General features: G+C 34.3%; 2 protein-coding genes and 2 long non-coding RNA genes across 7 annotated transcripts; 2 read left to right on the plus strand and 2 right to left on the minus strand.

Annotated features, from left to right (window-relative positions):
* Positions 1 to 32141: 32141 nt before the first annotated feature.
* Positions 32142 to 112562, minus strand: LOC128670809 (uncharacterized). Of its 4 annotated transcripts, none has more exons than XM_053746805.1 (10): positions 112282 to 112562; positions 100874 to 101324; positions 71105 to 71208; positions 59641 to 59823; positions 58861 to 59055; positions 58155 to 58331; positions 42831 to 42923; positions 38428 to 38512; positions 36712 to 36896; positions 32142 to 33339 (listed from the first exon to the last, which is right to left on the minus strand). In XM_053746805.1, the coding sequence occupies exons 1-9, from the start codon at positions 112355 to 112357 to the stop codon at positions 36728 to 36730; spliced, it is 1533 nt and encodes a 510-aa protein (XP_053602780.1). In that variant the 5' UTR covers positions 112358 to 112562; the 3' UTR covers positions 32142 to 33339; positions 36712 to 36727. The 4 variants fall into 4 exon arrangements, with proteins under 4 accessions (XP_053602780.1, XP_053602772.1, XP_053602797.1 ...); XM_053746797.1 differs by having other exon boundaries at positions 42831 to 42926; XM_053746822.1 differs by lacking the exon at positions 36712 to 36896.
* LOC128670831 (uncharacterized) lies at positions 69075 to 71202 on the plus strand. Its single transcript, XR_008404798.1, has 3 exons — positions 69075 to 69193; positions 70112 to 70262; positions 71072 to 71202. It is a non-coding gene; the product is annotated as an uncharacterized LOC128670831 (long non-coding RNA).
* LOC128670835 (uncharacterized) lies at positions 89946 to 101694 on the plus strand. Its single transcript, XR_008404799.1, has 2 exons — positions 89946 to 90047; positions 101521 to 101694. It is a non-coding gene; the product is annotated as an uncharacterized LOC128670835 (long non-coding RNA).
* A 2672-nt stretch (positions 112563 to 115234) lies between the features above and the next one.
* Positions 115235 to 119814, minus strand: TfIIB (Transcription factor IIB). Its single transcript, XM_053748729.1, has 5 exons — positions 119728 to 119814; positions 119406 to 119516; positions 118812 to 119112; positions 117807 to 118163; positions 115235 to 117132 (listed from the first exon to the last, which is right to left on the minus strand). The coding sequence occupies exons 1-5, from the start codon at positions 119742 to 119744 to the stop codon at positions 116971 to 116973; spliced, it is 948 nt and encodes a 315-aa protein (XP_053604704.1). The 5' UTR covers positions 119745 to 119814; the 3' UTR covers positions 115235 to 116970.
* Between the last annotated feature and the right edge of the window lie 3458 nt (positions 119815 to 123272).

Below are 123272 nucleotides of genomic sequence, written 5' to 3' on the forward strand. Positions count from 1 at the left end.
ATGGAATTAGTGAGTACTCTAATTCCATGCAAAAAAGTGACACAATATAATATTTATTTTAATGTGTATATTTTAATTGTCTATGTGTATGCATTTCTGGTGCTATTATAATCTTCTGTTATATCTGATCTTATTTTAGGGTGCGAGAAAAAAGTTTATTGTTTATTGTGCCGATTCCAGTACTGTCTGCACATCCACTCTTTTTAGGGTTCCGTAGCCAAATTGCAAAAACGGAACCCTTATAGATTCGCCACTTTTTTCCCGAAACTATAAGAACTATACTGTTGAAACTTGGTAAGTGTTGTATTGTGTGTCCCTGTAACTTATAAAATAAGAGAATAATAAAACTCAAAAAAATGTATGATGTACATATTACTATGTAAACTTCCACCGAAAATTGGTTTGATTGGGAACTAGTAAGTAATTTTTTATTCAGTACTAATATGCAAAAAATCGATCAACAAGAACTTTTATGTTATGTTACTTGCTGCTACGGAATCCTTCATGGGCGGGTCAGAGTCGCACTTGGCCGCTTTTTTATACCACGAAGCAGGCACACAGGAATTTGGCCCACCTGATAGGAAGTGGTCACCACAACCTATGGACTCCTGCAATACAATGTATTAATCTTATCACGTCCTCTTTGAAACGCCTGTTTATGGCGATCAATCAGGAACTAAAGGTTTATGAGATTCGTCAGCCGAAATTGATTCAAGGGAGTTAAAAATACAATTATTTGGGTTCGTGACGCAGATTGCCAAAAAAGCAGAATCATAAATTTTGTTATCGCTCGAAAGAACTCAATGGTTAGGGTTCACTGACTAACGTCAAGTCATGCCGACCCTAATCACTGTTATACATATATATATAAGTATTATATATATTTATTATATTATATTATAGTCCAGTAACCTTGACTTTTTGTGAGGATATCCTGGCGTACTAGTTCAACGACAAAAATAGCAAGACGCAGTGTCACGACAAAATATGATGAGTGGTCCTAATCTAAGGTCCCACCACACGCCTGAACGTCAATTGACAAATATGGGTCTCATAAAGTAGAAGTGAATATTTTGTGTTGAATAATGAAAACACGTTTTCAAGCCGGTACAGACTGAATTCGTATGCAGCACATAGTATATGTATATTTATTGTATGGAATTGAGGTTGGGTGCGTTGCGTACTCGACGTGTCCATATGCTCATAATACCAATTGGCAAAGAGTTCGTCAAACTTTAGCAATACATTACTGATTTATTCTTGCGGTAAAAAAGCTCATATACAAACTACGCTATTACGTACATTCATTTGCATCGGTGTCTGTTGAGTTCATAGTGTGCAGGAGCCATGATCCTTCGCTGCATCTGCATATGTGTTCTGTCTGCAGCATCAGTCAATAATTTATTTATAGCCTCTAACGCTCCACGCAAACAAAGGCGTGCTTATTATGTATGTTTCAATATTGTTCAGTGCTCTCCAAACCTGTTTAATTACAACGCGATTTATTTAAAAGCGCTTTAGCGTGGAAATATTTAATTTGACCGGCAAAAAATACTCCCGTTTCGGCATTGCCAAAATAGAATACCTTTTAAAAATTTTACGACCTAAGCACGTGATTGTGGTGGTTGGTTCGTTTGACAAGATTCAGCGATTTTAATACGACTAGAAATAATGTATTTAATAGCTATGATTAGCAAAAACAAAAAAAATATATATGGTATTTAATAGATATAACTACCAAAAATCCAAATTTTAAATTCAACCAGAAATAAATAATAAAATGTGGAGTATTAAACAGCCTACACTAAACACGCTTGTATTGCGTGGCACTCAAGAAGTGGTCAAAAACAGAATTTGTCATATCCAGAAGAGGACGTCTTAAGAATTTGTCACAGACCGCCTAAACGATAGAAACAGACACAACACATCCAGAATAGATTATATAAAATACTTCTATTAAGATTTTCTCATAGTTCATAGTTCTTTATTGCTTTCATTTGGTGTACATTAGGACTTATTGTAACATTTTAAGTGCACAAATGAGCCCTGGAAGGGCGTTGCAATTTCATTCACATAAGATGTAATAAACTTAATCAAAAAATAATTCAGTTTATTTTATTATACCAACAATGTTTTTCTTTCACTTTACGCTCTAGTTCTAGAAGAAATATCTTCTATTTCATTTTCGGTTTTCTCTTTCCAACTACATTCAATATTCTCGTCTCTTCATAAGCTAATTACACCACGATAGGTAATCTGTTATTTCTTATTTCCTTTAGTTATTTATTGGCATAAAACGCTGCCTTAATATTTTAGAGTTTGTACCACAAACTCTCAGAAGCCCATAAGAAAATTCCTTGGTTCTGACGGCGTCAGACTAAGTAGGTAATTATGACATGGTCTAAAGTTTATCCCTTGCTGAGCTATCAATGGTGCTTTGGTCTTTTACGTTAAGATAATGTCGAATAAAGATAATAGTATAGTCTTTTTTCAGTTGAAGTATATGTTTAATAGAACTTTAATATATATATAATCAGCACTCGGATCACAATCATAACCTGTTTTGATATACTTTTTGACTATGTACATTATGTACTTTTATATATTATTAGAAAAAAACATTGTAAGAAACAATAATGGTAAGCCCTTCTGGCATGATAGGGACCAACACTGTTCAAATTAGCTTCTTTCGGCATTTCTTCTCAGCAGTGGTCGTTCCGAAATGCCAGTAGTTTTTAGCTTGTGACAAATAACTTTTTAATATAAAAATTGACATGAAAAAGTGCCTGTGAAGGTCTAATTTCTGAATAAATGATTTGAATTCGAATGTAATCAGTTAAAACTTTTTAAATTATTGCACAAAACAATAGCCAATGGTTCTCATCAATATTACAAATGGTAAAAACTCTAGCTTAGAAACTTGTTGCGTAGTTTTGTATGTCCTTATACGACCTTACTACATAAGGATATAGGGACCGCTTTCCTACTTTTGCGACTCCACTTCGCACAGTCGTCGGCGTTCCTTGTTTCAGTTGTCAGACCATTGGCACGCATATCATCCTTGTCGACATCAAGCCAGCATTTCTTGGGTTTGCCTCTTGTACCAGGGCCAGGCCTGAGCGGCATGGCCAGACATTTGTTCGATGTATCGATTTGATTGTATCGATCGATATTGATTAGTTTGTATTAACACTGTCGTAATACAAGCTGCAATCTCTATCGAATGAACAATAAACATAATTAAGTTCAATCAGATTCTAACTCGACGTAATCATGTGTTTTGAGTGTGGACACTGACATAATAATATCTAGAACACAAACTGACTAAAACATACAAAATATAGAATCACATCGTCGTCCTTACCGGGTACACAGAGCCAAGAGTTGTAAAATTTAAGGCTGCTTTATGGTGCGGCGTCGCAAAGGGGCTCGACTGAGCAATGGGAACGCGCCCTTATTTGTCACATCGACAACTTTTCCTTCCTTGTTGAAATAAAATTAAATTGTTGCGTCTACTACTGTAATAGTGTACATGTAATTATGTTTACTCGAGAGCGTCATTAATGAAGTATTGTCGGCAATTATCTCTATACTGATTACAGCATAGTTACCCTTTGTTAACGTTAACCCGTTGATAGAGGCTGAATTGGATGGCTCATTTGTAATTATAGGATAATCATTTTCGTTTGAACTTTATTATTAATTTATTTCATCATCTTACTACTACGATTACAGTTAGAAACTATTGCGATTGTGCAGCTTAAATATTACATACTGTAACATATTATATATAAACTTCTCGTGTGAATTCCTTCAGTGTGCAAACAAATAAATCGATCTCATTAGCTAGATTAAGTGTGCGCCTCCTTCCATACTAATATTATAAAGAGAAAAGATTTGTACTTTTGTTTGTAACGAATAAACTCAAAAACTACGGGGCCGATTTTAATGAAATTTGGCACAGTGATAGGCGAAACCTTCATGATTGACATAGGCTAATTTTTATTACGGTTTTATCCGAGCGAAGCCGGGGCGAGCGGCTGATTGTTGATTGAATTGATTGGTTTGATAAATCAACGGAGGAATGGCGCAGTGGTTAGCCCGCTCGGCCTGTGATAGTAGTGGTTAAGCCACTCCCACCGTGGTCGGTCACCGGCGGCACCTAGATCTAATCGGAATAATATAATATCAACTATACCTGGGTCTAGCCGCAGTGCTGAGTTTAGCCGTAACATATATAAACAAACTCATATACCTACGCCTTCACCTTTATCGCATCTACATTACAAAAAAAAATTGTAACACATAATATGCCTTTAGTTCAGTGAATATACGGAGTACTGGCTTATACTTTTTTTTGTTTATTCATCATCATCATCATCTGCAGCCCTCCGTGACCCACTGCTGGGCATAGGCCTCCTTCCGTCTCCGCCAACCATATCTGTCCTGGGCCATCCCCATCCAATTGTTGCCAGTAATTTCCTTTACATCATCGACCCATCCAGCTGTCGGATGTCCTACGCTCCGTTTTCCAATTCTGGGGTACCACTCAGTTACAGCTTTACTCCATCTTCTATCATTCCTTCTAGCCAGGTGCTACGCCCAATTCCATTTTAATGTCGCGACTCTAGAGACCACGTCTTGAACTTTAGTTCGACGACGTGAAATTTATTCTTAGTTATATCGTACCTAATCATAATAATTTCCAGTGCAATTTTCCAGCAATATTTAATGCCAGTTCCATACTGTCGTCAGCCACATGCGGACGCGGATGCGTGAACATTGCGTAGTTGATATAAGTGCTTTTATTTACCGCAATGAAAAACCAGCAATGTATACTGAGTCCGCTAAACTTTAAACTGTTCAACGTCAGTGTGGAATCTGCATAACAGTTGACACGTGTCAGGTAAGGAAACTCACACACCGAGTAACTCACGTGAGACTTCACATTCGTACGCCATTTCTGAAACCATTACTCATACCCATGCCACACTTTGGTTCAAACTACTTTAGTATTTAGGTTTAAATATAAGTTAGACTATAGTTTATAAAATAATAAAATATATATTCTGATGATAAATAATGTTACCACCATATTGAGTTCCTTTCTCGAATTTCGGTATTTCTTATAAATAATCCTCCCGTGTAAATAATAAACATTTAAATTGTAAAGATTCAACTCTGATTTTAAGACTGGGCGTCTGTCACATTGTCAACCCGCTTTGGGAATGCTGTTGTTGCCTACCTGCTGTTAAAGCTTTATATCCTTAGTCGTCTCGTACGACATCAAAGGATGGATATGGAATGGTCCTATTTTAGGGCGGGAACCATATGACTCAATTTAGTTATTAAAATTCCAACATCAAGTCAATCAATCTGGATCATCAATTTGAAAACTGAATGTCAACATTTTCATATTGAACTATTTTGTTACATTTAGTAAAAAAAAAAAAAAATTAAGTTTTTTTAACTTCAAAATCTAGGCAGAGACAACGGACTATTTGAACATCATATCTAATTTAATCATAATCATAAGAAATTCAAGCAATTCTTCTGTAATAATAATCCTGTATAAAATATCTAGACACGAATATGTGCAAGCCCTAGGCATATTACGTAAAGTTGTGGCAAAAAGTCTAGAAACTTTTAACCCTTTGACCGACAGTCGGGTTGCTTAGGGTTAGGTTCCACTAGTTGCTAAGCAGCTAAGCTATGAAACTAAGATACGTATTTAATGGTTCAAATTCATGAAAGTATTTATTAGTGGAGGACAAGAGCTAGGTTACGTGATCTAGATTTCACCATACCCATACTTTTACCATACTTTCTTAAGTTTCTTTAGATCTAAACTATATAAGTGAAAGTGTTCGTTGTTTGTCCTTCTTTCTCGTCTATTGGTTTTTAGTGTGGAGATAGAAAGAAAAAAATATTTGCCAAAAACATGAGTACAAATATACAAATTAATGTTAAAATGATTTAAATCTACATGTTTTACCGAATATAGGTATGCTAATATAAATTAATAAAGAGGAGCATGCTATCCACTGCAAATAAGTAGATATATAAAAGTAAGATAGTCAGAAAGCTATTAAGCGACATAGACTCGAGCGGATTCGCGGGCACAGCTGTTGGACCAAAGAGAGCTATTTGTAACACGTACGCGGTAAATTTAGTATTTTTTAAGCTGATCCGGGGCTTTGTGGCGTTACAGCCCCAAGTGCAAATGAATCCTGAGAACACGTGAAGATGAGAGAGAGAGTATTTTCTTCATTATTACTTTTTACAATTTAATTATATTTTAATAGCTTAGCTTAGCTCATGGGAAGTGGAAACACCGCCGAAGTCAATTTCTCACTCGCACGGAACATTACGTATCATTACTCATACCACCTCACTTGTAGAACAGTTGAAACAGCTGGATTTATGATCGCCTTTTACGATTTAAATCTGCTTTAGCATGCAAAACAGTTGGGCAGAAACTTTTGTTCAAACAGAATAATAAAACGGAGAAACCAGAAGTGGAAATAGAAGAAACGTATTTTACGACGTATCCATTATACTATACATATAAACCAGCCTCTTGAATCACTCCATTTATTAAAAAAATAGCCAGCATCAAAATCTGTTACGTTGTTTTAAAGGTACGTACGTACTTAGAGACAGACAGACAAATACAGTAAGGCATACAAAAACTAGACTAGGCTAGAATTTCTAAAAAGTAATCAATTGAAGAGAGGAAAATAGCAACATTTTGTTTTTAATCATCATCAGATCGAGTGTGTGCAAACACTGGTGTCAGATTTTATTCAAGTCGCCTGAAGGCATCTGACATTACTTTTTTACGACTCCATCTAGTGATAAGTAGTCGCATACACAATAGGGAACTAAACTGTCAATCAGTGTGTAAGTTTCCTCACGATGTTTTCCTTCACCGGAAGCAAGTGGTGGTCGATGAAAATTACTATATATGAGTCGGATTGGTATACAAACTCATATAGCACGAGTAGGATACGAACCTGAGACGTTTCGATCCACATGCGGGCGTCTTAACCATTACACCATATTGTTTTTAATATACTGCAACAAATCAATTCCAAAAGTAAACACTAATGCTTTTGCCATTGAAATTTACAAAGGCGGTAAATGGCAGTTATAAAAGTGAAAATAAAGTTAGGTGGGCTTTCAAATTATTCCGTTTCGTAGTGCCGGCGGTATAAACGACACAATAGTGACACAAAGCCATATTTTCCGTAACAAAACCACGCAGACTATTGTCCTTTGTTTGGACTTTTTGGACATGTTGATCCGCAGGTTGGCGTGCTGCTTTTTAGGGTTCAACATTTATTTTTTACGGACTTTACTTCGTCTAAGCTTATTTTAATCTCAATGTCAAACTTATACTATGTAGATAGTAGGTATATGTACCGAGTTAAATAAGTATTTATATTTAAAAAAGAAATCTACTGTTAAAATTACTACTATAAATTAATCCCAAATTTCAAAGTAAGATTTTAAATGCAAAAGTGAATATATTTTGTGTTTGTTGCCTCTTCACACGTTAACTACTCAAACTTTCTTGAAATGCATACTATATTAGTAGAAATAAAAGGGCATATTGTTTTTCAGCATGGTACACATACACCTTTAATCCTGGAAAAAACACTATCTCGCCGGGAAATTCACCCGGACAGTTTTAGCACATATTTCAGTTAGAAACAAAGTATAAGTTATATCTATCAAATCAAAGGTAATTTTTAACTCCTACGGAACTCGTACGGAACCCCACTATCAGCTTCACGCATTCTCGTTTTGTTTTCATTAGAACTCCCGTGTGCGACGGCTTGATATTGGTGCACGTTTTGCGATATTTACTTTACCAGTGGAGACCAGAGTCCATTGTGCGACTTCAACTATTGTCTGTAATGCCATGCGGAACATTACCTTCCGAATAGAGTCATTTCAATAAACTTTTTTTTTCATCCTACTGCTATGCCTGAATAATCAAAATTTGTAACATAGGGAGATCTAGATTTAAAGTAAGTATGTTGTTTAAAATACGTTGTTGTCTAAATTAACTTTAGGCTTAAATATTCTAGGTCATTGCACATTATGTATGAAAAAAGCGCGCTTTTTATGTATGAAAAATACTCAATGAGTTGCTAACGAAATGATTAAATTTAAATTTTTATTGTCTGAAACTCTTCCGGGTGGCTCTCATAGCGTTTCGACCGCTGCGGCCGCGCTGTCATTACGATCCGTCAATTTTATTGAGAAAGGAATCACTTCCAAAATCAATCATTCATAAAAATTAGATTAACACAGTACATATTATTGATTTTGAAGTCAGATATTAAAACTAATTCTTGTCGTTGTTAAAATTTGATATTGTAATAACTGCGCGGCCGCAGCGATCTAGCGGTCTAAGTGCTGTGAGAACCATCCTTCTACTCAATTGTGGCTAAAAACTAATTAAAGAAAAAGTATTCGTAGTCTCAACAAAACTTAAGAAGCGGTGATGGTATAATGGATAAGATGCCCGTGGATCGAAAGATCCCAGGTTCGAATCCTACTCGTGCCACATGAGTTTATATACCAATCTGACTCATGTATTGTAGTTTTCATCGACCACCACTTGCTTCCTGTGAAGGAAAACATCGTGAGGAAATCTGCACACTGGTTGATTAGTAACTTGTGAAATGGAGAAGGCAATGGCAAACCACTCCATTACTAATGCCAAAAAAGTTGTTATGTGTGTTTAATTCCACGTAATGACCACGACCCTCAGCCATGAGGAATACGACTATGGAGAAGACAAAACTGAAGCCACTTAAAACTGCCATAATTATATATATTTTTTTTAATATTTTTATTTTTTTTAATATAATAATTATATTACTTTCAAGATACTTAACTAATCCAAACAATCGCTGGTATAAAGTGGTTACATTATATTAATTTTACCTAATTGTGAAATTCCAACGGCTATAAGAAAACACAGGCTTGTTATCCAAGTACCCGAAAACACGTTGATGGGCAAAACACCCCGACATTTTCCTAATTTCGGAAGTATTTAGACAAAATTGTGATTGAAAAGACAAGCAATTCAATGGGGATCCCCCGAGGGCTCAAATCGTTTCTTCCTGAGCGCCATTTTCCCTAAATACAGATTTTTTTTACGCGCCAAAGCACGAATTTCTTCCGTCATTTATAAAAAGATTAAGGTAGACATCCATAAGCTAAGATATGTTATGCTCTGTAAAGCTACGATATCTTTCTTTATACATACTCCTTTGGTCATAGTGGAAAGAATACATTATTGTATTAATTAGGTACCATTAGATATCAAAATACAAACAAAACAGTGAGTTTGTTTCGGCTAGCCGTCTATATTTCTTTGTATAAATTCCTTCAAGTAATAAAAATAGTGGCATATTTTTGCATATTTATATATGCATCTCTTAAGTTATGGAGTCGCATCTTAACATAAAAGGATTTTGCTTCCTCAAGGAAAATAATCGTGTCAGGAAAACTGTCGCGAACTGGAAGGCTGGAAATCGTCCTGCTAATGACTTTTGATCCTAATTCCTCACCACTGCTGAAAGAAATTAAATAGTGACAGACATCACGATATTTTATATATACTGTATATTAACATATGCATTTTAATCTGGTATGACTACTAATGCTAATCAAAAATCTTTTCAGACTTTCAAATTTTAAATTAAATGAGCAATTATTATCTTATTTATTGTAAGTGGGCCCTTAAACCACACGCATTGTACAATACTATTATATATATATATAAGTTATTCAACATACCCTTTGTGTTACCTGGGAATAGTCTATGTCTCATCTGAGCGTGTTCCCAGTTACATTCCGGGCTGTGACGCCCCCAACTTTTCAGCTATAATTTCGTGGCCGACTGCCTGTTAGACGTCAACCTTTTTGGCATACCTACATAATTTTAAACTCCCGCTTTTTAAATCACTTAATACGGATAGTAAATCATTCAATTGGACATACGTTTTATACTTTGGACGTTCAGTCAATATCCACCAGTACACGGCTACGATTCAGATAAGGAACATAGTCAGTGTATTTTGTATTTTGTGACGGTACTTGGCGAAAAAACAACATCTTGACGGTAAAATAATATTATATCTGCAGTGGTCGGCGCAGTAGCTCGCTGAGTCAGTCACTCGCATTGTAAGAAACGTGCGTGCCCGTTTAACACTCGTATTAAGTAATTAATAGACTCTTTGGCATTTTTACGTACGTTACGTAAATGTGTTGTTACGTAATTGCTCGTCTGTTATTTTTCCGTAATGTTCATTAGCCATTGCATGCGGCTGTTTCTTTAGTCCTCATATATTTTACTTATTTTCCAATAATAAAATTGTACTGTTGGACTTTCAACTTCGCCATTCCCGATGAAAAGTTAAAAGAAATTCTTATTTCTTCTTTTATGATACACTTTGATATCTTTTGTCTTTTGTAAGAAACGATCTTTTCTGAAAATTCAGGTGAATAAATAAAAAGCCAGAAGTTTTCAAAATTTCAAATTTCAAAAAATCTTTATTTATCTTCACAATCTTTCTAGAACAGTGTTCCTAAATATAATTAAGAAGTGCTTTGTTTGATTCGTTTCATGAAAATTTACGTAAGTAGTAACTTATTATACTAATTGTTAATATATATTTTTAATAAACTTTTCCGGCTTAATATCAGAATTAAAAAACCCAGTTCTAAAACAAAGAAAACGACTTGATTTAGTGTTGTACTACAAAAATAGTGATGTGAAAAATCAGTGGTATTTAGCGCGTGTGATTCCATGTCTGTTGTAAATAAATAATGTTGAATCAAACCACTCCAATACGCAATATTTCCCATACCCTATTATTGCTCTTATAACAAAAAGAAAACAGGCGGAGCTAATATTGGGGTTTCTTTGTAAAGTTTACACTTTATTAGCTTTTCCTGAGCGATTTTATTTGTTTGTTTGCTTTTGACATAACAAAATTACTTTGGCATTTCTTAAGTATAGACAGGAAAAGAGAAATAATTCATACTCATGTTGTAAATGTGTTTGTTTGTCCTTCTTTTACGTCAAAACAGAGCAATGTGTTAATGTATTTTTTGATGTATATGTATGATAGTGAATGACTAATTTTATACCGCCCATATTTACAGGATACACTTGTGCCGTTGTATTTAAATGACAATAAATTTTGACCGTAAATATAATATATAATAAGTATGTGGCAAAATCGGCCTTACAGACAGACTTTCACATTTATAACTTTAGTATGCTAATGAAATATTTACTAGGAATAGAAGCTAGGACTTTTGGACATCGGAAGGACATGGTTAACCCTTAGTTCGTGCGTCCGTTGTCATTTACCGGATCCATCATGAAATAAAAAAGCCGAACCACATAAAACCTTTCCCAACACTAATTTTACACGTATACCGTTACACGGGTAATTATATACCTTATGGTTGATTTTTAGTTACATACAGTAATCTGCTACTCAAAAACTATTCAGATCAAAAATAAAAATACATACAAAAGATAAAAGATGTATATCATTTGCAAAAGCACGTGTAAATTGATACACAAAATCTTAAAACACTTATACTCAACATGCTTATTACTATAGAATAGTGTGCAAATATTGTTACAGTCACTGCTATATAAACTTAGAAAAGAAAAAGAAACAACAATTTAAAAAAGATAAACACGAATCCTTCTGAATTTAAATGTCCATAGAATTGAACTTCACAAAAACCGCCCGTAAATTACCCGTGGGTCGTCGTCATATTTAGGTATTTTCACTTCGCTACCAAAGTTTAAGTTAGTTAACAAAATAGGGGTTAACACTAAAATAATTAGGGAAGTAGTGAACTCATGTAAAGCGAAGGAACCGTCTGATAACTTTCTGATTAATCGCCGTGTCCTGAGCACGCTTCTCCCATTATCTAGTGAGCAACTTTGTTCAGGGTATTAAAAATATTACACTAGTTGTGTAATAACTTGGTTTACTAGCTAACTATTATCATAAAGACTAGCTAGACAGACTATTTAACAGTAATACTGTAACCTGTGAGCTGGAAGGTCCCAGGTTCAATTCCTACTCGTTTGTATATAAATCATAAAGTTTTGTTAGTTTGTATATTACTATTAATTAATTTTTAATATATGTATAAGACTAACATTTGTTAATTGACGTCTTATAAGAAAAGGCCGCGGTGAAGTTTATTGCGCAGCTTCTTTTTCACCTGCACTTTAGAAGTCGGCAGTAGACTTAAAAGTATTTTTTTTGACGTCAGTAAGTGATATATATCATCCTATATTGAATAAAAAGTATAAGAATAGTGTCATTCCTCAGGGCCGTTTATGTGTATAATAATTACTATAATTTTACACGAGTGAAGCCGGGGCTGGCCGCTTGTATCCTATAAAAATGTTTTATTTATAATCGTGTGTTTCATCAAGCGTATGTACTCAAAAATACCCTCATTTTATATTCGTTATATGTTAGTCTAAAGCCCGTAAAATCGGAGACAAAGTTAACACAAAAGCGTTGTTCAGTTGGACAACAAACACAAACAATCGCGACCCTTCCGTCCACATCAATTAACCTTTAATGTGTCCAAGTGTTTGTAAAGTGTCCGCTATCCTCCACAATAGAGACCGTGTCAAGACAAAACAGCACGAAGATGTTTTATCCAGGGGTGAGTTGGTATTTTGTACTGTTTTCCTTTTAAGACGTGGGATAATTGTCTTATAATTTAAAAAAAATGTATTTAATCACTATTCCTTATTTGTTTCGCTATTTAAATAGACCATATTCAAATCTGAAATAAGAGAAGAGTTGTATGCTGTTTGAGAATAGTTTATCCATACTTCCATACTAATATCATAAAGAGAAAAGATTTGTGTTTTTGTTTCTTTAGTTTTTTTGTTTGTAACGAGTAAACTCAAAAACAACTGGGGCGATTTTGATGAAATTTGGTACAGAGATAAACGAAACCTTCAGGAGCCTTAAACCTGTTTGCTTCGAACACTTATAAAAGTTAACATATATGTTTTTTCCTGTAACCAAACTGTTAGAAAACTGTTTTTACAATTTTTTGTGTGTGTGTAAACAGCGTCGCTGTATGGGGAAGTCCCATTGGCCGGCATCGTCAAAGCGTGAGCTGTTGCCGTCTTGTAACGAACCGGCAACTACCCGTCGGCTGTCGCATTATTATGCCATTATAAAGCTTATAGTCTGTAACAGTTATAAACACTTTTGAACCTGTTTTTTCAAAAAAAATATTTAAAGTATTACAGTTCATTTCTGTTTTTCTTTTAACCCGAATGAAAATACAGTGTTCAAAACACTTTATTCGGTTACACCAAAAGTCCCTGTTCAGGAGTAACAAAGGCTAAAGGCATGATTGTAACATGTACTTGTACTGTTTATAGTGGTTCTACCCAAACTAATTAGAGAGCTAGTTGCTTTGTAACTACGTTTTTACAAGTAAGAATGTTACATATTTTCATAGTATTTAGTTTTGGTGTTGGGAAAATAATACCCACCCATGACATAGCTCATCTTCGTACATCGTCTACGGCGTAGATGGTCTACGACTTAAACGCAGACGTAGGGTACTACATTTACTCTATGTTGTAAGCCAGATGCAAGTATATATATATATATATATATAATTTGTATATAAGTGCAGATAACTTCTCTGTACAATTTTACATGTACTATTTAAAAAAAAAAGTATTTTGATCAACCCAAGAGAATCCTAAAAGATCTGAAAAACAATATGACTTTTTACTATTTTTAACTGAAAATGTCTCAAATATTCTGTTTATCTTGAATTTTCCACCAGAATTTTGAACAACAGTTGTCATTGTTACCTATATAGAATACCCTGTTTACGCACAGGGTTAAAATGTCAATTCCAAACTATTTTAACACCCGACCCATCTGACGTCAAATATTAAGAATCATTGAATTTTTCATTTGAATTAGCCTGAATAAATTGTAACTTTTTTAAAACTTGACTTTTTAGAGGCATTATTACGAACAAACCATTTTTGGCGTATAAAAAATAGGTTTTTAATATAATGAATTAGATTTTGTACTAATATGTTTTTACATATTAGTATAGTACATATTAGCGCGTACTCGTATTCATTTGTAAACATCGAAAGAGTTTAAATAAAGAAAACTCCGAGATTGTTTCGATTAAACTTTATTTTTAGAAACAATGTCTTCCAAATTCAAATCCCTAAAAAACAATTATTACCAGCCAGCATTAAGTGATGAAAAAGCATTTTTTATTTTTATTTTTTAGTCTCTCGATGACAAAGCCTGGCCGGTCATTGTCGATCAAACTGAGTGGTTATCTATCATGAGGAAGCTATAGGAGCGATCCATCACACGCACAAACACAATAATTACTGCATAGTAAGCGATGAGCACTTTGTGAACGAAAATAGATCATCATATTGTTACAGTGGACAATCTTGAAAGTTATATCTTGATTTTGAACCTTTAATCTCTAATTTATGCTTCTAGTCTACGATTCGATTGGTTGATTCTTCTAGTCTATATAAAAAAATACTTATTCCCTATTGCAAAGATCGCAATATATGTATATATTTTTTCGTAATATATAATTGGAGTGAATCATAGTAAAAAAGCAGCGGACCTTGGACTCCGATCCATACGGCAGTGGAAGCAACCGGTAAAACAAAAAAAGAGAGATTAATATTAATAATAGTATGATAATAAAATAATATGATTTTCATTCAATTCGATTCATTGAAATAATGTTTTTAAAACGTTCATTATGACACTCCGACGCTCAACGACTAAGGAAGTAACCGGGAAAACACTCAGGTAAGCGAGAGGGTTATATAAACACTCGATTCAAAAATGTTTACCGTTAAATTTGAGATTACAAAAAAAAACTAAAATGGAATCTTAATCAAAAGTATCTGGCACATAATAAAGTCTAAAATCAATTTAAACTAAACGAATAAGAGGGATTGTCAACACCTGCACGGATCCAAAGTTGTGAGCGGCTTTTGATTGGAATCGATTCGTATTGTGTCGACGGACGGACAAACCAACTGTCCTTTGTCCTTTATAATTAAATGTTTAACTTTTAAACTGAATGCAGAAGTTAATCGCCTGTTTTTGTTCCATAAAGGAGGTTTTTTTCTTTTAGAAATAATAGTATTGATTCCGTCTGACCCCTTTTTTGTTCATGATTACATCTTAATTGAGAAATATTTATTAATATTTATATATATATATATATATGCTGACGTATCGGATCAGCTTCCTGTAAGAATTTAGTTCTCACAATTCCGTATTACGTATACCGATCTAAATTCGTCAAGTAGTTTTTCGTGATTAGGTTTATTTATAAAGTTTTATTTTTCTCGCCTTTCTCATATTACAGAATGAAGAATCACGAACGATAAGATGCGATCATAAACGATTACACTGTACTCATATTCTTACAAATAAATGTTAATTGATTGATCGAAAATTTGCCTCATTTTTTTTCGCCATTACATTCTGTTTCTCTCATCATTGAAAAACGTAAAAAGCACAGAAAGCTGTAAACAACATTTCTCTAAAACCGCAGCTTCTAGCAAGCTTCAGGAATTTAATCTAAGACGGCGCTCACACTCGCCCCTTGTGGCTGACATCCGATATTTGTTCTGAGAGATTGATTCGATATCGGTTATGTCGAGTATGAATGGAAAAACACGTTGAAATTCGATAAATAGGATCGAATTTTGAATTGCGTTTTAAGGTCTTTTATAGTGTACGCGATAAACTCAAATACTATTCGGAGCCGGTTTTCACCATTTAAACAAATAGTAATTTCTGAAAAACGATTACCGCAGCGATTTAGATTTATAGTTTTGTAAAATTAAATAAGAATGTTTTCAGTCAATACTTTTCCTTATCCGAGCCTCAGATTAAATAATAGGTACTTCCAGTATCCGAAACTGGGCCGGAGTCCTCAAAAAATAAATTTTGATTTTGTGATTTGTGACGGCTATCTGTTAAGCCAATAAGTACGACATACAGACTAGACCAAAAGGGCTTCGAAACAATTTTGCCAGAAATACAGAAGTAATCTAATTGATTAGTCAGGACTCAGGACAAAGCTTAGACTGCACGGTAGATCCTGAGACAATTACGTGACATGAATATATACAATTATTGTAGTATATCCAGAATACAGTACAGTAACGTACTGTTTAAATGTGTGTTTGTTCTCATTTCATGTGAAAACGAAACGATTTTTGGTGTTGAGATGCCAGGGCTGTAGAGTGATATAAATATTTAATATTTGTTGGTCACAATTAATTTACTAACTTTTCTCAGTAGTCGATGTTGTCTTTCTCATCTGAGCATGTTTTTGATTTTATTGTAATCTTCACCTGTGAACCACTTGAAAAATAATGTTGATGATAAGTTTTATGGTTTTACGACATGCCTCTCAATTTGTAAGGGTTTTAGTCTCTTAGTCGCATCGTACGACATCCACGGAGAGGCTATGAAGGGTCCTATTCTAAGGCCGGAAGCACACTCTATACTCCACCACAACAACACACAATTCAGTCTAAACTAAATGTGTTTCCTTGACCATTTTCTCATTGTGATAGTGAAAATATTGTACCAAATATACAGCTATACTTATTCATACATGATCTGGTGTGACCAATTGAAAGTGACGAGCCGACAATTTTTGAAATGTTTATTAAATTCCAATAGACACAAAACTCTATATATCTAAAACTGAAAAATAAATGGCGTATTCGACCAATTGGCACTCGATTGCCATTTCAGGGAACGTGCAATCTACTGTATGAACTCAAACACACTGTGTCAATACTGAAACGAATTCATATTTGGAACAGGCGAACAGGCAATATTTTTGTTTGCACTGGCTGATGTGGGCTCTGCATTCGAAAGATTTTTTTATTTTATTTAAAGAAAGCACGAATTTTTTTTTTCTTTTTATGTTGATCACTGAAGACTTGTATTCGATTAACTTGAGAGATAAATGGAATAATTATGTAGTAATTCTCCCAAATCTGAGCATTTTTTTGAATCCTTCTTCAACCTTAGTGTCGGAGACCAGGGTCAGCCAAGATCTATGTAACAAAACACTCCAAAACTATTCCACTTAAAAAACAACGAAACTCCTAATTAGTCAGACTAGATTAGGATGGAATAACCCAGAAAACCACACAAAAATAGTAAGTATTTTAAAACTTATTTGTTGTTAACATGTGGTTAATAATTTAGCACACAAATATGTTTTAAAATACTTACTATTTTTGTTACATTGGTTTGTTTCATTCAACGCGTGACAAATAAATAATTTCCATGCAGTATACCGTTGAGGAGTTCCCTCGGCGGGAACCGATCCTTGGTGCACCATCAGGTAATTCGTTATCATAATAATATATTGCCATTCAAACTAAACGTGTATACAGAATTTTAGCATAATCGGTAGAAGATATCTGCTTCAAAAATGAGTTGCAAGATTCCACCTTACATTGCACTTTCCACTTCATTCATTCATATAAGTCCAAAAATGCACACTTGTACAAATGCCAATATAAAGAGCTAAAATATTTAATCGAAGAACCTTTGTTAAGAAAACGCTGTATTTTATTATAATATTTGACGAGCCAATTTATTTAGTGATAAACGTTAGAGGACAGTACTAAGTGTGTCTCGCGGTTTCTCCAGTTTCACAGTACAATGACAACTATTGATAGGTTTTTTTTTATTTACAGGTCTTCCTCAATATAGCAACGCATACATGAGCACTATATATAAGTACGTATACACAGTGTAGTCTATCTAAGTAACAAATTTCCAGCAGTTTTATCCAATCCAGGAAATTTCCAGTCCAGTAGTTTTTTCAGTTAATTCGTTGCAAAAATATAAATGTCTCTTTTTCTTCTCTTCTCTTATAACGTTACTGGTATTAGGACTAAAGAGGATTTCTGATTGTAAAGGAAGGTAATATTCGACACGTCGTTTATTTAGCATAACGAACAAATATAATTTCCGTCCGTCGAACTAATTAATGCAGCTAATTGATTTGCCAACGGAATAGCGACGTAATTCAATAAGCGAGCTTCGAAGTTAATGAGAAAATCTGCTCAGCATCAAGTTTTGTCATTAAAATTGTTTGAATTTTCCCCCATGCACCGTTTTAATATTATTTAGAATTAGCTTGATTAAGCTTTCTCCAAAATTCTTGTCTTAAAAACAAAACTCAAAAGTAATTTGCATACCTAATTTAGCTTGCACCAGTCAACTGTGACAACTTCAATCTATGCACCGCATGGAATTAGTAGTAGTAGAATTCCATGAGGCACCGCCGTCGGTTAGATAAAATGGTGTACTGCGTTTTTGTGCGCAGGTCAAAGTCCACGTTAAAGTTGTACTCGACATCCTGGATGAGTGACAAACGCGGCAAAAAAAAAAAACAGTAAAAAGAGGAGCGTAAATTTTTAACTTTTTCAAATTTTTGTCACTTTTTGACATCGATTTCTTTGATAATCAACTCGGTTTCATCATCAGTATATTCACAGAGTGTTTGATCACTTTAAACTTTTTGTCTAAGTAAATACCTCAATCGACGATACTAAACAATTTTTCGTATGGGAGCAACACCGAAAACACGAAAGAAAAACAGCTGTTCCATATAAAATACCTTGAGGAAAATGTATGGAACAGCTGATTTTATTATCGATTCTCTCCTCCTTAGCCTGAATATAAAACACACGTACCCCGAATCCCGTATATTATTTACAGCCATAAGGCGCCTTAGCTCACCCTCAGATAAACGCTTGCCTTCACACTGCCTTATTTATGTATAAACTTTTTGGTAAATATCACATTGTGTGTGTACAACAAAATTGCACATTTCAAAAAAAAAATAAAGTTACTTTGTATACCTAAGTCCAAAAGCAATTAGGTATTAGGCCGGGACTCCACCAAAGCGGAGACGAGACGAGCGGAGAGGAGATGTTTTTTAAACAACCAATAGAATTGAGTTATTGACACGTCTCCTCTCCGCTCAGCTTCAGTGGAGATCGCTGTGCGGAGATGTGTAATATTTGTATGTCGCGATGGAAGCGGAGATGTGAGCTGTGCGCGGACGACGCGCAGTGGAGACGAGAGATGTGAGCGGCGTGCAGTGAGCGATGTCACCCTCCCCCCTCTCGCCCGCTAGCAACCCGCAGAACCCCGCGCGCGCGCCGGCCGGACTATAGCTATCAATTCTGCTTCTTCAGACTGTAGTTCTTCTTCAAGTAAAAGAAGATACTTTTTTTGTAATAATAGCGACATCGTCTACCTTTCGTGTCAGAATGCGTACTGAGCACTCAACGCCCCGCACCCGAGCTGAAAAACATCTCTTCTCGCACAGCACACAGCACACCGCACACATCTCCGCTTTGGTGGAGTCCCGCGAGCTGAAAAACATCTCTTCTCGCACAGCACACAGCACACCGCACACATCTCCGCTTTGGTGGAGTCCCGCGAGCTGAAAAACATCTCTTCTCGCACAGCACACAGCACACCGCACACATCTCTGCTTTGGTGGAGTCCCGGCCTAAATGTTCAAAATTTTTAAATTATAATAGATTCAAATCACTTTTTAAACATGGCCATTCAGTTGAAAAGTATTTAATACTTTTCGTTAGGAATTGTAAAATGTACATTAAGAAATTATTCAACATTCTAGTAACGTAGTAAGTCTAATCTGGTCTATATTTATCTTTTTTATTTTCACCTTCCATCCTAAACTTGGCTGGAAGAAATTGCATTAGCGATAAGTCCGCCTTTACGCTCATTTGTACTATCAATAATATCTACTACTTATTTTCTTTAATATAATGCTATCTACGACTTATTTCCTTTAATATAATGCTATCTACGACTTATTTTCTTCAATATAATGCTATGTACGACTTATTTTCTTTAATATAATGCTATCTACGACTTATTTTCTTTAATATAATGCTATCTACGACTTATTTTCTTTAATATAATGCTATCTACGACTTATTTTCTTCAATATAATGCTATCTACGACTTATTTTCTTTAAATGCTGCAATAAGAAGAAGTACCTACTATTTAGTACAACTAAATTTATTTTTAAAATATTTTTTTTTACTCTTCGCAATCTTAATTTTTGTACTTAGATGCTATCGAAAGAATCTTTCAAACTCGAGATGTTTTATTTAATATCATATTAAACATATATGTATTAAGCTATAGAGTAAAGTTAGCAATAGACTTTCGTCACACAATTCGCCGAAAATGGTGGTTTCGACTAGTTGCGGTTATAAAAACTTATAAACAAACTTGCGGCTCGCCCCGGCTATGCTCGAGTAAAAACATAATAAAAAGTAGCCTATTACACTCTTGAAAGTATCTCTGTGCCAAATTTTATCAAAATTGGCCAAGTCGTTTTTGAGTTTATCCATTACAAATAAAGCAAAAATACAAATAGTTTTTCTTTATTCTCGTAACATTAGCCTGGACTACACAATGTGCGTTTGTCCTCGTATGACAGCGTAGCTATAAAACGCCTTCATTACCTTCCTAAATAGAGTAAAGTGCTCAAACTTAATTATCTTACATGAATTGTGACCTCTTTGCCTAACGCAAGACGGCGTGGAGTAATTCAACTTATCACTAGAGTTATCAGTTTAAAGCCAACTCTGATGTCTTTGAAATTGAATCGGACAACTCTATAGCTTACTTAGCAACGTAGTTAATAAAATGTCATCCACTCACATTTTTCAAAGGCTACTTGACTGGGCTTAAAATGAAATACTTATAGATATTTAAATAACCGAATACAACAATAAATGTCACTTTAATTGATCAGTTTTATTAATTACGATTTTTTTTTTGGTCTCATATTGATCTTACATTATACTAGAATCCTTTTTGACTCCAACATCCGTGACATCACAATCATACAAGCTCCATATAAAATTTTGCTTTTGAGGTTAGAAAAAAGTATCTGAGATATCCTACTAATATTACAAATGCGAAAGTATGTGAGGATGTATGTGTGTATGTTTGTTACTCTTTTACGCAAAATCTACTGGAAGGATTGTTATGAAATTTGGTACACGGGTAAAACATAACCTGGAATAATACTTATAGTACTTTTTATCCCGAAATTCCCAATGGAGCGAAGCCCCTAGGCGCAGCTAGTAATTTACAAGTAATAATAGCATGAATAAAAATCTATTCTTCAATCGAAGTTTATTCTATGGGATCACAGACGGAACAAACTACAACTAAATCTTTTATCCCAAACTCTTAACAAGTAAATGTCGCAGTTTGCAACTTCTAATTGCCGGATAAATCCCAAGTTTGTGAGGTAAACAGTTAAGTATGTTATTGCTTGTTTGGACAACGTCGTGAGTTTGTATACCTTCATAATTTCACCTCACATACTTACTTTGAAGTGTCCTCACATCACCCATCAAAACCTCGGGTGGATTGGATAGATGCTGTGACGCCGAGAACCCCGAGAACCGCCGGTTAGCGTAAAAAGACACCTAAAAAAAAAATTCGGCGTCATCTGGCGTTAATCACATTGAGGTACTTAATTGTGAATTAAAAAGCAGATCACTTGCCTATTAATAGTTTTATCAAATTAAACAATTAAATGTAGTTCATTCTGTGATCTGTATTTTGAATATGGCAGAAACACAGTGGAATAATGAGTTGCAGTATATTACTTCCTTTAGACATTGTAGTTAAGCTGGAATGTGTATATTGCTCTTGTTTTTATCTAACAGAGAATGAATAGCTCGTAAACTATGTGATGATGAATAATGTCATAGAATTTAGTAGGAAAATCTTAATAATCACAACAAAGGTCTATGGGATGGTTATTCAGGAATTATGAAATGAAAAGAAAAATATTTTTTTACTGATTTTTTTAAACGAATCACACGGATTGTGTTATCCCAAAAGTAAGTTCGAGACTTGTGTATTGTGATACCACTAGGACGTGATGTTAATTCCATGTCACTGTTATTGGGCACAATTTTTCTGGCCTTAAAATATATTCTATATGTCTAAAAGTAAGTATATTTCTTTATTTTCTTATTAATTATAGTCCCCTCTGTTCAAATTGTACGTTATTACTGCTGACTAGCCTGCTACTGTATACACGTCCTCTCAACCTATTGCCGGTTGACTGTAAGAGATCTCGAGTAAGTCCGTCGTTGTGTCATGTATCTTTCTTGTATTAATTTTGATTAATGTGCTTATTTTCGTGCAATAAAGTTATTGCAAACAAACAAGTAAAAAATAAATAAAATGATAACCTAAATTCACATAGCTTCTTCTCGCATGAATTCAAACATCCAGTCTAGAATAATACAATATCAAAACCAAATAGGTGACAACATTATTATCAAAATCTTTATATTACCAAAGCAATGTACTTCGTCTGGGATTAGGTTTAAAGCTGATAGTATAGTAATCTACATATGTTCTATTCAATTGCGCGGCTGTATCGCGCTTCAAGTCTCAATAGAATACGAAACATATAAACAAATGGAGGTTTTAATTGTTTCTTTTTAGCCATTCATAATAGAAGTCACAGTGTGAATAATTATAAATATAATGAAAAAATTCAAGTTATATTCAGTTATCCTAATCCTAACTAATATTATGAATGCGAATGTTTATGTGTTTGTTTGTTACCTCTTCACGCTCTATCTACTCAACCAATCTTCTTGAAATTTTGCATACATGTAGTTTGAAGTATAGAGGACCTTTCATCCGGGAAAAAAACGCGAAGCCGCGTGCAAAAGCTAGAAGCAAATAAATGTATCTACTTTATTTTGTTATATATTCATTGCTGTCTCAGTGGGAGACTCCAATATCTATAGACGTTATCCTATTTAGCACCAGTCAAAAGAGAAGTGATTTCGCTTCGTATTGCTAGAACTTACTTTGACGACCTCGGTGGCGCAATGGTAAAGTTCTTGCCACTGAACCGAGAGGTCCCGGGTTCGAACCCCGGTCGGGTCATGATGGAAAATGATCTTTTTCTGATTGACCCGGGTCTTGGATGTTTATCTATTTGTTATAAAATATAGTATTGTTGAGTTAGTATCCAACTTACAAGTCTCGAACTTACTTTGGGGCTAGCTCAAGATGTGTGATTTGTCCTAATAAATTTATTTATATTTATTATTTTACTGACGTACCTACAATAGTTATTTTGATGTGTTTTACGGCTTCAATTTATACATTACTAGCGGCCCGATCCGGCTTCGCTCCGGTAAAACCTTAATAAATTACACCTAAACCTTTCTCAGGTGTCACGCAATTTCTTAATATATATTATAAAAAACATATTTTTTTAAATAATAACTATATGTACTTAATATATATTTCTATAAAAAACCCACATCAAAATCCGTCGCTTAGTTTTAAAGATCTACGCATACTTAGGGACAGACAGCGGAAAGCGACTATGTAGTGACTAGCTGCGCCCTGGGGTTTCGCTCCCTTGGGAATTTCGGGATAAAAGGAATAGCCTATGTGTTATTCCAGGTTATATTCTACCCGTGTACCAAATTTAATAACAATCCGTCTAGTAGATTTTACGTGAAAGAGTTACAAACATACATACGCACATACGTCATTACAAACGTTCGCATTTGTAATCTTAGTAGGATTTTGTAAAATAGGATATGAAGCTTCCAAACAATATACCTAATATGCAGCCAATAGACGACAATAGACCATTAAAGAGATCAATATGCATTATAAGCTTTAATTAGGCCTACGCATTTAATTAACCTTATTGTTCAACTGGTTAAGGCGATTACTCCCAGCACACTGGCGCAAAAAAATACAAAGAATTTTAGTAGAAAGTATTAGTTACTAGTTTTTAACCCCTGACGCAAAAAGAGGGATATTATAAGTTTGATAAGTCTGTCTGTCTGTGTACGTGGCACAGTAGCTCATCAACCAGTGATCATCGATTTAGATGCGGTTATCTTTATTTGATAGCAAATTTTTATACGATGGTTTTTAGATATGTTTGATCAAAATCGGTTCAGCCGTTAGAAAGTTGTACCGAAATGAATATTGAATATATATAATCGGGGTTTTTTTTTTATTTGTCGAACAAGTAAACTTGTATATAATAAAATGTAGACTAAAAGGAATTTAGGGACCATCGTTTTCAACTCTGACCACATTACGCAAAGGAAAGTTATAATGTGGACAATTATACCAGCCTAACTAGACAGACAACTAATCACGTACTTCTTTTCCACGTGTCAAACCTCAAAAACAAAAAAAAAATAATAGGGCTGACAATCCCAATATTTTTTGTTTTTGAGTTTGGACACGTGGGAAAAGTATCTGATTTCACTAGAAGTGTCTAACCCTATTGTTAGTCCTAGATATTTACACTAAAATTAGTTTAAAAATTGCACGCCTTGAAATGCTGTTGGTACATTTTATGTTTTTCTATAGCTCCAACACTAGTATAGACATTTTCGAAGTTATTATACCTAAATAGAAAAGTTTTTAAGATGTTTCGATGGATGATCGTTATTCCTTCATGAGAAATTGGATCATTAAAAACTTCTCGGTGGAACATTTTCTTTATCCAACATGTTTTTCTTACGATATTCTGACGATTTTATCTCTTTATAACTATACTAGAGGCCCTCCCCGGCTTCGCTCGGTTAAAATCTTCCTCAGGAATCACATGCACTATCTGTTAAAAAAACGTAGCTTTAAAGATAGACCATACTTACCAGCTACTACTTGTTTTATATTATGTAGTGATAGTGATTCTTACTTGTCCTATCTCGTGGAAAAAATCAAAGTTAGTATATAGTTTATGTCTGGTGTCACCTTAATTAAAACATTTAGTGCTGCATCGAGTTGCTCCTCGCTCATCTGGAACGTCGAAAATTTAACAAAAGTGCTAAATGTGGCTTTTATATGTTAGGACTATAATGTAAAATTATTAGAGAAGTCACGGTGGCTTTATTATGTGTACATAAATGTCTTTCATTACTGTTATTACCCGCTACAACCCTAGACATGGTCATGTACGTTTTATTCTTGGTTCGAACTAAATACCCCACGTTTCTAATTTGAGGTGCTACAGGAAATTAGACCTTCACAGGTCCAAAAGTAACTGATGTGGTTTTTATTAATAAATAGAGTGATTCAAAAGGTAGGTTAGGTGTGCAATTTATTATGGTTTTACCCGAGCGAAGCCGAGACTATTATTTTAAAAATCTGTATGTAACCAGCACATGTTTACAAAGTAATTACGATTATGACGATTTTTTTTTCTACACTTCGCTAGGTCTTTATCCTTAATTATCAGAGCATTAAATATATTACATAAATAAATATATTAGGACAAATCACACAAATTGAGCTAGCCCCAAAGTAAGTTCGAGACTTGTGTTATGGGATACTAACTCAACGATACTATATTTTGTAACAAATACATATATGCATAAACTTAAACTTAAGAACTTAAACTTGCTTTGACACTATCGCACTTTACGATCGTTCTGTCAATGTCAAGTACATTGACATAACGAGACAAACAATACTTTAGCTTATTTATTTTGTTTATTGTGCACAAATTTTATTATGAACTACATGTTGCCCGTGGCTTCGCTCCCGTGGGAATATAGCCTGTAGCAATCTTGGATAATGTACCTTTCTAATGGTGAAAGATTTTTTAAAATCGGTTCAGTAGTTTCGGAGATTACCTGTTTCAAACATACAAACTCACAATCGCTTACCTCTTTATAATAATAGTAATACCTGTTTAAGTATTGTACCAAGACCCAGATCAAACTGAAAAATATTGTTTTCCGTGTTAACCTAATCGGGCATCGAACACGGGACCTCCAGTGTAACAGTCCGGCATGATGACCATTAGACCGAAGAAAATGTACTACTTACTTTACTGTATACTATACTTAAGACTCATTTTTAGTACACACACTTTTAGAAGATCCATCGAAAACCTACGAACATTTTGCAGTTTCTGTCAACGACCTCATCTCAAACGACGAGCGTCTAGAAATCTAGAAGTTGCCCCCACAAACAGCCATTTCTGATTTGCATCACAAGGAGCGCCGTCATTTCCCGTCCGCCATCGTAGCGGAGTTCTATAGGGTGTCACAAACTGGGAATACAGTCATAGAGCACTTTGAAAACGCCATTGATCTCAGAATGTACTTAGAATACTTTGAATTTTGAGAGATTTAGTTCGATGAAGTTAAGTTTGTTATGTGGCTTGATGAATTTGTGTGATAAGTGTGGTTCCCGCCCTGGAAGAAGCCATTATTATAGAAGACCATTCTATATCCACTCGTTTAATGTGTACTTGCGGCCCGTACCGGCTTCGCTCGGATAAAAATACAATAAATTATACACCTAAACCTTCCTCAGGAATCACTATATCTATTAGTGAAAACCGCATGAAAATCCGTGCAGTAGTGTTTGTGTTTGCGATTAACACAAAAACTACGGCACGGATTTTAACAGATAGACAAACGCGGTAGAGGACTTTGTTTTATAATATGTAAGGATGAAACAAAGGCATAAAGCCTTAAGAGTTGTTAACAATAACAGTGTCCCTAACTAAGGTCCCTAAAGAGGGTTGATCGGAGATGGTAAATCAAAACTGATTTTTTTTTAAATTGAAATTAATGTTGATTTTTAACATGAATCGTGTGCTTCGGGGAGTCACACCTGAAAATGAAACTGACAACAAGGCAGAACGAGGTATGCCATGGAATTAGTAGGTACTTCGTACGAAGTACTTACAAAATCCATGAGAATGATGGAATATCCCACCCCTCGTTGTGGCTTGTTGTCAGTTACACTTTATGAAATTGAGAAAATTTTCAAATCATTTTATAGTAAAAAGAATACCATTGTTTTTATGTTGCTTTTTCAAAATTTCCTAACTAATTAGCTTGGAAAATAAATATTTTTGCAAAATTGAAGAAAATTGAAAACACATCACGCCGCCGGCGATGTCCATTTATTTGGTGCCCAGACAAAAGTTTGAACAACTCTTTCCAACATTGTATAGCTTTTTGTTACAATTCTTATTTCACAAAATAAGATCTTGTCTGTGATGCAGAACAAACGGTCAGAGACCATCATCTTACGGAAAAAATAATTAAATTAAATAGAAAATCTCTTAATTTCTTTTCAATATTTATATATACATAAATGATGCAAATTAAAATAACGACGTCACACTTTTATCTAAGAACTAGATATTGCCAGGGGCTCCGGTCCCGTGGGAATTTTGAGAAAAAGTATTGCTATAGACATCTTGGATAACCTTTCTAATGGTGAAAGAATTTTTGAAATCGGTTCGGTAGTTTCGGAGATTACCCGCCTCTAACATACAAACTCACAAACGCTTATCTCTTTGTAATAATAGTATATATTAGTTATTATAGTCATCATCGCTAATATGTATGTGCGCGGCCACATTAAGCGCGCGTTGACTTGATCCGAAAATAGATTATGTATTACTAGATGTTGCTTGGGGCTCCGCTCCCATGAGAATTTTGAGATAAAATAAAGCCTATAGCAATCTTGGATAATGTACCTTTCTAATGGTGAAAGAATTTTTGAAATCGGTTCGGTAGTCTCGGAGATTACCCGCCTCAAACATACAAACTCACAAACGCTTATATCTTTATAATAATAGTATAGATTTCCTTCCAGTGTTAGCAATTAATTTAAAGTGTATCATCCATTTGCTAGGAGACGAGGTCATTACAACTCTGATAAATTTATTTTGGTCGGATGATACCTGGGTACATACTCGTACATATCATTACAACATGCGTGACCTCGTTTAGGGGAAAATGGATTTAATTTGTCAAGGTTGTTCCTGCTGTACCCTCATAGGTGCGCATTAAAAAATCTCATTATTTACATTTAATGAGGATAGGAGAACAAACTATTTGAAAAAAAAATGTAACTATACATACATTAATGTATCTACAATGTAACTGAACGATTCATTTATACGAGTATGTCCTACCTGAACGCTTTCTTGGTTCCATCCTCAGCCAAGAAGTCATAATTCACTTTAAGCTACCAAAATTTTAGGAATACTTCAAAATACTTATACTTACTATATCATTTGCCTTTACTATTCGTACCTTTATCATGAACAGCAGAATCTAATTTTCTGCCATACTGTTTAATACAAAAATATGCGAGACACTGAAAATAAGACAATTTTTTTTAACTTATGATCGAAACCGTTATTAGTGACAGAAGAAATACAGCCAAGTCTCTCCTGGAACGAGGAAAAAGTTAATAGCAACGCAAGTCAAATTTGTTTTTAAATTAAGATTCCAGAATTCCAGAAAGTCAAAGTAATTATTAGTTTGACAATAAACATAATAATAATGTTTATTATCTAATCTTATAAATGTAAACGTGTGTTTGAATAAGGCTTGAATATTTATTGTAAAATATGTCCATAGCTGTAATACCACTAAATGAACTACCATTGTCATATGGAAATCTATAATCTGGTGTCACTGGTAGAATGGGTGCGATAATACAAAACTTTGACTTATGAGGCTCATTATAATAGTGCATAATGTGCAAGCATACACGAAAGTTCTCGTACGCGAGTGTAATTTGTGAATTTTACTCATACTCGACCCGAGGGCGCGTGCAAGTTGTTAATTACGAAGTCCCAATTCGGGACGTGCGCAGACACATTCACACAGAGTTCTAAATTATAACTATACATTGAGTTTAAGACACAATTTACAGAAAAGGTAGTTTTGGTTGGCTTTTTTGGAACAAAATTTTTAAATATTCTTTTGTGATTAACCGATACGTGGTTATTCAATCACGTATTAAAGGGCCTAGAAATATAGTTTGTAATACAAATTTGACTTTGGCTATAAGAAATACAAAAAAATATATTAAATAAAAATAGTAATAAAAGTTTTGTACTCTATATTTTTTTTGATTGCGTTACACTTCTCTAGCTTTTATTTATAACTAGCTCTTGCCCGCGGCTTTGCTCGCGTGAATTTACCTGCGGAAGCGAAACAGACGATTTTCATACAAACTTTCACCCCCCATTACAGTCATTTGAGGATTGATTTTTGGAAAAAATACCCTATATTTGAACAGGGCTCTTTAACTACATGCATACCAAATTACATTAAAACTGGTTTAGCGGTTTAGCCGTGAAAGCGGAACAGACAGACAGACTTTCGCATTTATAATATGGATAGTATGGATGTGCTACGTAAAAATAATTAACGTATTAAACACGCGTGTTTTCACTTAAATTAAGTATTTAAGGGCCATTACGTCTAACACCACAAAGGTTCGCGAGTTACGAATGTGAATTAGTTAGCAGTTACAGAATTAGAGGCAACCGTGGTAAGACTCATCTAGATACATACATACATACGCACATACATATACCTAACCGACAGCCCGTCCTGCTTAGCTCGAGAGCTCCTGAGGAAGGTTTATGTACACATAAACACACTATGATGAAAATCCGTGCAATCGTTTTTGAGTTTATCGCGAACAGACAGACGTGATAGAGGAGACTTTGTATTGTATAATGTATGTGTAAAAACGAACTTTACTTATTGATAAAATTTAGTACCTATGTAAAAAGATTTTCTTTTTACTTAGGTATATTAAAATACCTGTGTAAAAAGAAAATCTTTTTACATAGGTATTTTAGTTGCACCGTCAAATTTGATGTTGATTTTAACTAATGATGTTTATACTAAATGGCATACTTTGCGTTTTCTTGCGCACGTTAAAGTTCACGGTGCAACCCACCCTAAGTTTGGAACGTTATTGTTATACTAGCTTTTGCTCGTAAAAAATAAAAATCCGTTTTTCGTGGTAATTTGAGGAAATCCCTTCTTAGGTGCTCCCCTACACTGTCCTAGGAACCTACATGCCAAATTTCAGCTTTCTACGCGGAGTAGTTTCGGCTGTGCGTTGTCTGTTAGTCAGTCACTCAGTAACGCAAGAGTTTTATATATATAGATTTTACACTTTTCTATTAAATGCCAAATCAATCATTTTGTTCCCATTTTCTTTTTAGAACTAATCTAAATAAATTTCCTAATATAGATCGCATTACCAATTACAAAATTCCATTCGAATTTCATTGGATAAAATTCTTAAGTGTTAGAAAATAATGTAAGTTACTGGAATATTAACAATGAAATTCCATGTTTATTTAAGTCCAAAATTTGACTTTTCCAAGTCAAAATATTATTTGCTTTCTTGCTAATAACATCAATCAACGCCTACGATGAGGAAAATTCACAGAATAATATCAAGTTAACTAAATTATATTCAAGAAACGTGTCTACGACTTCTTGAAAACCAATAATAAATAAAATTAATAAATATTTAAGTCTGTTTCTTATGGGAAATTAACTATTAACTTAGGGTTATTTTCGTTGATGTATAGTATCGAAGTAGGCATGAATATTCTTAAAATTATTATATATTAGATTTTCCAGCCATAATAAAATAATAAGACTGTACTAGTCGTAATCTTGCCTGAAATCTTTCAGAGCCCTTGCAGGGTGCCGAAGATTTATCAAAGTTATATGCTTTTAGATAAATTAGATTATATATTTCACCCTTTCACTTTGATTTGAATGCAAAGAATAAAGTCAGCACCATAAAATTTTATGAAAATAAAACATTGGATTGCATATTCTTCTATACTCTCGTAAATTATTTTTCAGGTTTGTAGAAATATTCAATCTTAAATTTTACTACGTTTTCCCTTAATCTTTCTTTAAATACAACCAAACAGGTTATCAGTTTTCTTAAAATAATTTAATAAAACTGTAGACATAAATTTACAGATTCTGTATCACGTCCATTATGGGGTAGACAGAACCACGAGTTGTGTAACTCGTGGGGTTCAATACTAGGATTTATGAGCCCACCCCTTAATTGTTTTGGCCCACCCCATATTTATTACAAAAAAAATATATACAATTTATTATTTTATTAAACATAATGAGGTACACATAAAACTATATTATACTTAATGCAATTTATTCCAAGAAAGTAATGTGCTTAAACGTGAAATGGTGACCGTCAAAATGGAAGGGAACTGAAAAGTAAATTGCGAAATAAATAAATGCACATTCGAAAAACGTTCTCCCTAGATACTACAACATGGAAATCTTTAAAAAGGGCGTGACACAGGGCCGGCAACGCGCGTGTATGCATGCATGCGCGCGCGACAATATTGCAGACTTCCATTGGCTGTGGTGACCACTTCCCATCAGGTAAGTCGCAAACCTGTTTGCTTGCTCAATAATACCATAAAAAAAACTAATAAAAACTAACATTGCCCCTCCTAAAAATATATCTAGATACGACCATGCAGACATTTATCTATCGGAAACTTTGCAAAGTTCCGGATATAGATACTTACGCGGGGATAAGCTCACTCCTTGTAGCGATTTATAGTTCACAAGATATGCTGAGCATGAGATAAGCGCGCATCGATTGCTGGATTCAAACGAGAGTTAGTGTTGCTGGCATGTTTATTCCAATTATTTAACAATTTAAGTCAGAAAGACTAGTGACTTAGATTCTGTTTGCCAAGAAAATAGCAGTCAAATAAAATAAAAATTTTCTCAACAAACACAGGAATGACCTGGACACAATAAAGATTTCTGTATGCATTTTTAAATCAAACCTAATTCTCAAACAGTTAAAGATTGATCATTTGATTGGTATAATCTAGGACTGCCCTGATACAATACTGATGGTGCAAACTAAATTTTTGAGTGAGTTGGTTTCTTCTTAATATATATTTTTTAAATTGATATACAGTAAGGAGTTGTAGTTCTCCATCCTAAGAAGAAATTATGGTACATTCACGACAGGCAAAAAGGTAGCTTTTATTTTGTATATTGACGAAAATAATATTGGTAATTTTATACGTGCGTCTTATTTGATAAGGAAGAAAATAATAAACTGAATAGAGATAAAGTGCTTTAATTACAGAATTTATACAGACTTCGCCGAATACATACAAAACATCAACAATTCCAAGGAAAACCAATCTACATTGATACAACTACAATGGCAATCTCCTATCGATTCAATATGTTTAGTACGGATGAATGAGATATGGCCATTTTAGCCACAATTACAATAGACTTAGAGATGAGTGGGTTCCTCATATATATGCCGAGCAATAATCAGCTGATAGATAAGTTCCAGATAATAATCAGCTAGGTAATCTGAAAATTCTTGCCGTTATCTTGTCTAGACATGCTTATTTCTCTGTGTAAAGTCTAGATAGTTCTTGACAAATATAGGACGCTAATTGAGGGCATAATTTTATTAATACACAATACATAACATTTTAAACATTTGGATTTGAAATCATAGTTTTTTTTTGCTCAACTATTTTATATACCAGGCATATTAGTAATCTACTCATCTCAACTTAGCTGCTTGTTGATTCGTCCACGAAATTGACTACAGTGACAAAAGGCAATGACAGATGTGCGACAGAAAAAAATGTCTAATTTAAACGAGTATTATATTAATATCAGTCCTTACTTAATTCCTAAAGGTCACATAAGAAAATTGAATGTCACTGGACTATATTCGTGTCTACGGGTTAACTAATTAACAAATAAATAAGGTAACTTAATGCCTAAGGCTAAACTGGCGACAGAAGGATGTGACTGTCCCGCCCTTTTCGATTACTTTGGAATATTACACACCAAAAATTATATTCACTATTTCTAAGTCTGTTTCTGAGGCTGGCGGAAAAACGTACATTGACCTCAACATCTCTATCGCGCGTATGAAAATATATTGGTGTCATGATCATTCAATAAATTGTTTCGTATCGTTTATCCGCTAGCACTAGACACTACATGGCAACATTTTGAATCACTCAGATTATTTTAAAAAAAAAATAACAATTCTATCTTTCTAATTGTATTTTAAACTACATTCAGCGGCCTACTTAAAAACTAAAGTAACACATTCTAATAATCATCGATGGACAAAACAATCAGTCAAACTGTGAAAGTATAGATTTGGTGTGCAATAATTCTAGATATTGTAGAAAATCCTCAAACCGCATTTCCCGCGCTATGGGCATTGCCGTTGACGCTCAGTGGAATGGTGTTGAACTCGTCATCCAAATCGTCGTTTTTCCTGTGGATAATAAGAAAAAATATGTTATTATTACTACTAAAATTTATTCTACTTACACTAAATTATTTAGTTCTACTAAACATTTGCGTGGCTTTAACGCCACGAAACCTGGGGTCAGCGATAATAATAACGAGATACGAGATCCAAACAAACATTCGAATCATTCCCCGGGTCAAAATAACATTTTATATCAAAATGCTATTGACCTAACTTTACTAAAGCTACCATTTTCGCCAATGAAATTACAATTCAAATATACCTACATACGTTTTAACATTGAGCGAATATATGTTCAACGTTACGGCCGTTCAGTTAAAGCTCTAATTAAAATCCGCAGTTGGCGGGAATTCATACAAGCTCAGAGGTTATTTTAGCAAATTGCAATTAGTGGTGATGCCACCGGCCCGTGTTGCATTTATTTAATGTCACGGTGTTTCTGCTCTATGGCCTATTAAAATATACACATACACACACTCTTCTCTTCATAGTCGTATTCCTCATGGCTGAGTCGTTACGTGAAATCAAACACACAACCACTTTCAGCACTATTAAGAGACTAGAGAGTTGTCTTCTTCACTTCACACACAAGTTGATTTGTCATTCAAAGTGAATGACGGCGCGATCTTCCAAATGGAAATATAATCAATGTCCCTTCAATTTGGAGTACTTCCATTAGGAAGTATTCCATTTGGAAGCATTCCAAACGGAGGTCTCGTGATACCTTTACCTTTAGCTTTTCGTGTGTACCTTTAGGTATTTAAAGATTCAAATCCTCACGATGTAGCCATAAACTTATTGCAACAAACAATCACAAGTTATCGTCATAACGAAAGATAATACAAAGCAACAGTGATATAACCAATTAGGAACAACATAAACTTAGGCTGCCCCAAACTTGGTTAATGACCATAATTTAATTACTTAAGCACTCTAGGGTGACCACGGCTTTGCAAATTTTCGGACATATTATTAAATCGAAACTGCTTAATTATAAATCCTACTGACAGTCAGTACATTATCAAATTATTGCAAAATCTCGCCGCCGAATCTTGGAGTTAATTATAGGTTGTAGCTCTTTATTTCTTTCGCCGATAACATGACAACGATTACAGTCTAATATAATAATAATAAATATATTAGGACAAATCACACAGATTGAGCTAACCCCAAAGTAAGTTCGAGACTTGTATTATGGGATACTAACTCAACGATACTATATTTCATAACAAATACATATATAGATAAACATATATCCAAGACCCGAGCCAATCAGAAAAAGATCATTTTCCATCATAACCCGACCGGGGATCGAACCGGGAACCTCTCGGTTCAGAGGCAAGCACTTTATCACTGCGCCATTGAGGTAATCAATAAGTATCTAGTTTCCATAGTGAAGTCTTGTAGATTTGCTCAGCTTGGTTTTTTTGTAGATCGATAGTTTGTATATAACTTGTTTATACAAAGAATACTTCCACATACATCCTCACAAACTTTCGCCTTTATAATATTAGTAGGATAAGGATTACCGACCTAATAGTTACAATTTCAAAGATTGTCCTTAAATATTTAATTATTCAAAATTAACTTTCTGAAAGAACTAATAAGTACTTGAAAATGCTTTTAGTTATTTAGTCTTCAAGCATTTTTATGTAACTTGAAATTAGAGTGTAAGGCGGTATTTTTCATTAAAATCTAGACGCAATAATTGTGCGTAATCTTTAAAGTCATGTCAGATGCCTTTAGGCGACTTGAACAAAATTTGACACCAGTGTTAGCAATATCACGCTCGATAAGAAGGAATGTGTTTCGTAAGTGTTTAACTTTAGTTTGGTTCTACTATTGGAAGTACTCTGCTTTTCAGTAAGACTACATAGAATACTAAATCCATAAAAGATCTTGAATTGCGAAACAATCCAAATATTATCTACATGTATTATATAGGGGACTTAGCACTAGCCTTTTTTATTTAATGTTGCTGTACACAGTGTCAAATCCGGTCGGATACTGTGAGTGTAAATAGTGTGCATTGACCCTAATGTGACTTTATAAAAACCTGTGCGAACTGCATCCACCACCACAACTTCACACCGCAAATACTCCAATCTGGCTGTGACCACGGCGACTGCAAGGTCGTTGAAACGTCAACAACATCAAATAAAAAAAGTTCGTACCAAGTTCCAGTAATAAATGTAGTTCAAATCGTAAGTATTTTAAAAGGCACTACTCCAAACAGTAATAACTCATTGGAAGATGCAGTTGCCGAGGCTTTGTCAGAGTCTGCGAGATAATTGACTCATCGTCCTGAGAGCAATTTAACTGGGCTTAACTCGAACCCGGTTTTGTACCAGGGATTAAATTCTTTTAGCTGTGAGATTAGTCCGATAGACGATCAGTCTTAGTTCCATTTTTATATTAAAAATTAAATTAGAAATGTAAAAATCCTCAGACTCCGAAGTCGCTTGCATCCTCTTAGAAAAGAGCTGCCGGTTTCCAAACTGCTGAGAGCTATATTTGCAATATAGCTAAGAAAACTCTGGAATAAATTTTCAGTTAAATGAAAATAAAACTACATCAAAATCGATTCAGCCATATGGCTGCTACGATACCATGGACAGACATACAAATACTCAGACACGTTAACTTATTAGACACAGACACGTAATAACTCCTTATGTATAGTCATAAAATGTCGTCAGAGAGATCTTGTAAAGAGATCTCATATTTAACGTCGAAGCAAATAAAATGGCGAGAAAATATCGAAATTTCTTGCTTCAAAATCAGCGCCGAAAAGCAATTTATTGTGTGGTTTTATAATGGCACCCTCTGGTATGACTCGAGGAATATTCTAAATTTATTCAGGGCCCAACGCTGGGACAACCCTTAAACCACAAAACGGCTGGGCCAATATTGAATGGAAGTTCCTGAGGCATGAGGGATACGTGGAATGGAAATAAACCAATTTAAAGACATAAATTTTCCCTTGTTCTCCAGTGGTCCTTGTACAATTTATTTAAATTGAATTAAAATGTAAAAGGAATCAACATCAGACGCAGATTTATGAAGCTAATGAAATCCAATTTTGGTCCTGTCTCCTTTCTCATCGAGTATGTCACTAACACTTCGCGATGGCTGACTCATGCGTCTAAAATTATTATTGTTGTTTATTGGAGTATTTTTTAAGGTTGAACACGGTCACAAAACACACAGTAACGTTATGATTTATGGATGATTTACATTGATCCATTATCTGATCCAATGGCATTGTATTCAGCGTGTCCAGCCTAGAATTAAAGGTAGAAGGCGCCGTAGAAATTTCGTTCATGGACAATTATTACTATTAAAAAACCCCCACTGTAATAAGGCTTTGTTTACCTTGCAACCTGCTTGTTTAGATAGTTTCTTTAGTTTTGGAGGCAATGACGCGGATCCTTTCCGACAACCTTCCAAAGAATGAATCCGCTACTTTCTGTCCATCAGGATCTTCTTTGGGCGCGGGACTAGGATTTGGACTTGGGTTTGGGTTGCGATCGGAGAATTGAATGTTATCATCAATTGCCCTGTGGCAAAAATATATTAAAATATTAAATATGTTAGACGTCGCCCATGACTAAACCCGCGGCAAATCTGTAATTCTGTCTGTAATTCACCAACTAAGTCGACTTAATCCATCTTGTTTTTATATGAAAGAAGGACACACATATACTTTCACATTTGTAATATAAGGCCTTACACCGCTATGAGTGGCACACGACCTTAAAATCGCTCAGTGATAGTTAAGAAATCAACGTTAATGGAACCACTTCCTCTGTCCTGTGTTGTCGGCGTCAAAGCATATAATTAGGAATTTCAACGCACAAAAGCGTCAATTTCATTAAGTACTAACTGTGCCCGATGGATCCTGTTTAGTGGGAAATTCTGATTAAGAGTAATTACCCTTACCCCATACGATTTAAATCGAAATTTATAGATTTTATTTGAAGAAAAATCAATCTTGCTGCGTCAAAAAATACGATATTTTTATTTTATTTCTTCTACATTAAAAGTAGCTATTTTATTGAAAGTAGAATGAATAATATGTATTCGTTACTGGCCCGGAGGATATATGTTCCAATATATCCTCCGACGAAACTAGATTTGCGGAAACTTTGATGATACCTTTAAACCAATCTGTTACAATTGACTAAGACCTAAGCCTATACGTTTGTCCATTTGTTGCTACTAGTCCACCATTATCAGTCATTTTTAATGTCCCTGCTGTTAAGGAATGAGCATCCCATATAGATTTATAAGAAAAATGTGGTTCCTAAAGCAAAAAGTACATCTTACAAGATTTTAAAGTCGTAACAACGCTGTAATAGAGGCCCCGCCCTGGATACACCTCGTGCAGTTCAAATCATAGCTAATGGAGCGTCTTCCTGTGACCGCATTGACAGTAGCTCGGCGTAACGCAAGGGAATTCTTATATCTACCGTCGCAACCACAGAAATCTGAAAAACATATACAGGGTTACTTGTGAGGGAGCAACCGCGTTGTTTTTCGTGAGAATGACTTTCTATGTAAGCATTCGTTGCGTTACTTATATGTCGGTTTTATTCAGATTTCTGTAGTCGTAACGCAATGGAATTCATATATTTACATCCTAGTTGTTAGGTAACCGTGTTACATCGCTTTTCAGATGTAGCCGTGTCATACATCTTATTACTATACGTATACAGGCATTGAAAAGAATTGCAAAATTCCTCAATATTTGCAATATGTAATTAAATAAAAAATTCCACTTAATAATTTAAGTCTGGATTGGCTGATCAGCCAATTTGTATGGGAAGGCAAAAAATTTTGATATATTTTGGTATCGACACTTTCGATATTTAAAATCCTGCAGACTCATGTTCACACCAAATCGATAAACTGGTTTGACGAAAAGGATCCAAGCCACCCAGTGCCTACATAACTTTAATGCAGCGGTGATAGCGTCGAAATTGCAATTATATCATGGTTGAGCTGTTGACTGTACTTCTGTACAGCCATAATGAATGACATGACACATGTGAAAGCTGGAAGATTTGTCGGAAACCATAAGAGACTCACCGTTTTCTATATTTGTATATGATGAGCACGATGAACGCGTTTCCGATAAAGAGTGCCGCGATAAGCAGCGACGGGATCACTATATCTGCGAACAAAAAACATCCATATTTACATTATCTGAAAGTTCAGGGTTGCATGCATGGGAAAATATTTTCCTGCAGTCAAGAAACAGCCATATCTGCATAAATAGAAGATCCAGTTTTGCCTGCATGCTAATGTGCGGCAGGACATATTTCCGCACATAAAGTATAAGCAGATGAGAAATATGTATCAATCTTCATGTGTAATGAAGCTAAATAGAATCATTTTTGAAAAACAAATAATACTTTTTATATATAAATATATTCTCTCCTAGCGTGTGTTGACAGGAAAGAAAAAATGTTCATAATCCAGTTTCCCACATTAAGTAGCTTTTTTACAGTTGTGTCATTTATGTTCCGAATAGAATTTGTGAAAAATTACGGGTAACCTACCCCACAGATTGTAATCACATTTTGGCGAACTTTCTCGGTCTTAGCTGGAGGAGGATTTATGTAAATCTAATGACAATGCAAAATTAATATGACACGGTGCAGATAAATGGGTTATACAAAGCTTTGGAAAATGTAGGAAGAATTGTCATTTTCTTTTTATGGAGTGAAAACTTCTTTAGCGGCGTTGTGCACTTTTTGTGATGGATAAAAAATGTTAAACTTGCGTCAGGACACGTGATCGAAAATTCGTAAGATGTCAAAAATGCACAACGTTAATATTCAAGTTTTCACTTCTACCGGCACTCCCGGAGTGCAAACCGGTTTTTTTTTTTATTTCGTTGTGTTTTTCAATGATTCGTACGAAACATTGAAAAAATATGTTATCTTTGAAAATAATAATGCGTGTATATTTATAACAATTATTTGTTGAATTTAAAAGAAACAAAAAAAAAAGAAAGGTAAAATTAAGAAAAACTCACTTGATTGCCGAGATTATTGCCGTGTTTAAAGCGTTGAGGTAAAACAAGCCGAAAGGAGAATGAAAAAGCGGTGGATTTTTTAATACAGTTACTTCCTTTTTAGTGATTGCCATATAAAATATATCAACTATTAGCTACAATACGAACACTATCAGTTTACTCCTAGTAATAAAATATCACTATTTGATAGCAAAGTTCCAAGAATTGATTGCATTCGACGAGGGTTCCACTCTCCAGTCGTCTTCGTGGATCAAACTTACACTAACAGAGTTGGAAAACTTTTGCTTCGTTATTACTTCCACGTCGCTACGAGAACTGTCGATAACGGTAATTTACACTTTAAACTAGAGGTAGACCTTGGTATAAAGGTTTTCTGGGTACCTCACTCTCATCTATTTCTATCGCCAAACAGCAGCGCTTGTATTGTTGTGTTCCGGTTTGAAGGGTGAGAGAGGCGGTGTGATTACATGGTACTGTGGCAAAAGATCCTTGGCCACAAAGTAGGCAACGCGCGTGTGTCACCTCTGATGTTTCAAGCCTTGATAGGATGTGGTGACCACTTTATCATCAGGTGGGACGCATACCTGTTTGCCTGTTTGACAGTATATAAAAACTGCAATAAACTATAACCAGAAACGAAAATAAATATTAAGAGCAAAATCTTTATAGACAGAAGATTTGTCAATCGTTGGGAGAAAAGGCTGTGGTGAAGGCTTCTTCAGCTTTGGAAGTCGGCAGTAGACTTAGTATTCAGTATTTTTTTTAACGTGAATACGTTACGATGTATGTAGTCTTAAACTGAATAGAGAATGTTTGAATTAGATAATTAAAATTGACAACCAGTTAGTTGGTCTGTTAATATCATCCGAATCGCGTGAAGAAGCTAAACGCAAGGTGCAGGTGCAGTTGATCAATATACAAATGTGGATATCTTTGAACACACCAATAAACAGTAATGACGAAAATACATAATTATACGGTCACTAAACTAAGACGAATGCTAGATATTATATACTATTGGCGAACAATTCGCCGAATCGGGACGGATTCAAAATACAATGCCGGTTTTTCCTTGATAAACACAACACATTAAAACTAAGCTAAATACATTGATTCGCTTCTGAAGTTCGCCGATAGTGTGTAGCAGCCATAAAATTAAAAATACGTTTATTTTTCTTACTCAACCTCTAGTATATTCATTATCACTCATTATTAATCCTCAGCTTCACTTATCCTCAATGAAATAAGCAGCTTTTTGTATTATGCTTTGAGTTTCAAGATGACTCTAGTCTTGAAACTGACAATAATTATTAAAATATTTATGAAAATGACTGACACAAATCTTCTACAGAATAGAAAAAACTTTTTTGTGATTTTCGTTTCACTATGACCAGTATAAAACCATTAAAACCTGCGCACGTTATAAACTCTGAAGACTATAAACTCTCTCACTCTCTCTCTCTTTAACCCCGATGCAAAAAGAGGGGTGTTATAAGTTTGGCCGCTAAATGTGTCTATCTGTCTGTCTGACTGTGTACGTGGCACCGTAGCTCATGAAGGGGTGAACCGATTTGGATGAAACTCGGCGAATTTGTAATTTGTGTAACAACAACAAGTTTGGTAACAAGTAAACGTATATATATAAGATATTATATATAGGATAAACTTGTGTATATATATATAGAACAATATAGAACAAGTTTATTTGTTAGACAAATTAAAAATTCGCCGAGTTTCAATATTAATTTCGCCACAACATTTGAACGGCTGAACCGATTTTGATCAACAATATAACTATAACTGCTAGCAGTGAACAAAAACCAAATAATTAGATTTGAACGTACACTGGGATTATTGATTAAACTCAAAATCTACTGGACCGATTTTGACGAAATTTGGCACAAAACTTTCACGAGTTTTTATTATGGTTTCAGCTCCGCCTCAGAATTTCCCGTTCATTTTCTCAGCCGCGTGCTGCCCATGCACCGTCCACTTAATTAACAGAGATTCATACTCATGTTTATATGTCTGCGACTTTTTGCGTATTTGTAAATTATTCCCTTGAGTTCAAAGAAAAAATTTCAAGTCAAAAAGAAAGAAAAAATCTCTTTGCCTAGTTCTTTCGATAAACATGCCTTAGCTTTGAAAGTTAGAGTGGTTGGTTATTACAGAGCGGCCCTTTACAAGCTTGGAATCTAAACAGAAACAGGCTCATTGCAAGGTTGTTAACATCTTGACACACAGCCTGTTAATTGAATATGCGAGAGAAAATTTTGTGTCAATAGGCTGAATGATTTTGTCATAATTTATGCATAGAAATTTTCTTACACTAAATAAATATGAAATTGTTGTAATTGTGATATGAGAACATATTGAATATTTTAAATTACTTGGTTCTTTTTCTCAAATTACTGAAGAGATTAAATAAAGAGAATTGAGAGATGAACTAAAATTAATATATCGATCACTGTGTGATTATTTGTCTTTTTAAATCTGTTAAACTTTGTATGCCGTATGGCGCACATAGAGCACTATTTTACCATGTACTACGATGTCTATACAATTAAATTAATAATTGATTGATTGACTGTGACCCGGTTATTTCTTTTCTTTTTGTTGATCTATGAATGTGACATTTGAACCAATCCTGTGCAACTACGCACTAAAAATAATATTTTGTACACTACTACTTATCTCAGCCTGACTACTAGGCCGATTGGTAAAACAATGGAAGTCGGACCACGCGAACAATGCGTGACGGAACTATATGAGACGAACGTGTAGTTGCTTCCTGATCACCTACCTACATAGTAACAAAGTCGCTTCCCGCTGTCTCCTATGTATGCTTAGATCTTTAAAACCACGCAACGGATTTTGATACGGCTTTTTTAATAGACAGTGTAAATCCCGAAGAAGGTTTATGTGTATATTTATTACCAGACCGAAGCCGGGACGGGCTGCTAGTGAACCAATACGAGGAATATAAATTTGAATTTTACATGTGCACAATTATTTCTTTATTTAGCCTTCCAACAGCCTTTAATTCACATTGTAAGCAGCTACCACAAAGAATAAGTACTACCACACAGTAAGTAACTACCACACAGAATAGGATACCTATATCTATGTTTAGCGTTTGTTAAAAGAAACATGATTCTTATATAAACAAGTTCTGCGACATGCAACAAAAATGGCATGTATCAAACGAGGACACGTGATAACCCTGTTTCGCATGTCCATAGTAGATGTACTTAGATGACTAACAGTGAAGCATGTTCAAAGCTTGTGAGTCAGACGTTAAGTAATTTTGTTACTAATTACTGCCAATTTTTAATTACATGGGACCAACATACCTAAGCCTAACCTTCGACCGTGAGGAAACCTGTACCTTGCAAAGAAGAAGATGTCAACCAATAGACAGACATATAGTGAGGATAAAGTCAGTACTCACCTACTATCATGTTGGGTTCGTCGTGTGGCGGCAGGTTTGTGTCTGTTTGGTTACCCTTGGCTGAATCGTTCCCGACGGCTCTCGTAGCCGCCTCTACTGGTGACAAACAGAAAGCAAATCATTAAAAATACATTCCGAAAAATTTAACTTACTTAATATCTCTCATCGCGTTGCATTCAGATCAGTGACGCCCCAAAGCTCAGGGTTAACTTAAAAAAAATGCCATTATATTTGGCAATTTGGCTATGATTTTACAGTCAACCCACTTAAGGTACAAACTTATATTACAATACAATACAAAAATGTCTTTATTGCCCATAAAGATAACGACAGTACAAAATAATATACAATAATGTATACAGATAGAGCAATGGCAGGCTTGCTAAGCAATCTCTTCCAGTCAACCTTTGGATAATGGATTCATTAATATATTTAAAAAAACAAAACTTATTTTGTCCCAAAACTAATACATAAGTGAGGTCATAAACAAGACACATGTAACAGTTACCTACACTAAGAAATTAATCATACTTATTAAGAAATTTATTATCTCAAACAATATTTTCAATTATTAAAAGAGTACAAACATTACATTATGTATCACACGTCTCTTTGTTCAAAAAGTGCGCGCGTGCGCAGTCACCAACTTGATAATATAGTTTGCTAATGCATTCGTACTGTATTTAAAGAGTTATAATTGTCCTTTATGTTTTGTCATTATAATTGTATGAAGTAAATATATAGTACCTACACCAAAAGTAATTTCATTGACGTGAATATTGTTTTATAATTAAATATACAACAAAAATGTATTATCGTTTTTTTTCAAGTTTGATATTTTGCATAACTTTTGTAACAATATTATTTTCAGCTTATAAAAAACTATCTGGTAGAGGTCCCCGAAGATTAGAAATGTCTAGATAGAAAGAAAACAATAATGTAATTACTGTCTCTCGTCTAGCTTTGTAAGAGCGTTTTATTTATTCTTATTATATTCAAAGACGAAGTCTACGTTACAACTTAACCTACCAAAGGTCAAGTGATTTCTATGAGACGTAATAACCACGAATTCGAAATGAATTTGAGGATTATGATTGAATGTGCAAATTATAGGACAAAAATTGATATAATTTGTCCTAAAAAAATCCACAAATGTGAGGCCACCGCTGCTTATGAAAGAAAAATCACAACTACAAATAGCGCAAATGGCACTTTGCTAGATAAATTTTCGTGATAAAAAAATATAAGTGCTCACTTTTTAGTACCCTAGTGTGCGGGGAGCCCCAGGAGTAACAGATAACTGGGTTCATGGAGCCGGGGCTAGCGGCCCATAACTAATGTGACGTATGGGCCTTTAGGGGACACAAGGACGTCAGAAGATAGGTGAGATAAACTAACACTGTTGTTTAGGATTGGCGAAGTTAGATAAGAGGGATGTCTTGAGAGGAATATTAAGTGTGAGTTGCACTTTGACGTTGAATTTCAGTTTCGCGCCACCGATGTTTAAACAAAATGGCATACTTTGAGTTTTTCTGCTCAGGTTTAAAGTTGAATGGTGCAACCCACTCTCGAAACTTAAATAGAAAATTTATTGTTAAAGTAGCTTTTTCCCGCGGCTTCGTCCGCGTTAATTTTACAATATCTTCAGCTACATCATTCAGCATTCACTGGTCTGAACGCAGAATATTGTACAGTTCTATGTCTCCATAACAGTACGTCTCTTGATCTCTAACCAGATATTTAATTGCATTAAGTAATGCAATTAAATATCTGGTTTGGTCATTTGATTAACAATGTTGATAACCCTGGCAAGACTGTTAAAATGCAACATATTATTACCTATCAACCCTGACGTTTAAATTCGCCGGGGCGTAGCACCCTTCACGTACAGTCGGCTGAACGAGGGTCTCAACTTTAATTACCACGACTGTACTTTCTTGTTCGCACTCCGTGAATTATAGCTGAACGTTAAGTCCAAACTTGAGAGGAAATATCTTTTGACAAGCTTTTAGTTTCACCTGTCATGCAAGTTGAATTTTACCTTGTTTTACAGAGTTAAAATTGTCCACGTTGCATCAGCTTCCATGACAATGCATTATTATTAAAAGCATGACCCGATGGTGCAGCCTGGATCGGCTCCCAACGAGGGAACTGCTCAACGGGTATGATTTTTATGTCACGTGTTAAATGCAACAAGGTACTATTCAGAATAAACACAGTCACGATTTTGGATTTTATTATGTCAACAATAAAATAATCTATTCATAATGATAGTTTATGCCCCAGACGTAGGGACTTTAAAAATGATACTTAAATTAATCAGGATAGGCCTCATACTTAGTCATTAAACTTGGCCCTGCACTAATTACTACTAATTTATCTTTCAGTTTTTTCTGGAGATTGACTGAGCCTTTGTACCATTTTGGTAAATAAAATTGGAATAAACAAATGTATATTTGTTTACTTGTGTATTACATATATTACATGGAAACTGCTCTTTAGCTATATAGCATAGATATACTACTGCCGTTGTTTACTACATCGTAGAAAAAGGCTAATTATATTATGCCGTTGACATTTTCCGCTCCACAATTTATAAATATTTCGAAATAAACAACCACAACGACAATATATCGTCAAAATTAAATAATAAAAACCTCAGCAGTCACAACAAATTTTTGCAAAAACATATGGCTACTTGGCTACTATGGTCGATCTGACGTGGCTGGAACGCGCAGTTGAAATTTTCAAGAATGGATGCGTAAATATAACCTCCGATATGAAACTGCTGAAAGCCGCGTGGTTCCTCAGATGACTTCTATTTGAGCATATTTATTTATTTGTTAAACTTTATTGTTCCAAGTAAAAATATATTATAAACAATTGGCAAAAACATTAGGAGAAAACGACAAAGTGCGACGCAAAAAACTAACACAGTATAATAAACTTACAACAAATATAAATATGGTATAAATTAATTTCATTATAAATAATTTCAAACTACAGTGCACCTTGCGTAATATAATTCAGAATAATATATATGCTTCTTTTAAAAAAAATATAAAAGCAAATGCAGACGTGTCGTGTTCCAAGTCTCGCGTGACTGCAAATATCGTGTGACGGTATGGGCACACAGACCGTCAGTCAGTCCACAGGGGGATACTTAGATCAAGACAAGCTCTGTTTGCACTGCACACTAACTGATCTTAGGTGAGCGACAGAACGCTGCACGACGCTGTACATATGAGACATACGCCACAGAAATTAATTTGAAAATGTATACTAAACTTAATATACGATCATATAAAAATTTCATTTCATTTATTGTTCTCAGAAAAAAAATATTGAAATACAGTTAAAAATCATAAGTAGTTATAATGTAAGCAAATAATTAGACATTTTTAATAAAAATATATCCATAAAATTTTAATTATATATTTTTTTTAAATTCAAAATTGTCACTAGGTACTTAATAAATTGTCGTTATCATTAACATAAATATAATAAATTAATAAAATACAATACGAATTAAAAATATCTAATCATATCAACTTAAAAAACGAATTAATGCATCGCGCTTTGGCGATTTTAACGCTTAACTTTTAATGTTTATGTCTGTTCTATACAGTCTTTATAGAAAAGGACCCCGATACACATTTGATATAGTATTGATGTCGCGTGTGAGTACGAACTTCTTAAGTTAATTAGACGAGATAAGACGTTCGTTAATTTTTATTGATGCACTGGTAATAGAGGTTAAACTGATCATAAAATCCGGTCAAATGTGTAGCTGTTCACATGCACCATAGAGTATACGAAAACGTCTAAAAAATGTGTTCCAGACACAGATTTGAACTAGTAAATAGTAATTTATTTATTCACAACTTGCATCTATCTTTACAGGCTAACCCAATTCGATAAACACAACTAAAGTTCTTATATCTGTGATTCCATCACTCCATCACTCCAGAGTGATGGGGACCCCCCCATGAACCACCCAGACTAAATTTAAACGGACGATGATAAATAACTCAACAATTACAACTAACTTTCAGCACAATTGTAGAATGTATCGACATGTGGGCCACAGGATGTGCTTAATCAGTTGAAGGAATGACTCAGAAATTATCGTCGAGTCCAAGCTTGGACTTCAATCATTTCGGCGATTTTACTTTGATGCTTCTTATCATAACTTTGTGCGTACACATCTATACTTCAATACTAATATTACAAGGGGAAAGATTTGTATTTTTGTTTGTATTCGATAAACTCAAAAACTACTAGGCCGATTTTGATGAAATTTGAAAAAGACATTGGCGAAACCTTCAGAAGAGACATAGGCTACTTTTTAATTTGATTTTACCCGAGCGACGCCGGGGCGAGCCGCTAGTTTACTTATAATCGATTTAATATATAAATTATAAATTTTATTTTTTATTTATTTAAACTTTATTGCATAGAAATACAATTTGTATAAGTACAATAGGCGGACTTAAATGATAAAATGATCATCATTATCTAACAGTCGACCTTGGGTCATAAAAGTTTTTTCAATGCATATAAGTTTATTTCAATGCATCGCCATTTTTGGATACCTAGATGTATGAAATTATTGACGCAAACAACTTAACAAATTTAATAAAAAAAATTAATAAAGATCAAAATTTTGCTTTCAAAATGGATCCAATATAACATAAGTAAATAATTTACTATATAAATAATTTTATTATTATATATTTTTTATAATGTAATCTCATTGACTAAATCGTAAACGGTGGACACTAAATTCCTTTTAGTCTACAGTAACCAAATCAACCAATTATAGAAAACTATAATACTTTAAATTTCCACTCGAGCATAATACTTCAAAATCAATCCCTTATTATGTATGTTTGTACAAACTTACACTATGTAACATAGTGGTAACGCAACGTAGGAAAGTAACAAAAAAGAAACTTTTTGCTTGATCCTGCAGACTTTAAGATAACAACATCGTGTAATAATGACCGAAAGGAAACGCGGTAAAAATATCCATTAACTTGTACAATCATTATGTCTTGATCTACAAAAAAATGGATCGAGAGTTCCTGCGGATTTATACTAGTTGTGAGACCACGGAATATCACAGGCCGATTCTCGCGAAATAGATTTTTTTCCTTCGAGCTCTTCATAGACCGAACTGTTATACTATAAAAGTTTGAATGTTGCGACTATTTTGAGTTTGTGCAGAACTTAAAACCTTTTTAGACTGCAGTCGTTTCATGAAAAAGAGAATAATTAGAGTTCTAGAATAGTTTAAAGAATTAATTGGTTTACACCAGCCAACTTTGACGGTAACATTACATAACCTGTGCAGAAAAACGCAAAGTACGCCATATTGACTAAACGCCAGCGGCGCGTAGGTTAAAGTCATCGTCAAAGCTGACTGGTGCAACTCACCCTTGGAGTTAGAATAGTTAAGTATCACTTTCTATGGTCTAGGGAACAAACAGCTGTGTGATTAAATAAACTTGACGACCCTACATAAACATTTATTTAATGTGTTTAACCCTAGTTACGCGTACACGCGCGCAATAAGATGCTATTTGTAGAGATATAGAAACAATAGCACTATTTGGCAGAATTTAAGAAAATAAAATAAAATAAATAAATAAAATACCTACCTATAAATATGTAAACGGAGAACCCTCAAAAGATACCAACAGCAAAGACTAGATAGGAAAACACTATGTATATGGTTCGTGAAGAGGGTAGACATCAGACGGGCGGCCGGTCGGAGATCCTTAGTGGTATCATTAAACATTTTAAAGTGATTTAGCAAAACTCGGACTTCAAGGCGTTACAATGTAGATAGTCAATGAGAGAGAAAGAGAGAGACAAAGAGAGAAATGGGAGAGAGAACTTCGTCGCTACTGTTGAACACAATTTAACAAGAAAAATGTTCAAAATAAGTATCCTTGTTAATATGCCCACTGAAAGGATAAACACGAACACCTACCAACACGTAGCAATAATAAGGGTAGCTACATGTAGGTACCATAGACAGGAACAAAAAATCACATTACAATATTTACACCACGCAGCGAATTTCATTTACAACCCGAGGGAATCTCGACGAAAACGTACGGGAAACATTACGCCAAGTTTAAATATTTAATTATTTTATAATCATAGCATCATAAGGAAAATTAATAATTACCCACGTGTAGGAATTAATTCATCAAGTCATTTCAGATTTTAATTAACAATACTCGATTCCGTTTTAGAACAACGCGAATGTGACGGAAATAACTCCTGTTTTTATTATTAATAACAGACGTATATTTAGTCTGTGTTATTACACTTCTCCGCCTACTGGATTTATACTTATGCTCGCACCTACGTTATGTAATGTGTTGGTATTTAATAATTATAAAAAATTGATAGAAAAAACAACAAAATTTGTGTTCTGTTTTTCGGGCTCTCCTTTGAATTATAAAAGTTACAATTGTAAATTTAAAAAAAAAAACAGAAATTAATGTGATTTACATAAGTTTTTGTGTGAAATAGGCAAATACCTACTATTCTTTACATATTTTGTTTGTTATATTAATAAAATAAATATCGATTATTACTATATTTCAGTAATTTTATTTCTCGCTCCCACAAGTTAATAATATATGAATACTCGATATAAAATTTAAGAAAGGTTTGCTCACAAAGCACGGCTCTAAATTCTACTTGACGTCATTTTGCTCAATCCAATCATTTATAAGAATGGGGTAAAGGAAACTACGCGTATACCTACTGCCAAGATTTTTATCAGTTTCCCTAGAAAAGGTCGCGATTAATGGAATTTTGGGCCAAATTAAAAAAAAAACGAAGTCACGTACACACCGTACCGGCATTTTTTCAATTCTAGATTTTTCATAAAAAAAAAATATTTTACTTATTTTAATCAATGTGATTTCTGGACAGTTTTGTTTTTGCTTTCAAAAGAAATAGGAATAATAAAATATAAACAATATAGAATGAAAAATAATAACATATTGGCGGTTATTTTAGTATCAGATTCTTTGAAACACCACAGAGCAAATAGCTCGCACTAACTATTGATTGAAAAGTTATCGGTGACCAAAAAAGTCGTTCGACCTTTGACACCTTTGTGTCCGCAGAGTAATTAATGGGACAAAGTCGACGCGTAGACTACGGCCGAAAATATAGAGGATTTAGAAAATGTTGTGTTTGGCTTTAGACTTTTGACCGGAGAGCTGAAAATTTGCTTTCAATTTGGTTCAAAGGTTCGACTGCCATTTAATTTAGCAATGCCTCTAGCTAGGTGCGTCACTGTGTGTGATCTGTCTTTTTGAAAAGAAAATAGAGCTATAATTGAAATGACTTTTATTTATATGTATTATTATAATCGAATTTTTCAATTATAGTTTGATAAATTAGGTGTTGTAGGCTGGGCTTCGAAGCGTCACAGCCGTGATGGCATCAGCACACGCGTGGATGAGATGAATTAGGTGTTGCCAGTCTCTGCTCTGTCGTTATTTTGTACAGAAGCGAAATCATTTATCACGCACGCCCGCACCTCTCGAACTTGGCTTAATGAAACACGCCTCTAATCCTTTGCTACAAAGACGGATTATTTTCATTTATTTTTGAAAATAACTTCGTTTTTCTTGTATGTAGTGTTAGTGAGAAACAGAGTATACGATCGACTCGAATTTTTAGAATCGAGAAATCTGTTGGAAAATCCATCTGATTAAGTTCAATGATATTGTCACTTCATTTAGTTTACATAAACATTTAAACATTTTTTCATTTTAGTTCTTATTGTGAAGTTACAAAAGTTCAAATCTTTTTGAACTGCAAATCTGTTTCAACTGCAAAACAAACTTAGATCCCAATTTCATCAATTGTAATAATATCATGCCTTGGCACGCGTCACAAATATAATTCCGTAAAACGTGACTGAATTGCAGTGTATGTAGGAGGACATAATGTCTAACTTTCTTCAATTTATCTAAGGCTAATCCATTTAATTCTTTTTACGAAAGTTAACTGTACTTTAATAATACCTATGGACAGTCAACTTCATATCAACTTACTCTGCTTAGGTCTCTATACGGCGGTGATAACCACAAATTTATTAACAACTTCGAAATGAATATTATTATATTAAACTTGACTGCCATGTCGACTCGCAAGAGATCAAATATCTTTAATATGACAACACATCAACTATGTAACAAAGGCATCAGACCCGATAAATTTAATCCTATGGTGCGGATCTGAATCCCTTATATCAGCATGTTTTGGAAACGAGATGTTTAGAGATCAATTCGCCGAGACATACAAACAAAACAGTACGTCTATTATGCCAATCCAATTACAGCGAGAGCCATAAGTTTCACGAAATATACAATACAATGCTTAAGGAAGTTGAATTCGATGTTTCAGCCATTTTAAATAATCTGCCGTTTAACAAAATGGCGCAAATCAGTGCCATTTTGAAATGATTATATTTATATGAGGAAACGACGAATCCTACAAGCAATCAGAATTATAGTGCTTGATTTTAAATTTAAAAAAAAAATGCCTTTTCGCATTCTATATAAATACCATTTTATTTATTTTCATCGAATCAGTAATGAGTATTCGATTTGGAATATTAACCACACAGTAACCTAAAAACTGTGGTTGCAACATTTTTGTAGTCGTCAATGGGCTATCGATTTACTTTAATTAAACGCATGATAAATCATAGTAATAATGTGTGGTTTACATGAATATATTCCGTGAAAGTGGTCGTTTAATCAGCAACTGGTTTTTTTTTTTCATATTCCCCGGGTATCACGCACAAGTCACGGCTAAATAGCATGTTTGGCCACGCAACTCTTGTGGCCATTCTTTGTTTTGTCCTGAAGACTGTTCTCAAAAAAAAATATATTCCTATATATTAATGTAATATTATGTCTTGATCTAGTTTATACACATCTATTTATTTATTGTTATACATATATTATATATTATATATATTGTATACACTAGATCAAGAAAAAAATTTTGATAAGTAATATTTTTTCAATAGTCTTGTCTTTATAGATTTAGAAAGATGTCAATTCTATAAATTCACGAACGTAAGATCCTAAATCAACAATCAAATACATCTATCATATGTTTTAATGTAATAAAAATACACAAAACTAGTGCTTATTGGTTTCAGCCGTTTCATAATTTAATCCCATTTAATACTTAAGCCATGGTTACTCTGCATGGGTCTGGCTTGCTGCCAACATTTCCAAGACTTCATATTTTTGCGGTGAAAATTGAAAGACTAAAAATATACTTGGAGCTTGGAATTAAAGGAATACTGTATGATGGATGCACTATTTGATTTATTAATGTAATACGTCTTCTGTGATAACTTTATAACACGAGACTGCAACGATTTTTCATGGAAATAATTGTTTTATTTTTATATTGTAATTACAGTCTATTAAACCGAAAACGGTGGCTTCATAGTAGACTAGTATTGTGAGTAGTGTGGCTACATTGTGTAATGGAAACCTATAATAATTTACAATAAATTCCTTTATCTAGTGTAGAACAAAAGAAATTGGTAAAAATGTGATATTGGTGCTAGTGTGTAGTTATGTATCAACTATCAACTTGAATACAATCTGACACTAGTGTTAACAATAAGCAATAACACGCTCGATAACTTAGGAAAAAAGTATTCGAAATAGTTTCATTCAGATCTTTTCCAGTAAATATCATCGCCATATAAAAAACTAGATGTTGCCCGGGTCTTCGCTCCCGTGGAGTTTTTGAGATAAAATATAGCCTATAACAATCTTGGTAAATGTACCTTTCTAATGGTGAAAGAATTTTTGAAATCGGTTAGGTACTTGCGAAGATTACCCGCCTCAAACATACAAACTCTCTTTATAATAGTATAGATTTTTGTCGATGATATATAAATCTCTCTTGCGAAGGTATAAAGAGAGAAAATTAATAGCGTAATCTCTTTTTTGTTTATTTGGGTATTGGAATTATGAATTGTAAATATTTGGAGGTCGACAAAAACGTTGTCTTTTCAGGGAGGCCTAAAAGTGGTTATAAACTCAAAAATAGCAAAATATTGTGTGTCAGGTTATAAATTATATTTCTATGAGCGAGCCCATGACGAAACTTTTTACTCCGTCAAGTTTTTCGTCCTAAAATGTATTAGCCTTAAATATTTAAACACGCAATTTTAAGTTTGTTTTTGGATACACTTTTGGGGTTCTTTTACTAAACTACATAATGCTCCGGTTGATTAGCTCATAAGGGTATAAAATTTTTAAATGTTGTACATACGATACGATAGCTTTCTTCGTGAATGCTATCAAATGTAGATATATTTATCGGATCCGACGAGCAGTTCTACTTCTCTTTAAATATATTAGATAGTACAAATTTAAATATATTATATAGTAAAAAAATTCAGCATCTATGGCAGTGAGTGTGTGTCCTCATTAATTAAGACAAGACGCTTTTTTTTGTATAGAGCGCGAGGATCGACGCTTGTCGACACGAAATTATCAAATAGATGGGTATTATTGGATATATATTACTGTGTTCTGTATAATTTGTAATGCTGGCGGGTTACACTCTATCGACTAATCAGATGCCGCGACCCGAAAGCATGAACATTGCATAGTTTGTTTGAGAGCTTTATTTTACCCCCAATTAAAAACCAGCAATGTACCTACGACGAATCTGCCAAGTTCGGTGAACTGTATCGCGATAATATTGTGTAGTCGGCACAATATATCTACATCAGTACGTTTGAAATTCGCGCGACCGTCGCATCGAACGCAGTTTTGTCTCAATGAGGACAACCCGATAAATGAAAATATTTTTATGTATCTTTATTAACTGATAAATGTTATTATACTTTAAATGATTTCTTTAATGTTAGACTCAGATAGAATTTAGGGTTAGTATACATTATAATTCTTTTTTTGTTTTGGATTTGTAGTGGATAGCATGCTCCTCTTTATTTATTTATATTTGCATACCTATATTCGGTAAAACGTGTAGGTCTAATTCATTTTGACATCAATTTGTCTATTTGTACTCATGTTTTTGGCAAATAAATGTTTTCTTTCTTGTTGTTGAAAGTTCGAATAATTCCAGTAAAACATTTCTCTCTAATATTTGGTTTGCCTCTGCAACTCTTTTTTTTTAATATAAACATTTGACCATATGTGTGGTCTCATATAACCCTGTGGTCTCATTGCGAATAAGCCAAAAGCTATCTATAATTTTAGTTAGTAGATAAGAGAATATTGCGTAACAAAATGTCTTTCCTTGAAAACAATTTGATGTTTATCTGGCTTGGTAATAAACATTAACGACCTTTTTGTATTCAGCGCACGATAATCGATTCAGCGTTATCGTCAATCGATAAATACTTACACAAATTACCGAATCGGTATTAGTCGTTCTAATTGATGGAGTGTTTTAACATATTTTTTTTATATTACGTTTTTTAAGCCAGTAAATTGTGGGTATATCATCGATTGGTCAAAAATCTCCTAGAATGAAAGCAAGAGCAGAAATAAATCTATTAAATGGATTACAATATCAGTAAAGAAATCCATAAATAGAGCGTAGTATCGATTACACTACATCATTGTTAACTTCGTTGTAAAATTATGCACGTATTGATTTTGATAAGAAATAAAAAATTTGAGTATTTAACTTAATATGTAGAAAAAAAAATTCTGCACACTTTTTATTTTTTTATTTTTATATTATTGCACAAAATACAATTTTTAAAGTTCAAAAGGTAAAAATATATATGTTTTTTTTGTTATATATATTATATGTCATCCATTGGGTTATACAGAAAATGTTATGCGCGTAAAAATTTATAATGTTATGACGATAGTACCGTGGGGAAAAACGCGGGCGGAACCGCGGACAAAACCAGTATAAAATAACTATATCTTTGGATCCACATATAAAATTCCAACTTATTCTGTCACTCCTAAAAATAATTATATAGATGGATGGGCACAGGTAATTCTCTAAGGGGGATCAATTTTTTCATTCAGAGAAGGAACCCTAAAAGTGCGAATCGTGGCTATCAAAAAAACTTAGACGCACTCGAGAACATTCTTATTCGACAAATCGTAGGTATTTTTTATCTCGGAGAAGTGTAGATATTCCCACTGTATTTACCTTTTGATTTTAGCTCTGAGACGCTCACTATTTTGGTATGCTTTTGATAAAGATTTGTAAAATGTTCTAAGTTGCTATTTTTTGCTAAGTAAGAGCCCTGTCCCATTGCTCAGTCGTGCTCCATTGCGACGACGCAGCACGTTGCGGCTCTGTTGTTTTATATAGGTTTGACGCTGACGTGTGTTGACGTTTTTCGAAACTTTATACAGTGTTGATCCGTCGACGAACGTCAATGTGACGGAGCGCAACGGAGCAATGGGGCATGGCTCATATCTGTTTAGTTAGCCAATTAACTCCAAAACAAAAAAAAACAATGTGATCCATCATTCCTATACAACAAGCAAATCTTGTACAGATTTCTGTAGTTGTGTTTTTTATTTTTGTTGAGAATTTACAGGTAATTGATATTAAACGGCTCTATGTAAAGACTTGAAGGGTATTTTTTATGTATGTGACTATCGAGGATCACGCTGCAATAGAGTTAAAGCTCTTTTGTAAATAACAATTAAACTATAATGAAACTTAATAACACAAAAAAATGGTACATTTGATTAGAAGAAATCAATAAATATATAATATACCTATTTCACGCAACGCAACGACAATAAAATAACGAATCTCGACCCTTTTTTGAACAAGTTTGAAGAATCTCTCTTCCAAACAATGATTTCTTTGAAATCTTTTTTGCCGACCCTACCGCGGGCATAGCAAGGGTCTCATAACAAAAACACAGACAGAGACACTGTTACATTCTGTCCTTGTCTCTGCGTAATTGTTATGAACTATTTATAACATATTTATCATGTTTTATTGATAAATATTCGACATTATTTTAAATATTTTATAGTTGATATCATTTAAAATAAACGACACAACAAAAAACTTGAGAAATTTTGTTGTGTTATACATATTATTGAGCCAAATCTATACTATTATTATAAAGAGGTAAGCGTTTGTGTGTTTGAGGCGGGTAATCTTCGAAACTACCGAACCGATTTCAATAATTCTTTCACCATTAGAAAGGTACATTATCCAAGATTGCTATAGGCATTTTATCTCAAAATTACCACGGGAGCGAAGCCCCGGGCAACATCTAGTTTATTATAATAATAAGAGAAAGGAATATATAATAAGGAAGAGAAAATAATAAGAGACGAGGCGAAAATAGTAATATTTTCGCCTCGTCTCTTATTATTTTCTCTTTCTTCTTAGTCTTTAGTCTTTTATTATTAATTTAATGCAATAGTAAAAACACTTATCATAAAAAAATAGCCTAGGTAATGACAGTAGCTGTCCGGCTTCCCGTGGCCGGATGGGACGGGACGGACGGGACGAGGGTCTTTCCACACGTTAAAAAAAAAAGGTAATGACAGTAGACTCAAGTAATGTCATTACCTAGGCTATCCTTTTATGATAAGTGTTTTTACTATTGCATTTATAAGAAGACTAGCTTTTGTCCGCGGCTTCTCCCGCGTAAATTTGTTCCGGGATGAAAAAAGAATGTAGCCATGTATGTACTTCCAACTATAAGAATGGTTGAGTAGATAGAGCGTGAAGAGATTACCTCTTCAAACAAACTTAGGTACTTTCGCATTTATGAAATTTGTTAGGATTTTCAAAAATCATCTAGGTATGTATAAGTATCAATACGTAGCCGCCAAAATCACGTTTCTCTTATCAAATTTCCAACGCGCTATTAAAACAACATTAAGTTATCACTTTTCGATAGCGAACGACTACGAACTATTATCAGAAATTATTTTAAAAAATATAAATATTTTAACACAACAACAGCATTTCTATATATCTGTCCTTTTCTCTTACCGACCACGCGTTTTCTCAACTCTGAAAAAACTACACACACGACACTGGAACGCGTGGAGTATTATTAACACTAATAGGTATTTTTTTAAAACAACATTATTAAAACTCACTTCGTTCAAAAACACGTGTTTTCGTTGATGAAGCAGATGAACGACTGTACCAACCGCCACGAACGTCAAACACCGAATGCTCTATTACAAAATTGGAAGTCCTAGACGATGAAAATATTCCGTCTCACCAATAGAAATTACACTTTATGTTCGTGCAATAAAGTCGATATTTATAAACGGCGGTCGTTGTGTAAATAATCATGTTGTTCCAGATATAAATGATGTCGTTACGCTCTTTCAAAAGACTCGAGTACCGAATGAAAGAGACGGGAAGCCAACGCGCATGTGCACTCCCTGAATCAACGTGAAAATAACCTCAAAGAAGTTTTTAATACGTGCTTACGCGCGTGGTCATCAATAAGTTTTCCCAAAAGGTGTTTTTTATGAAGCAGTTTATTATAGCGGCTGAATGATTTATTGCCTACAGTATGTTACGGGAAAGTGGATCTTGTCGTTAATGGATCCTGGATACTCGTAAACTACCTGCAGTTTGTTTATGAGCTCAGTTTGGTCTTAAGACTTTATTCCTAAACTTTAGTAAATGACGAAGAAAGCAATATACTTTACTAATTTAGATCTAGATACAGTTGATTAATGTTTATAACAGATTTTCCTACGCTAGTATAAAAAAAATGTTGTTCTTGAAGATCTATTTTTGTTTAGGCCTAAGTTTTAGATACGACTGGCTGAATTGTGTTGCACATGCTCGATTGTATACATTCAGCTGTTCAAACACTTTGCTCCATAATCACATCGTTCGACATTCACGTGTAGACATGCAGTGGTCTTACTCGTATTTCAGGGCGGATCCACACATAAATTACATGTATGTACAGTAAACAGCACAAACCACCTACCCAAACTCACAGCAAATTCGGCGCTATTACTGCGCGCGCGCGTAGTGGTCCGATCCGTTTTACAAGCTTTTATTAAGTATTTGTCCTAAAGCTTGTGTCACCTACTTCCACTTGTCCTACATTTTCCAAGTCTCTTCAGATAGGTACTATGACAATGCATTATTAAAATAAGCATGAACTGATGGTTCACCTGAGATCGGCTCCCAACGTGGGAACTAATCAACAGTTACTGCAAGGACATGAATAAAACAAGATCTCACTGACGACAATAAAAGTTTGTGGCAAAAGTGATATTTTGTAAAAAAAAAACTCACCAACACATGTAGGCACAGTGTCATTCCATCTGTTGTCGTCAAAACACCATAACATCCGCGCCCTCTGTTGGGTGTCGGCGAAAACAAAATTCACATGGCACATGTAGTGAGCGACATCTTCTGTGCGATACACGAGGTAGCCGTCAGATGGCGGTGGTATCGTGATGCATCCTATACCTGTTGGTGAAAAACTATCATAGATGGCGTTGTTTTTATAAAATCAGAAATTCTAAGAATTACTCGTCAATAAAGAAAAATCACTATTTATTTTATCTATGAAAATGTTCAAGCAAGTCGTTCGTTTGACGTCTGTCGACAAACAACCCAAAAATATGGATATTCGACGTGCATCTGTTCTTTTCCATGCCGGCTCCACACTATCGTCAAACTCATGCAGTCTACAAATTGTCGCCGAATGCATGAATATTGCGTAGTTGGTGTGAGTGCTTTAATTTATCGCAGCGAAAAACCAGCAATAATATCGAATCCACAATGTTTGACGAACTTGTCCGCGATATTCACAAAACGGTACAATAGATGGCGTTACTGGTGGCTTACAATGGAGCAAGGCCACAGAGACATGGCACATAGGAATTTAAAATCTTCACAGGTACATACTTTTTCACATCGTAATATATACTTATAAAATACAAACTACTGACAACAAAATTTAAAAAATATTTATATTATATTTGAAATGTCTTACTCTTGTAATGCAAAAGCACCCCTCTTTTGGGATAGGCTCCCTTGGACTTGGCATCCACCACCACATCAACTGTATCCGTCGAGGAGGTGAGGCGTAGTGGCAGGTCCACCTGATCGCAGGAGGAGAACATGGTGTCGCCGTTCGATTCCCGCACCGATATGTAGTCTGTACAGGAGTTTTCAAACGGGCCTATCGCTGTAAACAGAAATAATAGTAGATTAATGACTTTAATAATGTAATAAAAGACCCTATTCTGTGACCATGGGCATTACTTGACAATAGTTTTCTATAGATATACCTACAGAAATATATTTTGCTAAGGAAATCTCCAAAAAAAATCATATACAGCAGCACTCTCTGTGTACTAACTCGCTACTAACCTCGAAATTAAACTACATTTAAGTAGTAAAATTTATTCGTAATCGTGAACGGGCTTAGTGTCCAGGGTGGAGTTTACAATTTATATCTCACCTTCGAGTTTTCCATACTAAAATTATTAATGTAAAAATGTGTTTGTGTGTTTGTCTTTCACGTTAAATCTGATCAATGGATTGAGGTGACTTTTGGTGTGGAGATAGTTGGAGAGTTGAAGAGAGTCACAGGCCAATCCCGTGACTATTACTACCGTGAAATGAGATATTACTACGGTGAAGTTAATGTGACGCCCGCTTTTTCGGTCCAATTTTTATCGCCAGACAGATCCAGGCAGACGGGCAAATGGACTGACGAAATGCAACAAACATCGTGTACCATTTTCTACAGGTGCTGTTTACTACTTACTCCTCAAGCTCACATCCATCAGGGTAATCCTCAGCCTCTGTTCTGACGGCACCCTGATGCGCCATCGACACTCGTCGCCGATGTAGAAGTTTGGGTACCCAGGTGTACGGATGTACCCCTCGCTGTCAGGACCTGACTCCGCGACGAGCACCTCGCGATTGCAGTAGTGGACCGACAGCGTGTCTGTAATAGATAAGAATTCAAATTATGGTTTATATTCTGGTTGTTGCGAAGGGACGCCCGCAAATGCGCTAGTCTGGCAGGCATGAAGTGGATCGATATAGAAAGCATGACATAAAATGAAGCAGTTTAATATATAATAATAATAAAAACTAAATTAAAAATTTAAGAAACCCCTCCCCGAAGTTGCTGGTGTCATTTCAGGCTAGAAATGAGATTATTCATATTAATATATTAGGACAAATCACACAGATTGAGCTAGCCCCAAAGTAAGTTCTAGACTTGTGTTATGGGATTATAACTCAACGATACTATATTTTATATTTTATAACATATATACATAAAGATCCAAGACCCGGGTCAATCAGAAAAAGGTAATTTTCAATCATGACCCGGGGATCGAACCTGGGACCTCTCGGTTCAAAGGCAAGCACTTTACCACAGCGAAACTGAGGTCGTCAAAATGACACAAACTGAACGCACATTTTCCTAATACATATATACTTATAACTAAGAACACTATCGATTAGAGAGATGTTACATTTATTTATTTATTTATATCACCAAACTTTACCTACCATTACAGAAAACATATTCTAATACGACAGGTTAACCTTTTACATTATTTATCTATGTATAACATACGATATTCAAAGGCGTTATTGTGAATTCGTTCAGAGAGAGATGTTACGTAACTGTATGCAATATCTCTCTTGATTTTTCCATGAGTTGGTAAAAGATATTCTAGTTAGACAACAGTCTATTGATAGACTCATGGAAAAATCAAGACAAAATATTATATTATGGTTATTTATTTATCTTATAGATACATATATAACTTCTTATAATGATGAAAGGCCTCTCATATATCCATAATAATAACAGCAAATATTTGTCGTTGAGATCTCCTTTGTTCTTAGACGTAATTGTTACGTTACATTTTTATGACTGCCCCGTTGTTTACGACTTTCTCTTATGAAGACTTTAATAAAAGGCTCATTCGAACTTATTGTTAGGCGTCCAGACTCAATTCAAATTCTTCGTAACTTCAAGAAACTTGTTGAAATTTGATTCAAGTTTCGTTTCGAAATCGAAATCAGTCTTTCAGTTGCACGGTTTCAACTTGCACGGAAAATTTCTTGCTTTTTTTTTTAAATTCAAAAATGTTATCACAATTATCATTTATCCCTTTTCGTACGATGCGAAATATGCGAATGCATCACGCCATGCGAATACATAGGTACTCAGCGATTATGCTGTTGCTCGTACAAAGGCAATTTATTAGCAAAAACGTGAATTTACGTTATCTATAATGTGGTGTTAAAAATAAAACATATTTTTACATGTTTCACCATTTATGGGTTGGTATGTCTCTAAGACACGTATGCGCAGAATTCTGGCGTTCTTTGGCCATGGGTCTAGGAAAATGGACGGCCTGGAAAAGCCGAGAAAAATACATGGAATAAGATCCAGAGGACGGTACATTCGTTGGTCCCACCAGATTCGCACGACACTGAAGATCAGTCAGCGACGGCTTTCGAGCTGCAGAGCATATCTGAATGGCGGGAATGCAGTGCATTGGATGGATGGTGTCTCATAAGGAGCACGACCCTAAATAAATAGGATATGATGGAAGGAGGAGGAGGGTTAGTATGAACAGCACGCTATCTCTTTCTTCTTTTCTTGTGTTACGGCTCCATCGTTCGCCAAAACGATGACGTTGTCAACGTCAAGGTTGACAACACCACAGATTAAACAATAGGTACTTCCAGTAACAATACCACAGCATAGTAAAAAGACAATATTCAAAAATCCCCCACAATAAAATGATGAATTTAAATTTATTGTCCATTGATAAATTGGCATCGCGTCTTTTTCTTTGGCTTAGGATGGATGAAGCGATGTTTTGTTTTCCTTTAATTCGTGTATGTTTGTTTGTATATGTACTTAAATAATAATAAACCTTTCACGGATATAAAACTGGATCCCATTATGAAGTCGTAAAGATCAAAATAGACGTAATATCCTTTTGATGTTAATTGGCTATTTTATTTGAATATTTGAAGAAATCTATTTAAGTTTAAGAAAATAGATCTGCTACGAGAGTTCATGATCATTTAATCAAAATTCACTGATTGATGGAGCTAGATAAAAATCATACAGCGTTTAATATCTGTATTGTATAAACTATAGCGCCCCGTCCGGGCTTCGTTCGGGTAACTATAATAAAAAAGTAATCTATGTCACTCCTTAAGGTTTCGAATATCTCTGTGCCAAATTTTGTCAAGATCGGTCAAGTATTTTTTGAGTTTATTCATTACAAACAAAAATACAAATCTTTTCTCTTTATAATACTAGTATTCGTATGGATTACTCGTAATATGGATAACACATACTTAAAATTACATACATATCATGAGGTATATACCTAATCAATGGCGAGACATCTGACATGACATTTACGAATGCCACCATCAAGTGGCAGTAGACGTATCCACAGACCAAATAGTGATGCACACATTGAATAACTTTAACAGTCTATCGACGTGAGAGATTCCTCATTATATTCCCTTCACCTGAAACAAATAGTGAACTATAAAAACTACTATGTCATATTTCTACTTATCTCAGATTAATATACATTGTGACATCTTGTTGCATGTTGCCACTGGCTGGATGGATCACACTGTTTCTTTTTAAAAAATATACATATTTTTTAAATAATAGTAATGGCAATATGTAATCTGTAATCGGTAAATCTATTAGATTCAATGGGCTCAGTGAGCTTAGCGATAGGAGATGGGATGATATGTCACACTGATCCACAAAGACAAATTACTTTTATTCGTGGGACACTGGTTTCTACCATAGATAACTTGATTACAAAGTAGATTTTATCTTTTCATTTCTATTTAGCTAAACATGACCTTTGAGTCTTGAGACTTTTGACTCTGTATGTCCCGTATAGTGTACCTCCACATACTGCAGTCAAAAACGTAGTCAAAAAGCAAAAACTGAAACATCTATAGACAACTAGACTTAGACGTAGATTTTAAACTTGTTTGACGTAAATAAGTGATGTATATCATCCTAAATTGAATAAAGAATTTTGAATTTGAAGTATTGACAAAAATACTGTTTAATATTAAAAATACTTTTAAATCCAAATATTTTGGAATCGAATCTCGAAAAACGGATCAAAATAAATTATATCCTCTCAATTGATTGTCTTATCTCGATCGGTCTAGAGAATTCCAAATCGGAGACGTTTCGTCAGACACCGTTGAATAGGGCTGAGTATGCTTACCTAACCATATCGGTCATATTTTCAAAAATAATAATTCCTATTAAAATACTATTCAACTGATAAACGAGATATGTTTACATCGACAAATAGCATCTTCAGTTTAGTGAACATATATAGTATGCTTTGCTTAAGTCTCTTTCATAAACTAGTATAATACTCTCTTATAATTATCTGGTTTTCATATTAAAATTTTAGCACGAACGAAGTTGTGATAGGAACAAATTTCTGCCAGAGATTTATTTCCAGAAATTAACATGTTCTGATTCTGATTTCCTATTTTTAATCAAAAAGTGTTTGTGATAACCCTGGGTGTCGTTCTTTCGTCGCGCCCGCCCTTGAACCGCCCGTTTCGACAGCCGCCCGCCTAATATCTTAGATCAAACATACGAGTTACGTGCGTCATGCGACCAGCCTATAGTTGACATTCATAGAACATGTTACTATGTATGTATAATGTAATGAACAATGTACTTCGACCCGGTAGCCAACCTGTTAACGTTTTTCATTAATCTCTGTTCTAATATTTCATCTAGAAGAAATTGCCCTGTCTTTCCGCTTTCAATTTCTATGACATCAAACCGATTATTTTTTGAATCGAGTTCGACATCGATTTGGCATAAAAATAATTTCTATTGTAAACATAACCACCCCAGTTTAAAAATATCAACTCCATATATCCCGATCAATCTCCCCTCGCCTATTCATACAGATATTCAAGTCAATACTTACATTTATAAAAAAATGTCTGTAATAAACATTGTCAGCAGAAACTAAAATAATTGATAGGCCTTAATTTTCTATTCGAAATTTATTTGGAATATATTTATTGATTTGGAATTGATTAATTGACTAATTTTACTAAATACCACACTTACTAATAGAATTTCGTGAAACATTCTGCCTATACATAACATACAGCGAACTTATGAACAACTAGGTATATAATGGGAACTAAGAACAAAGCATAAGCGAATCGTTTTAAAAAATCCAAATGTCTACATGAATATTCCAAACAAAATTATAATTTTGAAAATGTTAAGGAAATGAAAAAATTCTGGAACCGAGCGGGAATTGAACCCACGCTAGTCTGTCTGTCTGTCTGCTAGACTGTCTTAATATTGACTGTAACTAGACTGTAAACTAGACTGTATTAATATTTCCCTTTATATATTTTTCTTGTAATACATCATATGATATTTCTTAAAACGTTTAAGTACACAATATTATTATTATTTTTTTTTATAACTTAGCGTTCGCACTTACATTGACGGCAATAACGGAAAATCAGTTTTTTGTACTAATGTGCAGAAAGTTCACTGAAGAAGCCTTTTTGTCTTGCTGCAGCACACGATTTATTTTATGAATATTGTTTTAATGCTTTATATGTTATTGTTTTTAGTGTTTGTGGCAACACAAATAAACGGTTTCTATGTATAGTAACGTGTCTATCCGGCTTCAATAATCAAAATTTGTTAAAAAGCATGTGTGGTATTTATAAAAATACCATTAAAAATATATAATTACTTCATTTTCTGTCCTTGAAATTGAAGTAATTATATATTTTTAATGGTGAATCTAGATAATGAAATGGTATTACCAGCTGTATGGCACAAATGTAATTTGTCTCCCTGTGACCAGTTCGATTTAGATAACATCAAATTGACCATTTTCCGATTGCTAAGCCTAATAAATCCGATAGATTTACTGATTCCCGTTTAGATAGTGACTAACATTAGGCTAACTGGGGATATTGAGGCTGGAAATATAATTTTAAAGTAGTCAAAACATTTTAAGCGAAGAAGAAAATATTGTGTAATTTCATACAAATTTTCTGATGAGTGGTTTGCACATGTCAACTTTTAAAATTAACTTCAAGTTAACTGGTGCAAAGCAGCCTAAGTGAAAGACTTGTATGGTACCTATTGAAATTGTTTGTGTGTCAACAATCACTTTTTTAGTATAAACTTTCTATGCATGCAGCATAAAAAAAAACCTTCAAACAACCATACAAAATAAAAACACTGAAATAAAATATGTACAAAACCGTTTTGGCAATCGATACTCACGATGATATAACCACATAAAATTAGTCAAATAAAAAGGTTTCCATTACGTGGTAGAGGTTTTCACGAAGATATTTTTTTTTTCAAAAATAAAGAGATTTAAACATTATCCTTACACATTATAAAGTCACAGATATGAACACTTATATATATCTCTGTATATATAAAACTCTTCCATTACTGAGTGACTGTCAAACTGACTGACTGACAAACAACGTACAGCCGAAACTACTGGGCGTAGGAAGCTGAAATTTGGTGAGAACAAAGAGAGGATTTTTGGAAATTTTAGCCCCAAGGGAGTGAAAGGGGTGAAAAGCTTTTATATGGAAGTTCTACACCGTTGAAGTTAGTGACTTGAAATCACGATTTTTCTGAAAATTAACCCTCAACCCCATCAAAAGGTTGGTGATAGAATGTATGGAACCTAATACAAATTTCAAAATAAAAAGTTAACAATTGTTTATCATACTCTTCAACATTTTTCTTAAAGAATGACCAAGATTTTACTATGAAATTCACGCGGGCGAGCCGCGGGCAAAAGCTAGTCTGTGTATAAAACAAAAAACCCTCTGTCGCGTCTGTCTGTCATGAACTACTACACGGATTTTCGTTACTTTGTGCCTAGAAGTTCCAACCCTGTCTATGTATTTCGATATTGTAATACAGTAACCCACTATCACACGAAATAGCCAAATAAATTGTGCAGCGTTGCGGTCGACAGGCGCGATGCGGACCGTGAAATAGTGCATTACTGGCAGGGGACGGCCTTAACGCTAAATTTAGGCTAATATCATAAAAAATAAAGTTCCGTACCACCGTTGCCACATCACAAATCAAAGATTAAAAATTTGTCCGTTAATCTAGTTTCATTAGAAATCGCGCGCATTGATTTTCTATACATTTGGAAAAGTCTCTAAAAGTGTAAAAACGTTAACCACCCGGCCAACTATTTATTTATAAGTATTAAGTCTGAAAATTATACCTTTCATGAGATAAATCTGAATTCAATAAGTTACGATAATACACAGTAAACAGGAAAATAAAAAAATCTTTCTGTCATCCTCTCATATTCCCGGACACATCCAGAGTGAATGAATGGTTCATGGTCTCACTACTAGGAATCGGACTATCGGACCCTGGGCTCCGACGCTCAACGGCTGAGAAAGAAACCGGGAAAACACTCAAAGAGAGATGAGAGAGAGATGGCTGTTGTAACCCGAGGCCAGCGTAAATTAAACCAATTTTTGATATTAGATTAGATAAATCAATAAGATTGGTAATTAAGATTTTAAAATCGCCAACCCTCCTTAGAAATGCTACGAAATATATATTTATTACAAATACTCGCGTCCATAACATGGATCGAAAAAAATATCTATCAGTTTATCTTAATAAACATTATCCTCATATAAAACTTATCGCGCGAATGCACACTTGCATTGCCCAAAAAAACTGTGGGTATAAGTCGGCAAAAACTGCATTTGCAGGGGTGCAAGTCTATTGTCCCGCCAATCAAGTTCGATAGAATGCACCGTGCACGTGTTACACTTTTGATGAAATTATTTATCAATCAGTTTTGTGACTTAATCACCTGACTTAAGGTTACTTTTCATGTGACAAATTAGACTGTTGCACGAAAATATAGAATTTCTTAACTTGCAGTATGTTGATTTAGAGTAATTTGTGTCTGACTTTTGTTATGGTAAATTTAAATAGTTGTTTGAATGAAAATGATAAATTGGTTTTATGTAGAGATATCAAATTTACCCTTTAGTCATTAATAACTGTTGAGCGAGTGAGAGCTTTAGTTTCTATCTATCTACGAATTGCACATTTTTATTTTGTTCCTGCAAAAATTGTGTGACAGACAGACGGCGATTTTTCAAATGTATGTCACGTCAAACATCAAGGCCAATAATTTTCGCACGGTATTAATACGTACTCAGTACTTTGTTTTGTAGGATTTTCGTTTCTATCATCCACAGAATGTGCGTGTGGTCTGAGGGCCCACTTCTTGAAATTCTATGAAATAATGCAACATTTCAATGTTTTCAATGTTTCTGTGATATAAATGAATATTTAAACAAATTAAAACAAATGTGGCCGTCCAAATCAAAAGGAACCTTATGGCGGCTGGCACTTAGGTCTTTATTGCCGTTGTTCGAATACATAATAACAACGGCAATGATGGTGTAAGTACTGGGCGCCATAAGGTCCCTTTTAATTTGGACGGCCTCAAATGTAACAACTTACGTACCTCGTATCCTCTAAGCACGTTGTTAGGCGGCCGGGCTGTTATTGATTGATAGAGAGTTAAAGAATATGGTGACTGTAGTTTTGTATTATAAAAATGTTCTAAAGCTTGTGCAATAGACGTTGTGTTTGTAAATTTATATAAAGATTAAATTTATTCGAATAATTTACCATAAAACGCAAATGTGTCCTATATGGTCTGACAACTAGGGAGGGATGCCGACGACCGTGCGAAGTGAAGACGAAAATGTAGGAAAGCGGACCCTGGGCTCCGGCGCTCAACGGCTGCGTAGGGAACGGGGAAAAAGCCCAAAATGAAAGAGAAATGCTGAACCTGAATGGGTTCTTTGGTAGATTATTTGTTTAATTTTTACTAAGCTAAGAAAAACAATCTGAGAAAATTCTATGTATTGATATATCAGTTATACATAATACTTACTCGGTCATACCCATTCGATTTTCCATATAAATTATATCGTTATTATACTAGCCTATAAATTGTAATTCATTCCCATCGCAGCCAGGAAATCCCATAACATTAACTATGATTTAGTAGAAAAACGGGACAATAATTGCCTCTATTCCAATATTCGCCATAAAAATGGGACAATCATGGGTTTTCTATAGCGTCGTTTGATCAATGGGTTTATTATGTCATAATCGCTGTGTTCATATTTTATGCATAGGCCCGTGTCACTTGGACTTTCTACATTTCCCTTCTATTATGATAATATTTTTATTGATACGTAAATCCACAGATTTAGCCATAGTTTTAGTACCGACCTGTCATATTCAACCCCCCCCCTGGGAATCCTACCGTTGCTTATCAATTGTCCTTTAGTCACCTCTTACAGCATCCACAGGAGGACATGGAATGGTCCTATTCTGGGGCGGAACCCTTGCCATCTTTTGGTCTTTCTTTCTATATCTGCCTCACCGTTCTGTTGACTACATGACCACAGAGGAAAATCGCCTAAGGAAATTCGTGAAAACTGGTGGGAGTTTTATTCGAGATCGTAAAGAAAACCGTTACTGCTGTGGGAAAGGTTAAAAAAACACTACCTACACATTTATATTCTACGCCACTTTTCTATAAGCTCTACTCAGTGGGATATTATCGACAATTTAAATTTGGCAGCACTCCAGCCAGGTAATGGTATCGCTCTGCAAATGTTCTTAAAACTTGTATGTGAAGTATTATTATATATATATTTATTATAAGTTTTCTGTATTGTAATAATTTTTGTTTCGAATAAAAATTTCATTTACTTCATTTACTAACTTATATACTTACTTTTATATATTAGTAACTAGCAACCCGTCCCGGCTTCGCTGAGATAAAAACACAATAAATCATATACCTACAATCTCTACAGGAATCACTCTATCTATTGGTAAAAACCGCATGAAAATACTTGCAGTAGTTTTAAGTTTATCGCGAACAGACAGACAGATGCGGTAGAGAACTTTGTTTTATAATATGACAAGGATAAGGATAAAATTGAAATCGATTTATCGATACTTAATTAGTGAAGGCTCATAAAGATTCATACATTTATAGAATTTTACTTAATGAATATGAATTCATTAAGTAAAATTTAAATGAAACACAAGTTTATGGTACACTAAAACCACAGGAGAACCAACAACATAATTTATTTTGACCAATTTTTAAAACTTAGGTATTTTCCGAATGTGGCTAAGTTAACCAAAATCGCCCTCCACTGAGCCTTAAGTAAGTTAGCATCAAGTAAGTAACATCATCTGTCGTCATATATCTTGCGGCTTAGGGTTGGACTGACCGACTGACAAAACTAATTCATATTAATATTCGATTTGACCTTTGACCCTCTTCCTTACAATTCGTATTTCTGAAATGCCATTGGAGTCAAATAGTAACGAACATATAATAATTTGCTTACTCAACATATTTCACGTTAAATTCAAGATGATATATGATGAAAAAATTATAATATGAAAGAAAACTCAATACCAGAAAAAAATACATTATGGGTCAATAAGCTTGTCTTCAAATACAAGAATGCTTTTTAAAAATCATTCAGTAGAGTTCTACGATCCTTATAAGGCTCTTAAAAAGCTAATACTGGATAGAGTTTATGTTATTGCGTCAATTTAACACGACATATGTGTGAGATATAATTTTACCATTAAAATGATGGTATGTTAACGGCTTTGTTTATTGCATCTCAATTTACACTGAACAATTCAGTAAACAGTAGTTTGTGTAAAGTTACACGAGAAAGAAAAACAAATTTATATCAGCCGACAATATGTACCCTAATACAATAGAGATAAAATGCTAATTGTAATAATTGAAGGAAATCACATTATGGCAGATCACAACGACATTGAAACTACACTATAAACGTATCGAACAGTGGTTTAGTAGTCCCTTTTCGATTCCCTCGTGCCCAATATCTATTGTTACTTCCACCAATTTATATAGACCTGTAATAGGTGCTATAAAAGCCTAAAAACTTCTATTGGATGTTGAAAACTTGGGAGTGAGGTGGATCAAGTTACATTGGCGATTATAGTTGTCGCGTTTACCCCAAAATATCTAAAATCAGGGTGTCGTTAATGGAGTATGGACACAAACAGCTTTGCCACGTGCATGTGATTTCAAAGACGAATTTATGGTTAGCAGCACATTGGATGTAACGATTAGCTGTCTGGAACAGCCGTGAAGACTGATCGATGGAGAGGAATGAGGTTTGCTGGGTGGTCCTGCCTTTTGATCTTGCAAGGCTACTAGCTTAAACATAAAGGATACATTACCTTTCATGTTTAATTACAAGGTAATTATGGGCTTATGGTATAAGTAAGTAGCTGGGGAAAATAATGATCCTTGTGTTTTTTATATTACTAATTCAGAAGGGTATCAACCCTTCTTGTGCTTTGTCTCCTTAGATGTTTTAGGAGCCCGATTCTCACACAATCGAAGTTCACTTCATCAATATTCCCCAATTTTTTTCGATCGTTTTGTGCAAATTTACAAACGAAAACCTTCGTTCGATCGATGCGTTTGCTCGATATTTTTAACGTTGATTTTTTGCAAATGCAGAAACAGAAGTAGAACCTTTAGAAAAGAACGCGAGAAAACTGATGAAGTGAACTTCAATTGCGTGAGAATCGGGCGCCTGGTCGTAACGTTTCACTTGACTTCTTGGTTGTTAGACATTTTGGCAAAACGAACACCTATTTTATTTATTGACCTACATCAGATAATAATAGGTTATTATTTCTTTTTGAATAAGGTTCGCATACCAACCCTGGTAAACCATATGGCCGAACTGACCGTGACGTCACCGGGTGTGCACTATCGGTTACGAATCAATTTCACGCGTCACGTGCTAAATTTATATAATCCATTGGGATACACCTAAACGGGGATCATTTTCATATGTGTGTCAGTAGAAAATGTCGGATTTATTGGATAAAACAATGGGGCTTTATACCTACGTTGATAATTAAACATTACAGTACATATATTTGCTTCTATTAAGCCCATAAAGGTCCCCATAATTAGTTTTCTTTAACATCTCCTATAGACAGACATAGCTCACTTGCCGTTTTATTATATGTATAGATGCTGTGTAATTTTCAGGCTGTTTTGATCAAATAACAAAAGTACACTTACCATCAAAACAAGCGTACTTGATGTATACGACGCCCAGTGGCCACCTGACTGCAGGAGGGTAGTCCTCTTGGAGTATGAAGTTGCAGTGGTTCACTCCGGTACACCTGGAACAATGTATTGAATTTAATTAATAATAATGTGTTTGTATTGTAAGGCCTTAGCCCGGCAGTGGAACACATCAATAGACTGTTGGTGAATAAAGTTATTAATATTAACAAAAATGTAAGAACTTTTTTTATTAACTAGGCATTGGTTGGATCTCAAATTGTAGTATATTTTAAACTTGCTGCGCCCCGCTAAATTTTAGGATAAAAAATACCCGATTATATTCTATCCGTGTACCAAATTTCATAGCAATCCGTCCAATAGATTTTGCGTAAAGACAAAAAAACAAACACAATAGATCCTCACAAACTTGTAAAAATTGTGTGATCTTTATATCACCCAGACAGAATATAGAAGACAAGCATGCAACACGCATATTATTTTTAACAACTAGTATTAAAATTAATTTTTATCATAGAAATGACCTAAAATTCTATAAAGCACAGGGATCTACAGTATTAACAGACTAGGTAGATCCTTAAGTGCCGCGTCTGTCTGTATGAACGCGATAAACATAACATGTCACACACACACACAATTTTCGGACATCGAAAATGTCACAAAAATTAAAGGTTATGTACGAAGTCATCAAGGGAGGTAATCACACAAACCATTTAATTAAGTGGAGTCACGAACTCGCCGAGCGCAATGACTTCGATAAAACGTGAATTTTCAAACATTCACATCTTTTACACGGCTGACACTCACACCGAAGCGAAGTAATTCTAGTTATCACGATTACTCGTGGCATCCATTTTCCGTAGATTGTCTAAACGGTGAAAACAGCTTAGGAGTTTTTTTAATTGGTCAATTATTCTTAATTAAACCTAATTTTAGGTGCAACTAGAGTGTATTGTCAAGATAAAATAACTATCCCGACCTGACACCTCGTTCGTACCCTATACCAAATTTCACAATCAAATATTAAAATCGTTGAAATTTTGCCCCTATTATTATTCTTCCCCTGTTGGATGCATAGAACATAATGTAACTACATACTCGACTAACCCATATTAGAAAGAATAACAAAACTGCCCTTAAAAAGAACATAAAACGCCGAATCGGGAATGTTCGCTCGCGTAATCTACATAACTCGAGCTTGGATTAATTAAATTCAGAACCAAACGTTGGTAATAATTGCCTTATTCTGAATACAACAATCTAGTCACTTTGTTTCGCCGGAATTACTTTGAGTGAATGTCTAATTAGACGAATTCTTGTTCGTTTATTAAGATTTGAGGCCTGTGCACGCAGAATACTTATGCAGCACGTACGCACAACGACTGTATGAAATTTTAACGCATACACTTGTGTCCAACTTGACTCTCGGCTTCCTATATCTATGCCCCTGTCTCTCCAGCTCAACTATCTCCACAAACAAAAGTCACATCAATTCAATTCTCCGTTGTGACGTGAAAGGCAATCGAACACACTTTCTTGGATGTTGTTAGAGCCAACATAAAAAAAATTATCAAACTTTATAATGTATCGTTCAAATTCCCAAAAATGCGGTAGGTAGAGTATAAATGCTCTACCTACCGCATTTTTACCTCACTTTACTTATAATTCGGTTTAATCTACAAATTAATCTAAGTATAGGTACTCCACGTGAACTGCACTCGACTACGTGTTACGTATTGATAGCATCAGTTAATTTCCACGTTGCTCTGCTCCGAGTTTGGTAGACTGAAGCTGTGGTCACAGTGCGTAAGCGCAGCGGCTGCGGATAATCTTTTCTTAAGGAATGGCGATTTTCAATATCTTTCTTATATTTATTACTGATAGATTTGTACGTATATCATCATCTTCCTTACCGTTTCTCATTATCTGGGCTCGGCTAAATAGATGTGTCGTATATTTCTATGTCTCTCTATCTGTCATATTTTGTACTCGCCTTTTTGCACATGCATATATACTTTGGAAACAAATTAAGAGCTTTTTACAAGGTTTTATTACATATTTTGTAACAGAAACCAGGAGCAAAACAAGTTTGTACATGTAAGTTTTACAGCTTATAATAATTGTGTATGTGTAATAATTTATTTTTATAAGATATAAAAACATATAGGGTAAATATAAAGTAACATGTATATTACTCATGAAAGCTATAACCGCTTCCTCCTGTCAACGAATCCTCGGCCCAATTTAACAAATAGTCCGTCGAGTCCATCGCGAGGTAGGCAGTGACTTGCCCGATGTTCGAATGTTAGTGATTAATGAACTGCACTAATCTCCTAAACTACTGTTGTCGGTCAGATTACGATCGTGTGAAATCATCGGAACATGCCGCCATTTGAAAAATTAGTATTAGCTATTGTAGACGTGCCCTATTCTATAGAAAGTACTTTTCGATAGAGGTTTTTACTTAATTTGCTAAGTCGTTTCCTCATCGTACAGTCAACAGCACACCAAGTTACCCTGTATAACACTTTATACGATGATATAGCGACGATTTTGAATTGAAGTTGGGAATTATATGTAAAGTCGATCGCGCATTAGATGTGTGCACTAATGTGCAGTCGAATATACAATTCCTGACGTGATTTTCAACAGAGTTTTTACGCCTTTTTTTCAACAGTGTTACTTGCAAATAGTTATTACTAGCTACGTCCCAGGGCTTCGCTCCCGTGGGAATTTCTGGATATAGAGTACCCTCTGTGTTTTTCCAGGTTATATTCTACCCATGTCCATATATACATAACAATCGGTCCAGTAGATATTGCGTGAAAGATAAACAAACACACACACATACGTCCTCACAAATATCCATTTATATAGTATTATGAATAGGTGCAAGAACTACAATGTATTCTTGTTTTAGAAGACTTCTCTGGCACTGTGGCTAAGATTTTTCACTTTTACAAACCATGAAGAAGATTTCTACAAAGAGGATTTCATTAATTTTCACTAAATGCTATGGGTGGTTCTCAGAGCGTTTGGCCGCTTTGGTGCGGACGCGCCGTCATTACATTTTTTCAAATTTTAACAAGACTAAGTTTACTATTGCTAAGTTTTAAGTTTTAATATTTCATGTCATTCTTATTATTACAGAAAAACATTTTTGTCTGGCTCTATGAACACCATAAGTTTTTTCACGGTTTTCACCAAAATATAGTGATTACTGAGAGTTTTGTATATAATTCATTATGGTTTTACCCCAGCGAAGCCAGGATGTAGATACTAATAAAACGACCGTAACTAATCAAATTATAAGTCAATACACAAAATTATATCGATAAACACCCACATGACCCGACAGGGTGCACCTGGTATCAATTGAATTATTCAATAACACGCCCTACTTTGGGATAAAACTTCTGTCTTTTTTCACCTATACAGAATAACGACTGCTATCCTTATCAGGCACAAAATGCACAACGTTAAGTCAATCTTGCACAATCATGCCTGGGATTCACGAAGTATAGGTAACTTTAGAAGTATCCCTAATAACGAATTAAAAAATAAATACGACTAAATTAATTTTAAAACTTATTCAGCCCAATTATCACCCGGAAAGCGAAACGGAAGTTGTTCTATTTCCCAAAATATCCCATCCTGCAATCATCCATCATTAACCCATCACCCGTCCTTCTCACCTGCTCCAATAACAGCTTTCATTCAAAACATCACGCGCGCGCGCATCTAAACGGGCATTTAACAAAATGGCGACGCATTCGGTCGCCCTTCCTGATACTGCCTTAACAATAAAGTTTGTGCAGAATAAATCCTTTTTTTTAGATAAATCGTGAGTTGAAACAGAAAAATATATATACCTTCTCAAGCCGGGAACCGAACTCAGGAGTTCTAGACGACGAATGGGCTAATCATGTTGAGCACTACACCACAAAGATAGTTTTCGTAATCAATAAATTCGTCTTTATTGTTGAGCAACAAAATATACGTAGGTATTTTGTAAGTATGTAAATTATACATAAAATTAAAAAAATGGTAAGACCTTCTGGCATAATAGGGACCAACACTGTTTGAATGAGTTTCTTTCAGCATTTCTTCTCAGCAGCGGTCGTTCCTAAATGCTAGTAGTTTGTAGCTTTGGTAAATATCATTTAATTTAGAATATTACTTGAAAAAGTGCCTGTGAAGACCTAATTTCTGAATAAATGACTCGATTTTTGATTTGAAACCGAGAATTCGCTAAAATGAGAGAGAGAGAGAGTGAGAGAGAGTAAGTTATATGAAAAAGCGAAATTTCTCTAAGCTAGTACCTTTTATAGATAACTAAACTGACCAAATAGCATAGAACATTTTATAGACAACTAAACTGACCAAATAGTGGAGCCATAAACATTATAATGAGACCCCATGGTCAGTAATTATGGATGATGGCAGGCGTGACAGGCGCACGCGCCGCGCCGGAAGCGGATAGGGACGGAAGACTCATTCATTTTGTTACAATAAATATCTTTCATCAAATTCTAAACTTTACTTATAATATTGTAGTGTTAAAGTGAGCTTCAGGACAATATAATTTTGGTAATAAAGATAATTAATTTTCATAGGCGCCAAAATATTGATAAGCTGTCAAAATTTTGCTAAAAAGAACGAAAAATCATTAAAATATCGAATAAACGCCTGTCTATGTCTAATATGAGTATCTAAATAGATTTGATATTCATGTTTGAACTAATTAGTTCAAAATTTTCGTTCTAATACAGACTGTAAAAAAAAGCAATCTTTAAAATTTTAGGAATTCAAACAGAATCATAAAAATCCGTTGTTATAAGTGAGTCGACAGAAATTCTGTCATTGTTTCGTCGTTATTTCTGTAACTTTCGTCCCCTGTCCTCATTTACACGTCCAATAGGAATGCCACGTAGTGATTACTTTTAAAATAGTGTTGCCCGATCTCTCACTTTTAAAACATAATGACGTATTTTGTTAGTTTGTGAAAAAAGTTTTTTTATTTTCTTGTTTTGTACACAAAATTTATCCTACAAAGAAATTTTTTTTTCTCTTTTTCTTATCTGAGATTTTTCTAGGTATCTTACCTACTCAGCCATAAAGCGTCGGAGCCCAGGTTACACTTTCCTACTTTTTTCTGTCTCACTTCGAGCGGTCTTATCAGACCATTGACAACAGTGGCGTACATATTCTTGACACCATCAAGCACTTTTTGTGAATACAGTGAGCATCTCAATCTGAAGCATTATCTATTTAAATAAAGTAATACATATCGGCTGATAAACTCCGTATTTTATATATTAAAACAACAAATCAATATTTTTAGCTAAATCAAAATTTATTCAAAAATGAAACACTTTTAACAATTGACAACCCATTTACATCGATAAACTCAACGTTTGGGTAAATTGAAACGATTTCAAGAATTTAGTGTTGCCAACTACTAATCCTGTGTGGTGTTGCTCGCCGCAACGGTGTCATTTATCACATTGATTTATTCCCCCACACTTAAAGCCGAGTTCAATTTATTCATAGATTTATCAGCTTACAACACTATTAACATCAAAAACAATGTTGAGTTTTGTTTTTTGTTTTCAATTTTTAACGGCGTGTATCCTAATTGTTTTATTTTTAATTAAGCACGGGTGGTCGAGTTTTATCAGATCAAATTTTAATTTATAAAACTCGACTATTCAAATGTATTGATCGGTATCATTACAATTTACTGTAATCTATGTATTGTATTATGAATTTCAAAAAGCGTTCATCTTTCTCTTCTAAAATACTTTGAGCGTCGGAGCCAGAATAGGATCAGAATAGTTGTAGTTATGTCATATTCTAGATCAAAATGTGTATGCTATGTTCGCTCTAAGTAGTCCTGGCACTGGTAAGACAAAATCTAAGTTTTTCAGCTAGTTAACAAACCAAATATGGTAAAAAGATAAGATCTAATTTATACACAAAAATGTTTATTATATTATAGCATAAACAATAATTACAATAGATACAATTCAGTTGAGAAATTCCGCTCACTCATTCCAGAGGCATGTCTGGTGCAGCTTAGAATTCATTTGAATTCAGAATTCCGACACAGATGCAGCACAAAGCATCGGTGTCGAGGGCCTCTGCCTGCAGATTGCACTTGCACTGGCGTTGGGATACTCTTTGCTCTATTTCCGCGATATTTTTACATGACGACCCCGAAATAGAATCTATTTTTTTCATGGCAATATTAGTTGGGATCCATCCTACTTCCTATCCCAACTAATATTATAAATGCGAAAGTTTGTGAGGATATGTGTATGTATGTTAGTTACTCTTTCACGCGAAATGTAGGTACTAGACAGATTGTTACGAAATTTTGTACACAGGTAGAATATTACCCGGAATAACATATAGGCTACTTTTTATCCCGAAATGCCCACGGGAGCGAAGCTCCGGGGCGCAGCTAGTACTTAATATTTTAAATGCGACAGCCTGTTTTATGTCTGTACGCTTTCACAATTTAACTGCTAAAATAATTTTGATGAAATTTGGTACGCATACATATAAAGACCAAACTTCAAATATAGGCTACCTGTTTTAAATTTTCCCACAGAGCACATACTGGGTGAAAGTTTGTATGACAAACTTACCCTATAGACTTTGCTGCGGCCGGAGCTGTGAAGAAGAAACTTCGCGACGAATGACCCAATTTTTATGTGAACATTTAATGAAAACACAAATAATAGTGCACATCCTTTCAGAACTAACTTAAATCTAATTTAACTTCAGTATAATTTCAGTATTGCATTTACTTTTGGACCTTTGCCAGTAAAACCAACTTTGTAGGTTAGATCACTCGCAGATAATGTTCCTTTATTCACAAAATATTCTTATTTCTTTTCTTTGTCTTTCAAATTGACTGATTCGCTGAACGGAACGAACCGCGGTACATAAGTATACTGAATAATTTAATATTTTGCTGGTAAACACCAATTTCATTTTTTCAAAGTTCTTCATGGCTCAGACATACATATTGTCACGCCTGTTTTACATACGGGTAGGCAGAGATTAGGGATTTCTACTTGCCACGGTCCTGACAAATCTCACGCTTCCTCTATACTCATCACTCTCTTCATGCATGCTCTTCGATTATGAGTGCTCTAATATCTCCCTTTCAAAACAGATCTGCAATCTGGTTACGATATGTTTTTCGAGCTCATATCGTAGCATTCCTTCTATCCATCTGCACGCGACCGTCAGTGCAACAATGGAACTGGTCCAACCGTCGAGTCTAACTTTAATTATTCCACTTCCCAACTCCTGATTCAGGAAGTTTAGCAATGCCAGGTTGATTAAAAGCATTCAATCCAGTTCATCAACTGCTGGAAACTTTTAACTTTTAAGAATTTCCGTCTATCCCACCAGGCCCATGGTGTTGTCCTGTAATGGGGGACAACTTATTTGAAGGATGAAAGGCTACTATTAGCTTTTCTATGACTCTTCATCAATCAGAAAAGCTAAAGCTACTACTTTAAAAATAAAATAGTAGCAGCTTTGCAACCGGAAAAGAACGAGCGCGATCGAGAGAGTTGAGAGAGCTCAACCTCGCTTTTTTCCGATTGATGGATTGAAGCGAGACAAAGTTTAGCAGGTTTACTTTCATATAATTTTGAAATCAAAATAAAACTTTGTCTCGCTTCAATTCATACAAATAAAAAATATAAAAGTCTACTCTCACGTTCGCCTTACAACCTCCAAGTACCTATAAGCGACATTTTCCTGACAATATAATCGGAACATCCTCATGTGACCCTGCTAGGGTCGAATGGACCCTTATCTCGACCTTTTTAATCCTTGCTACTTAGATTGCGGGCTAATTGGCGTGAACCTACATTTTGTATTATTTTTTCTACCCTCGAAAGGTTAGCATAATGTTTTACAGCTACTCCTCGGTGGCGCAGTGGTAAAGTTCTTGCCACTGAACCGAGACGTCCCGGGTTCGATCCCCGGTCGGGTCATGATGGAAAATGATCTTTTACTGATTGGCCCGGGTCTTGGATGTTTATCTATATATGTATTAGTTTTAAAATACAGTATCGTTGAGTTAGTATCCCATAACACAAGTCTCGAACTTACTTTGAGGCTAGCTCAATCTGTGTGATTTGTCCTAATATATATATTTATTTATTTACTGTTTAGCAGCTACGTTATCAAAACCCATCTTGAATGGGGTCTTACGCTCGATAAGGCCGCTCTATAACAATGCTGAACATATGATTACATAGTTTTCGTAAAAGCAAATAGAGATATCGAAATGATGAACGCACAACTTATACTTATGTAATGGCAACTCTGGCGTGTGTAATTTCTAGCAAGTCTAAATTGAAATGAACGCACTACTTATGTACCTAATGGCCACTCTGGCGCGTATACCTAATTTCTACCTTAGTTATCCAAAATAGCAATTGAAAGACAGAAAATAATGTTCTTTTCTTCTAATTTTTCATGGCAATATTAGTAAATTTCTTAACTTCTACAATGAGACTGAAGCACTAACAACCGAATTTCAGCAAACTGGTTCCATCTAAATGGATAGTACGCTGGTACTGGCCAAACGACTATCAGTAAGTTTACACTGTGCGAAGTTACTGAGGACGAGTTATTTGACGAGTATCAGAATACACTATATATATACGCTATTTTTTGTTCAAACTTCTACGAAAGTGTTTTCCAGGATTAAAAGTAGCTTTATAAAGGTAGCTTTATGAAAAGTAGCTTTATAAAGGTTCATTCATATTCATATTCAGGTTAAGGAGAGGATTGAAGTACAAACACACTCGACAAGAAAAGAAATTTCTTATCGCATGTGTTAAATTGTAGTCAAATTTAATATTTCCGATTGATATTCATGTAGTTATGAGATCACAATAAAGCAATTTTTCTATTGCCAGAGACAATTCGCAACTTTGCCCACTAAGCAGTTTATGACCAATTTTTATGTAACCGAGAGGCAATTCGCAATGTGAACTTTGCCCACTAAATTGGGTAGGGACGGTGCTTGGCACAAAGTCTAACGGAAGGAAACTTGCCAAGACCCCCCAAATTATTTTAACGACGTGTCAAGATAAGATATAAGCACAGATTGTATTATATTTAGCAGTAGCTATAGTAGCTATATTATATTAAAAAAGTATAAGAATTTTGAATTTGAATATGAACGCGATAAACTCAAAAACTACCGAACGGATTTTTGTACGGTTTTCACCAATAGATAGTGTGATCTCTAAGGAAGGTGTGTGTGTATAATTTGAGTTAAGGGTTAGATGCTAGTGAAAAAAAATATAAAACAGTTGTCGTCAAAATATTTTTCCTGCCAAATCTAAGTGCAAGCGTGTGACAAAGTGAGGTAAAACGAAAAACAAACGTGTGACAAAAATAAATGCACTGTTTCCCACACAAATTAGGTCATTTAGTAACAGTTTCACACAATTTTGAAACGTCACATAACTCAAAAGATAAACAAGACAAAAGCAAACAAACATTTAGTAAAAGACGCAAATGGAGGCGAGACATCGTCTATTCACACCACAATACGAGCGAGTACCTTGTTTCCCACTGTGTTTCCTACTAATATTATAAATGCGAAAATTAGTGAGGATGTGTCTATGTAGATAGATAGATGAACTCTTTATTGCACCATTCACAGAGGAGTTATAAGTTACAACAAGATATTCAAACATAATGAGTGCAAAGGCGGGCTTATCGCTAATGCAATTTCTTCCAGCCAACTTTTGGATGGAAAGAGAACCAAGTAAAGTAAGAGGTATGAATTGTATATGTTTCTTACTCTTTCACGTAAAATCTACAGGATCGATTGTTATGAAATTTGATACATGGGTAGAATATAACCTGTAATAACACATAGGGTACTTTTCATCCCGAAATTCCCATGGGAACGAGGTTCCAGAGCGCAAGCTAGAAATAAATAATAAAACATCATTTATTTCTAGCTTCCGATAATTGAATATGTTCAACGCGTATCTCCTCGTCAAGTATTAAAAAGTAATATAACTTTCAAAGCCACCAAGTTTTATTAACATCTCTTTTCTCAGCATTCGGATGTCTATGGATGCTAAATAATACAGATGTATTTTACGAGTAAGCGCGATATAGACGATATAGAATGTGTTTGTAAGACATAATGATAAAATATAGTATGTGTCAAAATGATATACGTTAGGGTACGACGTAAGATATACTTATGACTATATTACACGCCACCATACAACATAATCTGTAAGTATATTCATATCCGCCGCATAACGCAAAATGTCTATGTTAAAATATGCCCCACTCATAAATTTTACCTTTTAAGGATTTTGGTTGAACAGTACAAAACGGGAAACGAAAATGTAGTAGAAAAGCGGACTCTGGGCTCCGACGCTCAACGGCTGAGGATGAAAACGGGTATACGCTCAGCCTCAGCGTTGTCCCGGTATCTTCCTCAGCCATTAAACGTCGGAACCCAGAGTCATGTGTTTTTAATAACTTATGATGGCAAATATGAATGCTACTATAGTTTACATTCACGAAAATTATTTTTGATGTTTAAAAAACTCTGATACAATTTAATAAAAATAAAACACACTTTCGTTTAAATTATCACTAAATCGTAAAGTGATTAACTGACGTAAGGAAATGACAAATGAGCGGTAAATCCTGTCCCCAATTAGCTGGCAACACCATGTAATTAATGTGTGACCATCCTCGTTTCTCGTCTATTTTTCTGTCAACATGTGGCGCAAGCGCAAGTGGTTATGTTGTTCTTTGTTCTGATTGGGCAAGTGAGAGCGATTGTAATTTGATTATTAATTTATATTGTGTAGATAATTACTTTTTTGTAATTTGCAAAGGCGAGTTGCAATGGTAAAGGCTTATATTTTTATATACAGAGTTACTGGTACCAAACGCAAAACCTCGTAAAGACTACTTGAGCACATCAAAACAAGCCACTTTTATTCTACGACTTTTCGTGATTCGTAGTTTTTTTCATATAAAAAAAAAACAAATTTGCGATTCTACACATGTTAACTCTATGTAATAGCCAAGCAATACGAGACAGTACAGTAGCGTTATGTAGCGAAATCGAACATAAAGTTTTATTGAAACGACATTAAAACAAAAAAAAATATTTTTTCTATTTATCACGTTTAGACAATAATCGTAGAACAAAAGCCTCTATGTGAAACGACATTAAAACAAAAAAAAAATTTTTTCTATTTATCACGTTTAGACAAAAATCGTAGAACAAAAGAAGTTAGTATCTATGTACTTTATGCGTTTTTGGAAGTTTATGCGTTATAGATACCAGTTACCCTGTATATTGACTTATGCATTTTTTTTAAAGCATCATTGTGGATGTGTGTCACAGCTGAGCTGGTTACCAGCGATGTTATGCGAATTTCCATAAGTGTTTAGTCTAGTTGTTATAAAATTGTATTTAAAAAGTTGGAGACAAACCATAGTTAAGTCAATCGAAAACAAACTCAATGATAATAATGAGTGATGCTAATTTTATTTTAAATCACATATATGATCAAAATCAAAAAATCATACATTTATTCAGAAATTAGGCCTTCACAGGCACTTTTTCACGTCATATTCTAAATTAAATGATGTTTACCAAAGCTACAAGCATTTCGGAACGACCACTGCTGAGAAGAAATTCCGAAAGAAACTCATTCAAACAGTGTTGGTCCCTATTATGCCAGAAGGGCTTACCATTTTTTAAATATAAATTTATGTATATTTTTTTACTGTATTTTTTTCTTCTGTTTTTACCAAATCGAATATAGTAGTAAATAGTAAATGTTTATTGTTCTCGTACACAACCATTACAATTGTTTTAAATATGGATAGTGTTGGTAGTATAGAAATGAAAAATAAATTGATGTATGAAAACAGCATTTCGTAGCAATAATTAAAGTAATCAGACCACTTCCAGTCAATCCAGAGCTTCGAAATAAATATTACCTACAGTACCAACAGCGCTTGAATAATTCCAGAGAACCGCTCCCGTGCAATTTCCTGGAATTCATTATAAGTACTCGCTTACCTTTCGGATAAGAAACGTTGACAAAGTAACCAGAATATAATATCTTACAATGAATTACTTATGAAAACATATTTATACGGTTTTGATGAGATTTGGTATGCATTATTTTGTACGGTTTTGATGACATTTGGTATGCATATAACTAAAGGCTCCCGTTTAAACATAGGGTACTTTTTTCAAAAATCAACCCCCAATTGACTATAATGAGGGATGAAAGTTTGGGTTCCACTTTCTCAGATATACACACGGGGGCGAAGCCGCGGGCAAAACGCTAGTATTCAATAAGTAGTTCATAAGATATTAAATTCAAAGTCAAATACACAAATAATCCATGTAATATTTCACAAAAATCTCCCGCCCTTCGATCCATGAATCGGATCCTCGTAAAACTGCAAATAAATCTGGATCAATCATACAAATACGTTGAAAGTAAACAACTGCAAAACGAAACGTGACATTGACTGGTGTCGGAGTATTCCGTCAAACTATAAATCTGGAAATACCAGACAAACAGACATGCATGCACACACAACATGTTACGCTGTTTGTTTTGTACCTACGTCATACAATCAATTTTATGTGGAAAGATATTAAATGCTCGTAAATTTAGGAAACAAAACGATAAATAACAAAAATGTAACATACCTTGATCTTTCAGCGATGTAATTGATTTCTTGATAAATTACGTAATAACACATAGGTATGTGCAGTATAGCACAATTGTTAAAATACAAAAACAACAAAGAGAATGTTAATGGTCAAAGTTTAAGGGTGAGTTGCACCAGGCACCTTGGACGTTGACTCGTGACGTTTAGACAAAGTGACTTTGCGATTTTTTGCGCAGATTAAAATTAACGTCAAAGGAAACAATACAACGATTAGGACTTATTGGTGAAAACTGTTCTTGCATTTAGTGCACTGTCTAGACATTGAGTGGTGCATTTGAACTAGGTATCTAGATAGTCGATATGTAATGTCGATAATTCTGTCGCGTTTGTCTGTCTAAACTACCGGACGGATTTTTGTGCGGTTTTCATCAATAGTTAGTGTGACTATTAGTAGTATTACTCGAGCGAAGCCAGGAAGGGTATTAATATATAAATAGTTTAAGTTCCGGAGTTAAATATAGAAATGTATTCAATAAAAGACAAGGCGATTGACCGACTGTAAAGATATGAAGTGGCCGAAAGTACCAAAAGTGCATGTACCAATAAAAATAAACTGCGCAGTTAAGACACGTGGTGCGAGTCCCCCTGCCCTACTTGTTTATTCCCACAATGGGATCTGGTTTATTACGTAAAATAAACTACTTCGTCTATGGTATCAGTACAGTATTCAGTTTACACTCGATTAATGTAAGAGAAAAACTCTACTTGACTTAAGATGAGCTTTGTGTGTATAGACGGGCAATTATGCATATTATATATCTATACTGGGAATTTATACATAATATAAGCTCTTTTTAGCAGTCATTCCACTACAGGATAACAATCTAGTTAGTTGTTTATAAAATACGATACCGATCACAGTTTTTTTTATACTTAGCCTAGTTTTACGAGTACCACTGCTGGGCAAAGCAGTGAAAAGGTATTTGGATAAAGTAATTATTTAAAAATTCTGTTGGCCAATAGGTCAATCGTCAATAATTTGTTGATGTATCGTTTACACACTCAGAAATTGCTTCGTTTCTCCAGCAAAGAATAAAAAATATTATTTCACAAACATGTATTTAACAGTTTGAAAAGAAAATAACAATTCTTTACATTTTTATAGTATATTTAAAAACAAAAGCAGAACGAAAAGAATAGCTGTTCAAATTTAGCCGCAACCATTTGGGTTAATGTTGTCGTGGAACTTTTCAAATATGGCGGCGCTTCTCCTGACAAAATGTCAGATGACAGAATCTGTTTCCCGCGTTTGACGGATGACGAGAAATGTCAAAAAGGCTATTGGAAGTTGTGGGCAAAATTATATTAGCTAAGATTAATTATGGATTTAAATAGAAGCAGTGGATTTCGACAGTCGTACTACTGCCAACAAGTATAAGATTAATTACAGTGTAGAGCTTGATGTCGAAAAATTTTACTTTGACACATATTTGAGGCGATTTCGGGAAATGGAGGAAAAAATGGCTTTACCCAGCATTTTTATTTTTTTAGTGATCCCTGGCCCAGCAGAGATGTTAATTAGGTTGAGAAAAAAACCTTTACAAAGATTTACCAGTGAATCAACTACACTCAAAAGTGCAATTACAACAGTGAAATTTTATCAGGGTGTAAACAAATGCGAATCAATATTTTGGCGCGTTCTATCAGCACTTCGCTTACTCGAGTCCCATCTGTTTCGTATAGGATTGCAATGTCTAGACATCACAAGTTGTTTGTGCAAACAGTTGTTCAGTGATTTTATTTCGAGTTTTATTTATTTGGCGTCTTCAGTTGACATTAAACGAGTCACTGTTTCTTTACACTATATTTTTATTTTGACACATATAATGAAGCTACTAGTATTTTCTGGCATTATCATACTTAGGTGGAAGCCAAACCAGCAAGATTAAAAAATATATATTGTCATAAAAATGTTCGCTCGTATGGTGATAGTAGTTAAATGGTACATAAGAACACAACAACGTAACTGATATAGTAGAAGAAACGAAAGAACACGTTTATGTGCAATGCAACGATGCGAGTGCTGTATCAACTATTGAGAGGAGCAATAAACACAAATAAACCGCTACATTGATCACTTACTGCCGGCACCCTTTGCGCAATAAGTATCTTATAACTTAATTGGGGTGCCGGTGATTAAATAGGTACCAAGAGTTAGTTTAAAATTGAATCCATTTAAAAACAAACTCTTATTAATGCCGTTGAGCGTCGGATCCCAGAATCCACATTACTTCCATTTTTATTTGACTAAGGTTTTACAACCGGCCGCCTGTCTGACGTCAACCCTCTTCGGGAATTCTATTGTTGTTCATCAGCTGTCAGGCTGTCGGCATTTGTTCCTTTAGTAGCCTCGTATGACATCCACGAGAAGATTCAAGGCGAAACCACCGCCAAGTGAACTAACATACCTCGCATAAAATTTTCTTAGATTCAACATTAATGACTTCGTTTATAAAAAAAAACAGATAATAAACTAAACGAAGTATTATATGTTATGCACAAATGACTCTAATTTATCGAGTATTGGCGCAGTAGAAACACAGCGACTGCAGCTACTGTTCAAACTCGAATTTATTGCCACTATTAAGCATTCTGTGTTATTATAGTATTATACGGGGAGAATTAACTATTTGAAGCCATTCACTGACCTACTTTCAACATAATATCTCGTGTAAAACTTTCGCTAAAGGATAATTCAATGTCTAGAACAGGAAAAATACAAATGGTGACGCAAATACACAAAAGATAATTTTAAATAGTGCAGTTGCGAAAACACGATAGAAAATGTAAATATAGGTACTAAGTATTCAAGTGAAAAAAATCTCCTAAAATACCTAGGTACTTTACAAAGTTTCATGTCGATCAAGTAATGGGGTAGTTCCCAGAGCGTTTCGACCGCTACGGCCGCGCTGTCATTACGATTCGTCTTGAGAAAGGAATTATTTCCAAAATGAATGATTGGGTGCAATCGTTCATTTTTCTCAGCGAGCGAGAGCATTATTCGAGTTATAACAAATAAAATCAAAATTTTATATCACTATCTAAATTACGACAAACAAAATGTAGCTCTTTCGCTGTATGGTTCTTAATGTGTTTACCGCGCCACCATCTTTGATTAATGCGCGACACGATGCCGCGTGTAAATATTTAACACATCATAAGGCGTAAGGGATAAAGAGTTAATGTTGTATGTATGATTGTCACACATAGTATAAAACAAAGTCGGTTCCGGCTGTCGGATGCTTGGATCTTTAAAACTACACAACGGATTTTAATGCGGGGTTTTATAATAGATGGTGTGATTTCTGAGGAAGGTTTTTAAGTATATATTTTTAATGGTTTTACCCGAGCGAAGCCGGGACGAGCCGTTAGTATATATGATAAAGCTTTACCATAGATAAAAGAAATTTATTAATTTTATCTATGAGCTTTACCTATTTCAAATTTGCATCTGTCCTACGCAGCCATAATGTCAGGCTAAGCGATTCTGTTATAATTGAAAGCCCTTTAGTATTAGTACAGAGTAATTAGAATTAGTCCATGGTATTAATAACATTATTTATTCTATTTCCAGGTATGTAAAGACAGTTGTGAAAAATGTTTGTTATTAGGCTTCACGTCTAGGTTTTATTATTTTGATTACAGTGTTTTCGCCAAATTTTCCAAAATTTGAGGGTATTTTTACGCGAACCTTGAAAGCTGAAACCAGTTCTCCCAAAGGAAAAAAATTACGCACCTACTTTAATTTTCATTTGAAACAATGCCGAATATTTTGTTGAAGGAAGGGCGAACGACATATTATTTCGATAAAAACATAATTCTTTTTAGATAAAATCTGTGTAGCTTCGCCAGGATTGTATCAAATGGGATAATTAGTGTACGCAGCCGCCAGATGCTGGCGCTCTTTGTATAATTTTCAGACAAAATCTCTTAAGAGCTATAAAAACAAATGACGCCATCATTGTGATTTTCGAGCACCCGTAGGCGGATATTTATATAATATATTATCAAATTATATAATCAATATTCACAGTTTACAGAAGTCAGCCTGTTCCAAAATGAAGAATCCACCATCGAGATATAAATAACCTGCAATTCGATGGAGGCATATCATATAAACTTACAGAATAGTTTAGAAACTGTTGCAAATCTAGATATTTGTTTAATGGTTCCCAAACTAGACGTATCTGTAATAAAGGAATTTGTAGAAATAGTTTATATTGATACTCAATGCATGATGACTTACATTCTCCACTTTACTCCTTGGTGTGAAGACTGCGTGGTAACAGTTACCTGAGGGTCATTGCAGATTTGGTAACGCGCACTGAAGCCTAAAAACCCTGCATGCAAACCCAAAACAAGCACTTTTTTGTAATATATTACTTACATTATTTCTTAAGTTATTTTTAGTTGTTACTAATTTCTAAATAAATGATTTGATTTTGATACTACATTATAGATGTATTTTTAGACCGACAAAATGATTGATGACTTCGTTATTTAATTTTTCCAATGTATGGGTTGCAAAATTTCGATTTTAACCACAGATAATTAACATTAAAAGTAAATTAAACTTTTAAGCAAATTTTCAAGCTCGAGGACATATATAGATATAGTAACTTCACAACATAGAATGCAATTTTGTGCAAGCTTTACTCACAGCTAACCTTTGTTGAGAACTTTAACAATTCTTCCAACAAATGTTTGCCATTATTTTCTCTCAACTTTTACCATTTGGCACAATGTTTTAGTAAGTATAGTTAAATGGTATGTGTAAAAAATGTTGGACTAACCTACCTTGCATTACCTAGTGAATTTGAAATTAATTTTGGTAAGTGATGTGCTTTTTATCTTCTCGAGTAAAAAAATAGACAATTTGAATCAAATCTAACGCCAGCGAACTGGTTGACTGATAGAAAGCCTTAGGCTTTAAAGTCCGCCTTTTACACGTTTCTGTGATAAAGTTAAATAAAAAAACGAATTGCTGTTGTTGAAGTGAAAACATGAATATTAAAACATTGTGCATTTTTGACGTCTTACAAATTTTCGATCAGGTCACGTGTCCTGCCTGACGCGAGTTTAACATTTTTTACCCATCACAAAAAGTGCACAACGACGCTAAAGAACTTTTCACTTCAAAAATAAATAACGAACACCGTTGTCACTAAGTTTGTATGCCGTCGAATTTATTAAAACTGTAATGCTACTTTTAATTAAAAACACCGACGTATTGCGGCTGCTATATACCTCTTTTACGCTAGCAATTTGAGATTTGAATGCTGTATGAATGGTATCTATACAGACTGTCTGCCTCCGCTCCTATCTCGGGTGAACCACAAATAGGTCATTTCAAGGCCGATTCGCCTACTTGCATCTAAGTGCGAAATCTTATCCGAAATGTGCGACCTTTTTACAACGCCTTCAGACCAAATATATTGCAATATTTTATTCCATATTATTAACAAAAGACGTATTGTAATACTAATATTTTCTAATTTATATTTTTATTATTTGGTATTAAACTTATTTATGATATAACCAAAACTTGTTTGTAATAACTTGTAAAACACATGGTCAAAACTACATATAGCGAACTTACCCACGAGTATGTCTTACATTAAAAAATATATCAATATCAATTAAAAATATACAATATGAACGCTTGCTTGTTGTTTATGAAGTTTTCAGGATAAGTTCTCGACAATTTATATGATAAAGTTTTAGCAGTTTTACTGTCTACGGCGAGAAATACTTTCCTCTAAGTTGGAGACTATGCAATTTTAAAAAGTAATTTATTTTAAACCCTTTTTCAAACTTATCATATAACATAAAGACATTACGTATTCGCCATTAAAAATAACAATATCAATTACCCGTATTTGAATATTCAGTTTTTCTTGTAGATCAACTTCTCAATTCTATGTAATACAACGGGGCGTGGGATGGATTCCCGCTCGAGTCCTGAATTTTTTTCATCAAGAATCACACAGGAAACAAAATTTAATTTGAAAACGAATAAAGAACATCGCAATAAATGAATAATTTGGAAAATTGCCAGTAACCGAGCGGGGTTCAAGGTTGGGGAAAAAATAACTTATATTTATCCAAGATTTATTAACAAGAGCTCAATAGAGAAACGCCTCTCAAACTGGTAAGATATAGTCCACTCGGTTTTGTTTGCTAAAGCTATGGGGTGATATATTTTGCTTTTGCCTTTTTTTTCTTAGCTATTTTTGTGTTTGTTCAGCTGTATTTGTCACAGTTGTACAAAATGTAGTTATGTTAATGTAGCTGTTATATAATTGTTTTTTTTTTAACTCTTAGGGTGGAATTGCACCGTCAAATTCGACGTTGATTTTAAAAGGCGCGCCGCTGACGTTTAGAAAAAATGCCATCTTAAAAATTAACGTTTTTCTGCGCATGTTACTAATACGATATTTCGTCTAAACTATAGCGGCGCGCCGGTTAAAATCAACGTCAAATTTGACGGTGCAACTCGTCTCACATTTACAATGATCAAATAATTTAATTGTACTCTTCTATTTCTCTCCTTTGTTTAATATTATTTCTATTTTTTAAGGGAAGTTATCCCGTAATGAGATAGGTTCAACGAATTTGGTTTTTTAATAACTTTTTTCAATACAGTAATTTTTTTATTGCTTTCTTTGAATTCAACACACAAAGTACCTATATAAATTACACTCAATTTAATTTCCGACGAATCTTAACATGTAAACAATCTACACAGTAATTATTGTTAAATTTCGTTGAAAATTAATAAAATTTATTTTTATTAGTTCAAACCTGTACCTACCCTCTAAAGAAAAACATTTATTAACCACAAAAGTAATTTTCTAAAAACTTAATCATATATATCATCAATCATATATCAATAATCATCAATCATATATAGGTAAGATTGTTCACATAATAAGACTTGTAAGAAAAACGGAGTTTACGAAGATCAGACCTAGTTATGGATATGAGTCCCATTGACCACACTGCGGTTTGAGTTCGACGCCCTACATGTGCGATTGCCGATTGAGCTTTCCTTTTCATAATCTATATCGAGTTTACAATGGTGTAACTAGCTATACTTAAGTCTGGTTCTAAATTCTTTACGTGTTTTAACGCTATCTCGTAACATGTCAGATAGATTATATGTAACATTATATCTAACAATTGGAGATACGGGAAATTCATATTCATATTATATTTATCATAATAGTCGCCTGACGCGTCTGTCTATCCGTTCGCTGAACTAAAAAACAACTACGTGGATTTTTATGCGGTTTTCACCAATACATAGTGTGATTCCTGAGGAAGGTTTAGGTGTAATTTATTATGTTTTTACTTGTTGAAGCCAAGACGGGCGGTTAGTTACAAATATTTTTGTCTTCCATATTGAGTTCAGATGACAAGGAAGTGCTAATTCGAATACCGTTACCCGATTCTAACCTCGTTTACGACTGAGGAATCCTTACAAAAGAGAATCAATAGGCATAATGCCATTCAGTCTCTTCAAATAGACGTAAATATACACGCCAGTTTCCTGTGGACTTTCATTTTCTACTTACCACGATCCTGACAAATCTCACTCGCTTCCTTTTTACTCTTAACTCTCTCCATGCTCTCTGGCTATGGGTGCTATTCAGGCATGGAAATCACTTTAGAAGTTTTGTAAGGAGGTCATATCATCATATGACTTTTGATCAGGACAAGTAGCCAGTGTTCAGCTGACATGACCTGCTTGTGTTGGTTTTTGAATAGAGTATATATCGTTAGTAGTCTAAAACGGTCTAAAATTGTCATGTACAGTATTATGTATGACTGATATTTTTATTGTTTATTATATTATTTACTACAAGAATAAAAAAGAAAGATGAGATATAAACTTCTCTGAGTGTAGGTTATTTATAAGATTTTTTATTCTGTAAGAAGAAGAAAGTAACATATTTGTTGAGGTGAAGTCCAAATCTTTTTTACACCTTGGTCTAAAGTTTCTTAAATATAGTTACAGTGAGAGTTACCTTTCCATCATCCATGATGTCGGATCGAGCTCGAATTGCCACAAGAAACAGTGAAACGAATGTTTAAATCACGAAGAGCCGAGGGAATGGACAATCTTCTACTTATCGTTTGGTTACAAGCAACGATCATTGTAGTTTTTGTAGAAATTTGACGTTGTGATGAAGAATTATGTCGGCGTACTAAATGACACTTTTTACAAAATTTTCACTTTTGACGACAATAAAGACCTACACGCCTTAATTTTCCAGAATTATCTATTCAACAAGATCTCCCTTGTTGCAATAAATGCATTGTCAAGAGAACTGAAGCGACGAGAAAAAAAAATAACTCTGTAGAATAATTGAAAATGGATAAAATTTTACTTGCAAGATAAACAATCAGACTTTCACAAGACTAATAACAAGGCAATTGAAGTTAAATAAAAGCATGTTAGTACAATGTATCAAAATACTGAAGCTCATGATTTTGTTACAGATGGGAAAATAAATGGTAAACAGTTTATTAATAAAATTATATACATTAGGCAAACTCAGGCTGTAAAAACGTCTGCAAAAAGTCAAATCTGCTAAAGTGCAAACTTATAAATATTTATTAAAGATATTATTATTTTATTTATTAGATTAGAGTTCAGAAGCATTCTGTCTGTCAGAACAAAGTTGAAAATGGTACGAGTAACTTTTGACACAGCTGTGTTCTTATTCACATCTTTGCATTTTACCAAAGACTTAAGTACTTATTATCAATAGTAAAACTTTTCAGACACATCAATTCAAATTGAAAATCCATTTCAAAGACAAATTTTAATACCGTCTGCTCTGACGTGGTCACATCTGGTGTTTCAAATTTAGCTTCCATAGAGCAGAGCCTTTTTACAAAAAGGATAGTAATGTTTTCCATGAATACATATTAAATAATCCTAGATAATATAGGCTTACAAGTCCTACTACTATATTACCTAATATTCGGCTTTATTAACTGAGATTTGTCATTTTATAACCAAGTTACTCAAGGATGATTACAACATGGACAGTAATGTACATTACTAAACCATTGCTCGTGTTCGCCTTGTTTGGAATAAGCAGGATGTGGAAATATTTTCTCAGAAATGTGTAAGGTCTAATTTCAACTACAAAAAAATGAACATATCATAGCAATACATCCATGCACACATGCATTTAATAAGAATAACATTGCATCAATCTGTAACTATAACTATTGAAAGATACCATACAAATTCGTGCACGATAATATCCTATCCTATACAAATCCTTAACCAAAAGTGTCCATAATAGGGACGACTATTGATTCCGTCGACAATAGTATAACAATGATGGCCATTTCTGGCAACTCCACAAATATTAGTCATTGATATCAATTTGCCCTTAATTCGATTTGAATGGACGGAAGATCACGGAGGCGTGAGATGATTTCTTATTGGTCTATTTGAGATGCTTTCGGATGGATAACCAAATATTGACATAGTTGATGAAACCCGAGATAGAAAGAATCTCATATTTCGGATTGATAGAACAAAGAGCTGATTGACACTGTTCGGAAAGATACGATATATCTGAAATAAGAAAAGTAACAATAATTAAACAATGGGATCGCAATCCGATCGGGCCGTGCGGGAACTGAAAGATTATTTATATATAACAGGTAATTTGATTAAAGAAGAGTCAGTCATATTATGTAAATAGTCATAGTATCCATCATTGTAATTTTTCCCAAAAAAAATCTGGACAGCATGGAAAGTACCTGCCGAATTTATTTTCTCTCTCATCTGAGCGTATTTCCGCCTTGCTTCCGCCGCCGCCGAAAAGCGTCGGTGCCTATTGTCCTCTATGTACTTGTAATTAATACAGTTTTATTTTTGCTTATAGTAACTTCATAACGGATTAATAGTATCTGAAAGGGTCGTCTATTCGAGAATAAATTATCATCTAGTGTAACAGGATTTGTTTGAAATCCGACACGCTTTGTCCATAAAATAGTTATTTACGTTCACTGGAAAACAATCTTAACTCAGTTTACTTAAGGATCAAATTCGAGATAGTTGTCCTGTTAATTAAGGGATATAGGCACGTTCCTTAGAATAAAATCCCATAAATTAAGCTGACCAGCAAATGGCCTTGGCTTACGGTCTGTAAAACGGATATTTTCTTCTTTTCCACTTTATATGACAGTAGCTGCGATCTGAACGTCCACTCTTGTACGTAATCAATAAAAATGTAGGTACGCAGATATTTTTTGTACAAATTGTAAACAAGTGTTTTTGTTGTCTTCTACCTCGTGGGCAATTAAGTATTTATTTTCACAAGTTTTCTATTTTTATTAAATCATGCTGATGCATTTTATTATAACTGGGTGAACGAAGCAATTGCTTTGTAATATTGCATTTTACAACGTGTATCCCACCATTAGTATGGCCGTTGCCCCAAGCTAGGATAATAACTTACCTCGACGGAAGCCGTTACCAACTGCAATGGTTACATAGTGTTTCGCAACTCTTCTAAAACTACATTTTATGACCCGGAAATTTATCTGGTCTCTTAATGTTCTCAATGCATTATCGTAAAAGTCCCGAAGCGAATCAAAAATTTAAATGACTATTTTTGAAAGAACATTTTAGGCCAACCATTCATGGAGCGAAAATATTCTTTTGTGCTTCAACATCTTGGAATTCTTGATCTATATTTTTTATATTATTTCTTCATTCTCGTCTTTATTAACTACAAATGACATCTGCAATAAACTTACCACATTTGCGACCTTTCGGTTCAAATTGTGTTAACTACTAGACCACCACCGTTTCTATAGATAACTACGGTAATTCTTATCACCAGCTGTTTTATAAGATCACATAATCTCGAGTTACAACTTCCCTTAGATCTCCCTTCATTACATCTAATTAAAATAAGAATAACAAAAGGTCTTAACAACCACAGAAAAATACATAAATATGTTTTATAACCCATTCATAATTGGAATGAGACTTTTGTTATTATATCTTCAAGATAAACGATTTTTAAACAATTGCCTCTTGTTCAGAGGAAGTACGGCTGCCACGATTAAGTTTAACTTGAAAATTAGTTTGGATCTCCTTGGTGCTTATCGCATACTAACAATTGTATAAAAAACAATAGTTGTTAGCCCTTCCGGCATGATAGGGATCAAATACTGTATGAGTATATTTCGGAAATACTTCTTAGGAGTGGTTGTTTTGAATTGCCTTAGTTTACAGCTTTTCGAGGTTATATATCGATATATTTTTGACACAACCTGTCATATTAGAATATGTTTTCTATAATGGTAGGTTGGATGTGGTCAAATTAATTAATATCTCTTTAAAATGAAACACGATGATTAATCTAATTTCTGATAAGTATTTTGAAATTGACGTTTATACTCAACTTCATTAGCTTTGGATTTATCTGTTAACATGAGAGAATAATCAACGGCGAAAATTATTAATTATTCAAGTACCTATTTCGGTTTTTAGACTAAAATTTCCATTTGTAGATTAAAACCTACATTCAATTCTTGCTGTAGGTAATTTGCCTGTTTATCAATTCAATCTTCCGCATATCAGTCCATTTCCTGGAACTCAATTTGCTAATTTCAGGAAAGTCACGCACACCTATTAGACACACTACTATGGACAATTTAAGTTTGGTACTTTGTAGAATCTTTATTTTAGATCAAAAGTATTTTATTTTTATTTTTATGAAACAGGCGACCTGCATGCTTGTTTGCCCTCTATACCATAAAAAAAATATTATCATGTTTTAAAATAGATAGGATGATAGGTAATAAATAAATAAATAAAATAAATATATGAGGACAAATCACACAGATTGAGCTAGCCCCAAAGTAAGATCGAGACTTGTGTTATGGGATACTAACTCAACGGTACTATATTTTATGACAAATACATATATATAAACATCTAAGACCCGGGCCAATCAGGAAAAGATCATTTTCCATCATAACCCGACCGGGGATCGATCCTGGGACCTCTCGGTTCAGTGGCAAGAACCTTACCACTGCGCCACCGAGGTCGTCAATGGTGCTATATATTTGCATAAATTTTTAAGACATAATATAACTTACATACTTTATTATCCTAATGATATTTATACTCAATATTTTTTAAAGCAGAATAATGTCGAAACATGACATTTGATTTCACTTGTCGCGTAATATTTGGAATCTTGCTCGCTTCGCCCACTCGCTTTTGTAGTGCCAAGCCAAAACAGAGTTATGGAAAAAATACATCAGCCAAAAATAACATTACACGAAAATTAGGCCTTTGCATTATGCCAAAAAAGTTATGCTAACACGTTATGCCAAAGTATATTAGAAAAAACCTAATCATACGGAAAGAAGGGATTCCTTTTCAAAATGTAAAAAACGAATTCTATCGTTTAAATATTCTTTTCAACTGTGCGGCCGTGTTATATTTGGTCAGTTGCACTAAACCACATGTTGGCCACGACATGACGAGATCCAACGGAATATCGATTGTGTTGAAATCCGATATATTTCCACTAATTAAGGTAAAGAATCTAAACAAAATTTTGAAAAATACACTCGCTCATTACTGAAGCCGTCAAATGGACGACGTTGCTTATACGAGTATTAATTAAACAATAGATTATCCTTTTTTCCTCCCCCAATTTTCGTCAATATAATGGCAAAGTTAATATTCCGTTATTACTTGTGTTATCATAATTTTAATTAAAATTAAATTAGATATTATTTTGCACTCTGAATCACTGACTGCCTCCATTATTCGCGAAAAAAAGCTCTCTTGTTTCAAAACTTTTTTCGAAGGAGAAACCTGACAGTTGTTCTTGTCAGAAAGTCATTAATTACAAATTACAGTTCATTGTCTTCACGTTAAAATGCCCTGGGAATAAAAAATAATGATGAGAAAACTTAGGAAAATTTTCACCATCTTTTTCAACGATAAAATATATTTTTTATCAAACGTCCTTTTTTCGGACGTCAATTAACAAATATAGGTCTTATACATATATTAAAAATTAGGAGGACGAATTTACATCATTATTAAAAATGTCAAAATTTGAATAAATAAATAAATAAAAGTTGTATTTCCAATAAAATTATTGAAAATTGTCACACAAAATATATATATAAATAAAAAGCTAAATGTACAAAACGTACGTAATAAGGTCATAAATCAATTACATATGTTATGAGGATACTGCACCATGCTTGGGCCTAATATATAAATAATCACTAATTATGTTCAACTTAATGTTTCCAAATCCATCTTATTCGAGATGTAAGTTAATCTTTGTCGTTGTTACAACAATATCACCTAATTCCCAAGAGCCCAATTTGTACACACACACACAATGACTGACATGCCAATCGCATCTATATATAACATCGGCGGCTACTACAGTGAACTTTAAAACGGTTTGTTTGTATCTATTAGTCATGTCGTGCATGACTATAGGCTATAAATAATTACGACAGTGTAAAAATATACATTTTAAATCACGTGGTATCTACAATTAATTACTGTTGTTACTACAACTGTTTGTGCTTCGTTTCTCAACAAGTTCGTCCCAAGGGAGGAAACGCGTACAAAATTTTCCCTTGTTGCGTTTTGATAAGTATTTTTCATAACACGAAAACGAAAATTTTTTTTTCGTTTAATAACTGGAAATCAATGTTATTTGATATTATATTTTCAACCACGGAAAAAGGAAAATTTTGTGGCGTTTTTGTAACTATTTTTAATAACTCATACGAAAACTTGTTTTTTCAACAGTCATACATTTCATAGATGATCTCTCGTTCAGTTGTTATCAAGCGCAACAGATACATTGCTCCAAAGTTATTATAGTATAGGCGTATGCAAAAACCCATAATCAAAAGCTGTCTCTGGGCTCCGACGCTGATCAGCTGAAGAAGAATACATAGAATAGAAGACCTTACCCAGAAAAGGACTAAAATTCCACCTTTCTATATCTATAAAAAGATAGAGGCAGACTATATAAAAGCATAAGATATTAAGATTTTAAAGTAAAAGCGACCAGTTTTATTTCATGAAACAAGACTAAACAAATCATAAAATTAGACACGAATTGTAATCACGAAATAAGTTTTTATGTTTACATCAACTGTTCACACTTTCTAAAATTATGTTATGATCGGTATAAAGAATGCAATTTCGGATTCTCTAAAAATGAAACATATCAAATTACAAAGCCAATTTTAGTTCAACTTGATGTAATTACGATATGATTCTGAGTTCTTCTTGACATTGATCAACATGAACGAAACCGCTGCTAAAAGGGGGATTGTAATCTCTTAAATAGACAAATAAGGGTTATTATTCTCTTTCAATTTCGCCTGTGATACCCGAAACACGGGATGATCTGCGATAGGCATCAAGAGCATTCCCTAAAATTTTAGCAGAACTCAAATTTTAAGGAATGCTGTTGTCTATCAGCTGCGAAGGCTTTATATACACATTGAAGAATTTAGCGCGGGAAACACACGCATAGCAAATGTTTTTTTGTTGCTTGGATTTTGTAGTATTGGATTTATTCATAGATTAGTAATATGTAATGTTTTTTCTTTATTGTTGATCAACAATAAAGAAAAAACATTACATATTTAAATGTAATTATGTCAACCAAAAAATCCAACGACATGGTGGAAACAAAACTTATAAAAAATGCGATTAAAATTAACTGAATCAGCTACAACATATACAAAACATAAGTTACCTTTTCTATCGGTCGCCCTGCGGTCGCCCTCAATACGATAACCTTCGATATGCATCGCGGCCAATATTTTATGACACACAAAATGGCATGATATTATATTATTTCGATGATAAAATAGAAGAAATTACATCTACGAATAACGTGAGGTAAAAGGCAATAAAATAACACTTTAAATTAACACCAGCCAAGTGCGAGTCGGATTCGTGCGTTAAGGGTTCTGTATTGTTATCTATATAAAACAGCAAAGAAATCCTATACCATTGGCCTCGTTTAAGTCCTCCGTCGTTCAAAAAACGGAACCTTATAATATGACAATATTCGTTAAATTTTTGTTGAGGAATGTAATTCAATGGAGGATATTTTATTTCAACGAAAAAGGGGAAAGAGTTTATTCTAGAAAATATCTTTTTTCTAAATATTTCCAATATTTTTGCCGGGAAAGATTCCGATTTCAGATGGAAGTCAGTCAAAATGACGATCACTAATGGTTACTCGGTGTAATATAAACTTAACGTCGATATTGAAGTCTGTATTTATTTACCTTAGCTATTTTTGCAGTTCGTAATGCTCTAGTCGATGAGAAACAGCAACTGTTTTTTTTTAATTCTTCAGTTTTATTTATTTTTAATTCAAATGAAAGGTGAATTTTTATATTTTCGTTGTAACTAACATAGTTGAAAATTCAGTTCCAAGTGGTTATAATTTTAAAACAGGCATTGATAATTGGTGTTGGGCCTTAATTATTTTCAAATATTAATATAAATTACTATTATTTATTATTTCGCATTTGTAATAGTAGTTTGTAGCTTGTGTGAAATAACTATAAATATAAAGATTGACGAGAAAAAGTGCCTGTGAAGGTCTAATTTCTGAATAAATGATTTGAATTTGAATTTGAATTTTGAATTTAATATTTGTTAGAAATTTAAATTACAAATAAACATTACCGAAATTTAACTAAAGCAAATAATATAACGTGAGATACAAATTAAACAATGGACTCCCTGAGGTATCACAAACCTTCGGCATCCATCTTCGGCATCTAAGGGCGCTCTAGATTTATCGGTGCTTGACCTAACCATGAATTAAACTACGTTGGTCTAAATTTATCCTTTGCGTAATAATTTAAACTTTTTCAGACATGAACCGACACAAAAATTTAAAGCACTAAGAGTGGGGACCAAATAATAGACATGTGTTTTACCTTACTTTTTTTTATTAGCCTGATGATTGTCCCACTGCTGGGCAAAGGCCTCCCCTTGCTTTTTCACCGAACTCTGACGAGGGCGGCCCGCATTGAACACATTTAAAAAGTACATACTCGTACATAGTACGTACATAACAAGAAGGTAAATATATAAAGGCGGACTTATCCAGTCAAGAAGTATTCCAGTCAATCTTTCTAGTTTTACTTGTAAGTTTTAATTGTAGTATGTTTACTTGTTAATCAAATTTTTCTTTTGAGATTTATCACGCTGTATTCCTGTGCGTTACCGCGAATAATTTAAAGAACTGAGTTGTGCTCTATCATAAACGATTCAGTCGTTGTTTGGTTCATACTTTGTTTGTGTAAACTATATTATATGTCGATAATTGCACAATTATTATGTTACGAGCGAACACAATTTCCTTTAATGGCAAATAAATTGTTATTTTATTCATAGAGGAAATATCCAGGAATTTCATTATTTTAACAAGTTATTTATTAAGTGAAACGTCACTTATTAAGTAGCCATCAGATATTCCACACGCTATAGGTGTTATTCTAATGGCGGTCGCTCCGGTAAGAATTAAAATACATTTATTTATTCACGCATACTTTCACGACATAAAGTAACAAAATTATACGCCTGTAACTTAAATAAAACTTTTTCTTTTGTTTGGTTAACTGCCTTACGAGTTCCCAATACACGTAATGATATATGTTGCTAAGACACAATTTATCTAAACAAAAGACACCCACAAATAAACAAAAATGTAATTTCTTTGTATACCTGTTTCTTTCAGGAATTCATTATACAACTAAAATATTATAGGCCTGTTTCGCCGCTTGCTGATAAAGTACCAGATAGACTGAATGTAACATGGAGTGTGGTTCCGCCCAAGAATAAGACCAGACCAGACTAAGAGAGTAAAAATGGTGTAACAGACCATATTATATTTATTATAAACTTACCGGTAACTAAGAGGCGCTCTCAAATTGACTGACGCGCTCCGTTCCACGAGCTGACGCCTCCTTTTATCTCCCTCTCTCCAACTGCCATAACTCCTCACAAACGTCACAGCACCACAACTCGCGTTCACAAAATCAACACTCAAATCGGTATCATTCGATACATCAACACTAGAATCGTTAAAATCGACACTACTCGAATAATTTAAATTTTCAAACATGGAATGGTTCACTGGCTCGTAAATACCGTTGTGTTTTGGACTAGAATAAATATACACTCGATTGAGTTCTGAATCGTTTTCAGTTTTGAGCTTCAGACTCTGGTAGGTGGCGTTGATTCCGTGATAATTGTCTATGGATGTGTACCACGCCTCCAGAATGGCTATGTGCGAGTCTAAGTCGCGACACGTTAGACGGAACCCGTAATCGTGACACTGTTGTTCTTCGACGATTTCTGAAACAAAGAAAAAATACATAAAATACATTTTTGTGTCATCCCGGGCGTGGGACTTGGTGACCTGCAATACAGGCTCTTCTGGCACCTAGTGCGGGCACTAGATCTCCAAAACGATTTTGTCCACTGGTATATTCTTTAGTCTATATTACCCTTTTGTTGTGGGGTAAATAATTTTTTTTTATAATTATTTCAGAGGGCCATGGAGATCGCGTTTCAAAATCGGTTTGGACAGCATACCAGCATACCAATATGCAGAAGAAGTTTGGAGCAGCTAGATGAGTGGATAACATAATTTAATTAAAGGAACTAGCCATGGCAGCGGACAGAAAGGTGGTTGGTTGTAAAGTTAAACATAAATCTTAAAACATTAATGGTTAATTTTTAACGCAAACCGTTGTCTTTTTGGCGTCACAGCTCCGAATATAATGCACGCGAAGATGAGACAGAGATATGACATGGATCAGAAAAATGGAACATTAGCAAAAGAATAATTTTATATAATTTTTTTGAATAATATATTTAAAATGAAATACTTACTAAACATGAAACGATAAGCACGTTGTGGGTGGCACTCTATACCTCCTACCCTATCAAATTATTTTCCCAAGCAATCGATGTTCCATCTCAAAGCAATCCATATTGCAATCAAATGAAATAGATACATTTTCAAAGTATATACTGCATATTGGTTATTTTATAGCCCGAAAAGATTTCTTTCTAAAACCTTATGAGAAAATTAGTTTATGCCCGCTTCACAGTATCCGCGAACAGTTTGCCGAACTTCGGTGACAACTTCTAAATTATCTTTACCCAAAGATTCGTCAATCGTAAACTATTTAGTGAAATACTGGCACCTGAGATGAAGTTTACGAGTAAAAAATTAACCTATCTTGTGCATGGAATTAGTAGGTACTCCGGTACGAAGTACTTACTAAATCCATGATCTTGTGTGATATGTTCAATAAAGCAACATTGGTACAGCGTTAATTTGATTAAACATTAAATGATAAATTGCCATGTCACTATCATTCAAACGAACGCGCGTGATCCGTATCCTCCCGTGGATGTCGTAAGAGGCGACTAGGGACTTTGCAACTGCATTCCCAAATAGCATTGACATAAGTAAGGCGAGCGGCAATTCCATCCATATTTTAACATTAATCTCATTATAACAAAGAAAATATGCCATTGAATACCAAATCCTTTCTTCAAGTATTGTGTCGCTCAAAGTTACCCAGTCCTTGTATAATACCAACCAAGCACATTCCCTCACGAAGGCTGTATCGAGGTGCATACGATATCACACATAGCGACCGTGAGCTTTATGCTAAGCACTTTTTATACCTTTTTAAAGGCGCCGCCTGCTAGGAAATTGATAGTCTACTGGCTTATTGGTGATTGAAGGGTGAAATTGTGATATCTAAATAATATTTTGTTGAAATGTAGGTTATGTTTTTAAATAGTCAAGTCATTGAGACTTGAATGGCTTACTGTTATATTTATCGTTTTTCTCTAGAATTTATTTTGTAGTAAGTAGTATAGATTATCTATAATTAAATGTTTTTATGTACACATGCAAAATGTATAAAATGATTTTTCACCTATTTGTATAGGGTTTCTCCAAAAACATACGTATTTGTGGTAAGTAACAACCACAATATTGCAAATCTCACAAACCGACGAAATATAAAAATACAAAATCCAGATTTTAAAAAATGTTCTTAACGATTAATTTATACATATATTTGTGAATCGTCGGCGAATGGAAAAATCTAAACTGAAAAATAGGATTTCTTCATTTAATAATACCCACCTAACAAAAACTTAACGAATCAGATGATATCCGTACACAAAACGATCCAACAATTCGCGAATTTTCATTCAAAAGGCCAACTAATGCAATTTGACATGCAGAGGCAAGTGCGCTCTGCATATTCCAACCCTTACTCTCCATCTCTTTCTAATTCCATACAACATTATACTCCTCTCTGTCCGACGCCAACGCACCCCTTCATGAGTCCAATTTGGATTAACGGTTGCCAAGGCAACCCACGAAAACAACGTGTCTCGCACATGACCATTTAATATTGATCTACCTTACATCTCTGATTCTATAATAAGTCATTAGGAAATTACAGAGTAGGGAGCGAATTTACAGGTCGAAATATAGTGGTCCTCCCTAGATAGCTCTAACAAGACATGTATATTGGAGGAAATTAAACGTTAAATCGATGGATTAAGGTGTAATTTAGCATAATTAATGATGTGCGTTCAATGGGCAGACGTCCTCAACATTTGGGAGAAAATGTCGCCCGAATTTATTGATGTTTTGGGTATGTTTGTGTAGGTTAATTGCTAGGTTCGGTAGTCTAGTCCGGGTACAACATTCAATTAAGAATCAATTACAATGTGTTTCCTTCCAAATTACAGATAGAAATATAATTTATAACTATTGGAGGCTAGGAATATCGTATTTCGAGTTATTTTTGTCGGCGAGGCACATAAATCAATAGTTAATAACACATGAAAAGATCATTGAAAAATACGAGCTGTGGAATCCTCTCTGATTTATTGAATGTATTCGGTTTCTAACTAAAATATAACTAAAATTTGATATATTTCTCTTCTCTTGTACATTAACACTGATGTCAGATTGTTTTAGTAAACAAAACATATCCTCCTAGGTACTTCCTTTTTCCTCCAAAATCTACAATTCTATGATTTTAGTTTAGTATAAATGTGTGCTGTTCACTTTATTATACATATGATATTATTTCTGGATGTTGTTCATACAAAAGCAGCATTCGAAAAAATAAACAGTCTCCCCTGAGTGCATATGTCTGTCAAACAATACTTTGTCGCGGATTCAGGATGTGAAATATCTTCTGTCTTTTTCTTATAAATAACAACACAGAAAAGATTTCATTTACTCTTACTTTTCTTTATTAATATTGTGTGAAGCTTTCTTTATCGTATTTTTAATTTCTACTTTGTTGGACTAAATGCTTGAGGTTATTCTCTCTTCATAGTCGTATTTCGTGGAGTAAAACACACACAGCAATTTTATTGGCACTATTAATGGAGTGGTGGTTTTCAATTTCAACCACACACAAGTTAATAATCAACCAATGCGCAGGTGTCCTCACGGTTTTCCTTCACCAGCAGCTGGTCGATGAAAACTACTGTAAATGGTATTATATTGGTATACAAACTCAATTGGCACGAGTAGGATTCGAACCTGGGACCTTTCGGTACACAAGCGGGCGTCTTAACTATTACACCACCACCGCATCAAAATTAGCTTTTCTTATTAGCTAACCCTATTAGACATCGAACAAAAGATGATTCCAGGCTTCTAAAAAAATCTTTAAATTCCTCACCAACTGCATTCCTATAGTACACCCAGGAGACAATAAACGTCAAGTCAAGGAACAATTCGTCTATTCTATTGTCAAATTTATAAGAGGGAAGCTGTGGAAATCAATTCAAAGTACACAAAAACCTAGGGGAAGCTACCCTTCGCTGAGACTAGGGTGAAGATGGCACGTACTCTGTATCCACTGCCATACGATCTCAGAATGAAGAGAACATTAAAAATCTCAAAAAAAAAAGACTAAAAAATGTTGTTGACAATTAATTTATTGTATTTAGAACCTATTATTTATAGAACTGAGTTAATAATATTGTAATTACTGTTCGTGTCAAAATAATGATGAAATAAATTTATCTTGTGAATGGTTATTTTTTAAACTCTATTTTCTATTACATATACTCACGACACATATTCCCTAAAAAAATATAACATAAATACGACAACTTGTTGAAACGTCATTGACGGAAAAAATAAAAACCGTGTCGAACGAGACGACGGAAACAAACACGAACTGACCCACTTCTGGCGGGCTCCAGATAAGCACGCGCACTGCAGTTCAACTTACTAATTACTCGAAGATGCCTGATTGAGTGAAAAAAAATTTAAAACCCTCACGATGGTAAATTACACAACAATATTTTAATTTTTTTAACTGTCCCACTGCTGGGTATAGATCTCCCGAAACACTTACCAAGATTTTTTGTTTTTTTTTTTTTTAATTGGAGCTATAGACTTTTTTTTTTGTTTATTCCCTCGTTTTATTGAGGAGGCAAAGGGTACTAGCCCATACAGCCAAAGAACTATAGACTATATGAAAGGGTGCGCTTCTGAAAATTAAAAAAAGACTGGTTATATAATATTGTTTATAATTTTTATATGTAAAAATAGGTAATTATCTAATAATTGTAAAAGGTGTAATTGTAAATGTTTACTACTTCATAATAAAAGACTTCTCCTAGCCAATTTCTTTGGTTTCTGAGTAGTTCCAATCATATATAATATATAAATAATATATAAAGACGTGACAAAATTATGTACGACCATGAAAAATCTCAAGGAAAAACAAAAAAGTCTCCTCGTTCCCCTAAAACTGAGTCCCCCATAACCCAAGGCTTCAATGCGCCGAATAAAAGAAGCTCTCCACATATTGTGAGCTAAATAATAGATGGATTCATTCACAGTAAGTTGTGTTGTTTTTTGACTGTCTATTTTCCAAATGAAGAAGTTTGTATGTATAATAAGATAAGATTGTAAAATCAAAGGTTAGAGCTATATAATGAGGATTTTTCTTATAAGCGTTGGATTAGCAACTGCTTGTCCGTCACTATACTGATACTACTAAACATGTGTTCGATTTTTTCGGCTCTTGGCTTACCCAAAATGGATAATGTAAGAATCTGCATGCGCACTAAACAATCATAATAAAACAGTAGATAATATTATAATAATTATTGCAAATTTAACTGTTTTTCTAACAAGCTTTCATGTCGAAACCGCTCGGCCGTCTTTGATGAAATTCGTGCCAGATATAGTTTAAGACCAGGAATCAAACTTGAAAAATTATGTCACTCTGGGGCTACGATGTTAGTAAAATGTTAAAATATTTTGTGGTTAGATGTGGATGGAAAAAAGAACAAGTGGAAAGCATAGTCATGTCTAGTTTTGTATAATTCCAAGCTTCATTCGAAAACAAATAAACACAATAACAAAGTCCCTCTGTCGAGCCACATTCTGTAATAATGCAAACCTCTTTCAATAATATACTACTTGCCAATTCGCTAAGGTCATTCATGTAAATAATTAATGAGGACCTCTCTACCTGGATACCCCGCGTCAGCCCAGGGGATCCCTTCTGGGACCCCATATTGTTTTCCCGGGCGAAAATGGCGGGAAAATTTATTTTTATTGTTCACTAACTCATTGTGAGATAATGTGAATAAGGAAAAATATAGTCCAATTTGGAGTAAAATGAATATCTGTTACGGACTAATCTAAAACTATATGTTTATTTGTTCCCTCTTCACGCTTTATCTACTCAACCAATTTTCTCGAAATTTTGCATACATGAGGCTTGAAGTATGAAGAAGGACATAGATACCTTTTATTAAAGTAACATAATTGCTTCTAAGTAAAATTTACGCGAGCGGAGTCGCCGGCAAAAACTAGTCATCGATAGAAAAGAAAGGCTTGCGCCCGAGTAGTAATGCCCGAGAGACATTATATGGCTGTTGTTGTTGAAGAAAATAACCTAAAAAATGTAGTTTTTTACTTATGTACCTAAGTATACTTTGATGTAAGTATGTATACGAACGCTAATAATGAAATTGCATAGGCAAACTATTCTCTATTTACTTCAATCACAACTTAAAAAGACTTGTAACGACTTATAACATCGGCCGTATCGCTTAATTAGAGGACACTTAAATAAGTTCAATTTCACTGTTCGTTTCTTCAGTCTCATGAGATTTGGGATCATGAGAATTATACGTATAAAACCGAAAATAAAACTGAAGAATTCAATTCTCTGGTAAGCCGCTGTAGACGCAATGGCTGAAAAATCGTCTATTTTCACTGTAAATGGATCTTTCGTGTGCCATTTATGTTGGAGTGCAAAGCTGCATTTATGTCACTCTGGACAATTTAGGGGTCGTGATTTTGTAGCTGCACTCACGATTTTAGTAAAATGCCAGAATATTTTGTGGATTCTGCCTGGGCAATATGATATTCGCGGACTTCAGAGCTGTTGAAATTTTGTGATTCGCGATGCAGTAGTGCCGCACTTCCGTGATTCGCACTCAGGTGTTAATTTAAGTGGTAAGTACGACTTTTTGTATTCATCTCGTAAAAAACTGATACAACAATGAAAATATTTTCGCTCTCTTCATTTTAGTGGCAGCGAAAGAAGGAAGACAAAAAGGATAGTAACAAATGGAAAGCACTAGTATCGTATGCCCTCATGCCTCATGAAAAACAGGCAAATATATATGTAACTAAAAACTTTTAATTAGGAATAACAATTTTATCTACATAACGTCCAAATACATCCAGAACGAAGGCGGATCCAGTGGCAGTACTTATTTATAATGCTCACGTATTTCATACGAACACCAGACAGACTCCAATACGCGTCATAAATATGTCAAGTCTGCGAGATCGAATTTCCCATTTTCGCGGCTTATTTCACTCGACAGATCATATGATTTTATTATTGTTTTAGGATACATCGCAAGAAAAATAAAATAAGTGAATAGAAGAATTCCAGAAAGGAAGTACCGTGTCGTATGAATAGGTATCACCACTAGGAATATAAAGGGAAATATGATATAATTAACCCTCTCCGACGAGGACCAAAGACTTGGCTATTATAAATGAGAAAGTTGATGAGGATGTAAGTGTGTATGTTTATTATCTTTAACGCAAAAACTACTGGACGGAATGTGGACGGATTCATATACAATTTTGTACTCGGGTAGAATATACTTAATCTGGAATAACAGACAGGGTTACTTTTTACCCCGAAATTCCCACGGGAGCGAGCCCCGGGGCTACCAACTACTACTAACTAAACTATGATCACTGTTGGTTTAGAAAAATATTTCCGATCAAGATAAACGTCTTGTTCTATTAAACTGTTATATCATTACACGAAATGGTTGTCGATAAGCATATCAACATTCAAGTGTTACGGTTACCATTGATCACCCACCCTAAACATTTCCACCCATTGAACAAGTCAAGGTGTGCAACATCACCTAACACCCTCGCTCAATGATTAATAGTGTGTACTATTCCAAGTTAAGTGGTTAGATTACGATCTATTTTATTTTTTTTATAACTTCCCAAATTATGGAATTTTAATGCACATTACGTCTAAAGTACACTGCCGTACCTAAGTGAGCAGCCTTTGCAACTTTTTGTGCTGTTAACTAACCTTATGTTATACCATTTTTATTTCTTAGAGATTGTCTTACGCCTAAAAATATAAAATATTTTTAAACACGATGTCATTGAGTCCAGTTTTGCCATTGTCTCATTATAGCGACTTCACGCATCACAAAATTAACAAAATTAACAGATAATGTTTTTGTTTATTTATTAAACTTTATCGTTACACTAGTGGCCCATCTCGGCTTCGCTCGTGTAAAACCATAATAAATAATACACCTAAATCTTCCTAAGGAATCATACTATCTATTAAAAAACTCGCATCAAAATCCGTTGCGTAGTTTTAAAGATCTAATACATAGGGACGAACAGCGGGAAATGAGTTTATTTTATAATAAGTACTAATAAAACATACTTAAAAACAAATGACAAATTCAATGCCAAAAGTATTGTCTCCCTGCTAACCATTGTCACGTCTTTATTTTTTACGAGATAGACAGAGCCAGGAGTTGCGCAACTTAAGGCCATGTTTTGCTATGTATGCAACTTGTTGGTTAAATCACAGATATATAATTTCAAAATGAAACTAAACAGGATTTAAAGCTACTTACATGAAAAACAAAAACTGGAACATTACGCCGCATATCACATTTGCATAGAAATGTCCACATAGAAAATACTTATATAAAAAATTCTAGCGTTCATTAGCATCGTCATGCAAGTCTTCATATTTTACGGTAAAATCTATTTTAATTTGAAATTAAGGGCTATAATGAAACTACAATGAAAGTGAATCCTACCAGCCAACAATCGATCAACCAGTTGAATAGGTTAAAAATCTTACCCTGTTATTCATAAAAAAGTTAAAGCATATTTTAAGCTAAAGCACAGTTTAAATAATACCCCAGTAGCTAAAGTAAGTCTTGTCTCTTTCGGTCAATGTCATATATTATAAAGTGCGATAGTGACAAAACATAATTAAGCTAAAAGTATATTTAAAGTATATATTAAGCCCGCCATACAGTTAGACGCAGGTCTCCAAGTTTTGGAACTCCTCTGTCTGCCCCATAAGGGATAAAGATACGACAGTTCAAATAGCAACAAAGGCTTTTTACAGATATGGCTGCAAAAATCCTTTTAAACGTCCACATTTTAAACGCATAATAATTTAAGAATCCAGCACAAAAAGATAATGCTTAATATTAAAAAAATTGTTTTTGTCGAGCTTCTGACGACATTTAATCCAGAAATATTTTGGTTACTCCGATATAATCGAAACCGAGAGACCCGAGGCAGGCGGCCAGTTACAAAATTTCAAAATTTTAGGGTGTTCATTTTACGCTTATCCTGGGCTTCACAACGTCACAGCCCCGAAAGAAACTAGGAAGACACGACGGTGAGAGAAAGATAATATAATCGACACCCCAAGCTACATCGACATATATTCAAAGCCAGTATGTCAGTCTATTGTACCGTACCCTCAACCCAACATCCTAATACCGCGACATTGTCCTCCAAATTATAAAAAAATCTCCCTCGCCTGCAGCCGCATGTCATAAAGTTTTGGACGAAATAATTCGGGAGAACTTCGAAATTATAGCAGGGTTGAAATTGGGGTTGTGGCTATTTGTCAAACTTGTCAGCACTGACTCGTGGTTCGCAAACTGGGACATGACTTGCATGAACGAACGTATGCTTTTTAAATGCATACCTCCGAGATCTCTATAGAAAATAACTAAATATTGTGTACATGCTTGGAGACAATATTCCACAAAGAAAATATATAGAGAAGCACTAAAAAAATATGTAATTTAAACAGTAATTCTTTATTTTTTTTCATTTAACTTGTTTCATAATTCGTAAGCTAGGTAAGCATTATTTTTTGTATTTTTTTTTCTAGTATAGAAAATAAGAATAAACAAATACTTAAAGCGATGTTTACAAAGACAATGGAAAGTATAATTCCCTTAATAAGTCACGTGGAAATATCCCAAAAGGCACAAAGTTGAAAAGCGTCAACGATGCTTAAACGAAAAATTGGCAACAAGATCAAAACCAAGAGGAAATAAAAAACAATGGACGACTTGTCTTCAAAGAATCAACAAAAGTAGGTAAATATGTTAATAACAACCAAAATAAGGAGGATATGCGAGCCATTGGACTGGCTAGTAAGGGGCCAAAGACCATGTGAAGTGGAAAAGAAAAACGAAAGAGAAACTTCGGCTCCGACCCTTTTCGGCTGAGAAAAAACCGGGAAAACGCTCAAAAGATGAGGGATCTTCTGAGCGTTTTGCAGACTAGTTAAAGGTACTCGTTTTTTTTTATAGCTTGTATTGGCTTCCAACATTACCAAATGTTTTATTTTCAATCCATTGTCATTAGCATGTAATATCTATCAAATATTATGTACAACTAGTTTAAATTCTCAATGAAAGCACAGATGGATTAACTTGTAATTTATAAGTATTAGTTATCCCTTTTGAATCCCCTTGTGAAGACGGGGACTGACATGGCAATTTTCCCATATGTTAAACTCTTGCTTTATTCATTGTGTCGAATTGTGATGATTACAACATTAATGTGCAGGGAAGTTTCTAAAGAACTGACTGTAGAAGATTCAGTCTTTGAAAAATGAGACTTTTTACTTTTCACTTTTCACTAAATTCCTGCCAAGCCAGCAATTTCTTGTTATTTTTACCGAATATGTATATTTTTATGGTGAGGTGCACCAGTCAATGTTGACGTTAACTTTAACCTGCGTGCCGCCGCCGCCGTCGTCGTTTAGATAAAATAGAATACTTTGCATTTTTCTGCGCAGGTTGAAGTGAACGTCAAATTTGACTGGTGCAACGCACCCTTGCCACCTAAACTACATACATGTCTGTATATGGCTATGGTCTTGCTTGTTTAAACTTAAAAAAAACGAATGAAGTATTATTTTTTTGTCTATTCCAAAGGCAGAGTAAAAATTGCGCGTCGTTTAAATAAATCTTTATTTCGTAAAGTCGAGTACAAGTTTAATAAAATGGATCAATGAACAAAATTATGTTATGAATTTATCAAAAGGTATCTTATAATCTTTCTAATCTTTTGCTAATCTTTTGCTCAAAAGGTAATTTAACATGCACAAAGGTTTAATAAACCTCTCTAAGTCGCGGGCCACGGCCAAAGTAAATATTTTATTAATTTTGTTCCTGTGTTTCATGCATTGCAATTTTAAACTAATGTACATACAAATCTGACATTTATTTCATTCGTATGTACTTCTATACTAGGGTTTGCCCGCGACTTTGTTCTATCTATTGGTGAAAATCGCATGAAAATCTACTCCCCTTTACCGGTAAACAGCAGCGATTCAATCTAAACAAACCTGATCAACCATTGTAAACCATGTATGCATCTTATAACAATATCGTTGATAAGTAAAAAAATTATGAGTAAAGATTATTTCATTTTATTCATGACTCAGATTTCAGACGAAATTTTGGTTACAAGATAAAATTAAGCAAGCTTTGGATTCACAGATTTACAAACATTTTCAAATCTGTGTTTGGATCAAATATTTGGAGAATGAGTTCGTAGCCTCCAAAGCTGTAAACAAGCGGCCTATAGCTTTATAGCCTTTGTTCTTAACCCCAATCTTTGGTGACGTAATGTTACGTAAGTAAGCACAAAGCCGAAAAAACAAATATATACCTATAAGTCCATCCACCCAACATAGGTGCAGTAACCACAAGCCGACGTGCTTCCATCGCGTAGACGTCTTCACCATTTTTCCAAACACATATCCTCAAAAAACATTTTCCACTTGTAACTTTAAACTACACTGGCATATTCATTACTAATCACACGATAATCCCATTACAGAGCTTTTATCAGGTCAATGACCATTTTTAATAGGATTTAAGGTTGAATAGTAACGTGTGTAAATACGCGAGTTGAAAAATACGAACGAGCGACACAACCCTCCCGCACGAGAGCTAACGCGGTACTGAAGCTTGCTTTCTTTTCTATGAATCGGTATAAGCCGTAGTTTGCGTAGGGTCGTAGCACGAGCGTAGCATTTGGGAAAAACCGCTTTACAAATTGATCGGGTTTTCGTCGTTTTGTGGAGTACAAACGATGCTGTAATTAATGGCTTACCTTTAATCCCGGATCTCTAAACCTCATAGATGCAATAAAGCGATGAATTCATTGAAATAATAGTTCTCGGTTTTCGTAGCGACAGGCGTAGCGAATCGTAGATATCGCGTAGAGTTAGGTCTACGAGATCGTTTTTGCAAAAGAAATTTTATCATTATTTGAAATCTATTTTGTGCGAATTTTTGACCAAGAGTCAATTAAAAGATTGTACCGATTACATTTTATATTCTCGTTGCTTCTTCTCATTACGATGTCATTACGTTATAGTATTTATTTGGGTGTTATTTATCCACCTTTATATTTTATCCTTTTTTCTTAATTCGTGTGTTAATTGCAAAAACTGGTGTCATATTTTATTCAAGACGCCTAAAGACATCTGACATAAGTTTAACGACCACCTACTGTGTCTAATGGCAGTATTTGCATACACACTAGTGAACTTAAACTGTCAACCAGTGTGCATGTTTCATCACGATGTTTTCCTTCACCGGAATCGAATGATTCTAAAAAGAAAAAAGAACTAGGTTAAAGTTGAGGAATAGGTACGCCACAGTATACCTAGCAACAGTGTATTTGTTTACAACATTTGTATTAGTGTGGGTGTGGGTTGTCAGTCGTCAGGTACTTTATGTAAATTACCAAATCGGAATTGAGGGAACCGAATAATTACTGTAGAATTTATTGTGGCGTAGTAGAATTGAACCGAGCGTTACCTGTCGTGTGTTATATTAAACCGTATAGTGGAAAGAAAGTTTGTCAATTGAGGGTTTAAGAAATAAAGTTATTTAAATAGCTTCGCGATAATACGGTCAATACTGACCAGTCGAAAATATGGTCTAGTCAGTGTGTTTTATAAATTCTACTAATATATACAAATACATAAATAAATAAATATAAATATATTAGGACAAATCACACAGATTAGCTAGCCCCAAAGTAAGTTCGTGACTTGTGTTATGGGATACTAACTCAACGATACTATATTTTATAACAAATACATATATAGATAAACATCCAAGACCAGGGCCAATCAGAAAAAGATCATTTTCCATCATGACCCGACCGGGGATCGAACACGGGACCTCTCGATTCAGAGGCAAGCACTTTACCACTGAGCCACAAGGGTCGTCATACATATAGTACTAGGGGCCCGTCCTGGCTTCGCTCGTGTAAAACCATAATAAATTATCACCTAAACCTTCCTAAGGAATCACTCTATCTTTTAAAAACACCCACATAGAAATCTATTGCGTAGATTTAAAGATCTAAGCATGCATAGAGACAATAGCGTTAGGTTAGTTATTAGTGATAAAGTTTACTAACGTTACAGATTATTACATAAATAAAGTCCCTGGTCAATTGAATAAATAATTCATAATTACATAAGCTGAAACTAAATACTCACCACTCCTTGACTTTTAAAATGAATCAGTTCCTACAAAGGACCGCTAAAAATATATGTTACACTGTGGTGTACACATTAGTATGTGCTAAGGGACGATAGATATTAGGACGGCCCTTAGTACTCGCATCACGTTTTCGTGTCCTGCCAGCCTAGAATGGTCAGCGGTCATGATACGATAGTATCATGACCATAGACGATAGCAATAGTTAAGAAAATGTGAAAGCAAAACGACGTGCGGTGCCCTAGTATAGGACCACTCCATGTCCTAATATGGATGTCGTAATAGGCGATTAAGGGACACACAGCCTAGGCAGCTGATAGGCAATAGTAGCATTCCCAAAGGGGGTTGAAGGCCGGTTGTAAAATCACAGCCGAATGTTCAAAATTGTAAGGTTTCTTTCCGCTAGCACCGGATTCCACGATGTCACAACTTCGATATGCACGCGAAGATGAGAGAAAATGGGAAAGCCAATCCGTTCGAATATAAAATAGGTCTTTGCTATTGTGCTAGGAAAAGTACAAGAAGAATTGACTACTACCTACTTATTTGGAAGATAGGCCAATCAACACAATATTAGAAACGCGCGGGGCCCTTTCTTAAATCTATGTTGGAAATAAAGCAATTCATAAACGTAAACGACCGCAAATATTTAAAAAAAAAATTGTATTTCAAAATAATTCAGAACTAAACCTGAATCTATAATTATTAATAATAATAATATATAATTCATTTTAAAAATATATATTCATTTTAAAGACACTGAAAGATAATAAAAAATCAATCGCTTGAGAAATCAACCCGCACACCTAGCGCCACAATAATATTTTTATCAGCGAAAACTAAAAAAATTCACAGACTATGGCCGAACTCCGACAGGCGCTGACGCGAATGCATGAACATTGTGCAGTTTGTATGAGTGCTTTTATTTAACGCAATGAAAAACCAGCAATGCATGCCGATTCCGCAATATTTGGTGCACAGTCCGCGAAAATGTGGAGTTTTGTTATAGTTTTCTATAGGACACAGTTGCCACAATTTACTAAGAGAATAGTGACCGCCAAAAGACAACGCCTTATTATAGGGACGAAAAAAAAATCAAATTTACTTATGATACATTTATTTTGTGGCATTATCCATCCACACTAACCTAATTAAGTCATACATCGGTAATAATACACCTTAATACAGTTACAGTCGTTGCGTCATATGATCTGTGACAATAGTACAACAGAGGTTAAATACGCACATAAATTGTTAATGTATTCATTCAACGGACTATTTAACATAGTATTAACTGTATTTTATTGTATTTTGTTGTGAAAATATAAGATTACGGCCTAGGTACAAAATATGTCAATTCTTGTATTTATAATACAAGATTTCACATATTTTGTACCTAGGCTTAATAATAGCCTTTTATTTCCGATATACAGCTTGACAGAAAAAGGTTAAGGATTATTATCATCTTTTTGGGACTGCAAATGAATATGTTTTATGAACTAAGTAAATAGCCTGACTAAATTACTACATTTCTCTACAGTAATTATAATACTACTACTAATAATACTACAGAAATTCGTAAAAATGAAAGAATAGTAGTTTTACAGAATAGTAATTTCAACATAGATAAATCATAGACTGATTTTGTACCTAATCCTACTTACTGTGTAATAAAAATATATTTTTTTATCAAGCTGTATATTTAATTTAGTAGCTGTATTGGTCCTTATTTACTTCAGTTCATATAAAATATATATTCACTGTATTTATCTGCCATATAGACAAAAAATAATAACCATGATACAAAACTAGACAAAAAAAACAGTGGTCACCGGCATTAACATTATTTCTAAATGCTACTAACGTCGCCTAAAAACAATGAAGCCCGAAAAATTTTATAAACATTTATCTTAAATAATCATTGTTCAATCACCATTAAAACAACAAACATGCATAATCAACTTCAAATATACTACTAAATTAATCATACATATTATTAACAAATAATTACAACGGTTCTTTCGGTTCTTTCGTCTAATTTATATACACATTAACTGTACACACAGTTAAATCAAACTTATGAAAATATACAGGAGTATTCAGACTTAAGTGTACGACAGTATGCATGTATATAAATAAGGCTTTATTATGAATCACAATAACACTATGATAGTCTAGTCATGTACCTATGATACATTAAATTACCCACAAAGTTAATACTTAAATCTAGATATTTTAAATAAACCATTGAAAAGTAATCAAAAAATAAAAATCAAGAAACAAAATAATGGTTAGAGTGAGATACACAACTGATAACTTTATTACTTAATGGAGAATATTTTTTTATGTACATAGATTACATAGATTTTGTCATAGACCTTCAGCCGAAAATCAATTTTGAAATCCTCCCAGATTTTGAATACTGGCAATACATTAATGATGATAAACGCCAAAGTAGCTAGATATATATATATATAACTATAATGTCTAAGAAATTATAAAATGTATGCACCTATATTTTTTTAACTTGACGAAATATGGCCTTTTAAAGTTGTGTTCTTCATTCCATCCATTGACTTCATGACACATTTAAAAAAATGCTTCCATACGAAATATACAATGCCATATGATGATATTTGTTATAATTTTGTGTAATTTAGTATTTTGAATTAAATAGACTCAATTATTAATAATAAGACAAGGGCAACCATATTTTCATGTGAGAAGAAAATCAGTGAACTGAACAAACAAATCCATGTTTAGGTCAGCCAACATACACCACATAGTTTTTGCGCACCACAACACTGCACAGACACAATACACAACACAGAACACTTCACATAACTGGCAGGAACTCGATGGGTGTGGCGAATTTGAAATCTTCGGGGAACAGTTTGGCTGCGAACGGGTGCATCAGTTTGTAGGACTGGCGGATCGTGACGTCCGCCACGCCCGCGATGTCGCCGATCTCCTTCTGGCTGCGCTTGTCTTCTGACGCCTGGAAACATAGAATTGAGCTTCAGTTATTGCAGTTAAATATTTGGAATGAACACCTTTTCTGGTCTTTAAAATCCTATACTAATGTTATAAATGTGAAAGTGTGTTTGTTTGTAATATCTTTATAGGATATAGATCTTTCGTGTACAAAGAACACATATTACATTTGAGCTTTTTATATAACCAAAAGGATCATTGGACTGAAGTGATATTATGTTTGTATGGAGAGATCAACAACACATCAAGCTACTTCAATTCACTGCAAATTCGTCACTATGATATTAATTGTAATATGAAAATGTCATTTGAATTGTCAAATGACATTTTTGACAAACATGACAAAAAAATAATGTCCATGCTATGACCCTATGAAGCAATGAACCGATGATGATGATGAGTTCTCTCGTCAGGAGCCGAATCTAGGTGCAGCATCAGGCCATGCATATCATAATAATAATGAATTTCAACAAAATTTCAGCTCAATTTGTCGAAGATATCTGCTTCAAATTTCAGTTGCAAAATTGCACCCATACAAACATAGTTCAGTTGTATACATTACAAGTTAAAATACACGTTACAAGTGTTACAACTTAAATAATAAGCTTTTATCGATATCATATCACTATTTTTAACAGAATGCTATATTCTAGGTATATTACAGATACAATTGAATACCTGTGACGCCATATAAATAGCAGCAGCGGCAACAGAAATAGGACTGCGTCCTGATACGATGTCCAACTCTCCAGCTTTTCTTGCTATATGTGTAGCAGCTCTCTGTACAGAATTGGGCAGTCCCAGGTTCGAACAGAACCGAGACATGAAATCTGCCGTTGTTATCAGATCCACAGATGTTTCCAGAGCCTTCAGGATTAGTTTGAAACACCGTCCAATCTCTTTCTTGCTGATTTTGCTGACCGCGCAGATTTCCTTGAAGGTACGTGGCACGCCCTCCTGCCGACACGCGATGTAAAGACACGCTGAAGCGATGGCGTCGTTCGCCCGGCCTTTCAAGTTTTTGCCATCGTGTACCTGGAAAACGACATTTTAAGATATTATGTCTGAAGAATTTTGTCTGCATTTATCCCAAGTTCCGCTGTGGAATTGATACATATTTCATTTCAAACATAAAGATAAACACAAATGTACAACCTGAAAAGAATGTCCATCCAGACACAATATTATTGTGACAGATATGTACTGTATAGTCAGTGATAGTACTGATATAACCACTAAACTGCATAAATATTAGAAAATGTAAGCATGAATTGTCTCTCAAAATAACTGCATAACTGAATATATATAGTAATATATTAAATATTTAAATACAATGAAAAGGACCAGAAATTCCATGCTCTAGTTCATAAAATTCCATAAAAAAGAAAGAAACCATAACACTTTGAATGACCAGAATCAATAATTTAAAAAAAAATACTGATTTTGTTTTGTTTTACACTTTAAGTACATACTCATAGATGGCAAAATTTTCATAATAAATATATTTTTTTCAATATGAGTTTTTCCTTTTTTAGCTATCTATGTTTGCAGGTAATGTTACGAGTATAAACAGAAGGACATAAAATAAGTCATAAAACCTACTAATCACTTGTATCCTAATCAAATTTGAGATGTCTTTGAGCCTCTGAACCACTACACTGCCACCACTTTGAGATTACTCACCTGTTTGAACAAGTTATTTGCTCTGTCAACAATAGTCTTTGGTAGGTTGATGCGGTCGGCCATGGTATTGATCTCTCTGAATGCATTTATCAGTGCTCTGTCTGTACTACTGATGTTTCTCCTGTTCTGGTACTTGGAGACTCCGAAACTGTCAAATGAAGCATCTCCTCGTCCCGGGCCGATTATTGTGGACAGGTCACCTCCAGATAAAAGAGGGTTTTCTGGTCCACCCACACGAGATGGGTCTACTCCGGATTTCTCATTACTGAATGTACGCCATTCTGAACCGACATCTATTACCCTGAAAACCAATGTTTCAGTCATTAGTTTACTTGACACAGAAACAACAAACATTGATTAGTTATGTGATATTATTTCAGTGTTATTTTAAAATCAAGTTTCATTTGTACTGAAACCAAAGATCAACCTAATTGTTGATGTGATTGATAGATGTTATCCTTGTTTTGATTATTACTTGTCAGTATGACCTCGAGCTATAGAAATTAAAAGCACATTTGCATTTGAGAGAAAACTTCATTACAACACTGGCATCGACAGACATTTCGCAAATGTTACAAAATATTAAAATATTACCTGTCGCCAACGACTAGCCCACATTCTGAGCATATCATGTCCCCAGCTCTATAATCCTCAATAAGGGGCGCATCGGGATGAGCATAACACACCACCTTATTCGCTTCAATTCTAAAAACAGAAGAAACGAAAACACTTAATTTACTAAACCATCAACAAGTAGAAATCGCAGCTTCGGATAAACTGTTTCACTTTTTGCATTTCAATCGGAATTTCTGAGAACTTACTTCTAAACATAATGAACAACAAAAGTATCAGCTTTTTATTAACATAACTAATTCGATAAGCACGTAAATGTAATAAATAAAAAAGAAAAACAGACCTCGACGTGCTCGCCATTATTGTCAATTCTATAGACTATTCATTTTTATTTTTCAACGTTTGACATTGTATTTTCTGTGGCTCTGAACTCTTGCAGTTTTGCTATCATAGACTATGAAAACGTAATGTAGAATTCGAAATCTGTGACTTTTAATAGATAGGTATATGTATGAATAAAACCTTAAATTTAATTATGGTACTGTAATACCTATATTCGCTAAATAGAAGATATAGGTAAAACAATAGCATTACCCAAATAAATGTAGTTCCGTATATAAACATAGATGTCACTACCGGTATATAAAACATATTGGCCAATGTGAACCTCGCACCTCTTCAGACAGAAGACAGAACCGCGGGAAAAGAATCGAATTTAAAATATAATTCTTGAAAGTAATTTTAAAGATGATTGAATGAAAGTAGTTTTGTAGGTAAGTATAGGTATAGGTAACACTATCAAAATATAATTAGTATAACCTATATACTAAGTATAGGTATAGGTAACACTATCAAAATTCATATTTATTCAAATTGACTATTGTTTAGGTCAAATATAGGTGTCAATCGAAGAACAAATAACGACCCACGATTGCGATTTAATTGTTAGGTTCCTATTTGTATACCAAAACAGGACCTTATTATTAGTAGCATACACTTCTGTGTATTATACCTATTAAACCTATTATATACATAAAAAACTTCAATTTCTGAGTTTGTCCAAAGTTTATAAGGTGTGTATGTCTCCCAGTTGAAAGTAAAAATATAGACTTGCCAATACTGGCTTGTTCAGTTGCTTTCGATTGAATTAAAATAATTCTCTTTCGATTACTTTAGTTAATTTACAGAATATTTTTTTGGACTTAATTATTTCTTGAATTTGGTAATGTATGTATTTGCTATAAATGTAACATTTATTTCATTAATTTATAAACCATTTATCATATTAAATTTTCGGGTACATAGGCTACACTATGTGTAGGCAAATAAGAAGAAGCGCCATACTTCTAGAGAAAAATAAATAGTAAGTACTTACGTGTCGTCGCACGTGACTAGGTAATTTATGGCGCAAAAGATTATGATAACACCGCTAGGAGTGGTAAAAACGGCGATTGAATAGTTTTGGCATTACTAACCTATACCTAGTCCATTATGCTAATGCCAAACTTATTGTAGTTAAAAATTTAAAAAAACAATTACGACTAATAATAATTATGATTATGTTATGCTCAAATATTATTAGAAAATATCATTGGACCTTACATAACATGGTTCATGGAAGAGATCCCTTCATGGGATAAGTTCGCCTTTGCCTCTTTAATTTCTGATTTAAGATTTTCATTTTGACTATATTTGAAGAATAAAGATATAAATAAATAATAACTATATCTCGATGGCAAAAAATATATTATTTTAATACTTTGTTTGACCGTTTTTGGATAACCTAGGTGAATTATGCTAAGATACCCGCTATGCACTAGAATATCCTTGGATGAATGCATCGTGGTGCGTGATCTGAAGACCAATGTCTTCTAAATACGTAATAGCGATTCCCAGCGGTATGTAACTAAAGTACAACAATTAGAATGCAAATGTATGATTCACATAAAAGTGTTAGCGTTAAACTCACCGATATAGATATGAGCCCATTACTCATTTCGTATCTTTTTTCGTATTACTCATTGTCTGATGCTTAAGAGTAAATTAAATTTGATTAATCAACTTATTGTATTCTTTTGTGACGAATATATTTAACGATCTAGTACCTACGTGACTTGCTGAGTATGTACATTCAGGGAAATCCGACATTTTGAGATTATATCTATGGGTTATCAAGTTTCTGCGCTTAAAGGGTGTTTTCCTCTTCCTATTTAAGATCGGTATGTAACAATAACTTGGTACGTGATTGTGCTACTGGAAGTGTTACGAGGGCTGCTATTTATGTATCCGGAACTGGCCAATAATTCTAGAATATTTAAAAAGTAATTACAACATTTGAAAATAGAACTCTTCGGCTAGAGAATAAATATTTTTCATGTCCCTGTCATTTGTTTTTTTCAATTGGCGCCAATTTTGAAAATAGCTTGTCTTCATTGCCATGGATTTAACTCGTGAACATTTTCGCGCGATGATTTATTATGATTTTCGGCGTGGATTAACTCAAAAACAGTGCATCGAACAACTGATTTTAACTTTTGGAGATGAAGCACCATCGAAAACCACTGTGTATTATTGGTTTAAGGAATTTCAACGTGGACGGTCTATGCTCACGGATGAAATTAAGGAGGGTCGTCCTAAATCGGTAGTGGTACAACAAAATATTGATGCTGTGCGACAATTAGTAATGCAAGATCGTCATGTTACATACCGCGAGATAGAGGCGTCTCTGGGCATTAGTATGACGAGTATACACGCGATATTACACGAACATTTAATTGTTAAAAAAATTTGTTCGCGTTGGATTCCGCACAACTTGAGCGTAGATCAAAAACAGGCTCGTGTCGACTGGTGTAAAAAAATGATAAAAAAATACAACCGTGGCACGTCAAAAGCTGTTTATAATATCTACACAGATGACGAAACCTGGATCTATGCTTATGACCCTGAAACTAAACAGCAGTCAACGGTGTGGGTCTTTCAAGATGAACCGAATCCAACAAAAGTTGTTCGTGCGAGAAGCACTTTAAAGCAAATGGTCGCTTGTTTTTTTGGTATCAACGGACATGTAGCTACAGTGCCACTAGAGAATAGTAAGACGGTTAATTCTGAATGGTACACCACCATTTGTTTGCCAGAAGTCTTTGAAAAAATACGAAAGAACAACCCACAACGCAGAATCATACTTCATCACGACAATGCTAGCTGCCACAAGTCGGCTGAAACAAATAATTTTTTGGAGGGTCAAAAGATTGAATTGACGGGTCATCCGCCGTACAGCCCCGACCTGGCACCCAATGATTTTTATTTATTTCCAAACATTAAAAATAAATTACGTGGTCAACGTTTTTCGAGCCGCGAAGAGGCCGTTGATGCGTTCAAAACACACGTTTTGGACATACCTCAATCAGAATGGAAAAAGTGCTTTGAAAATTGGTTTCATCGTATGCAGAAGTGCATAGATCATCGCGGAGAATACTTCGAGAAACAATAAAACCATATGTAATAATATATGTTTGTTTAATTTTGTTATTCCGGATACATAAATAGCAGCCCTCGTATATAATCCGTGCCCGTGCGCAATTTTTGTATGAAATTGTAATGCACGGGTCTACGCAACCAGTAACAAAGGACTATTTTGATTTCAAATCTCAAAGACGGACACACACAATCATAGAACCAACAATGAAAAATTACTAAAAAATGTGAAATGTTAAAAAACAATTGACATACATATTTTGGGCGATTTTTGGACTTACTTATTTACTTACTTTCGCCAAGAAAATCGACTTTCGCACAAAATTAGAAAGCAAAAAATTTTACTCTTTAGTATAAACTCCACTTGGAAAGTAGCAATAATTATTCTTTCATATTATTGCATATTTTGGACAA

This window comes from Plodia interpunctella, chromosome 1 (genome assembly GCF_027563975.2).
Source record: "Plodia interpunctella isolate USDA-ARS_2022_Savannah chromosome 1, ilPloInte3.2, whole genome shotgun sequence".
In the NCBI taxonomy this organism is placed as follows: domain Eukaryota; kingdom Metazoa; phylum Arthropoda; class Insecta; order Lepidoptera; family Pyralidae; genus Plodia; species Plodia interpunctella.

Coding starts and splice junctions, on each gene's coding strand:
- LOC128670809 (XM_053746797.1), bottom strand. CDS start 112,357: ATGGTGAAGACGTCTACGCGATGGAAGCACGTCGGCTTGTGGTTACTG. Junction 101,325..112,281: donor TTGGGTGGATGGACTTATAG/GTATATATTTGT, acceptor TCTTTGTTTCAG/AAATCGTCGAAGAACAACAG. Junction 59,824..71,104: donor CAAGTACGCTTGTTTTGATG/GTAAGTGTACTT, acceptor TATCTATTACAG/ACACGCTGTCGGTCCACTAC.
- TfIIB (XM_053748729.1), bottom strand. Junction 119,113..119,405: donor GGGCTAGTCGTTGGCGACAG/GTAATATTTTAA, acceptor ATTGGTTTTCAG/GGTAATAGATGTCGGTTCAG. Junction 117,133..117,806: donor CTATTTATATGGCGTCACAG/GTATTCAATTGT, acceptor CTATGTTTCCAG/GCGTCAGAAGACAAGCGCAG.